We start from the raw sequence: 144,179 nt of genomic DNA, 5'->3' as shown, positions 1-144,179 counted from the left end.
TGGTAGCAATAATCATCACAGCCTGATTGACACAAAACAACCGATACAAGTCAGGGAAGTCATATGTTTTAAGCATTACAAAGAGAAATGTCAGTTAAACATTCTCATAACTAACCCCTATTAGGTGAGTCTAGTGTTGCTGTTAAAAACATTGATTCCAAAGAAATGAGATGTCCTCCAATTTCTGTTTCACGGAACAACCGGCAATGACATTGGAATTTCTATTTGATTTTCTCCAATTTGGAAGGGAGATGAAATTGCTTGAGACTACAATTAGTGTTTTTAATTGTCAGTGGTAGTCACAATCGACATCAATATCTCTACCCAAAAGGGAGAAAATGAACTCATTATTGAGACTGACAAGCTTGACTAATCGACCTTGGATTGTCTGATGTAATGAACTTGTGCTGCAATTGAGAATCTGGTATAGTTTGATGCTTACTAGAGACAAAGAGACTTGTCCCAAGAGGCAAATCTGAATCTCCTCATGATTGGAAAATCAAAAAGCAAAAAGGCAATGCTGACATCAAGTGAAGGAAGTGATTAGTTCTTCCAAACTGCCATAGCACAACCATGAACGAAGGAAAGTTTCACTTAAGCATTTCATGATAAATGAAATATCTTGGTTTGCATATAGCCCTGCTCCAAATTGACCCTTGGAATATCCATTTGAGCAACCAACCCACAATTGATTGCACGCCCCAATATGCAAGTGTCTTGAGTTCGTATGCTATATTAGGAAACTTCTTCAGGAAAATTAATGGTCTTAATCTCATCAAATTAGTAAAAACTTAACCAAACAGTAATAAGATTCATTACCTTGGCCACATATGATTCCCACTGTTGTTGTAGCTGATATGATGCCCTTAACTCAGTGGCTTGTTTTTTCTGCACCATAGACATGGCGTAGTACTACTGATTGGTGCACCTTAACTGACTTGCCATCTACCTGTAATTATGGTTTGTTCACCTCAAAATTTTCTTAAGGAAAATCATTATTTAATTAAAGTTGTGGGGTTTTTGTGAGTTAGATCGCATGAAACCTCTTTTGGACTCATTATGATTAAGATCATAACTTAATCTGCACAAGCTTTAGTGTATGATTATCATCTTGGTTGCAAGCAGGTCAACATGAAATTCTTGGAATCCAACACTTTCAATTTGGACTATTTGGATTCAAAGATCAATTCTTTGCTCTTGCCAAATACATCGATGTCCTACCTGCATGAATACGATACTATGTCCAGGAATCATGAAGTTTGAAGTGCTTGTAATAGAACTTAGAGCAAGTCATGCCCTTTTTACTTGACAAACTAATTGCTTTTATACCAAAAACATATATGTAAATTGTTGCATCATGTGTGGTTAAAACTATTAATTATTCATGAACATAGTAAATCTAAATTTTGATTTTTATAAACATTCTAAACTTTTATGGTAAGATAAGATGTTTTTTCCCACCTAATATTGCATGTGTTGTACTCAAATTTCTTCTTCCGAGACTCTTTCTGAATTTGTGCCTTCCTGTCTACAGATTTTCCTAATAAAAATGTCCATGAGGAATCATTTCTAAACATGTGTAGAGCATGAAACTTTCCCCTGAGGAACATATTTTAGTGTTTGTATGTCTATAGTAGTTTTGCATATGTAATTGCATAGTGTATCTTGTTGAAAAGTGGTTTCTTTCAACAGCAGAGAACTTGAATCTAGTTGGGGAAAGAAATATGATATATTCACTTGATGCAGTAAGTTTGGCATTCAAAATTGTGCATAGGTTCAATAGAAATGATTTTATTTTGGCGAAGGGTGGTCATGCAATGCAAATGGAGAAAGTTGTAGATGCATTAAAGGTCGTGAATATAGGATTTCCACATGAATAGTAAGCATAGGAATCAAGTCAATTTAGGTATTACCTCGCGCAAAACACAGCTATCACATAAGATGACTAACTGGAAACCTCAGTTGTTACGTTAAAGCTACTATACTATGTTTTATAAAGTGCGAGGTACATCTCTCCTTTTTAGATTGGTTTCACTGATGTCGCCTATTCACTTATCCAATTATTATTTTGCTTTTCTAACGTTTGGGTTATTGCAATGACAAAAAAATGCAGGACTACTTTTTCTAACAACATTTACATGGAAAGGTGGATTTATGGGCTTTATTGAACCTGTTGATTGTATTCAACTGCAGAGCTAGAAATTTTAAGTAACCATATCAATCTTGGGAGTAGTTCAGAAGGTTGTCATACACAAGCTATGTTTCAACAAAAGAAAAGCTTGGCAAGACAAGTGGTCTTGCATAGATGCTTAAAGGGTTCAGCTGTTGGAAAGTTCAACCTTCTACGTTCGTCCCATCACCAACCTCTGTGTCATATCACAAAGACAAGAGGCTCTAAACTCCCAACTCCTCCACTTGACCTTCCCAAAAGTCCTCTTTAACCAACATACTGACTCCTTTTCATCTGTACCTCCTATGAACTCTACCCACTACCACTTGCTCCTGTTGTGCCATGTTTCCACTCAGCCAAATCATCTTCCCTTCCCATGTGCTTTTCTCCCTAGTTGCCTTTCATACCATAATCTCTCCTTTTTCTCCGGGATGAATCTCTCTTTAACGCCAAGCAGCAATTTCCTCTGACATGAAAACCACCAATATCGAAATAGCTAAAGAAGTGATTAAAATGAGGGTGAGGCAATAGCATACAAACTCAAGACACTTGCATATTAGGGCATACAATCAATTATTGGTTTCTAGCTCAATTGGATGTTCCAAGGGTCAATTTGGAGCAGGGCTATAGGTAAACCAAGATATTTCAATTATCATGAGATGCTTAAGTGAAACTTTCCTTTGGTCATGGTTATGTTATGGCAGTTTGGAAGAACTAATCACTTCCTCCACTTGATGTCAGAATTGCCCTTTTACATTTTGATTTTCTAAGAAGTTTGCATGAAAATACCCCTAGCTTTTTCTAATCATAAGGAGATTCAGATTTGTCTCTCGGGACAAGTTTCATTGTTTCTAGGAAGCATCAAACAGTGCCAGATTCTCAACTGCAGTGCAAGTTCATTACGTCAAACAATCCAAGATTGATTAGTCAAGCTTGTCAGTCTCGATAATATGAGTTCATTTTCTCTCTTTTGGGTAGAGATATTGATGTTGATTGTTATAACCATTGGCAAACAAAAACACTAATAGCAATCTCAAGCAATTTCATCTCATTTCCAAATTGGACTAGGGGAAATCAAATAGCAATTCCAATGTCATAATTGGATATTGAACTACATGATCAATCTTGTCACCTGATTCCAAGTGTGCCAGTTGTCCCATGAAACAGAAATTGGAGAACATCTCATTTCTTGGGAATCAAAGTATTCACAACAATTTCAGGTTCATCTACTGGGAGTAATGCACAAGTCAATTGATTAGTTATGAGAATGTTTAATTGACATTTCTCTTTGTAATTCTTAAAACATATGACTTGCCTGACCAGTATCGGTTGTTTTGTGTCAATCAGGCTGCACTGATTATTGCTACCAGTCTATGAAGAGATAGGGGAAACATGTTGTATTGTCATCTGAATAGAGATTCAATCTGTTTTCATTGAGTTGATGAACATGAATACAAGCCATCAGTTTGTTATTGTTCCATAAAGTCCTCTATTGAGACCAGTTCAGGGCATTCAAGATATTCACATGGGTGCTTGAGTGGAGTGTTAAGCTGGTATGGCATGTTGAGTTAGGACTTGACAGAAGAATGTCGTTAGCTTAAGACCAATGAATTGTATTTCAATTATGATTGTGGGAACTTTGCAATTGGTGAAACTGCTGATGAAAAAGAAAGTTGCTCTTGTCCTGCATGTTAATGTGTGAATTTATTTTATTTTCCTCTTATGTTACATTTGATTATATCTTAAGGCACTTGAATGTCATAGGCTGTTATGTGTGTTCCTCTGTAAGTTATGAAAAGCCTTGTCTGTAATTGGCTTTATAAACTTATAATGAATGTTATACATTTCTATGTGTCCATTCTCAGGCCTACTGATTGAAATACCGAAACATAACTTGCTTGTCTATCAAACTTGGAACTAGATTTGTCTGCTTTTCAAGTTAGTGAGTTTACTTAGAAGGGCTGGCTCTTCCTATGCACAGGGAGTTTCCTTTCTATTGCTTTTATAGAAATAGCAAGTCCCAAATAAAAGTGAATCTTCCCTTCCAACAGCTAACATGTCATGCCTGCCAAAAAAGTAGCCATTATTATCTGGTGGGGTTTTGTCTTACCAATATTAGGTCTCATTTTTGTGTCAAAATTCATAGGATCTGAATTATGCTTCTCCCTTTAAACAATACTAAAGACCGCCTGAGGAACAAGACCAAAATTTTGATGATTTCTTTCTTTACTATTATTTATTTTTTTACTGGCACCAATTTTCGTGGACCCCCTTTGTTCCAGATTCTCCAAACTTCACAAGTTCTCATTGAGATTTAGGATAATGAATCATGTTGGAGTCCCTTAAAGCAAGGCAATGGGCCACCCAAATCCACAACATCAGTATTCTGTGGGGAATAAAGGATTCATTATGAATCTTGCTGGGGTCCCATGGATGTTGTGATATATGAAAGATTCATTGTATTGTTCATCAAAACTGTGTCATTCAACATAGGCCTTAGACTCTAAAATATTTTGTGGTTTTATGTAGAGATTGACATTTGGAAAAGGGTGAAGCATCGTTAATCAGCCCGGTCTACAACCCCTTTTCCTCAAAATCTAAGGATGAGGATAAAAGGGAAGATAAAAGGACTGCTAAAAAGCATAAGCACATGGTAGGTTGGTCCTATCAGGTTTATGAATAGTGAGTTTTCCTTTTCTGACCACTTCAATCAACACTCGAATTCATAGGATGCTCCTTTCTTTGAGGGTCTTTCCTTTTCTTCACTTGAGAAATCTCCAAGAATTTCATTCTTCTGTGAATCCAAGCTATCAAGAGTTTTTTTTGTCTAGAACGGGTCTGGTTGTTCCCACGATTGCTGTGAACTCCATCTTGAGCTGTAGAATCACAAATGCTCGGGCAATTCCTGAGATCTTGTGTCTGAGTCCCATTCCATTTTCAACCTTCTAGAACAAAGAGGTTGTTTAGTTTGGTAGTTTTTTTCAATCTTCCTCTGTGAAACCATTAAAATATCTTATCTTGCAGCTTGTAATTTGGTTGATGTAATGCCTTCTCATTTCCCTTTTTTCATATAGAATTAAAAGAGGAATGGCATCAGAAAGCTAAAAAGCCAACACAAAAAGATGCATCTTCATGCACTCTGAGTCAGCTTAAAAAAAGGAAGACTGTAACTGCTGACCAAATATGTATAATATTATTTATGTGTCCAACCGTATTTAACCAAATACACCTTTCTTGCAATTTGTTGGAGAATTGAACAAAAGAAGAATAGGTCCTTCTTACAATAGCTTTTCAAAAATGGCCGAACACACCGTCATCTCAGACTGTTTTTAAGTAGAGTTATGTTTTCAAAAAGCTCATGCATCTGTGCCTTTATGCATGTTGATGAGCAACGGATGAGTCACCAACTAAAAGTTAAAACATTCACCCACCATTTCTATCCCTTTAAATGCACATGCATTTTACAGGTTTCTTCAATCTCTTGAAAGTAGAGCATTCAAGGCTTACTTGTTGCAGACAAGTCAGTTGGAGATAGAGATACTCAATTGCAGCACTTCTAGAAATATGACGAACCAGCTCCAAGAACACATTATTGGAATCCCAGTCAGTTGCCAATACGATAAGCCATCTCCTCCAAATGGCTCTGGGGCAATAATTCCAAGTAAAACTCCTTTTTTCACTTTGTTTATCAGTTGTTTTAGTTATAGAGGACTTCAGAATGGAAGTTGTTTTACCAATGGGTTTGCCTTGAAATTGCAGAAAAAATGAATTCAATGAATTATAGGATGAACAATAACAGGAAGAAGGCAGACAATTTTGTGGATGGAGTCCGAGAGCATGGTAAGTTTGTAACTGTTTCTTTTTTGCTACAGTTTATTTAAGAATTATGAACATCCTGATTTTAACTATCTTTCATTTATGAAACTGCAGTGAGATTAGGGCTTAAGTTCTCTGAAACGGTGAAGGGAAAGTTGAGCTTGGGGGCTAGGATTCTTCAAATTGGGGGAGTGAAAAGAGTTTTCAAGCAAAATTTTGGTGTTAGAGAAGGAGAAAAGCTATTGAAGGTTTCCCAATGCTATTTATCGACAACAGCAGGCCCTATAGCTGGCCTCCTCTTTATATCTACTCAAAGAGTTGCCTTTTGTAGTGAAAGATCAATCAAATTTTCTTCTCCAAATGGTGAATTAGTTAGAATCCATTACAAGGTGGGTTACTCACATTACTCTCTCCATGTCAACCCATCTCTCTTTCCATGATTTTTGAACATCTAAGTAAATTCGTTTTCTTTTGTGCAGGTCTCTATCCCACTAAGAAAGATAAAGAGAGCCAATCAAGGCGAGAATGTGAAAAAACCTTCTCAGAAGTACATGGAAATTGTTACTATGGATAACTTTGACTTCTGGTTTATGGGATTCTTGAATTACCAGAAAGCTTTCAGCTATCTTCGACAGGCAATCTCTCAAGTACAAAATCCAGTCCAGAAGTGATTCAAGTCAATAAGTTCTTCCCTCCCGCTTCCACAAATGTAATTACATGAACCTGATGAAGCTCTGCATAGTCAAAGGCTTTGTACAAATTTTTTTTTGTTAATGAGAAATTGATCTCCAATTTTTCAACCCTTATTTTCTAGTCAGTCATCGAACAAGTTGTTCCAAAGTGATAATTGTGCTTGTACTTGAGTAGCTTGGGGAGAAGAAATATTTCATCATCCCAAGGTTCTCAACAACCAAACACAATTTGTTGAAACTGTGGTGAGATTGGGGCCTAAGATCTCTGAAACTGTGAAAAGAAAGTTGAGTTTGGGGCCTTGGATTCTTCAGATAGGAGGATTTACAATAGTTTTCATGCAAATTTTCAGTGTTGAAAAAAAAAAGTTGTTGAAAGATTCTTACTTTTGGTTTATAAGGTTTGTGAATTATCAGAAAGATTTCAACTATCTTCAACAAGCAACATCTCAAGCATGGAATTCACTATAAAAGAAAAGTGGCTCAAGCCGATACATTTCTTCCCCTCTGCTTCATCTGATATTGTTAGCAAGAGCCCAACAAAGCTCCAAACATACAATTTTTTTACCGTTGCTTTTCCATGAGTTGATAGAATCAGTTATTCTAGGGTTGATCACCGGTAGCCATGACTTTTGATCTTTCAAAACAATATTGAACATCCTCATCCTTTTAGTCATCTAGACTTCACAATTTCTCCCTGAGACTGAAGGAGTTCAAAAGAATTCAACTAGTAATCATTCCTCCACACCCCTCCACAAGCTTGTTGAAGTTGCACTTGCCCAGACCTAAATAGAAGGTACTGCAACCATTGTCATTGTCTGTAAGACTGTAACTAATACCTATGTTTCCATTCTTCTTGGCAACTTCTCTCACAAGTGTCTAAACTTAAAACTAACAGACCTGGAACTGGCATATATATGGGGCAGGCCATATAGACACTGTATGGACTGCAAATCCTGGTTTAATATATGCTGGAGAGGCAGATGAGGTCAATTTTTTCCGTCAGCCAGGCTATAGCACTAAGAACTCCCAGATTATGTCAAAACCAACATAAAAATTTTTAACATCAGCTACAAACCTCATTAGTTTTAAACTAAAACATTGGTGTATTTTATCAACAAAGAGGACATTGTTTCCCTTCATATATCCTGAATCCATGTAAATAAACTTTCACTACTGAACTTGGGTGTAACTAGTTTACACAGTTATCAATGAGGTGGGACTAAGTATTGACCACCCCAACATTGGATCCACAATTTTTCTGCGACTCTTAAAAATACAGTGGTTCAAACACTAGATTCCAAGCAAGACTTGGCAGCAATGGTAAATGAAGCAAGACCTAGGAACAATTCAAGCAAAATTAGGAGTAACCCCCAAAACAAATAGTTGAAAATGGAAATACTAATATGACAATGAATTTTCATTGAATGAATGATGATTACAAATTTACAGTTTGTAAGAATACTATAAAGACAATTCTTCGTGTCATGATTATATTCACAAGCTACTAAAAGCCTCTATAAAGTTTTCAACAGAAATATCATGAACATGAAGGAACAAAACAAGAAACAGAGAATGTCTTTATGGAGATGACATCTGCCTTCCATCATTCAGGATGCCAATGAAGTTGGCTCCGCCTGCCATTTCCAAACATCAACTTGTCCAGTTCCATCCCCAATGAAAAAGAGTCCCCCAGGACCTATTTGAATCGCTCGGACTTCTTCCTTTGCAAAAATCCTGGCCCTCTCGGTGAATCTATGCCACAACAAATAAAATTAGTCCACCAAGAAGCAAGGAAGAATAATGGAATTATGAAGAGAAATACAACCTAGAAAGTAATGGTTATACTCACGATGGTAATTCATATAGCCGAACAGAATTGTCATTGCAAGAGCACAACAATATTGGTTTTCCTTCTGAATTGAACATACCGAAAAGTGCAAGCACACCCTATAACAAGAAGCAGAATATAACAGCATTATAACAGAAATATATCAGCAGTACCGCTCACATTCCCTTGATAAAAAGGTTCCTAGAAGTAAACCAAAATCCACCATGCATAAATTAAGATATAAAAAGAAATGAGACAATAACTTACATGTTCTTCCAAGTTGCCAGCTTCAGTAGCAGCTTCAGACATCCAGTCTAATATCCATGGTGAATGTAATAATTGTAATCAGAAATGAAACTGACCTTAATCGTTTGGTCCAATGAACATAATATCAAATAGGGACCCCAACAACCAAGAGACATCACAACTGATGCATGCTCCTTCAGAGTATGAATGCACTGTAATGTATTAAGATCTCACATCTGAAAGGAATATAATAATCACTTTTGTATACACATTTTACCAAGAAATATTATAAACCATGACAATGGAACAACTGAGCAGTGTTAAAGACTATCATTAAGTCAAATAACATTAACTGCATATTTTAATGAACCATAATATAGCCTCCCACCACCAACTGTGAGCGAAACCACAGCACAATTGTGACCTCCCAATGTTGTAGCCAGCTCAAAAGCATTGGTTTCCTTATTGGGTTTCCATGCATATATTGTTCAAATTGATAAATGATAGTTTTTTCATTCATATTTTCATTCGTTCATGTATAGAGTATATATAGAGGGTATCGCCATTCTAAGAATGGGAAAAAATGATACAAGGAAAGAATGACATAAGGAAATAACAATTAATATCCTAATATCTCAACTTTCCTAATATCTCAATATTCATAATATCTCAACTTTCCTAATATTTAAACATTCCTAATATCTCAACACTAAATGATATAAGGAAATAATGATATAAGGAAAACATTCCTAATATCTCAACACTCCCCCTCAAGTTGGTGCATAAATGTCACACATGCCCAACTTGTCTAAAAAATTTGAGAACACTTGACTTGAGACAGCTTTGGTAAGGATATTGGTCAATTGATCTTCTGATCGAATCTTAGGCAATTTCACAATCTTATCATCCAACTTTTCCTTAATGAAGAATCTATCCACCTCGACATGCTTTGTACGATCATGTTGTACTGGATTATGAGCAATGTCACACGCGGCTTTATTGTCACAAAACAATCGGATTGGTTGCCTAGATAGGTAACCTAAATCCTGTAAGAGGAGTCTTAGCCATAATGTCTCACAAAGTCCTAGAGCCATACCTCTAAATTCCGCTTCTGCACTTGAACGAGCGATGACATTTTGCTTCTTACTTTTCCATGTTACAAGATTACCACCTACAAAGGTAAAGTAACCAGATGTAGATCACCTATCATCCACTGCACCGGCCCAATCAGCATCAGTATATACTTCTATACTTCGATGATCAACATTTTTAGCGAACAAAATTCCCTTCTCAGGAGCCTTCTTCAAATACCTCAAAATACGCATGACTGCATTCATATGTTGCTCTCTAGGATTATGCATGTATTGACTCACTACACTCAATGCATAAGTAAGATCTAGTCTTGTATGAGCTAAGTACATTAATCTCCCCACAAGTCTCTGGTATCTTCCCTTATCGATTGATACTTGATTAAGCTCAACACACAATTTCAAACCTTCTTCTATTGGTGTATTAACAGGTTGACATCCCGACATCCCAGTCTCCTGTAATCTAAAGATGGAACAACTAAAACAGAATCCAAATTCAAAGTATTAGTAAGAGTTAAGGATCCTTCCCCAATGACTGGGGTTGTGTTACCATTGGCTGTGGAAACAATTTTTTGTGAGGAAGGTCTAAGGGTTGAAACCTGTTTAGAATCAAAAGTCATATGATCTGTAGCACCAGAATCAATTATCCATGCACTATTAATAACAGGTGTAAAAGTATTTAAAAACTTACCACCATGATCTATAGCGGCTACCAATGCAAAGGCTTTCTCAGCAACATTAGCCTTTGTTTTTATTTCGACAATAGTTGCAATCGAGGTTTTCTTGGAATCCTTCTTCAGTTGATCACGATTATTATCATTAATAACAAAGTGTTGATAACCTAAACATGATTTAAAGGTCCATGGTTCAAACCCTCGGTTCCTCATTTTTTTTCCTGATCATACCAAGAGTCGTTGCTTTGAAATTGTGGGATATCCAGATTGGTGGGATCAGTCTTATTGCAGTGAGTGCATTTGAAGGTTGACTTATCAATATTAGGGCTTGTCTTAGGATGGTTGATCACTGTCGGACTACCATAGTGACAAAATATTCAGGATTTCAGTTTCCTGGCTTTGATACCATGTTCAAATTGATAAATGATAATTTTTTCATTCATATTTTCATTCGTTCATGTATAGAGTATATATAGAGGGTATCGTCATTCTAAGAATGGGAAAGAATGATACAAGAAAAGAATGACATAAGGAAATAACAATTAATATCCTAATATCTCAACTTTCCTAATATCTCAATATTCCTAATATCTCAACACTAAATGATATAAGGAAATAATGATATAAGGAAAGCATTCCTAATATCTCAAAGTGCCATTCTGCAGCACCAAAAATAAAAAATAAGAAATAACTTTGTAGTGTGACCCCAACATGTTGAAATAGCGAAAGAGAAAAAAAAAAAAAGTTGGACTCAAATGAGCAAGTTCTTTCACACTGCCATTTTCAGGTTGTAAAGCAGTATGGGAAGTTGGGACTCCATTAGTCATTTACAGGGGTCAGATGATATACCAAATCATTACCATTCCTAAGAGCAGGACATAGAAAGTTACACTAGATATAAGGAGTCATCAAGAAATTTACCTCTGTCCCTACGAAGAGCATATCATGATCCACTACCATAGCATAAATTTGCCCAACTGGTCCATCCAGAGAGAGATCGGCATAAGACTCAATATTCCATGCCTGAAACAGTACCAGCATAGATTCAATCAGATACATCAAATTATAATCAAACTGAATTGAACAAACAAATTGAAGAGAAAAGGAATAAGATGTGTTTCAATCTTACCTTAACAACATCTTTTATTCCAGCAAATACCCAAGGGCCTGCACTGATTAAGGACCCAATTTCCCCTCCAAGATTGACCACATATGTATGTGATAATATGAGGTAATAATAATTATGATAATCTACCTATATTATATTGTTGTATATTATTGTATTATATATTTGTAGACCCTCAATTTTGTCCTCCTGGCACATGTCCTATTAGATACTTATTTGATACTTTACAGTAGTTCCTTGGTGGCCCATAGCTACTCATACTACTTACCTTTTTTGAGCCACCTCGGAGACTTTGGTTGAGGGATTATCTGACCCTTTATTGTGACCTTTGGTAGCCCTAATTTAGAATTAGGTTTTTCATTCATTTTTGGGATAGTTTTTTAGATACACTTGGCCCATTAAGCACTACCCTAGGCCCACTTAGATTCACCTTGACCCGCTTAGACCCACCTAGGCACCTTCTAGCCTACACACACTCACTTTAGATCTACTTAGGCATCCTGGCCCACATATGTTACCTTTTAGGTAATTCCCATATGACTTACATAATTTGCATGATTTGCACTTTTAATGCTGACATGTACTCGATTTCTTATTTATTTATTTATCTATTGATTTTATTTATTTATTTATTATTATTTGGTTAGTTATTTGTTTTTATTTATTTATTTTATAGAATATTGCATGAGATTGATGATTAATTGTGTAAACTGATGTATTAATTATTTTTGTGTGCCTATGATAGACATAATGTTTTTAATTGCATAATTTTAAATTAGTTTTAATTTTCAATTTCATAACCTTTACTAATTTTAATTCTTATTTTATTTTGGCATGAGATTCGAATGCACACATCGGAAAAGATCCTTCATGTACACGGCTGCATAGATGTGGGGATATTCTATGCAACATGGAAAGAAGATTTATATCCTTAAAGAAAGGAAAGCAGATCACGGCTGAATGGAGGATGGAAAGGAGATTTAAAGTGTTAAAGAAATGAAAGCAGATCACCGCTGAATGAAGGATGGAAAGAAGATTTTTTATTTCTCTAAAAAAACGGGCTGCCATCTATTTGGAAGGAAGATCACCAAAATTTTGGAGAAAGGAAAGTGACATCTGCATTGTTTTATAAAGTTACCTCCACCATGCATATAAGGAAGACACGGCTACAAGGAAGGGGAAGAAGTTGCTGCCCATAGAAGAATATATGGAAACTTCCATACAAAAAGAAATTGACGTCTTGGGAAGAGGGGAAGGGGCTTTTGATTATACAGACGTTCAAGGAGGATTAGGTGAGGGCGCTAACAAGGTTCTGTTATCTGCATATTCTGTGTGATCTGAAACAGCAGATTCACAAGCCCTGTGATTATGTCATTAAGACAGCGCAGACGGGACCCATAACCTGTGGGAAGCCAATATTGAAGTCTTCCATTCCTGTTCTCTGTACCGTCCACTTATAAAAGGCTCAGAAATATCTCCACCGAGCCGGGAAAAAGGTCAAGTTTTAATGTTGCCTCATCAAGTAAGCCTGCTCCCAAGATCCATATGATAGCAGCAGAATACGTGCACCAAATCCAAGAAAAAATAAGAGCTACACAAAGGGCAAATAAGCATGAAGTTCAGGATCAACCAGCAATCATTGAGGTTAAGACTGAAACAACAGATTGAATTCTGAATTTATCATTACAGATAAGATGTATGGTGCATGAATGAGAGAAGAGTAAATAGTGAAAAAAAACCGAAGGTGAGATAGTTTCATGATCGAGCGAAGCCAAGATGAAGCTAGGAAAGGGAGGTACGGGCTGGGCCATGCTTGACTTTCTGACCCTATGACTTGCAGTGAGAGAGGACTAGACAGGTTTTGCATCACTTTTCTGAAAATCTTTTTAAGGATATCTCATTGAAGGAATCCATGCATGCATGTGCTTTAGTTGAATCTCAAGCATGGGGACCATGCACCAATAGCCACACACCACTTCAGGAAGTCTCCACAGCCGCATGAAGGAGTCCACGCACAATTCGGATTTTCCAAGAACACGCGCATAGGTCAGATCGGGAGAGCTACACACACAACAGGTCGGAGACATTTAGAATCAGATTTTTGAGGTGGGAGGTTGGAACTCAGCTGCACTATTCTGGGAAGGAGGGGAGATCTCCATCGAAGCGAGCAGGAATTTCATCCCCTTTACGCGTGTTGACGCCTTGATTTAATGAAGAAGATTCTATACACATTCAGTCGTGTTGATGCCTTGGTTAAAGGGAAAGGCTTTCATTCACTTTCAACTGTGTCAACACTTTGATTCTGATGGAGAATGGGCAGCCACTTTTTGAATATTAATTACTTGATTCCAATCAGGTTTCAATGGCCTTGCATATAAAATCTCCATGGATGACTTTTATAATGGCTTAATGGAGATAATGGCTTGGAGATTTATAATAGCTTAATGGAGATAATGGCCTTGAATTTATAAATCTCCATGGATGAATCACGGGATATATGGTTGCATATGGAGAATTCCTTTGATGGTAATTTCATGCAAAAGGTGAATTCTTGAAAACTGAATTTTGTGGTGGACACACGAGAATTGTGGCTGTGAATGGAAGCTTTTTTTTTCATGGCTGAAAATTCACAATGAAATGTGTTGGAAATTTGGTGAAGGAGCATTGATAAGTGAGCTGAAAATTATGGCAGAATAGTGGAGGAAATTGTGACTCCATGTTGTTAGTGGAGTGACTAAATTTTCTGTTAAATATATGTGCATTTGACGAGAGTCTTCAACGGCTGAAAATTGATGAAGAAGTAAGAGAGAAGACAGACACTGGGGGGGGGGATTTTTTTTGGCAGAGAGAACACGCGAGGAATTTTATTTCTTTGGTAGAGAGAGAGGAATTTTTTTTCAGAGAGGACACACACAAGAGTTTTTTGGGGAGCAGCAGAGGAATTCAAACACTAATTGAGCTGCCATTTTGACACATCAAGAGAGTATTTTTCCTTTCGGTTTTCGATACAGTATTTCTTTTTTTTAGTTTGGGTTTTTAGTTTATTGATTTAATTAATTGTTTGTGATAAATTAGTTGGATTTTAATTTGTTTTTAGTTTAAATAATCACGCTAGATAAAGTTTGTGTTTTTTTTTTAATTCCAATTACTTTAATTTTAATTTGTTTTTAGTTTAAATGCATTCGTTGATTTTAATTTATTAGTTTAATTGATCCTATGCAATTGAATTCATGTTTTTAAATATTAATCTTATTTTTTATTCATCTTTTTAGTACATGAGTTTTTAGGACTTGAGTTGTTTAAGTTGATTGGTTCCATGTCATTTTCATATTATGAACTTATTAATTTTATTTCTTGGTTGATCCACTTTTAATTTGTATGTTTTTCAAAGCTTTAAATAACTTGTTTAATTGATCTTAAGTTGTATTATTTCTATCTTAAATATATAAATTTTCATTCTTGAATTGATCATAATTTAGTTCATATGTTTCTCTAAAATTTTAGTTAATCAGCTTAATTGGTCTTATGTTAGTTTTTTATTATTCTCATGTGTTCGATTCCCCATTTTTAACTCTTGATTAATATCTTCTAATCTTATCTGATCTAAAGTCATTTAGTTTATTGCTTTGATAGTTTTTTGTGAAGTTTAATTTTTAGAGGCCATTGGAAACATCATGAAGATTGGTCTCTACCCTCACCTTTATTAGTTTTGTTGATTACTGAGAAAATTTTACTTTGTGATTTTGTTTTTATTTTGGGTTGCCTATATTTGATCTTTGCGAATCGTTTGTTTGTGAATAATGTCTTTCCCTTTAAAATAAAATACTTTTCTCAAAATGTTCCTTATAAAAACCTATTTTAAAAAGTTCATTTAGAGTTCTTAGAATAAAAAACCCCATTTTCTTAAAATAATATGCAACCATTTTTTGATCGGTTTGCATCTTTCTCGGTTTTTAACGAAAATTTTGGTTTTAAATCATACACGAATCAAAGCTTGTGGTCCCACATAAATGGGATAATTCTGGGCTAAATTCGTGTAAATCAATTGGGGAATTGGTGAAACCCCTACATAAGAAAATCTTTTCAAAACTTATTTTTGCTACTATCCTTGCTATTTGTCGTAATCATATCTTTTTATTTTTTTGGAATTGTATATAAGATGTGTGTGATAATTGATGATTTCGTATTCTTTGATCATTTTTGTTATGCCAATTAGATACGCATGTTAGGATTTCTTATTTTACTATTTATTATTTAACCCCCCATGTCTTGAGGAAGCGTATTTGGAGTTATATATGCTATTCAGGTATGTTCCCTAATACCCACTTTCTAAACCCTATGAATATGATTGTCATTGCGTACTATGCCCATACTTGCCATCCTGTTTTATTGCCTTGATATATATTTGATGCTTGCTTGATTATCTTTGACAAAAGCACATGTTGTGTGATGTATCTCTATACTAACTTTTATGTTTCATGATAGCGCTTGAGACGCCATTCAGGTACGCACTTTGACTCTCTCCTATGATCAGACTTTCTTGCTTGACATACTATTTTTTTTTAAAACCCCTTGCTTACTTAAGTATCCATGATCAACCATTTAATTGTCACGTTTCCCTCAACTTAGTTAGTAGAGACCTTTATAGGGCTTAGAGGGGTGCTTGCTACCTTTTAGAGGTACCTTCCCAATAGGTAACCTAATTCTCGAACCTAGACTTGGGTTTTTCAAAGACATGCTTTTTCCAAAAATTATGGAGTCACATTTTAGGGTTTTTCTTTCTTGTTTTATTTTCCCTTTAAAATAAAAATAAAATAAGTGGCGACTCCAACTTTTTTTTCAAAATTAATTTTTCACCAATAAAAAGCGAGTCTCACCGATCGAGTGGCGGCGCACGTGAAAAATGCGGGTCCACAATATTATATTTATATATATACCTTAATATTATATTGTATTTATTCATTTTTTTTATTTTAAAACACTTTAATAAAATATTCTAGCATATTTATAATTAATAACATAAATTATTTTAATATAAAATATATTCATTTATAATAATCCAATCTAATAAATAAACAAAATATTTCGTGAAGTATATAATATTTTCTATGGGATAGTGTTTTTTCTATTAATATTTCTTTTATACTAACAATATTTATACTACAAAGTCTTCTATATAATTATATTCAAAAAGATTTTTGCTTTTTTTAAGAAAATATTCAAAACATCATATTAATGTTATGATCCTTTCCATTTTTCGAGCTCGAGCTCGGTTATCCCATAATAAGAAAATATGAAAAAATATCATCCATGCATATTTGCAAACCTTATTTATGTTTTTCTTGGAACATGAAAACATTTAATAGTCCAAATAAATATAACTTAATTTTTAATAATTAGTGATGATTTGTAACTCTTTAAAGATATTGTGATTATAAATCATTTAATTACAAGAGAGTTTGTTTCAAATTATTTACTCTCAGTGATTATATATATATATATTTCACATTGATGTCTTTTATTTCTATCACATACTTGTTATAATTAAATAATTAAGAATAAAGATAATTGCTAATAATTATTTTAGAGTAAAATTTAAATTTATTTATTTATTTATTAAATAATATGAATTTTGAAATCAATACAATCCTAAGAATGAATATAATACAATCTTTAATCCTTCTACAACATCAATTTCATCAAAATGAAATCCAATACAATTCCAAAAATGATTACAATACAATTTTTTAGTTGTCCATGACATTAATTTGGTTAAACTCAATGTACTTCGTGTTTCATGGAGATTTAGGTGCCACAAGTCACATGATTCATTCATTACACAAATTTAACAACTATAACCTTTATTTAAATAGTAGGAAAATAGCCATAATTGATGGTTCATTAATCATGCACCATTGTAGGCATAGGAGATCGTATTCTTTTTATTTAGACATCACTCATTTAGAACTCTTAAGATCTTATTTCATATTCTTTTTAGGAGATTAAATGTTGAGAGCTTTCATTGTGATGCATGTGAATTGCCTAAACACAAGTGTGTACACATATCATTTTCATCTAATTCATAGTGATATTTTGGGTCCTTCTACTATTCCTAATACATATAGAGAACGCTAGTTTGTGTCTTTCATCAATGATTATTCTAGGGTCTCTTAGTTCTTCTTACTTAAACACAAATTTGATGTGAGATTAGTTCTCCCAAATTTCTATAACATGGTAAAAAACCAATTTGGTGTCAAAAATTGAAAGGTTTCGATCTAAAAATGTTAGGGATTATTTCAATCAAGTCCTAACTCCATACTTTCAATAGGATGGGATAATTTATGAGTCATCGTATATAAACATCCCACAATAAAATAGAATTGTTGACAGGAAAAATGGTCACCTACTTGATACAACCTAGGTATTCTTGTTTAAAAAAATGTGCCTCAATCTTATTAGAGGGGGGAGGGGGTCATCCTAACTACCACACATCTCATAAATCGATTACCTTCTAGAATCTTAGGTTTTAAAAGTCTCTTTCTCATTCCATCAAGGGAAAAAAAAAATTTAGGGGGAAAATTTTCCTTTCCACAAAAATATATTTGACTGATCTTGATCTTCAAGGAGAGAATTCCATCAAGGAAGATAAGAATCATGATTTCTTTCTCATTGATCTTTTTCTTACTAACCTTCCAAAGTGTCTGAGCCAGTATCCATACCCTTCTCCTTTAAACCTAAGTAATCCATACCCTTTAAGCCCACTATTGAACAAATTGATGAGTTTGTGGTTATTGAAGATCTAATGAATGGCAAAGTGTTCTTGAGGAAGAAAGTTGCAGTCCTTAGACTTATATAAGTCCAAGAATTTGAACCATCTCCTAGAAATGAGGTAAGAATTTCCGATCTGCCCTTACAAAATGATTTAGAATTTCAATCTAAAAAAACATAGATAAGAACCTCCCTATTGCCATTAGGAACGAAACTAGGGAATGCACAAGATGTATCCACTTTCATATGTCGTGTCATTTGAAAAGTTTTCATCATCCCATAAGAGTTTTCTTACAAATTTGAACAATATGCACATTCTTATCACTCTCTTTGAGGCTTTATTTAATGAAAATTGGAAACAAGCCATTAATGTAGAAACGGAGGCCTTGGAGAAGAATAAAACTTAGGCATTGGTGGATTTGCTTACAAGAAAAAAGTCAGTGGAATATAAATGGATTTATACTATTAAGTATAGAGACGATGGATCATTAAATTAAAAAGGTATAAGACAAGATTAGTGACTAAAGGGTATACTCAAACATATGATGTAGATATCTAGAGACATTTGCCTTGATTGCCAAGATGAACATTGTCAAAATTCTGTTATCATTGGCAACTAATTATAATTGGGATCTACAACAATTTGACTTCAAAAATGTGTTTCTACATGTAAACCTGGAAAGAGTATAAAAGTTCATCTTGAATTTGAAAGTAATCTAGCCACTAATAAAGTGTTTAAACTGAAGAAAGCTCTATACGGGCTAAAGCAGTCTCCAAGAACATGGTTTGAAAGGCTTTCCAAAGTGATAAAGAATATAGGATATAGACACAATCAAAGAATCATATGTACGTTGTTCATCAAGCATTTAAATTAAATGAAAGTTATAGCTCTTTTGGTATATGTAGATAACATTATCATGATGGAGAATGATGAAAATGAGAGACAAAATTTAAAGCAAGCTTAGCCAATGAATTCAAAATTAAAGAGTCAAAGAGGTTGAAGTACTTACTAGGAATTGAAGTAGCACATTCTAGGCTTGAAATTTTTATCTATCAACATGAAAAAAAATAAAAAAATAAAAAAAATAAAAAAAATAAAAATAAAAAAAGAGTTGGCATGTAAACCAACAAGCACACCAATAAATTTTAATCACAAGCTTGGAGAAGTTTTGGAAGATGTTGTACATGTTTTATATATATTTATGTTATAACATTATATCTAAGATTCATAAATGTAAATATACTATAGTTATGCGATTATATTATAAATATCTCATTATATATATATATTAATATTAGAATTAAATTATTATAAATAAATTATTTTTAAATATATTGTATTTTATGTAATAACTAAATATAAATTTATAAATGAAATTATCAACATCTTAAAATGAAAAATAATGATATATATATATATATATATATATATATATATATATATATATATATCATCATTTCTTTTATATCATTGAATACATCCTATACATATACATTTAAATTCTCCATATTATTGTTGGTTGTCATAAATTATATTAGATCATTTTTTTTTAATAAAACAACCTCTAGATGTCTATTATTATTTTTTTTAAATAATTTCTTATAATTTTTTTTTAATATTTTCATAAATTTTGATTAATTTTCATCTTATCAATATTTTGTGTCAAAATATTCACCGATATTTCTCAATATATCCCGATATATCTATAAAATCAGGTTACCCATATATCTGTAAAAACCGATATTTTCACCCTTGATCCAAATATATGCTAGGTTTCCCTCACACATTGTGAATGATAGTTAACATGTTGACAATTACTAAAAAAACAATTTCTCTTTAATATCCAATTAATTGCATATGATCATTGTAGATTTTGATATTAAATTATCCAATTGGAAGGATTCCTTGGGATGTATATCTATGACTTCTATTATTAACACCAATACCCTAAACTTACTCTAATGATAACATTCATGACATCATCATGTTTATATGTATATATTGGGTGCTTTAGAAGGTGACTCATTATGTGATGCCTATTCCGTCGCCAACTAATGGAGAACAAAAGTTAGACAAGTCAATTGATAACTATCTTTGATTGGTAAGGTTGAAACTTTAATTAGTGGGAAAATTTGAGTAAAAATATAAGGGAAAGAAAATTGAAAATAAAATTAGAAGAAAATAAAAAAAGAAAAAAAAATTTTAAGTTAATAAATTATTTTTATATATTTCTTCATATTTATTTCATTTATTTTTTTTCATTATATAAAGATTAAATAATTTTAAAATATGTAAATTTCTAATTAATATTAATTATATTTAATTTTTTCATATTTTTTTATAGTAAAATCAAATATGAGAAAACCATTTCTCCTCAACATTTTCTTTTCTTTATTTAATATTTTTTTAAAACCAAACGCAGCCTAGAAATTTGATGACAAGAGGTGAAATTAGATAAAGGAAATACATTCTCATAAAAATTAGGAGAGACATATAAATGCAATGACACCCTTGTTATGTATGTTAATACCTAAGAAAAACCAAAAGTAGCTAGAAACACACACACAAAAAAAAAAAAAAATTGTAGGTAGAGTGGTAATGTTTCTTTGATAACTATTTTTTAAAATAGGTTTCATGTTTTTTTTTTATAAAAAAAACACGTTAATTAAGAAAATAGATTATTTTCAAAGAACACTTTTATTTGTTTTTAGGTGTTTTCACTTTTTTTAGTGTTATTTTAAAAAATAATTATATAAATATGAAAATTGATTAAAAATAAAACATCATATATAAAAATTACTTTTAAAAAATAGATAGTAAGTTAAAAATATTTCAGGTTTTTAAACAAATATTTATTCTATAAAACATTATAAAACAATTTTCATCCCATAACCAAACATTGTTGTAACGATGGTTTGAACCCTGGCTACCACAGGGCCAAGTTCACATTTATAAATATATGTTCACAATAAATATGTTAAAGTTCATTATTAAAAAAATAAATAAATTAATTTTAATTATTTAATTTTAAATTTTATTTGATAAAATAAATAATAAATTAATTAACATTTACAAAACAACTTTAACATGTGTATTTTTATTTATTTGATCATTTTTTGGAATTCTATCAAATATTTTTATAAATTTTGAGTAATTTTCGCCTCACCAATATTTCTATCAAAATCTCCACCGATATTTCTGTCAAAATACTCACCGATATTTTACAGATATTTCCAATATATATATATATATATATATATATATATATGTAAAATCCAAATACTCATATCCATATTCTTAGATATTTCAAACCATGTTAGTAACAACTATACCAACTACAACCCAAATGTTTTTATTGAAAAGGTTAAAGGCACAAACTTGGCCATGTGACATTGGGTTGAGTAATTCAAATGAAGTAGCAATTATGTGGATACAATAAAATAGGATCTGATAGAAAGAACTCATGGAGACACTTCAACAAGCAGTACTGTTGTTTGGTGTGAAGTATCTGCAGATGGTGCCACCTTAAAGCTCTGAGTCAAGGAGGATTTCATCACAGTCGGATGACTAATTGTAACTTCATAATCTCCATGGAAAAGAGAAGCTTCAAAGACACCATTAGCATCCGTCACGCCTACCATCCCCGCAATACTCCACTGCCGCAATATCTTGTCCAGAACATCTCCTGTGGGCAAGTTGTTAAAATTGCCATCAGTCAAACACATCCTGTAGCAGCCCCTTGGATCCCATGTTCCCCACGTTACAATTCCCTTCACTGCTGGGTGTGCATGAACCTCCTCCAGAATCTGCTGAAAGTGCATTGCCTGTCCCAAAAGAAGAAAAAAGGGTTAAAAAGATAGGATGATCGTAGGCTAGACTAGAAATAAACAAAGACGAGAGATTTTAGTGTAGTTGGAGAATCACTGTGATCCGTATGTCTAAAAGTACACTATCACTCAAGAATCTACTATTACAAACGAAAAAGAAGGGTTTTAATGGTGAAGGGTCTCCCTCTCCTCCCAATGGCACCGTGTTCTATTTTCTTTTCCTCTAAAAAACAAAACCCTAAATCATGAGGGTTAAAATATGATTGGGGCAAACTCGTGATTCAATCCCCGTGAGCTTAACATGAAGCTCCACCTTCAGTATCTCCTACTTAGCATAATGGGATTGATTCAGGCTTCACGATCTAACAATATTATGTAACGAGGTACCTAGAAAAATTAAGTCTAGGCTTAAGTCCTAAATATCAGAAGGCATCAACCTGCTTTGAGAAATTAAGCTTAAAGATTCCCACCTATAGAAACAACTCATGCCTTCACAATTTACACCTCACTGTACCTGGTCAGTCATGTTGCTAACATCCACTTCTGTCACCCAAATGGGCAAATTTTTGGCAGCAAGAGTATCAATTGAAGATCTCACGTAGGGAAGGTTTGGAGCAGATCCAAAGTGACCCTCAAGTCCGATTGCCAACGGCCCAGACCCACCACCCAGAAATGCTTGAATCTCCCCCAGCTTTTGAAGGTACTTAGCTGGTGATGATGCACCATCTCCTCTCTCCTCTATAGTATTATACTCATTCATGAACAACTCAACTGTTCCATCAATTTGGCGAGTCTTCTGGAACGCAGCTGCAGAAGCACTAGCCCCTAGCCTGTCCTCAAAGAATGAAAAATGTAAATTTTCATTAACAACATCCCAAGCAATAACTTGGCCTTTGTATCGGCTGGCTATGGAGTTTATCCGTCTATCGACAGCAGCTTGGAGATCACCAGGGGAAAGTGAGTTAACCCAACTGGGTTGGTACTTGGGATCATCCCATAAAATGTTGTGGCCGCGAACGGCGATGCCGTTTTGTTTGCAGAACTGAAGCATGTCGTCAGCGACCTTGTAATTCTCCACACCTCGGGAGTTTTCGGTGCTGTACCACTTCATTTCATTTGCAAAGGTTGCAACCGAGAACCTTGAGGTGAACCAATTCTGGAAGGCAGTGTTTTGGAGAATGTAGTCAGAAATAACAGCACCAAATGGGAAACTCCGTTTGGCTAGTGTTACTGCCATTTTTGCGCCTGCTACTGGATTCCCTCTGCCATCAACTGCTTGGAGTCTCACTTTTGTCTTGCGTGTCTGCAAACATTTACGCTTGTTTCATTGAGAAAACTCTTTTTCATATGAAATTCATTAGAGAACAGAGAATTTTAGTACTGAATGTTTGATTAAGATCATGGTCAAATGTAGTTGGGAATTAATAAAAATGACAACAAAAAGTCAAAACAAATCAAAAGTAATAACCCAGTATTGCTTTTACCTTCTCAACGCTTTGATCTTGATGGGTCCTCCACTCTTCTTTAGTGAAGGGTTGTAAAGAGACGCTATCCACCCATATCTCAACTGATGTGTCATTGCTCTGAAGAGGAGAACAACTGTTAAAACTTAATAATAATAATATATCTCAAAAAAACAAAAACAAAAACATATATTTTCATCGAGTTGGTGGTGTTTGTTTTATTGGTTTTCTGCTGAAAGCAATTTGTTTTCAGAATTTAGGTTATTTGTTTTTCTACTTTTTTCATAACTTATTATAAACTTTTTACTAAATAGAAAAAATCAAAATATGTAACTTTTTCTAAATTGAAAAAATAACATATTGATTTTTCTTTATTTTTTAATACTTAATAAAAATAAAATACTACAAAAATAAACAACCTAATATTTAACACTATTAAGCATTAAGGTTCTATTTAGAATTAAGTAAAAAAACAAACACCACCTAAGTGAGTTGCTATAGAAATTTTACAAACTTCTAATTTCCCAAAATACTTGGTCAATTTTAAAAAATTCTCCAAATATCATGAATTCCTTCATAAAAATTTCATAAGAAATTTTTTATTTAAATCATTCCTATTTATGAAAGTGCACCAATTAAAATTAGAAATCTAAGATTTGTTTGGTAACTATTTTTTAAAACAATTCTGAAAATAGTTTTTGAGAACGGTTTTGAAAATTGTTTTCTAATGTTTTATAGAACAAAAAACCTGAAATATTTTTAAATATGTTTTAGAAATAATTTTTATGTTTAATGCTTTATTTTTAATCATTTTACATGTTTGTATAATTATTTTTTTAAACAAAAAATAAGTAAAAATAATTAAAAACAACTAAAAGATATTATATGAAAACACCTTATTTTCTACTCTTAAGAACAAAAAATAAATAATAGTTTTTGGTTGTCAAACATATTTTTCTTATTTTTTATCCTTAAAAATAAAAAAATTCTTGAAAACAATCGTCAAACATATCACTAAATTTATTTTATTTTATTTTTTTCACAAAAGGAAGGCTTTTTAAATCTCATAAATAATATTCGAAATCTTTTGAATCTTCTTAAAATACAATTTGATTTTTACGTAAATAGGTTTTTCCAAAATTAACAAATTTGTCATATTCAAAACTAATTTGTTTTTAAAGAATTACTTAAATTTAACAAAACCAATTTTTATGCAATTTTAAATTATATGGAAAGCTTCGAAGCCTTCAAACACATTTTAAGACAGAAACATGCTCCCAAAAATTTCTAAATCTCACATTTCCAAGTAGAGAATTTCTTCTGATTTATGAAACAATTTCTCAAAAGCAATAATTACCCATATCTTTTCATTTATGAAACGATTTCTCAAAAGCAATAACCAACCAAATTGGGCATGTAGAAACAATTCTGACTAACACTCTTGATTTGGACAGATTTTGTATGTCTTTTCACCATCTAACGTCCTAGAAAATGAATAAGCCCATAATAAAATGAGGATAAATTCTTCAATTTTCATAGCTAAAAATTATGAGACTCCGAAATGATTAATGATTAGTAATTAACAATTAACAAAGCCATTTTTTAAGGCACTAAAGTACATGGCATAATTTAGTCTCAACACATAATTGATGAATGGGTATAGTATAATCACCTCAAAATAGAGCTGAGCAGGGCCAGAACCCTCCACAGTGAGGCCACCTTTAAGCATGGACCAGCACCCGGTCTCGGCAATAATAGCACCTGCATATTTCACCCCGCCATTTGTTCTGAAAGCAGCTGCCACAGAAGCACTTCTGCTGCTAACTTGTATCCAAGCTGCAATTAAACAAACAAAATTTCCTCAACCCACTTGGCAGAAGAACCCTTAGAGGCACTAGCATTAGAGGAAAAGTACCAGAGAAGGTGTAGAGCTTGTCCTTCTTCATGTAAAGCTTCTGTGAAACACTGTCATTCTTGTGGCTTCTGCTATGAGCCACAATGAACCTGTTGCCTCCTCCTGACACTCTTTCTTCTATCTTCGCACCTCCAGACACAGACCATCCTTTCAACCCATCATTCAAATCAGGATTCAATATCATCCCTCCACCATACTGAGGTCTGAGAGGCTTCTCCAAACACTGAAAATCTCATCAAAGAATAAATAAATAAAATGACAATAATCTTTAATTTATACATGCTCTAAAAGTGCTAATAGCAGCAATCTTGCCTCCACGCTGGCTGTGTAATCATATGATAAACCCTCCACTGCAAACCCTACAAAAATTTTCCCTTACACATCAAACAAAACCAAAAATTTTGACCGGTTAAAGTGAAAGATCTATCCAGAGACCAACCTGCATAAAGAAGTACTGAACACAGTAATAAGAGCCGAAGCAGACTATGTTTCTCCTCAACCTTCATAATGATAAGTTCATGTATGATCAATCCTGCAACTCAATCGAATCAGTATAAATAAATAAATAAATGAAACTCATATGTGTATCGATATGATAACAAAAAGCTGGAAGACTGAAACAAAATGGAAGAAGAACTTAATTAGAAAAAAAACCATAAGGTTAAGCCAATTTGGTAATAATTAAGCATAAATATTTCAAACCCAGAAAAGGAAAACAAAAGATTTTCCTCTCCAAATTAGAAAATTCATTTTAGATTCAAATTCATTGACATACTTAGTGTAAGAGATACAAAATGAGTAAGATTTTTCATTAAGTAAAACTACTAATTTTCATCATAACTAAAAAAGTATTCATACTTTTTTCTATATTCTACCGTAAATTAAACAAATATCTTGCTTGATCTCAAAAACATATATGTTAAAATTTTCCCGATCTTTAAAATTAATTTGTATATATTTTTTCTTAAAATAATTCCAAAAAAAAAACTTCCAATACTCACTAAAATAAGTACGTTGTTAAGTTAGAGGATGTTTGGTAAAATTTGATACCCATTAATTAATATATAACTTAAGTTAATTTTAAATTAAATTATATTGAAGTTGTTGACTTATGATTTACTTAATTCTTACTTTTAAATATTAAGGTTGTTTAATAAAATTAACTTAATATTTATTCTAAATCATTAAATTGACATATTTATCCTTATAAATAATTATAACTAAGGCAAAGGAAGTTAAGTAATAATGAAAGTCGTGGAATAGCAAAAGAGATCTTAAAGGTAACTAAGGTAAAATAAAAATGTGAATTTAAGAATAAATTAATTCTTTTTACTTATTACTTAAATTTGTTTTTAACTTTAAGTCATATTATTAAATTATTTTATCAAATATACTTAATTTATTTGATAATTTAAATTAAGTTATTAAATCACTTTAAGTTATTAAATTGGTTTACCAAACATCCACTTACAATCCTTTTAGATGCACTTCTATTTTTTTATTTTTAAAAGTTCTTAATACAATCCTTTTGGATGCACTTTTATTTTTTCTATTTTTAAAAGCTTTTAATTATATTTTTAACTTTAATTTGTAAACATTAAACATGTTTGGAAGTTCAAATTTTATGGTTTTTTTTTATAAATAAAAACATATATATATATATATATATATATATATATTGATACGTGTATAAAAATAGAATTTTGTTTTAAAGATTGCTAGCTTCATTAAGTTTTCAAAGTTCGTAAGGGAGACACTGATGCTTATGCCAAAAATAAATACACGCATGGATTGAATGTCAACTTCATTTTAAAATTTATTAAAAAAATTTGGAAATCAAAAGATTTTTTATACTTTCTTTAATTTAATTTTTACCATCAATTTTTTAAAACAAAAAGTAAAAACAAATTATCAAATGGTTATATACCCTAGATAATGATCATAAATAGAGAAATAACATATACATATATATATATATATATATATATATATATATATATATATATATATATATATATATATATATATATGAATCAATTATTGAAAACTATGCATGGTTGTAAAAGAGAAAATAGAACCAAAAGTAAAACCACCTCTATATACATGGAAAAAAAATTTATTCGGGTCTATTTGATAACAGTTTTTTAGAATAATTTTTGTTCTTAAAAAAAATGGGAAAATATGTTTAACAACTAGAAAATTGTTTTCTATTTTTTGTTCCTAAGAACAAAAAATATGATGTTTTTAGATAATATTTTATAATTATTTTCACTTATTTTCTTAACACTATTTTAAAAAATAATTATACAAACATGTAGTATAATTAAAAACAAAGTACTACATATAAAAATTATTTTTAAACATATTTAAAATTGTAAAAATATTTCAAGTTCCCAAATAGATTTTGATTCTACAAAACATTATAAAACAGTTTTCAAATTGTGAAACAAATGTTTGGTTAATCTCAATTTTGATGATAACAAAATAAGGTTTGGAACTAATATTATATTTCAAGTGTGATTAGGCAAGAAGATTTCCAAAGTGACAATCACAAAGACAAAATCAAACCAAAGAGAAATCAATAAGAAGAAGAATACCTCAAAGAGAAGTTCTTTTCAAGACTCAAATTTCATAAGATCTCTTTGTAAGGTTTTTGGCGCATTAGGTTTTTTCATGCATTACATTCTTTACTTATACACCAAAATCATCCAAGAGTTATTTCATTTTAAATCCTTTAAATTTGGATGATTCCATGTTTTCAACTAAAACCTTGTGTCAAATGTTTTTCAAACTTGTTTAAAAGGTTTTAAGTTGAAAAGAATGGTTGTTCAACCAAAAACAGCTCAATCGGTAGATGAGCAGGTCGACCCCCAGCTCAACCGGTTGAGGGGTGCAAAAAACCTTCTCTCTCTCTCTCTCTCTCTCTTCCAGAATGGTTGTTCAACCAGTCAAGGTTGAACCTCAATCGGTCGAGGTCCGGTCAAGGGGCAGTCGAAGTCCAATGGTCACTTGTCAAGTATTAAATGCTAACGGCTAGTCAACTGGTCGACCCTCAGCTCGATCGGTCAAACCTCCAACGGTTAGTTTGGTTTTTTTCCTCTATAAAAAGGTTTCAATCTTCATTATTTCATGAGCTTAACCTTCCCAAACCTTTCTTGAATATATTTTAGCATTGGAATAGTGTTTTGAGTGCACCATTGTTCTAAAACTTGCATATTATTAGGGCACCATTCAATCCTAGTTTACTTGTATCATTTAAGCCTAAAGTTTTGTACTAGGAGTTTGTGAAATTATTTGTATATCTTTGAGAGGAAAAATCTAAGTGTGAGGTATCACTTAGGGATTCTCAAGTGTGGAGTATCACTTGAGGGGTTGTTCAAGAGTGAAGTATTTCTTGAGAAGTGTAAAGAGTACTTGGAGCCAAAAGTCCAAGAGGATAGATTGGAACCATAATCCAATTGTATTGCTTGAAGGCTTGGTTTGGAAACCTTAAATTAGTGGAAACTCAAATTTGGGATTGAAGCTAGAGGAGAGTGGATGTAGGCCGGGTTGCGCAGAACCACTATAAAAATCTTGTGTTTGCATTCTCTCTTCTCTGCTCCTTTACTTTATATACAATTGTCTCTATATTATTTTATTAAATACTTGCATATATTTGTATCTTACATTCACATAGTTTAAATTTACAAAAAGAGATCATCACCCTATTCACCCCCTCTAAGGTGATTACCATAGGTTTAGATTAACCTAATTTTTCTAACACAAATAATGTTCTCAAAAACTATTTTTCAAAAATATTTTTTTAAAAAAAATTACTAAACATGGCCTAAAGTTCTATTTAAAATTTGTTCTTGAAAACATTTTTTGTTGTTTAGAACATAAAACAATTTTTAATGTCTCAAAAAACCTGTTTAACTTAAAATAAGTGTAAATAAATTTATGGCACTCAATTCCATGAAAGAATTAAAGGAAAACAATAGTAGTTGCGAAAATATCACTATCAATATTTTATGGCAACATATATTTCCAAATAATAGAAGTGCAATAATTTTAGGAAAAATTGTGTTTTGGGCCCAAAATTAACATTTGGTCCATATAACTTCCATAATTGATGGAAATTATATAAGATGTTAAAAGACTAATATATCCTTCAAATTTCTATATATTACCTTTTAAGGATATAAAATAGTGATGGACTAAAATACCTAATGGTCTTTCACATAAGCTTTTTTTGTCTTTATTCCACCACTATTCATGCAACCATAATAATTATATTTTAACAATTTGGATTTTTCATTGTTTTTAATTTTTTTTTTATAAATAATTGAAAATCAGCTTTATTTTCTATTTTAAATTATAAATAAAGAAAAATTATGTTCAAAAACTATTTTTAAAAAATACTTTCTAAAAAAATTGTAATATGATTTATATTTTTTATATTTTCTTTTTAAAAAACATTTAATTAAAAAATGAAAACTATTTTTAAAAATAAAAATTGAAAACCTTGTTTAGTACTATTTTTTATATGAAAATAATAAAAAGAATTAAATTTCATTCATTGATTATCCATTTTTATTTTTTTCCATTAGTTATTTTAATAATAAAATAAATAAATATATATATATATATATATATATATATATATATATATATATATATATATATATATATATATATATATATAGTATGTTTACAATTAAACAAAGAAATTGATCAATTATGTGTTTTTTGTGGGACTATCTTTTACATGAAAAATAATTAAATAACTAAATTATATATATTTATTATTCTTTTTTATTTTATTTTCTTTATTTATTTTTTGTCCAATAAAAAATTTTTAATATATCCATAATTAACAAAGTAATAAATCAATTGTGCACATTTTAATCTATTAAAATAAATTACTTTCTAATTTAAATAAATAAAATGAAATAAGTAAATAAATTTGGGGTTATTTCTATTTTTTTAACATATCTTATATCAATATTTTTTATTTTTTTTCTTTAATTCCAAAAATAAAATGAAATAAATAAATAAATTTTGTATTTTCTAACTAATCTTATATTCATATTTCTTATGGATAAATAAATTTTTTATTCTTTTTTCTTTATTTCCAAAAATAAAAGGAAATAAATAAATAAACTTGGCTTAAATAATAGTTTTTAAGTAATTTCTTTATCTTATTTTTAATTACATTTTGCATTGAAAATAAAATAAAAAAAACGTTTTATTTGTTTTAATTATTTTAAATGTCAAACTATTAGGAACATAGTTTACACACTCATGTGGATATAATTTATCCATATATATGAAATTTATATCATTATACAAGGTTATTACACTAATTGTACAAAGGGTGTATAAAATTGTACATTTTGAACAACTTTTTTTTTTCTTGTCATCTAAGAATTATACATTCTCCTACCACAAATTCTTTTATTTCATATACTTTATTTAACTCGCATATAACAATTCAAATACTTACCTTAATAATGATGTTTAGAGAAAAATTTTGTTTTTACGTTTTATATCATTTTTTAAATCAAACCATTGGAAACATGGTTCACACATCATGTGTGGCACATAATGTATGCATATGGATGAAATTTGCACCATTGTACAAGGGTGTTATACTGAATGTATAAGGTAAATGTTCAATTGGACAAAACAAATGTTCTAACTGTACAAGACAAATATTCTAACTATACAAGGGGTATACAAGGCTATGCTTTGTAAAAGATTTTAATCAATTTTGGACAACTTTTTTTTTTTACTTGTCATCTAAGGATTGCGCACTCTTAAGGTACACATTCCTCTATTACACATTCATCTTATGCACTTTATTTAACTCGCACATGATAATTCGAATACTTATCCCACTAATAATGTTTGAGAGAAAATTTTGTTTTTCCATCTTCCACTATTTTTGGAAACAAACCAATGAAAACATGGTTAACCTACCTATGATTACACATTGGGTAGGGGGTATATGGAATTTGAGTCACTGTACAAGGTATTTACACTAAGTGTACATGATAAATATACTAATTGTACAAAGGTGTACAAGACTATTATTTGAAAAGGATTTTAAGTGATTCTAAAAAACTTATTTATTTATTTCCCCTAACCGAGGATAAATGACATTCCTTACACACATTGGTTAAGCATACATTCATCTCATGTACTTTATCTAACTTGTATATGGTCATTTGAATAGGGACCTCACTTATAATGATTGTAAAACAAAATTATACAACAATTTTTTCTTCTTTTTTAAAACCAAATCAATGCAAACATGAGTAACCGACCTATTGTCAGATATTCATGAGATGATGTATGAAATTTGAGTTATTGTACAACAGTATTGCACTAACTGTACAAGACAAATTTACTAAATGTACAAGGGTGTATAAAACTACTTTTTGTTGAGGATTTCAAGTGATTTTTAAAAACTTTCCTATTTTTTTCCACTCAAAGATTTTTTTCCCCACTCAAATTCTCTCACGCAAGAATTGTTTCGAATTTTATTTTAAAATTTCATCATCAAAATTTTGTAATTGCATATATTGTTTTTGTAGTTTTAGCAATGTTCTTTCTTTCCACTATTTTTTTTTTTTGTGAAATTTTATCCAAATGAATCTACATTTAAAATTATAATCATATTTATCAAATTTTTTACTAAGATTATCTTTAATTCTTTTAATATATTTATACTCATTTATTTAAAAAATGAAAAACTAATTTTTTTTCTTTTTGTAAACATGTTCTATTACCTTTCAAGTAAAAAAATTAGATAAGTTTGAAAGTCAATAAAAAAAATTAAATATCACTTTCAATAATTTTTAGATAAAATTTTATATAATATATTTTATTTTAAATTTAATTTCTAAAGTTTAACTAAAAAATTGTATTAATAAATTTCTTATTGTGAGTCAAAATACTTTGCATTAGTCTATCTAGATAAGAAAAATTATTAATATAATATTAGAATTTCATATCTTAGTTATTTTTTTCAATAAATTTATCTTTTTAAAAATTTTAAAATAAAAACATTAAAAATTAAAAAGCTAAAAGGATATATATATATAAGATAAATACAAAAAGATAAAAAATATTTGGATAAAAAATCCTAAAATTTTTATCATGGCTTATAATAAGAGCAAAAGGATTCAATGTCTTTAAAAATGAAAAACAAAAAAATATTATTGCTTTTTATTTGACATAAAATAGAAATATAGATTGGAAGAAAAAGAAAAAAAAAAAGATAGAAATGAGTAATACTTAATAGGGAAGAGAAAAGGGAAAAAAAACACAAAAAAATTGAAATTTACACTCACTTATGCCTATGTAAGGGATTAATGGTATTTTAGGGATTAATGAAAGACAATATCCTTCATCTTAATTTTCATACTTTGTTTGGGTTTTGGGCTTAAATATGCATGATATATGGACCAAATGTTAATTTTTGGGTCCAGTTGGGTCCAAAACACAATTCTCCATTTATTTTATGTAAAATCTGTTTTTCGAAGATAAAACTTAATAATAGATATTTTTGTTATATATATCTTATTATTTTCATATTTCATTAAAATCATTTTTTTCAAAATAAGTTTTTATTATTATCATAATTTATAATAAAATTGGAGCTTCAGAGGTTAGGGTTATAGACGAAGAAAGAAGACAGGCTGAGGGATAAGGCTTTTGGATGATTGAATTTATAAATCTACCCTTAACTAATCGGTCGCATTCACTGCACATGACATTTTCATATACTAAAACTAACATCGTACAAAAAAAAAAAAAAAAAGTGTAGGTATTTAAGAAGCTTAGAATACAATGTGTTCAATTTTAAACATGAAGAAACTGTATGCAAAACATGGGGTAAAGTATTAAACCCTTAAAATAATTTAGAATAGGAATAAATTTGGTGAAACCAATGCTAGGATACAAATGTACCTAGGAATGTAAGCTTGAAATGATTATTTATTTCCCTTTTAATGCTAGGTAATAATAGAAATTAGAATGAAAAAAAAAATAGATTGACAATAATATCCCTACACATAGTTTAAAATAACTTTTATTTTTAATTAAAAAAAATTCTCAAACATGATATGATTTAAATAATTCTTTTTTTTCATTAAAAAAATTTATTGGGAGAGGTTCAATTTAAAATAATGTTTTGTTTTTATAATTTTATAACATTTTTTAAATGTTGTTGTTTATAAAAAGTTTTTAAAAATAAAGTGAAATAGAGAAAATAAAAAATAAAAATAAGCTTTCACCTATTTTTAAAAATATAAAGAAATAAAAAAAAACTACAAATATCAAATAAAGTAAAACCATTATCTTTCTTTTTTTCATTCTCTCTTCCCCATTCAATACCACTATAAAAAAAATCTTTAAATATAGTCTTATTTCGAATTATATATGTTTTTATAAATTTCTTTTAATTTCTCTAAATTTTTTTTATTAAGCAAATATATAGATGCCAAATAAAGCAACAAATAAGACAAAAATTATATTAATTTTTAAAAATAACTTAAAACTTAGAAAGCGATTCAATTAGAATTAGAGAGTCACGTAACTCAAAACCAATCAAATTAATTATGAAAAGTCATAAACTTAAATTCATTTTGAATAACTTTGCTAATTTTTTTTTCTATATAATTATATTATTGTGAATTTTTTTTACTCTGTAAATAAACTTCAAATCAAACAAAACACAATTTGTTGGATTCACTAATGATTCTAATATTTTTTTAAAAAATAATTTAAAACTCAAACAATGATCCAATAAATATCATAAATTTATAAACAAATATTGGTTTAAAATGACTATACTTTTTTGTTTTTAATAGAACCATATTTTTTTCAATTTTTTTTCATTAAAGAGATGAATTTCAAATCAAGAAACACTTTATAATAATTTTTAAAAACAATTTGAAACTATATATATATAAGCATATATACATAAACATATTTTCTAAATTTTCTTGCTAATAGATTTTAAATGAATTAAAACATAATTAATGTTTTAAATTCACTAATGAATCATTTAATTTTAAAGAATAATTTGAAATTCAAAAAAAAAAAAAAAAACTACTCATTTTATAATTAAATATTAAATGTGTGCATATAATGAAAAACTTTGTTAATGCATATTTAAAAACATTAAACTTTATTTATTTTTTAATTCATTTAAAATAAAATAGTATTAATAATTATTAATTTTAAATTATTATTATTATTTATTTTTGATAAAATAAATCAATTATGCTTTTATGAGGATTTAAATTAGATTTAAAAAATGAAAGAAGTCAGAAATCAAAGTAACCATGAATAGTGACTATCATCGCTAAATAATCTTATCACTCTCTATTTTAATCTAAAGTCCTACCACTGACATCTCGTTTAAATAATGAAGAAACTATATACTCATGCAGACAACGTAACAAGCATTTCTTTTTCCTGGGACATATGATCTGTTGGTGCAACCTTAAAGCCATGAATCAAGGACGAATTCTTCAGGGTCGGATGACTGATCGAGACTTCATAATCTCCGTGGAAAAGGGAGGTTTCCAAGAAACCATCGGCATTAGTCATCCCCACAAACCGACCTGTCCACTGGCTGATCAGCTTGTCTACAACATCTCCTGTGGCCAAGTTCTTGAATTGGCCATCAGTCAAACACATCCGGAAACAGCCCTCTGGTTTCCATGCCGCCCACATCACTATCCCAACAACTGCCGGATGAGCATGTGCTTCGGAGAGAACCTGTTCTAAGTATGATGCCTGTCAGCATAAACAACAAAATTGATCAGAATAATGAATTTCAGAAGAGATGAATCCTGAAAAGAACTTGAAGTTGATAGGCAAAATGATGCTTTTTATAAGCCTTTTACCTGATCGGGGCTGCTTGCAACATCTAGTTCAGTTATCCAAATGGGCAGTTTTGCTGCAGCAAGGGTATCAAGGGAGGATCTCATGTAAGCAAGGTCTGGGGTGTGGAAATGACCCTGAAGCCCAATTCCAACTGAACCAATGTCCGGGGAAAAAGATTGAATATCTCTCAGCTTTTGAATGTATTTAGCAGGTGTGGAGAGAGGATCTCCACCATTTTCCAAAGTATTATACTCATTCATGAACAAGGGGGTTGTTTTATCAAGCTGGCGAGTCTCTTGGAAGAAAACTGCAGAAGCATTGGGCCCAAGCTTGTCCTCAAAGAAAGAAGTATGCAGATTTTCATTCACAACATCCCATGAATTAACCTTTCCTATGTATCGTTGGACAACAGAATTTATCCTTTTGTCTGCATCTGATCGGATTTGGCTAGGCGAAAGAGACAACAACCACCCAGGTAGGTATTTGGGGTCGTCCCATAAAATATTGTGGCCCCGGACTGCGATTTGGTTTTGTTCAGAGAATTGAAACAAGGCGTCAGCATCGGAGTAGTCCTCCTTACCAGGGGAGGGTTCGTTGGTGTACCATTTCAGTGCATCTTCAAATGCTGTGGCGGTGAACCTCGAGGTGAACCAATTTTGGTGGGCAGGGTTATCAAGAATGTACTTGTTCATAGCATTACCAAATGGGAAACTCAATTTCTGTTGACGAGCTTGCACTGTTGCACCCGGAAGTGGATTTCCTCTAGCATCAATTGCTTGAATTCTCACCTTTGTCTTTCGTGTCTGCAAGAATTAATGACTCTTAACCTATGAAATTGTTAGATTATACGATATTAATAGTATCTTCTATACCATGGAACCTTTAATGCAAACAATCTCTATTCAAGAATATAAAGAAAAAATAATCCATACAAAGATACACGAGATTAAGATATTTAAGATTTTAACGTGATTCAAAACCCTACCTCTATATATATATATATATATATATATATCCATACAAAGATACACGAGATTAAGATATTTAAGATTTTAACGTGATTCAAAACCCTACCTCTATATATATATATATGAATAAGAGACAATCTTTTCAATATAGCAGTAGAAAATAATATGATGACCTCTTGTATCTACAACCTAAATTAACCACAAACTCTGACTATTTCCCGTTATAGTGTTGATAAGCCCCTCTATCTCATAACATTTTTCCTAATGATGTATAATATTTACATAAATATATTTCTAATAAGGTGGTGTTTGTTTTTTTGACTTTTTACTGAAAGCAATTTGTTTTCAAAATTTAGATTATTTATTTTTCTACTTTTTTCATGACTTATTATAGACTTTTTACTAAATAGAAAAAACCAAAATATATAGCTTTTTTTAAATAGAAAAAATAATATATTGGTTTTTCTTTACTTTTTAATATTTAATAGAAATAACATAGTACAAAAATAAACAACCTAATATTTAACACTATTAACCATTAAGGTTTTATTTAAAATTAAGTAAAAAAACAAACACCACTTAAGTTTCCTTATTGTACATGAAAATCTAATATTATAATAACATTTTAATTTAAGAAATATTTTATATAATATTCTTTGTAAAAAAAAATCTATAAAAGTAAATTAAACTTGTCAATAGTAGTATTTAAATTAGGCCATGATAGAATGTGCTCGTTGGATAGAGTAGAATACTTATTTGTTAAAATAATTAAGTTTAGCCTTTATCTTTTACCTTCTCAATGCTTTGATCTTGATGAGACTTCCATTGCTCTTGGATGAAGGGTTGCAATGAGATGCTGTCCACCCATATTTCAACCTTTGTATTTTTGCTCTGAAATTGATATATGGATACATTATCAAAAGTCTTGAATGAACTAACAACAAAAGAAAAGTTTTAGTCCCCTCTATGCTATATATCAGAAGTAGTAACCTCAAAGAAGAGGTCAGCAGGGCCTGATGATTTCATGGTGAGGCCACCCTTAAGCATGGACCAGCACCCAGACTCAGCGAAAATTGCGCCCGCATGTTTGAACCCATCGCTTGTTTTGAAAACAGCTGCCACTGCAGCATTTCCACCACTCACTTGGATCCAAGCTGCAATAACGCAAAGCATATGTAATTGAAATTACCTTAAAATCCAAATCTTTTTTCCATTATAGGAATGCTGATGAATCAACAGAACAGATTAAATACCAGAGAAGGTGTAGAGCTTGTCTTTCTGCAGGTAAAGTTTCTGTGAAAAACTACCATATGTTTGGTTTCTGCTATGGGCCACAATGAAATGGTTGCCTCCTGATTCTCTTCTTTCTATTTTTGCACCTCCAAATGTAGACCATCCTTTCAAGCCTTGATTCAACTCAGGGTTTCTAATGATTCCTCCTCCATATTGAGGCTTGTGAGGATTCGCCAAACACTGGAAAAATTTTACAAAAAGGAAAAGAAAAACATTGAAAAACCAATAATCAATGACATGATCAATTTTGTATATTCACTCTGGATAGCTAGTAGAGGAATTAATTATCAAAAAGACTTGCCTCTATACTGGCCGTATAGTCATAGGCCAAGGCATCAACTGCAAGCCCTGCAAAACACAAAACGGATCAAAGAGAATTACCACCCTAACTTTTAATTTGCATATGCTGATAGATTTTTTTACTTGTATGAAATACCATGCATGCTAATTTTAAAGACCCAACAACTCTAAAAATCCATGCATGTTAATTTATTTCTACGTACGTACACAAAGTATTCCATATATTATCTTGAAAAATCTTCCAAGAGACAAACCTGCGTACAAAAGAGAACAAACCAGCAGTAGTAAGCTCTCTCCTCCAAACTTCATTGTAGGCTCAGTCTATATAATCCTGAAACCCATTTGAAAATAATATTAATTATGTACAGGCAGCAAGGTGATAGACTAAGTTAAAAGGGACAGGAGAGGATAATTGGGAAAAGGCAATGCAATGGCTAATGGTCGAAACCTAAGAGTAAAGAGTTCTCAGATACCAACTTACCACAGAGAAGATGAAGGAGAAGAAGATAGAGGCTAAGGAATAGAAAAAAAGTGAGAGTGATAACATATATGAATACACATTATGGAGAATCTTGTTGTAGAGAGCTCCTTTGGTACATTTTTTCTTTTTTCTTTTAAAAATAGAAAATAGTAGTAAATTTTGTATAAAATAAAATAGATCTATATAAATAAAGTATGGACTTATTTTATACCTTTAAAATTTAAGGTAGTAAGGATTGGGTAGTTGTTTTCAAAAACAATTTTGAAAAATAATTTTTGAGAATCTGATTTTTGTAAAACAAAAGTTTGTTTGGAAACCTAAAATGTTTTTAACCTATTTTTAATATTTTTAAATATATTTTAAAAATAATTTTTATGTTTAGTGTTTTATTTTTAATCATTTTATATGTTTATATAATTATATCTTAAAATAACAATTAGAAAATAAATGAAAATAACATAAAACAATTAAAACACATTCTCTAAAATACCTTATTTTCTATTTTTAAGAATAAAAAACAAAAAGCAACTTTTAATTGCAAACGTGCTTTCTATATTTTTTATTATGGAAATATAAAATTATTCTAAAAAACAGTTTACAACCTAAATGTTTTTAGAATTATTTCTAAAAAATGGTTATTGTTGAGAATGTGCCTATAAACATTTGTTTACGAGTAAAATTAGGTATTACTACACCTTTAGGAAAATTGCTTCTAGTTTTGCAGAAAGAAAATTTTGTTATCATAAAAAGTAAGTTGAGGGATTGGTGAAGAGTGTTTTAATTTTTAAAATATAATATTTAAGTATATGATAAAGTAGATTTTTATATAAATGTGGGCATGCATAATAATCAAAATAGAGATTTTAAAATTTTAATTAATTTATTTTAAAAAGAGATCTCTTTTCTTTAAATATATATAAATTGTGAAAGGAAATTGTCTAAACATATAATAGGCAATTTAAAATAAAAGACCAAAATTACTTTTAAAAACTGCCTTATCTGCTTCTTCAAAGTGGTATGGAAATAGCCAAATAGGTGAGATTCCCAAACAATCACTTCTTATATATTTTTTTACTAAACAAAACTAGCAATAAAAAATATTTAAAAAATGATTACCTTAAATCAAAGCATAAAATAAAAGAAAATAAGAGAATATCTATATATATATATATATATATATATATATATATATAAAGAAATTGTGAGAAGCAAACACTTTTTCTATATTTTTACTAAACAAATTAGTCATAAAAAATATTTAAAAAATAATTACCTTAAATCTAAAATCACTTTTAAAAAAAAACTACTTTGTCCGCTTAAAAATATGTCAGATTATGAAGCAATCACTTCTTATATATATATATATTTTCTAACTAAACAAATTAGTGATAAAAAATATTTTAAATTTTTTTACCATAAATCAATATCACTAAATATGTTAGATTATCAAGCATTCACTTCTTATATATTTTTTCACCAAACAAATTCTTTTATATATATATATATATATATATATATATATATATATATATATGATGAAATAATAAATTACTTGACATAATAAATGAGAAAACAAGAAGAGAGAAGAAATGTGCAAACTCTTTTTATAATAGTTCACTTATATTCACTATCATCAAGATCTTAACTAAGTGAAAGATTCACTATTAAGGCTTCTAACATAAGCCTTTAAGCTTTATAATTGATTCATCGATTCTAATGAGCAATACAATCCGTTCAAATATTCTATCAACTTAAAATCTTTTCAATCAAAATATGAATAAATAGGAGAGGTTTTTTGTTCCTAATCCTAGAACAAATATAGCTCCATAATACATAAGAAATTAGAATGAATTTCAAAGGTATACTAAAAGAATTTGCAAGTTAGAATCTAATGAAGAGCTTTCAAAGAGAGAAACTATGTGTATTTCAATTCAATACAGATGGTACTCTCTTCTAAATAAATCCGATTAAATCCTCCAATTTATAGAAGACAACCCTGAACACTAAAAACCACAAAATGTGGCTTTGATCAATTAAGCTTCGATTTGATCGGTTGATTGACTATTGGAGCATTTAACGCCTTGACCAAGCAAGTCACAACCTCAACCTCAACCAATTATCAGTTCGGTCAATTCAAAACACCCTCGATGGGTTATACTTAAAAGTGAACAAAAGCTTTCACTTCTTGGTTCAAAGTTTCTAGTAACCTGTGTTGTACCTTTAAAAACCTTTGTAAGTCAATTTAAGAAAATTTAGATCTAAGGTTTTGAATTAAAATACATATTTATCCAATTTCATGATAAAACTCCGTTTTTTTTAGCTTAAGAAATTATGAAAAAAAACAATTTTGAAATGCTTGAAAAAAATTAAAAACAAAAAATTTAGACTTTAGTTACCAAGGAAAACCATCGTAGAGATTTTCTAAACACTTCAAGGAATCTACATCCTCTTATCATTTAATTTTCTTTCAAGTTTATTTGAACTTTATTTAAAATTTGTCATTTTAAACCCGTTAGTGTACTTCCCTAATATATATATATAGTTTTGGGCTATTTGGATATATAGCTGATATATCTGCGATATATCTCATATCCGTAGATATTGATACAAAATTTCCTAGAGATTTTTTATTATTAAATAATTAAATTATACTTATTTTATTTTTATATTTGATTTAATTTATTACCAAAAATATAAAAACATAATTTTCTTAATAGTTTTTTTATATATAATCTATATATTTATTAAAATAATAAATATAAATATTAAAAAATTATACATATATTATTATTTATTTGATATCATTGAACACATTTAAATTAAAATGGCTCATAATTTTAATATTAAATATATTTTAAAATTAGACATATTATCATAATAATATTATAAAATAATCTATAATGCAACTTAATAATATATATATTTAAAAAATAACTTTAAACTCTATTAATACAAAATAACTTTATAATTTTTATGTTACCGATATTTTATGTCAAAATATTCACTAATATATCTCTTATATGTCCATATCATTTGGCATAATACATCCATTTAATTAAAAAAGAAAAAGAAAAAGAATTGACTAAGCATAAATATTTCATCCAAAATTTGTTATATTAATAAAGGAATGCTTTAATTTTGTTTATTTTCTTATTGAAATTTCCTTAACACAAGCCCTGACAAAGAAAACTCACGCAGACACTTTAACAAGCAGTGCTGATTCTGGAGAAATATCTGTTGATGATGCCACCTTAAAGCTGTGAATCAAGGAGGAATTCGTCACAGTTGGATGAGTGATTGCTACTTCATAGTCTCCATGAAAAAGGGAAGTTTCAAAAAAGCCATCAGCATCAGTAGTTCCCACCAATCCCGCATGAGTCCACTGCTGCAATAGCTTGTCTACAACATCTCCCGTGGGCGTGTTCTTGAAATTGCTATCAGTCAAACACATCCGGAAACAGCCCTCTGGTTTCCATGCTGCCCACATTACTATCCCATGGATGGCCGGGTGAGCATGTGCCTCCCTGAGAACCTGATCTAAATGCATTGGCTGTCCACATAATACCCAAAAGAAAAACACAAAACTCTGATTAGCTTCGTGGATTAGTCTTCGTTGAAACCAAGAAAATTGCTTCCCCAAATTCACACAATGACGTGAATATACCAACGGGATGGGTTTGCGATGGGTCAGTCCGATTCCAACCCCATTTATTTATATCTATTTTCATCCCATCCGGGGTGGGGAGGGAGGGGATAAAGTCTAACCCGAACCCATTCCAGGTTTTAAAATATTTCGCAAACCCACGCCGAGCCTATTTATATTAATGGCAAGCTCATCCCATTAGGACGAGCGCCAAAGAAGTAGATCAAAAGGGTTTTGTATGAAATAGCAAGGTTAAATCAGATGAATAGAAAGAACAATGTAGCTTTGAACTCAAGCTCAACTTTTAGGATAGAAAGCATAGATCATCTTTTATCATTTGAGTTCATGTTCCTTAGCTGAAGTTACACCTAGAAAAGATGAAGTCACGCTATGATCACCATTTCAAAATTTTACCTGGCTGGGGTCGACATCCAGTTCCGTAATCCAAATGGGAAATTTTGCAGCAGCAAGCTTATCAATTGCAGATCTCATATAGGGAATGTTTGGAGTCCGAAAATGACCCTCAAGACCAATACCCAGATTTCCACCACCACGGAGAAAAGATTGGATCTCTCTCAGCTTCTGAAGGTACTTGTCCGGAGAGGCTGAGCCCTTACCACTCTTCTCTATCGTATCATATTCATTCATGAACAAGGTGGTTCTTCCATCAAGTTGGCGAGTCTTCTGGAAAGCAACGCCGGTAGCTTTGGCCCCCAGCCTGCTTTCAAAGAAGGAAAAATGCAAATTTTCATTAACAACATCCCACCCAATGAACTGGCCTGAGTAGCGCCTCACAACTGAGTTTATCCTTTTGTCAACCGCCGCTTGGAGTTCACTATTTGAAAGGGAAGGAACCCAACTGGGTTGGTTATTTCCATTGTCCCATAAAATATTGTGGCCGCGGACTGCAAGGCCGTGTTGCTTGGCAAATCGAAGCATGGCATCCGGGACTGAATAGTCCTCCTTGCCACGGGACCATTCTGTGCTATACCACTTGAGTTCATTTTCGAATACCGTGACCGTAAATCTTGAGGTGAACCAATTCTGGTAGGCAGTGTTGCTGAGGATGTACTTACTGATAGCACTACCGAATGGGAAATTCAGTTTGTTTTGTTTAATAGCCATTTTTGCGCCTGCTATGGGATTTCCATGGGCGTCAGTTGCTTGGAGTCTCACCTTTCTCTTTCGCGTCTGAAGAAATTTTAAAGAAAATTGAAGAGTCTTGGTAATTAAAATAGACTTTGAGATATAAAACCCATTACTTTTACCTTCTCAATGCTTTGATCTTGATGAGATGTCCATTGTTCTTGAGTGAATGGTTGCAGTGAGATGCTATCCACCCAGATCTCAACCGATGTATCTTCGCTCTGAAGAGGTTCGTAATGGTTAAAAATCCTGGACAAACCAAATTAATATATAGCAGTAAAGGTCTGTTTGGTTGAAGAGAATCAAAAGGGCAAAAATGATGAAAAATATAAGACAGGATTTATGTTCCATATATGCTGGTTGTTATAGGAGTCCAAAAAACATATACAGGTCTCAGAAGCCAATTCATAGACTGTGCAATAAAATGATGATGCGATAACAAATTGATGATATCCTACCCAAAAATATATACCTTTATTTGAATGCTCAAGTTCTTCAATCAAACATATGATTGAAAGAGGTAATAAGCACAATTACCTCGAAATAGAGCTCAGCAGGGCCCGAAGAATCGACGGTGAGGCCACCCTTGAGCATGGACCAGCATCCAGATTCAGCAAAAACAGCACCAGCATATTGAGGACCAGAATTTGTTCTGAAAACAGCTGTTACTGGGGTGTTTCCGCTGCTCACTTGTATCCAAGCTGCAATAACACAAAGCATACACATATATATTTCAAATTACCCACAAATAAACCTTCTGGTGCAATGATTGTAGAGCTTCTTATAGTAGTTTCTTTGAAGAATCTTTTTTAAAGAGAAAAAAAAAATACCAGAGAATGTGTAAAGCTTGTCCTTGTGCAAGTGAAGTTTCTGTGAAATGCTATCATTCATTTGTTTTCTGCTATGAGCCACAATGAAGGTGTTGCCTCCTGATGCTCTATTTTCCATTTCTGCACCTCCAAAAGCAGACCATCCTTTCAAGCCATGGTTCAACTCAGGGTTTAAAATGATTCCTCCTCCATACTGGGGTTTGTGTGGCTTCTCCAAACACTGAAGAAATATAAGAAGAAGAAGAAGAAGAAGAAGAAGAAACCCCGATGGAATGGTATATCAAATGACCAATTTGTGATTAAAAGTTCAAACTATTAAATAATGGGTCTACAATAGACATCAACCCCACTTAAGCTAAAACCTGGAGAAAAATTTTGTACTTCCTAGTGTGAAGCAGAAAGAAATCTTACCTCCAAACTGGCTGTGTAATCATAGGACAAAGCATCATTTGCCAGTCCTGCAAAACATTACTTTCTTTATGTTATATATGCTCAGAATTTTTATTTTTTTTCCATTTTTTCCTTTCATTTTCTTTACTTTGTATTTCCCCTCAGACTTTCCAAAATCTTGACTATTTATTACTCATTGAATGCATCAACTCATGATAATCCACAAGCTATATTTGGTTCAAAAAATATTAAAGAAAAAAAAATGAAAAATATGAAGAAATTTTTTTAAATACAATTAAAATTACTTAAAATTTTACATATTTTAAATTTTCTTAATCTCTATATAATGAAGAAAAATAAATGAAATAAATTTGAAAAAATACATAAAAATAATTAATTAACTTTTTTTTCTTCCATTTTTCTTTCCTTCTACTTTTGCTTTTTATTTTTTTCCCTCATAATTGCCCTCAAATTTTTTGGAAACCAAACATAGCCTAAAGAAAAAAAAATTCTTATATATCATTAAAAGGTAAAAAAAATTTCAAAAATTAGAATACAGAAAAGAAAAGTCTAATACCACATCAATTACATGTAATTAAGAGTGTGTATAACAATATTTTTATTTAAAGTGTTTTTTTAGTTGAAGTATTTTTTTTTCTAAAAGTATTTTCAAGAAAATTACCTCTCAAATATTAAAAAAAAAAAATAACAATTGGTTTTTCAACGTTATAAGTAATTTTTCAGATTTTTAAAAATGGTTTCTGTCAAACAACTTCTTTTTTTTTTTTTTCAAAAACACTTTTTAAGCTATGGAAAATGCACTCTAATAGGGTACAAATTTTCTTGATGTCTCAACATTTATGGATTATAACAACAAACCTGAAAAAAGATGAGCACATAACAGGCTTAACAGCAGCCAAAGCAGAATTCTTTTTTCTTCAACTTTCATAGTAGAATTATTATATACTCCTGAAATTCAGAAACGATTAATACAACTCACGTATAATAAATACATGCATACATACACATACATATAAAACAACAATATATATATATATATACCCAAAGAAATAGCACAAATAATGGCTAAAACTCAAGGAAGAACCCACAAGGAGATGGTGAAACACAAAGGAGGCTAAAAGAGATAGAAAATTGATGTGAAATTGGCTTGAGAAATTATTGATATATATAGAGAACTTAGTGGTAAAATCTGAGATACAATTTTAAGAAACAAGATTTTTTTTCATATAATTGTTTCCAATAATAAATACCATGTAATTAATAGCAATGCTAAATGATGCCATTCATTACTTAAGCTAATTTTGGTAACATATCGTAAGAGATTTCTAATGTCAACAATAGGTCATGGATACGTAGGGAGAGACTTAGAGATTGAGAAAATCCAGTATGTTATATGGTATTAATTTATGGGAAAAGTGGGTTTTGACTTTATAATATGAAAATATATGGAAAAAAAATCCCAAATTTTTTAAGTCAATACTATCTTCATCTATATAAAAATAATTTGAAATATATATACTTTTTAATTAATCATCTAATTATTCCTTAAAATGCATCTTTTACTTGTCATGTCATCAACATTAATTAGCAATTAGATAAATATTTTATTTCTTTTTAGATTTATTATTATTATTATTATTATTATTATTATTATTATTATTATTTTAAAATGAGGTAGTTTGAAGAGTGTGGACATTAGAAATAATGAAGAAGAAAAAATCTCAAATAAAATAATAATAATAATAATAATAATAATAAAAGGAAACAAACATTTACATGGAAAAATTTAGTTGTCAATCAATGTTGATGACATGATAAATAAAAGAGGTATTTTAAGGTATAATTAAATTTCTCAATAAAAAATACATGTATTTCAAATTATTTTTAAATAGATAAACATAATACTGTTTTAAAATTTTTGAGTTTTTTATTTCGTATATTTTCATATTAGTAAATAAAACCCACATTTTCCTTAATTTATTATGTTTCTCAAGATTTTCTTCCATAATTAATAAAAACGGAAAATTATGCAAAGATCCATTATTTAAATGACATTTATTAATTAAAGTAGCTTTGGTAATGCATTGAAAGGATTTCTAATGTGAACAATAAATGCCATGGATGGTATGGGAGGGAGAAGATTGAGCATCAAATGTTATTAAGATTCTGTTTTACAAAAAAAATACTTTTAGGTTAAAAAGTGTTTTTAAAGAAAAATTAAATGTTTAATCAAATTTAGAAAATTGTGGACCATGCATTTTGCTCGATGTGTTCTCACTCGATGGCGTGACTCGCTTTTTTTATTTGATTAGTGAAAATTTTGATTTTTTTTTTAAAAAGACTTAGAGTCACCACTTATTTTTGTTTTATTTTTAAAGGGAAAAACAAAATAATTAAGGAAAAAAAACTCTAAGTATGACTCCTGAAAGAAAAACAGGTTTGTGAAAAACCAAAGTCGGGTCTAGGGGTCAGGTTACCTATTGGGAAGGTACGGTGGTAAGCCGTAACACCCCTCTAAGCCCTATAATAAGGTCTCTACTAAATAAAGTGAAGCAAGTGTGACAATTGGTAAGAAAATCAATGGATATCAATGAAATGGTCAAATAAAACGAAATACGCATAAGAATAAGTAAAGTGAGAGTGAGATTATACCTTGGCAACAAGTAATTGTGCGCTATAATGAGAACAAGGTTAGCTCAAATATAATATTATGACATGCATATCAAAGAGCAAGATAAAAATCAAGTAATACTCATTAAGCAAAAAAAATATTTGAAAACTAAAGTGGAATTAAAATTATTTGATAAACTGGAGTTTTGAAAATTAGAGTTTTAAAAATTATTTGAAAATTGAACTTTTGAAAATTATTTGAGAATTGAACTTTTGAAAATTAAATTTAAGAATTGAAATTTTGGAAATTAAATTTGAAAGAAATTAGAATTTTAAAAATTATTTGAGAATTGGAGTTTTGAAAATTAAATTTAAGAATTGGAGTTTTAGAAATTAAATTTGAAGATGACATTTTAAAAAATAAAAATAGAAATAAATAAAAAATAAATTTGGAAATTGAAATTTTGGAAATTTTATTTTGAAAATGGCATTTTAAAAAATAAATTTGGAATTTGGAATTTTTGGAAAATTTATTTGAAGATGAAATTTTGAAAATTAAATTTGGAAATTGGAAATTGGAATTTTTGGAATTTTTGGAAATTTTATTTTGAGAATGGCACTTTAAAAATTAAATTTGGAAATTGGAATTTTTGGAAAATTTATTTGAAGATGACATTTTAAAAATTAAACTTGGAAATTCGAATTTTTGAAAATTTTATTCGAGGATAGCATTTTAAAAATTAAATTTAGAATTTAGAATTTTTGGAAAATTTATTTGAAGATGGCATTTAAAAAAACTTGGGAAATTGGAATTTTTGGAAAATATATTTGAATATGGCATTTTAAAAATTAAATTTGGAATTTTGGAATTTTGGAGATTTTGAAAAATGGTATTTAAAAGATTAAATTTGAACTTTTGGAATTTTTGGAAAATTTATTTGAAGATGGCATTTTAAAAATAAATAAATAAATTGGAAAATTGGAATTTTTGGAAAAATTGAAAAATGGTATTTTAAAGATTAAATTTGAACTTTTGGAATTTTGGAAATTTGGGAAAATTTTGAGAATGGTAGTTTTGGAAAATTATTCGAAAAATGGAATTTCGGAAAATTAAATTTAAAAATTGGAACTTTGGAAAATTATTTCAAGAATGGAATTTTGGAAAATTTTAAAAAATTGGAGTTTTGGAAAATTAAATTAAAAATTGGAGTTTTGAAAATTAAATTTAAGAATTGGAATTTTGGAAATTAAATTTGAAAGAAAATGGAGTTTTAAAATTATTTGAAAATTGGAGTTTTGGAAATTAAATTTGAGAAATTGGAATTTTGAAAATGGAAGTTTTGAAAATCGAAATTTCGGAAAATTATTTCAAAATGGAATTTTTTTTATAAAAAAAAAATTGAATTTAAGAATTAGAATTTTAAAGAATTATTCGAAAATGAAAGTTTTCAAAAAAATAATAATAAAATAATAAAATAAAATTTTAAATTTTTTAAAATCAAAATTGAAGAATTAAGAAAACCGAAACTTAGGCCCATTTGGGTAGTGCGCTGACCATAAACCCTTTTAAAACACACACAAAAATTCATCCTTGCAGCATTTAAAACATCAAGATATGGAGATAGAACCAACTTCCATCCCCATGCTAGTGCTCCATCATCCCAAATAATCACCACGTCAAAAGTACCAATTTCCATGCTCATTAAGAGCTTCCATGTGATGTTTTTGGTTTCTTCTAGCAAGAATACCTCCATGATTCCATTAGAAGCTAACTGTCAGCGTATCTCTAGTCCATTTCCTTTACTTGCTCCAGTTACAACTACACATCTCATGGTTGTTGAATCTGACGTGGTTGATACCATTTTCTTTTGGATCAGAAAAGGAATGTTAGGTTCAACCGAACACTTATCCAGGTTCTCTTTAATGCAAACCTTCTTGTAAATGGTGATCTCTAGCACATAGTGATCCTCACCCTTCTCACCACGAGGTAGACAGCAGTACCTTCGTGGATCCCTCCTCCTCATGCCAAATCATGTTCTTCCTAAGGCTTTCAACGGGACCCTAGAGACACCATTGCTCGAGCTTCGAAGAAGATCCGAAGCCATTGAAGTGCCAGAAAATGCAACCGAAGAATGAGATATAGATGCCATTCTCCAAATCCTCAACGGAGAGAAGCTGAGATCTTAGAAAGAGAAGAGCTTGGACGTTGTCCAGTTGGCATACCAAATCGGGACCCGATGAGCTCATCTTATTTCCGTTTTTTTTTTCATCCCCAAAGTCACCACCCACATTTCCAAAAACAGAGCCATTTTTCAAGGCCTAAACCTCTGTAAATGATAATCCGAATTTGCAAATTTTATACCAAGCCATGTGATTACTACTCAAAAAGGGCTATTTGATAGCTTGTAATTAACTCTTTTAAACACTTTTGAGTAGTAATTATTGCCCTTTAACCCAATTAACATATTAAGGACCTTTGCAATCACTTCTAATCACTTTGTGTAAGTTTTGGTGTTTTTGTTAGTAATTTGATCACCAAAGCAATCCAAGATGGAGGAGAGTTATTTGGAATCCATGGTAAAGCAATGGAAAGCTCAGGAACATGAAGAATCAGAGCTTTGAAGCCTTAAAGTCCTTTACCATAACCAATCCGGAATGCAAGGAGGAGAAGTAAAGAGAGAATCTACCTTGAAGCATTCTTGATGACAGTCATTTCAGCCACTTTTGGAGTAGTTCCTAAAGTCCAATTTATGCATGCTTTATGTCGTTTCGAAGATCGGGAAGTCAACAATCCAATGCTTCAAACGGTTCGCAAATCAGAGTTGAAATGAAGAAGTTAGAGCCAATGGAAGCAGATCACTCCAAGCTGAAGGCCAATTTCGCAGGGCTGCGAAATCAGCCTTTGGCTGCGAAATCAGCCTTCGGCTGCGAAATGATTTCGCAGCCATCTTGTTCGTTTGCGAAATTTCGCAGCCATTTTGTGCGCCTGCGAAATTCTCCTGAGTGCTTCCAGATATTTGCGACCAACGTTTTTTGTTATTTTGCCTCAGATATTTGTTGTCTAAATCCCAATTCTCTCCTTGTAATCCACCAATTAGATGATTCCTTAGTTGTTAAGCAAGGATGCAGGGGTAAACAACCTGATATGTATTGTTTTGTAATTTTCATTTTAAGGACGTCGGGGAACTTTCTCCAGGAGACCAACTTTTGTAAAGTTTACATTTAGCTAAATACAGAGTATCTTTTTGCTTCCTTTTTCTCTCTACTATTTTCTATTTTCTTAGTAGCCAAACATCCTTGGAGGATGAAATCCCCAAGGATGAGAGGCTAAAACCTTTTAGTTTCTTGAAGTAATGGATGCCATGTGAAGCTCCCGTGTCAGGATGGAGATTTCCAAGCCATGAATGTAAGTAGCTGAGCGTCATAAATGTTTTCATTCAAAGTAAAGCTTTTAATCCCTCTGACTTGCTTTGAATGGCCAATACTTGATAACCTTTTGGTCTCAGTGGATTCTTAGTGTTAGATCCACTGACGTTCATTAGTTATCTCCTACGAGCCATTGTATTGCAAGTCGAGGAGATGACCTATATCATTAAAAGAGCATTTATGAGGTTCAACTACCCTTTTTGTAAGTTTTCAAGGACTAAAACTCAGTTGTTAAACACATACCGGTTCGGGAAGTAAGCATCACCTTAGTTGCTTCCCCAACTCGAGGTGAAAAGTTCCAAAATCTCCATTTTTACACGGTGAGTTAAGCATGGCTATCCAAAGCTTTGAGAAACTTCTTTTTCCATCTTTTAACCTATTTGCATGTTAGTTTAGTTTACAACACCTTCATCTTCTTATGTTTTCATCTTAACCTAATCTTTATTAAGAAAAGTTCACTCCATCCTCCGAACTTCATCAGTTAAAGTAAAAACCCTTCCCAGTGTTCGATCCTAGAGCCACTATGCTATAGTAGCTTTGCTACTTTAGTGTAAGGACGTTAGGTATAAATTTTGTTGATACCCTTACATGCCAAGCTACCAAGAGTCGGGTTATCACCATGCATGGGGGCCGTCGGGATGAAAAGCCATTTCAGTGTGTGATAATGAGACAACTGGACTTTCTCGAATTCTCGCGAAAATAGCTTAAATGACCTCCAAGTGGGTATGGGATGGGTATGGTGTTGGAGAGAAGTTGAAGACGGTGGTGAGCTTGTCATGGAGTGACAAGCTAAGGGTGGTGTGGTGATCAGTTCGATGGGTGAAGGAAATAGGTTAAGAATCAAGCATAAAAATGCATGCCAACAAACTCATATTTAATAAAAATATGCAAAAGCTTCCAATGCTCACATTCAGACGCTAAAATGAAATACTGGTATACACAGAAAAATAATCAAACCATGTGAAAAAAAAAAACAGGCAGGTTATAGAAAACATACCTATGTTGCCACTCCCTTCCGGGCTCCTCTCCTGCATTTTTCCTTAACGTCCTTCCTCCTCAAAAACTTCCCCTCATGCATGAAATGCAATGCGTAGAAATACCTCATGAGTCGCGGACCTAAGGATCCCCACATGAAAAGTGATGATAAAGGAATGGACACATCAAATAAGAAAGAATAAAGTGTGGATATCGAACCCAAGTCAAACATCAAGCAAGATGAGAAAAGAAATGAATCAAATAAGGTAGAGTGAAATGGAGGAATAAAATAAAGATAAAAGAAGGCAAAAAGATAGAAAGGTGAGTGATGGTCAACCTGCATCAAAGCAAAGAGATAAGTCACATGAAAATGGATGTAATGACGAATAGGGCAAGGATCCAAAGATCCTAAAGAAAAGTCGTTCGCCTCTCTCACAAAAATTGAATGGGCGACTCATACACTCACCCAAAACATATACCAAGATAGAATCTCTGAAAGAAGCTCCCATATGAACTTTCTCTAACACATAAACTCAATGAATCAAACTAGCACATCCATACATGTGCTCAATGGAAAACGGTATAATGAACAATGCACTTTTTTTTTCTTTTTCTTTTTTTCTTTTTTGTGCATACTCTAATCAATAATGAATGACCTCCCATGAAAATACATGCCCAAATGATCAAACCCTCTCCACATATGGATGTAACATGAATCCCCATTAACAAGACAACCTCTCAAACTGAGATCTCTGAACCACTGGCCATGAGATGAACTCGGGGAAGGATGTGACTACCCTCTATGTAGTGATGTGTGAAAAACCATCACTCAAGGTGAAACAAGGATAGCGTCGAGTAGGCAATGATGAAAGAAAAGACAGAGATAGAATATCGCAAATGGTGATATGTGATGCCGAAAAAAGTGATGAGATGATGTCAAGGTGGAAAATATCATGCTGAAGAGTGAAGGATGAGGCCTGAATATGTATATCAGGTCTAAAACTCATAACGTATCTAATCAAAGCATGCAAGCACTATAAAGTCCCCAACCCGGTGTAATAGGTAAATGAGGTGATGAAAGAAAATGTTATGGTACTCGTGTGAGGCTCAATGGGCTAGCAACAGGTAACTCTATATGTAAGGGTGATAGGGTAAATGGGCTTATGAAATGATGGTCACTCATCCTTTTACCACTACCTCGAACATCGTACTCTCAAAATCTCATGTGGTCAATATTAAAAACTGGCATCTATCAAACATAGACATGTCAACTCCTCTGAAATCATGTGGAAGCTCCCACTGATGCTCTGTGATAATCATCAAAGCCCTTTGACCATCACCTCACTCTATCATCATAAGTCACTCACCATCGTCTCATAAAATCACCATCTCTAGTCATCTCGACTCTCTAAAGTCATGTGCAATGGCTCAAATCTGGATGCTCTATGATAACCTCTCTGCCTCAGCAATATCATCAAATAGTCAAACCACTCTCTCATCATGATCGATCTATCATCATGCAAAGCTCACTTCAAGTCTAACCATCTCGGACTCTACCTAGTCAGATCAAAGAAAATGACAAAAAGAATAAGTAATGGCACTAAAGTATGCTAAGGCGAACAAAGGTAGTCAAGTCGTATAATGGTACTAAGGGGTGGTGTCATGTCAGACTCAAAATGGGGTAGGTCATCAAGTCTACAAAGTCAAGATATAGAGATGGATATGGATATGGTACTGCTCTGATCAAAAAGTGAAATGGGTCTCAATCTTGAATGCTCTAGGTCGATCTTCTAATCCTAGGTCAATAAGTTCAATATCCTCCATGATAGGTTAGGCCAAAGCGATCATGATGTATAAGTGAAATTATGTCTCATATTGAAAGCATAACACACGTTAAGGCAAGATATGTAAAGCATATTTATGAGAAAGAGAATAACACATGCTCGGAATAAAAAGATCATATCACTAAATGAACCAATGAGTACATCAGGTGTGAAGCAATAAAGGACTACAAACGAACTAGACTCTCAACATGAACTATAAACAACGACTATGAACCAAACTGGACTCAACAAAATAAAAATAACTTTGATGACGACCATAATCAAAATGAAAAATGCTCTGAGCTAAACTACTGCAAAGTGATGTACCCATGTCGACTGAACTAAGTCCTCAACCTGGAATATCCCAAAATACCATATGTCCATCAGTACCATCAACATCCAAATCAATCTAGTGAAGACTAGGAGGAAGAGGAACTGCATGTGTAGAATGAATAGGCAAGGGATTGGTGGTCACACTTGGCCCAGACAAGTTGACCAACTTTGAATCAATCAAGTCATGTATCGCATGATGGAGAGCAGCACAATGCTCAGTATCATGCCCCTGAATCTAATGATATAAGCAATGCTCATGTAAGTGAAAATGAGAAGGAATTGGATACGGCAAGGGGCGTGGTGCCAAATGAATAATCACATCAGTGTCTTTGAGCTTCTCAAAAGCTCTAGTCAAAGTCATACCTAATGGAGTGAACTGTCTCGTGGGCCTCTGTGCATATGGTCTAGATGGAAGGGGGGTAGTGGCTCTCGGATGTGGTGGTCGTGACTACATGCTAGTCTGAGCAATGTAAGGCTGCTAAGCATAAACTGGCTAATACTGATGTTGCAAATGAGGGAAATGAGCTATGGTTGTGGGAGACCTATAGTATGAGTGATGTGAAGGTCTCTGATGCTGGTAGCTAATAGTGTCAACCTCTCCAGATCTACTAGATGATCCAACTATCCTCTTCCCCTTACTGTCAGGAAAAGGAACAATATTTGTCCATAATCCTCGAGCAATGGCCTCCTCAACACTAAAAGTTGCCTAAACCAAACTCCTGAGATCCTGAAATGGAATGCCCACAAGGCGTTTAGCAAACCTCGGTTGTAGGTTCCAAAGAATCATATCAATTTGATCATGTTCCTTAGGCCGATCTATCATACCAGCCACTTTGCCCTCCAACGACTGACAAATGAAGAAATAGACTCATCTGGCCTCTACCTGGTGGCCTCCAAATCTCATCTAGATACATCAATGTCGGCATTGAAAGCAAACTAAGTCAGAAACTCAAGAGCCACATCCTCCCAGGTGCGAAATCTCGAAGGCTCAACTGAGACAAACCATCTTTGAGTTACCCCACTAAGTGACATGGGGAAAAGAGCCACCAACTGTGCATCATCTATCTCATGTACTCTCATGACTGTGCTATATAGTCTCAAGTGGATCTTAGGACAACCAATCCCACTATAACGCTCAATGTCTGGCATGCGAAACTTGGCGGGCAAGCTAGTCGCTGGTATGCCATCCCTATCATCCCAAGTCAAACCTCTATCCTGTAATCTGATCTGTCTCATCCTAGACTCAAGTCTCTCAACCTTGGCCTCCTACTCAGTCAATCTAGTATCATCAGTAGTAGTAACAATGGGAGGTAACATTGTGGCAGCAGGTGGTGGAGCAATCTCACAATGATTTGACAGATGGAATGGAATGCAATGTGTAGTCCCAAGTGGAAGAACCTGCGCTGTCTAAGAAGCATGGGGAACTATCTCGTCAGTGCTGATGCCGATTAGATGATGATCCTAACGAGAACTCTCTATCTAATCCAAACGTCTACTGACCCCTACCATGAACTCCTGAATATAAGCAAATATGGAAGCTAGCTCATTTGACATCTCAACTGAACTATCTAAACTCTAATGTGAATCTGCTCTAATCAATCGACCCCCAACTCCTCTCCAAGAATGTGACTCTAAACTCAATCAACTCCTAAAATGACTCCCTACAATGCAAACAAAATGGATGAAGGACACAAGATAAGACCTTAAAAGGCAACATACAACATGCAAACACATGGTCCTAAGGTGGCAATCCAAAATCTGGATGTATGATGAGAACTCTAGAATCATAAAGGTGTCCACTGTGATCGAACAAAGAATAAGGTATTGAGCCTGTGATAGGTGTACAATGTAAAAAGATGATCATGATCAAAGAACATACCCCAAAGCACCAAGTGAGTGACAACAAAGTGAAAAGGTGTGTCAAGCCAAGAAAGAAAGACAAAAGCCCTAGGGAGAAAACATGCTAAACTCATCGAGTGAAAAGAATAATCTAAGGTAACATGACAAAAAGTGATCCAACTGATACTCAAGCTCGTACCTATCTCTGAACACTCTCAACTGGAAACCAAAAGAGAAAACATTGGATCCAAACTGTAACCAAAGAGGCTCTGAAGGCCCTCAAATGTACCCACATGTGAGGAAGAAATCTTAATCAAATGATCTAAGTTCATCCTATAAGGTCAAAGTGGCTCTAAAAAGATATAGGTGGACTTTAAAAAATCCCTAGCAAAAGCGATCGTACCCTCTGATGGTACGCAACCCTCTGCACACCTCTGAAGAGACGGGGCGCTTCCATGCAAGGTGGTCATCACCTCCACACATACACTGCCTCAACATCCTAGGGGGTTTCCTATGGTGAAAGCTCTCACAACTCTCAACACTCAGTGTTAATCTAAGGTGCACAGTGAACGGTGTGGGTGCATCAGAAAATCCCACTATAGACCCTCAATTTTGTCCCTTGACACTTGCATTTATCCTATGAGTGTCACATGCACCCATGTTTTCATATGGCATCACTAAGGCCTCCTTTTAGGCTTAGTCAGATTTTTTTAGCCTTGTTTAGGTTCGTATGTAGTTCATTGTGGTGCAAGTATGGTTCATTTTGGAGTTCCATCATGGTCGTTTTCCTAGTTGTTGGCATCATGCCATAGGAAGGAAGTGGGGCCATCCCGAAGTTTTAGCTCAGTTGGAGTTTATCGGAGTGTGTTTGAGCTCGGAGCACTCAAGCTTGTTTTGGCCATATCTCCCTCATCCGACCTCGGAATCGTGAACCGTTTTTTTCATGGACTCCTTATTATTCAGGGAAAATTCTTTCAAAATTTCATAATTTTTCTCAACCAGTTCGACCGGTCCCCAAAGTTTCAGTTTAGGTAGAATGCATGGGAGCAAGTCCGAATTCGGAGCACTCAGGCTTGTTTTGGCCATATCTCCCTCATCTGACCTCAGAATCGCGTACCATTTTTTTTCATGGACTCCTTATTCTTCAGGGAACTTTCTATCAAATTTTCATAATTTTTATCAATCATTTCAATCAGTTGGCATCCGGTTCAACTGGTTCATCGAGCTAGCTTGTATGGGGCACTAGTTTTGATGATTTTGAAGCCCAATTCCTACATGGCTTGGGCCCATAAGCTACAGATCGGTCTTAGGCTATATTGTAGGTCCATTTTGGGCCTTGGTTTGGGTTCCTTGCAGCCCACCATGAATCCATATGGATCCTTGGTGGTAAAGCAAGCTGAAAACTTAAAGAAGTCAACTTGCATAGAGAATTGGAGAGGAGAGTTATTGAGGAGGGTGCTACCGAGGTTGAAGGGTTGTTTTCCATAGCTGAATGCATAGGAAAATGAATGGAAGCTGGAGGACCAAAGAGGTCTGATATAAAAGCCAAAAGAGAGGAAAAAGAAGAGAGACTTCTCTCTGGATTCTATGAGGAAACTCTATCAAAATGGTGAAAGCCAAAGGAGAAGAGGGTGAGAGCTTAAAAAAAAAAAAAAAAAAAAAAAGTGGGGGAAGAGTTCTGGACCTGAGAAAGTTTTGTGTGTTGGGAGAGAAAAGAAAAAAAATAAGAAAGGAAAAAAAATAGAAAAAAGAAACAGAGGAAAGAGTGAAAAAAAACGGAGGTTTTGAGAGATTTTCTGGTTGTAGAGGGAGTAGTTTCTTGTTTGTGTTGTTGAAGGGGAAGGCCTTGATTTCTGGAAGCAAAACTTGGACGTTTGCTACCCCAGTGACTTCATTTCTACCTCGGCATCTTCAACGCATGCATAGGTAACTCTTTAATCCTGATTTCTGCTATTTTATATTCTCATTCTTTCTGAGGTTTGTTGCAATAATCTGTTTAGACAAGAAAATGAGGGTCTTTATTGATTAGTCTTTGGGTCAAGTTTGTAAGTTGTCTAAGACTATGCATGTATGATTCAACTGAGAGTGAGTCTGTTATTTTTTTAGCATTCAAAACGGTCATTAGAGGTATAGGAAAGATAAGGCTGGGATCCTTGCATTTTCATTATTGCATGCCTAAGCTCCCATGTATGGTGTGATTTGTTTTGTGAACAAAGCAAGTATTTCTTTCTTTAGCAACCAGTTTTGATTTGCTTTGAGTAAGCAAACGTCTCTAGTGCTCGAATTCAGGTTTGGAATGAGGGTTTCTTAGCCCTCAATTTAGGTTTGTTTTGCTTCCTTCATAAGGCCTTCGTGGTTCCCCTTGTCATTGCATCTAGAGGACCTTTGGGGTTTTGGTGGCCATTTGTGGGTAAGGTTCAACAGGTGGCTTGGTAGCAACCCTGTTTTATAAATATTTTGCATTGTTTTGGCCGATTCTCCCTCATCTGGGCTCGGAATTGAGTGCCATTTGTTTTTTTGGATTCCTTATTCTCTGAGGAATATTCTGGTAAAGTTTCAATTTTTTCTCAATCGGATGAACCAGTTGGGAACCGGTTCAACTGGTGGCTTGGTGGCAGCCCTGTTTTATAAATGCTTTGTATTGTTTCGGCCGGTTCTCCCTCATTCGGGCTCGGAATTGAGTGCCATTTGTTTTTTTGGATTCCTTATTCTCTGAAGAATATTTTGGTAAAATTTCAATTTTTTTCTCAATCGGATGAACCAGTTGGGAACCGGTTCAACAGGTGGCTTGGTGGCAGCCCTGTTTTATAAATGCTTTGTATTGTTTCGGTCGATTCTCCCTCATCCGGGCTCGGAATTGAGTGTCATTTGTTTTGTTGGATTCCTTATTCTCTTAGGAATATTTTGGTAAAGTTTCAGATTTTTTTCTCAACCGGTTGAGCCAATTGGGAACCAGTTCAACCGATTCTGCTAGGTAGTTCCAATTTCAGCGTGTTTTGACCCCCATTTTTGTTATGGTTTGGGCACTTAGGCTCCAAGGAACTTATAGGCCACCTTTGGGGTCTGAATCCAGATTTGGTTTGAATTAATGTGGGCTCACCTATGAGTTAAGGGTATTATTGGCTAGGAAGGTCGGGGGGGTTTATTGTGAATGTTTAGCTTGGGCACATTTTGATGTTTGTTTAAAAAATGTTTGCCACGTGTTGACTAACCCCTCATTGCAACGCTTGGCTAGGGACCCAAGGTACGTACTTTGACCCATGGTTTGAGCTCATTTGTAGGCCTTGGTATCTAGCGATTGATGTTTTGATATGTGATTTCCATGCATGCTTGTTGAGTATTTATTCCTATTGGCTAATCATTTATGCAGCGCTTAGCTAGGGACCACAGGTATGTGTTTGATTGTTGGCTTTTGTGTTAGTATGCCCACATGGCATTTGGATTGCGATGTTTGTTGTGCATTGATGCTTATTGACTAATCTTTTCTACAGTGCATGGCTAGGGACCTCAGGTACGCCATTTGTTGATTAATTGAGTGCCTATGCATGCTAGATATCGAGTAGGTTTGTGTGATTCATGTTGTCTATGATTAGCCTAAGAGGCTGTTTGATCCTTGACCCATATACTCCCACATGCCCAATTCAATAGTAGAAACCGAGTTCCGGGCCTAGAGGGGTGTTACCTCATATGAGGTACCTTCCCGATAGGTAACCTAATCCCCGGACCCAGACTCAAGTTTCGTAGACCGCTTTTTCCATACTGGAGTCATCAAGGGTTTTTGTTCTTACTTAATTTTTCCCTTTTAAAAAATAAAAATAAGAAGTAAGTGGTGACTCCAAACAAAACCGTTCCTCATTGGGGACGGATTTTTCAAAACTCGAAAACCACTTTTCCATTCCATTCCACACTACTTTTTTACAAAAAAAAAAAAAAAATAGCTAGTCACGCCATCCGAGTGGATCGAGTGAGGGTCCACACCTATGAAGCTAAAAGAAAACACATTGGCCACACAAATATCCTGAAACCTAGCTCTAGGCTATATAGTAGGTCTTCAAAGGTCGGACTCTAATCAGCATCAATGTGTCAACCACCTCCAGAATGCTCTCAAACATAGATATAGCCCGTCACTAAACCTTACTCCTAACCTCTAGCTCGATCATAGAAACAAACACACACAAGGCCTCACACTTGCAAATGTAAGAACTGAAATGAAGGAAATGACCGAAACCAGAGGGTTGGAGGTAAGGGGATAGGTGTGCGGTCCATAGAGACAAGCAACATACAATCACATAGGAAGAGAGTAGTCATGCACCATACAACTAGGCAAAACAGGTATATATCATCCAAATCTATACACAAGCTAATTGAGATAAATATCTGGCGAGGATAGTATGCTCCATAACAATCATGATAATATACAACCAAGAGAATCAACCATGTCAAGATTAATGAGATAAGCAACAAGAAAAAAAAATACGTGTCAAGGTGAGCAAAGTGGTCATACAACAAGGAGAGTCAATATGTGAGGATAAACAAGAAGATCAATCAATATAATTAGTATGTCCATGCCTCAAACGAATACAATAGCTAAGCATGCATCAAGGATAATGATATCAAGAGCTCTCAATGCTTAATCAACAGTCAAACAAACAAAAGCACAAAGAAAGGTGGGTACCCACTAATCAACCAATCAAATGCCACATTTGCCTCAACTTATGTTCAAGTTTGACCCTCTAGTGATCCCCAGTGGAGTCATCATTTTGTGAACCCCACATTTTCGCATGATGCATTCTCACTCGATAATGTGACTCGTTTTTTTATTTATATGTGAAAAAATGATTTTTTTAGAAAAATACTTAGAGTCGCCACTTATTTTTGTTTTATTTTTAAAGGGAAAACAAAATAAGAAAAAAAACCCTAAGTGTAACTCCTTATTTGGAAAAGACAATATGTGAAAAACCAAAATCGGGTCCGGAGGTCAGGTTATCTATTGGCAAGGTACGGTGGTGAGCCGTAGCACCCCTCTAAGCCCTATAATAAGGTTTCTACTAAATAAGGTGAGGCAACTATGGCAATTGATAAGGAAATCAATGGATACCAATGAAATAATCAAATAATAAAGCGAATCATGCATAAGAATAAGTAAAGTGGGAGTGAGATCGTACCTTAACAGCAAGTAATAGTGTGCTATCATGGAAACAAGGTTAACTCAAGTATAAAATTATCACATGCATATCAAAGATCAAGACAAAGATCTAGCAATATTCATTAATCACAGCAGTTGACAATCAGAAGAGAAAAACTCATATGTAGGGCCCCACCAAAGCCCAATTGATTTTACATGAATTAATCTCACAAATTCTATTGTTTTGAAATTATGAAAATTGTCTTCATGCTTATTTAAAAATAAAGAGAAAAGGGCCCCACCAAAGCCCAATTGATTTTACATGAATTAATCTCACAAATTCTATTGTTTTGAAATTATGAAAATTGTCTTCATGCTTATTTAAAAATAAAGAGAAACAGAAAATTATTTGAAAAAAACCGAAGTGGAATCAAAATTGTTTGAAATTTGAAGTTTTGAAAATCAAATGTGAAAATTGGAGTTTCGAAAATTATTTGAAAATTGAAGTTTTGAAAATTAAATTTGAGAATTAGAATTTTGAAAAATTATTTGAGAATGGAATTTTTAAGAATTAAATTTGAATATTGGAATTTTGGAAAGTAATTTGAAAGTGGAAGTTATTAAAATTGGAATTTTGAAGAATTATTTGAGAATGGAATTTAAAAATAAATAATAATAATAACAACAACAACAACAATAATAATAATAATAATAATAATTAAACAAATAAATGTGAAAATTGGAATTTTGGAAATTGAAAATTAAAGTTGGACATTGGAATTTTGAAGAATTATTAAAAAATGGAAGTTTTAAAAATTAAATTTGAGAATCAGAATTTCGAAAATTTATTTAAAAATGGAAGTTTGAAAATTAAATTTAAGAAAATGAAATTTTGAAGAATTATTTGAGAAGGGAATTTAAAAATAAATAAATAAATAAAATATAATTATAATAATAATAATAATAATAATAATAATAATAATAATAATAATAATAATAAAATAAATAAATTTGAAAATTGGAATTTTGGAAATTGAGAATTAAATTTGGAAATTGGAATTTTGAAGAATTATTTAAAAATGGAAGTTTTAAAAATTAAATTTGAGAATCAGAATTTCGAAAAATTATTTAAAAATGGAAGTTTGAAAATTAAATTTAAGAAAATTGAATTTTGAAAAATTATTTGAGAATGGAATTTAAAAATAAATAAATAAATAAATATAATAATAATATTAATAATTAAATGTGGAAATTGGAATTTTTGAAATTATTTGAAAATCAAAGTTTTGAAAATTAAATTTTGAAATCTGGAGTTTTGGAAAATTATTTAAAATTTGAAGTTTTGAAAATTGAAAGTTTTTAAAAAATTAAATTTTGAAAATTGGAGTTTTGGAAACTTTTTTAAAACTGGAGTTTTTGTTTTTTTTTAAAAAAAAAATTAAATTATGAAAATTGGAGTTTCAAAAATTATTTAAAATTTGAGGTTTTGAAAGTTAAATATTTGAAAGCATAAACAAGGTAGTTTTTCAGTGATTATGGCCTCACAAAAGTGTATTGGTAGCTCAGGTATTAACTCCAACCGGATATTAAATATGAAGGATGAAGAAAGGTGACGATGAGAACCATCACTAGTCAGAGAGCAATGTTGAACTGACACTCTCAGCACAAGATTTAGATTATCTAGTAGTAGTTCACAAGAGTTAGGAAAAAGTTCATGTGATATGAAATCTAGGAAATCTGAATCAAGCAGGCTATCATATTTACCAAAATATGATTTTGTAATATATTTCTCAAAATAAGGTGGGATGTTTAAACTTTGGTTGGTGGAGCCAACATTTGAGGTACACCCACCCACCCTACTATTGACGGCGGCATCTCACTCCGGCCTAGGTAGCTTCGACATTTTCACTTTGCTCCGGAGATATCTCCATTGGTGCTTTGAGAGAGTGCAAACCATCTTCTTCTTCATTTCTGAACCCGGATTTGGGCGCCAGAGCTGGCGCGGCGAGTACCACCACCTGAGAGCTTCTCCAAAAAACCGCTAGCTGGACTTCTCCCCCCTCTTCCTCCAAGCTTCAATTTTTCAGCTCAAAAAAAATATTCTCTCCTTTTTTCCCAGCTCTCCCAAAATCCTCTCCAGCTGCTGCCCGTTCTCCCCCTATGCTCATCACGTTTTTTCTGCAGCCTCTCCTCTCGTCTTCGTTCCTTCCAGATCTCTTTGAAAAACTCTCCCCACACCCGTTCCCCTACTCCCTATCTCATTCTGTGTCATTCGTTCAGAACCCATCCCATCTCAACTACCACCATGGCAAGGCGGTGGTGTGTTCTCGGCCATACGTCTCATGCATGTGACTCGAAAGGAAAACCGGTCCCCACTCTAAAACATGCTGCAGCAAAGTGCTCCAAAAATAATATTAAAAAAAAAAAAAAGACTTAAGCTAAAATGAACGTCTACAAAAATATAAAAAATAAAAATATTTTTTGAGAAAAACTTTTTCATTAAAAACACTTCTAATAGAAACACTTTCTCAAACTTATAGTTTGAGTTATTATGGGTATAAATTTTCATTATCAATAAAAGTGGAAAATTTATACATTCAAATGCTACCAAATGTGGAAAATGTCAAAATTACTATTATTGCCCATCATGTTGCCTAAAATGCCACATGATTATTGTAACACCAAAATTTAACACTTCTTTTATATACAATTTAAACCCTTTTTTTTTTTACAAACATAACTCTTTTGAACAAGATCTCAACTTTTCTTTCTTTCAATTTTTTTTCTCAATTTTACAACAAAATCTCAAGATTTTTTTTTTTCAACTTTGTTTTTTTAACAAAATCTCAAAATTTTCTTTTCTTAAGAATAACCTTTTTTATAACAAAATTTCAAGTTTTTTTTTCAAATTTTTTATATAAAATCTCAACTTTTTCTTTCAATTCCCCTTATTAACAAATTCTCCTCTTTTTTTTTCTGGAAGAAGAACCCTATTTATATTATATTATATTTTCCCAATTATTTAAAAAAAAAAAAAACTCAACTTTTTAAAACCATTAATTTTTTTTTTCATCAATTTCAAACAAAATATGAACTTCCAAAACACCTTCCTTTTTTTTTTTTCCTTTTCTTAACCGCAGCCCTTACTTTTACTACAAAATCTCAATAGATAAATAATTAAATATAAAGTTTTCTTAAGAAAAAAAAAACAAAAAACTAAAAAAAAAAACATTGTGAATAAAAAAAGGAGGTATGAAATTATCTTATTCCATTAATCATAGTCTTATTTATATTATATCAGGAGTGTGCACGATCCAATGGGTTCAATTTTGAGTATTGAAATCAAACTCAACTGTCTAATTAATTAATTTTTATGTATTAATAATGAAACCCTTTCAATTTCGATTGGCTTAATTTGATTTAATAACTATAATCAATTTTTTTTTATTTAACAACTAAAACCAATTCTTTTGTTAATTTTGGTCAAAACTAATTAAAAGCTAACAATTAGACATTGTAGACCAAAAAGACTCAGAATGTATTCTAATAAGTTGCCTTATAGAATGTTCAAATCACATCATTATAACTCATTTTAAATCATATTAATATAGCCTAATGACATAATCGCGTTTTCAAATTGGTTAATTGTGGATCAATCTATCTCGCTGGTTTGATTTATATTTTAAAAATTGAAATTGTTAGAAAAATTTTAAAACTTGATCGATTTAAGCCAATATGGTTCGATTTAATTAGTTTTTTGTATACCCTTAATTTATATTGGGTTTCAATCACAACGATTACAATAAATATTTTCTCGTTCGGATTACATGGTAAACCAAAATGTAATATAGTTAAGCGTATGATTATCCACATATTTTTACAAACATGTATAACATTCTTTCTTAGATGACCAACATAACTAAAGATCATGTGTTGCTAAAATCTTATTATAAAAACCTTACAAGAAAATTAAGAGAGAGTGGAATAAGAAATAGCAAGAAATAAGAAATGGAGTTTTTTTATAGTGCTTTAAAATAGTAACTCTCACATTAATTAGTCCATAAATATATGAAAGCTTCAAAAAATTAACACATGTCACAAGACAAAATGGTCCTCTTTATCAATTTAGTCAACACGAGTTCAACAAGTGTCAACCCCACCTTGACTAACCTCCCAACTCTAACTACCAAACCAAGAACCTTAAACTAGCCCCAAAGTGCTCAATGGTGGGAAGGTCAACTCCACCACCAAGATGCACCAAGTCTAAGAACCCTCTAAGCCTGGCTCTCAACTCAAGCAAGCGTGCTACCATCAAGTCATTATGTTAAAGGTGACACTTAAAAGAAAATGTTTTGGAGAAAGTATGCATCCGTTCCTTTGACAAGAATGAAACGAGGGTATCATAAGGTGCATGTGACATTATCTTTATTAGGAAGTGTTGTAGAAGAAACCCCCTCGGCATCTATTATAGTAGGGCACCCATATACCATGGGCATGCAAGTAACATTGGAATGTATATGGAGATAGAATCCATAATCATTTGACACAATCAACATTTAGCCTCTTATGCAGGCAAGGCTAGTAATGGGGGAGCATGCTCACACATTTCTCAAAATCATGTTGTATTTAGAACTCATCTATGATTGGAGAATCATCCCATAGGCAAACAAAAAAACTATACATACATAGCCACACAATATCCGTTCAAAAGATTCTACTCTTAACATCAATTGAGTCACTTTTAAAAGGAAAAGATGTTAATTTACAAAACTCATTATTTTTTCCTACGAGCACATGTATGTATAGTTTGATGGTGAATATAAGTTATTTTCTTTTATGCATAATTATTTTTAATTTATTTTAAACATCAGGAATCACACTTTTATTTTTATGGTTTTAGTTGTTTTAATTATAATATCGTACGTTGTATAAGTAACTCATCCATTATATGAGAGTAATGAATTGAAAATCTTGACTCAACAATTCATAGAGTGAGTCAAGCTCACATAAAAAATATTATCAATATTATGAATCAAAGTAAGAATATAATTATTATTTTACCATTTCTTTATTTCTTATATCATGTATTCAAATTAATTAATTTTTCAAAATAATTATTTTCGCATAAAGTCTCGTGCATTAGCTTCCGGTGCCACCACCTCATGTAAAAGTTATCAAGATAACCTCTTATAGAACACCTCAAAGCCAAGCGTCAGCTACTATCAAGCACCTACCTCATTTTTGTTTTGCTTTTAATAAGTAAAAGCCTCAAAGCCTCAATTCAACCAAATGCTTTGTGAAGTTCATAAATCTCCTTCCCCTTTTTATGCCTTTACAATTTCTTTTTCCTTTATTTCCAAAACAAGAGGCCAACACCTCCTAGCATGTGATAACCTTTGCCTCCATACCATTAATTGTAATATATATATATATATATATATATATATATATATCTTTTCAAATATGATTGGAATGTTATTTTTAGTTATAAATTATATTTTTTTATCATATTAACATATGTTAGAAAGCACCAACTAATATATTTTCTATTTTAATGTCTATCACATTGAACTATGGATAGAAGACTTAAAAAATATTTATGGAAGGAGAATTTTTATTACTACTTGTATATGATTTCAATAAACAATATTTTTCAAATAGTCTCTTACACTATATTAATTTTAGTGCATAGAATGAATTGAGATCAAAAGATTTTATTATTTAAGCGAAATTATTAATTTATCAAACATTCATTTATTTATATTTTTTTGGCCCTTAAAGATTTTTAAAAATATTATTATCTTATACATTTAGCAAGATTATTAAATTAATATACAAACCCGAATTAGAATAAAAAGATTTTATTATTTAGGCGAAATTATTAATTTATCAAACATTCATTTATCGAGATTTTATTGTCTATGGAAACACATTGTTCCTCCTTACTCCATACATTTTATGCCTACATGTAACATATCGGTCTAAAATTAATATTAAAATATACATGTATAATTCCAAATGGACAACCCCATGTCATATGAAGAAAATAAAAGTAAGTTGATTAAATAAATATAATATAAAATATAGCATAATAAATGAGATAATATATTTTATCTCATGTTTAATCGGTGATGAAATGATATTAGTCATTTTCATCATTTATCATATCTTATATTCAATTAAATATGGGATAAGTAACGAGATATATTTGTCTTATCCATTTTTTTATATTCCCTTACATGGATATGATATTTTATGTCATAAACATCCAAGCCCAGTTGGATTAATTAATTACCTTCAATGATGATGATGCAGATGAGGATGAAGATGGTGATGACCATAAGAAAAGTATTTTTCCTTTACAAGTGCTACACAAGAAAAAGCACAAATGGAAAGCTTTATTCCCTCAATAATAATAATACAAATATTTTCAGCAATTCTGAAACAAACCCAAAAAAAAAAACCTAAAAGCAAAAGAAGGAAAGAACATCATACACACATTACTTACAAAGGGGAATAGAAGAGTGAGGATGCATTAATTAATTGATCAATTAACTAATGCAAGGATTAAAGCACGGTCTCAGGAAGCCAGCACTCTTCTCTTTATTGCAGTTGTTATGTGCCTTCTTCTTGCCAGCACTATTGTCTGATCAAACAGCTTGATAAGCCAGGAAGATGGTCTATGCCTGAAGGTACCCATTCTCCTCCAAGTAATGTATCACTTTCTCAGCCATGTCTCTAGGGGAGGTACAGACCTCTTCACTATGTTTTAGTACTATCTGAGGAGAGAAAAAAATTCACTTAGTTCACATTTTAAAATTGGAGTTTATAAATAAAAAATCAAAAAACAAAAATGGGAATTCAAAACACGATGGAGAAAACCAGTAGTAGTGACAATACTTGCTATTTACTGTAAGTAATACTTTTTTCTGTTAGTATTATGTCTATTGAATGAAGTCTATGGTCAGATTTTTCCTAGAAAAGATGAAGGAAAGCCATAAAAATAAAAGCTATGAAGCAAATGATGCATTAATGTAAACTTGTTCCATGCAGAGGGGTGGTTAGTAGCCTGAAGATGAATCCTGCCTAGTGAGGGCATGTAGTTGATAGATGGAAAAGGATCCTTGAAGTGATAATTAAGGTCAGAAGGCATAGATATGAGATTACTTGGCGGACTCTTCCTTTTACTTTGATTCTGTCAAAGCCCTTAATTCTATTTTGCCCCTTAAGCTTAGAGTGACAGTCTGAACTTGGTGTTGGAAAGGCAGTTAAATGAATGTGAGGGTTCAATCTCAAAAAATCTTGGGGATGTCATCAAGAAGGCAGGGAAGAGTCTTGTCCATTGGCAAGGGTGCTAGGTTGAGCTTCCATGTAATGAAGTTTGCCCTCTTTTCAGAGAATTGGAGTTAGCAGGGAGTGGAGCCTTAGTGGGAGTGTAGTATTGGTTGTCATTAAGGGATTTGTAACTCGGTTTTTCTTGGCCATAAACTTTTGAAAATGTCCAACCTTTAGTGTTGGAGTGTTTCCTACGAGAGTCTAGTACAACCTTTGTTTCAGAAAGAGTACCATGTTGAGGTTACATTCAGCTATAATGTTTAGCGCCTTTTTCCTGACAAAAAAAGCACATTTAATAACTTTATATGACCCCTTCTGGAAATTAGAAATCACCCTGCCTTAAGTGGCTTCAAAAGACATCCAGAAATCATGATGTGCACTGTCCTCATGTAAGATGCAAGTGTATATGAATTTTATGCAAGTGCAAAAGAATTTTCATGCATATCAAAGGGATTCACTTCTTCACAAGTAAACATATTCATACCTCACAATTTAATGGTGGCTCATATGGATCATGAATCCCTGTAAAACCTGCAAAGAAACACTAAACTTAGATCTGAACAAGTTTGCTAAACAAATCCTACTAGAAAAACATATGGAAAGGGTTCTAATACTATGGTCTTATTGGTGCATGTTGTGCACCAAAGCACCACAAAACTGTAGTAAGATACATTTACACAAGTAAAAAAGGCACTCATTACATACCAAGAATACAGAAAGCTGATATTAGAATCTTGTCTTGACATAGTTTTAAAATGCATGCCCTTCTTTGTTTTTATTTTTTTATTTTTTTATTCTTTTCCTTTTTTCTATAGGCAAATGGAAGCAAAGATAAAGAGCACCAGGAAAAACAGGGGGTGCAACCCTAGTACAATGGGAGTTTATATAGAGCACAAAAAGAAAAGGAAAGAGAAAAAGGAAAAACACACACACAGAACAACATAAAAGCCAGCACTGAGAAACAACACCATTACTTCCTATCTATTAGACAAGCCCTCAATGAAATCTATCAAGGAGAGATCAAACCCCCAGGGGACCCCCTAGCCCAACCAAAAAATGATTCCAGGAATAAGTCCTTCAGCATCTGATCTGAGTGCTACACTACGCTGAAAATTCTGCTGTTGCATTCTTTCCATATACACCAAAATAAACAAAGGGGAGCATGTTCCATCTTTTTCTTTGCCTTTTTTGCATTCTTCTACCCTACCCTGCTAAAAGAATCTCTCTGATGGTCTTTGGGAATACCTACTGATAACCAAACAAAGCAAGCTTGGTCCCAAAGCATACAGACTTTGGCACCATAAATCAGAATCCATGTTTTAAAAGGCTATTGAGGCTTATGCCTTGAGGCTTGTCCCAAGGTGAGGCTCTACAAATTAGCCTTGAAGCTATAGCCTCAGTTAGAGTAATTGAGGCTTAAGCCTCACCCTATCAAGGCTTATAGCTTTGAGGCTATAGCCTCAAGGTTGTTGAGGCCTAAGCCTCAAATATCTAAAGGGTTTTCAACCTTTATGGGCTTTTGGAATATATTTTATAAAAGGTTCAAGCCTAAAATATTCAATGAGTTTTAATGGGTTCTTTCATCTAGTGCTTTTGTGGACTTCTAATATAGATTTTATGAATTTTCTATTGGGTCCCTACTTGGTTAAACCTTTTACAAAATAAGGGCTTACTTGACTTTCAATTAACTGTTTAAACATAACGGAATTGTCGATTGTCCTAGTGGTTGATCTCATATAGAATCTAATTCTTGATATAAAAAAGGAAAAAGAAAAAAAGATATCACTACAATTGGTGGACATAGAAGGAAGGGCGGATATTAAAACCAAAGGAGAGGGAAATAAAGCAATTGGATGTGATTATATTCTTTGAAGGATCCTAGTAATAGTAATAATAATGTTGAAAATTATTTGGTAAAACCATGAGAGAGAGTTAAATTTTATGTCCAAAAAATAAACTAAATTAGAACTATTAACAATGAAAAATAATTAATTTTATTATTATGAAGTTTGTGTCTTTTTTATTATTTGATTTTATTGTGACTTTATGATTTTTTTTTTTAAATAATTTTCTATTGTTTATTTGTTTAAGTTGAGGCCTACGCCTCACCTTATTTAGGCAAAACGCCTCAAGGCCGCCTTTAACCTTTTTTTCGATAGGTAAAAGGAGATTGTATTAGTTTTAAAAAGTATACATGATGTATACAAAGCAACCAAAAACCAAAACATGTGAATACACAAAAACAAGCAACTGCACCCTATAAAGGGTTTAGCCAATTCACAAAATCTAACAGTGATATAGAACCTCCCCATGTACAATCTAATCCAATCCCAAAAAATATGCAAAAAGGAACTTTGAATTGTTTGGTCCAAACTTTCACAACTTTCAAAGATTCTCCTATTTCTCTCCCTCCAAACAGACCAAAAAAGGCATAAAGGAGCAACTTTCCAAGCCTTTTTTTTTTTTTTCCAATGAAGGAGCCACCCCAACTCAAGAGCACCCCTCGCACCCTATCAAGACCACCTTTTAACCTTCTAAAACATTGATCAGAATGTGACAAGTTGATTCCTCCCTGCACCTACACAGACAGCATCTATTAGCCAACTGCCATCCCCTCTTCATAAGCAGATCAACCATTAAAATCCTCTCCCAAACAACTTCCCAAAATAAAATATACACCCTTAGCAGGGGTCCAGAATTCCATATCTCTTTACCTGGAAACTTCTTGGAGATTTCAGCACAAGGGAAGAATAGTAAGACTTGACAGAGAAGCTCCCATTCTTCACTCCCCTCCCTCCACACCAATCTTTCTTTCATGTGAACCTTGGACAGTCACCGAGTGAATAAGCTTAAAAAAATTGTTTAATTCCTCCAACTCCCAATCATGAAAGCACCTATGAAAGCAAGAGTTCCAAAAATCACACCCATCCTCCCCTATACAAGGACTCACCACTCCACCTATCTAAAGAGAACTTGGTTTTAATCCCATTTCCAACAAAGATGCCATTCTGTGCCAGAACTCACTCCACCCACTTGTAAAATCCGTCTAAAGCCCCATGCCAAAAGGTTCTCCTACCTCTTTGGAGCTCTATCAATCATTATCTTGCCAAACTTGACAACAATTGCAATCCTTCTTAAACCAAGCCTCCCCAAGTTCTTTTCCTTACAAAGAGTGTCTCACTTCACATTATGCATCTTTTTTCCTGAAAGCTTATCGCCCCATGAAGTTTCTTTGAATTTTGTCAACCAATTTTTCAATGGCTAAAATAGATAGAATCTGCTTCTTCCAAGAGGCCAATTCCACCAATCTCTATTAAAGCCCTCATTCACCAGATTCCAAGTAGCCCGAGATTTGAAGGGGGCTCCCTAGGGCAGGCACCCCACCTTACAACCCAAAACAGCAGCCTACCTCTCAACATTGGCTATCTCCCCTATTAGAATGAGCTCACTCTTCTGCAAAATTAACTTTCAAGCTAGAGATCATTTCAAAGCAAAGAAGCACCCACCTTAAATGCACAAGCTGATCAGCACTCACTTCACAAAGATGAGAGTGTCATCCACAAAGAGATGAGAAACCTATATATCCACTCTCCCGCTAACCCCAACTTTCAAGCCATTGGAAATGCATGCAATGCACTTTAACATGCACCACCTCCAAAACTTTAATCAAGATCCCTGAGAAAATTACAACAAGTAATGATTTTTCATGCTTAAGATGTATTTAGGTGCATAGGAGCAACCATTTTTCCATTACCCACATCAAGAGCCTTCTTATTTTCTCAATCACAAGTAGCAGTCTCCCCATTCGCTAAGAGAAGCTAAGGACACTAGGAAGATGGAGCCTGGCAACAATTACAGGGTTCTGAATCTTCTTAGAACATAATATTCCAGAATTCAAGAATTGGTTGAGAACCCAACTTCCTTACACTATTAAAGGACATATTTGGAATAGGTAAAACAAATACATACCTCAAGATCTGGCTCATATGTGACAATGCATTGAGATGGAGATGAGATAGGTGGCTCCAAGTTTGATTTCAGAATTCAAGAATTACACAAGAACTCAGTTTCTTCACAACATTAAAAGACAGAGCCTTTGAGGCCTGGCTCAAGTGGTAAAGGGTTGGGGTGGGTTTGTGGGAGAGGTTCCAGGTTCAAGAGCATTTTCGAGGAAAATGAGGAAGACTAGGGCAACAGAAAAGCATTTAGAGGAGGATGAAGAAGAGTGGGCCAAGGAGAAGATGAGGATAATGATGAACCCTTTTACAACTATTGAGGAGGGGATAATTTTTGGATTATAAAATGTCATATTGTCCACAAGTAATTCATGATACAAGCAACAAAATTGGAAAATCTTAAATCAAAAGTTTGTGCAGGCAACAATGCGTATTAACAATTTAGGATATAATCAGCTGGGTAACTTCACAAGATAACTGTTGAATAAACAAGATTCAAAATGGCAGTGTGAAGGTTTCTACGAAATACCTTGAATTTTCCCTGCACGTGCAAGCTTATACAGACCCTTTGGGTCCCTCGCTTCACAGACTTGGAGTGGCACATCCATGAACACCTGTCACATTAAAGCATTATTAGGTGTAATAAGTGACTTTACTCTTATGTTGGGTTCATAGTTCTCTCTCTCTCTCTCTCTATCTATCTATCTATCTATCTATCTAGGTTTTCCTGCACATACAAGCTTATACAGACTCTTTGGGTCCCTTGCTTCACAGACTTGGAGTGGCACACCATGAACACCTGTCACATTAAAGCATTATTGGGCTCATAGTTCTCTCTCTCTCTCTCTCCCTCCCTCCCTCCCTCTATCTATCTATCCATCCATCTATCTCTTTCTTTCTTTTTCTATTTTTTTTACTTTGGTAAACAACTGGAATAGAACCTATGGCTCACTGCATAAATATTTCATTCAAGGGAGGAGCCTCAACCTCGATAAAACTTCCTTCCGGTACAAGTGCACGACAGGCATCCCTATCCCTTCTGTAGGGAGAAATCAGGCTGGCAATGCAAATAAGTCCAGCATCTGCAAACAGCTTGGCTACCTCTCCTGAAATAAATAGGAAACTGAATATTTTAATATATATATATAGATGCTATTAAAAAAATTCAGACCACCATAATCTAAAAAAATGTTTTCCTGAAAGTTAAGCTTCAAATAAAACCAGAGTCAATGTCCCAATTAACAAATAAAATGGTATAGCAACAAATTCTTTTAAGAGATAAATCCATTGGCATAGCCAGTAGAACAAAACTTACCAACCCTTCGTATATTTTCAGCACGATCCTCTGCTTTAAAACTAAGGTCACGGTTTAGGCCATGCCTGACATTGTCCCCATCAAGAATGTAAGACAACTTTCCTCTGCTGTATAAGCTTTGACTCAAAGCACATGCCACAGAGCTCTTCCCTAAAATTGGATTTCAGAAAGTATGAAAACAACAAAAAGAAATAGTAAATTCAACCAAAGAACACTATTTCTTTGTAAGAAAAAGAATCTTAGCTTGGATTTTTTTTTCTTTACCCACAACACAAATGACCCATAAAAAAGGCACTAATCAAGTGGCACATTCTTCCTGGACCTAAGAGAGTGTATTCCCACTGTTACTGATTTCTAGGATAGGCTATGTCTTAATTCTAACTAGAGTTCAAAACCCAATAAATGTCTCCATTTTCTATTCATATAAATCATGGAAAGAATTATTGTCAAACAACAAAAGAAATATGACAAGCAAAAGACTAATTTAACAAATATGGAAAGTGGTATGGCTAAGAAACACTTCAAGCAAGAAAAAATAAATGAGAAGAGAGAAAAATAACCAAAAAATGCTACTAAATGATCAACCTAAAAACATTAAAAGAAGTTCCAAGTAAGGTCCCAAGGTACAATTTAACTAACAGGCTACTGTAGTTCCTGAAAATATTAAAAAATATACTCCATCATTTGAGAGTGCTGCTGATTTGGTGAAATATGTCTTATTCGATTAATAGTCCTACCTAGCTTGAGGTTAATTGTGAATAAGATGAATAAAAGCATCAATTTGAAATACTATATTGAGACATCAACTTCGAAAATAACTATATTTATAGTGTCGACATATTTAAAAGGGTGATTTTCCATTCTATCTACATATGATGGCAGTGAAAGAAAGAAAGACTGTCAGGTGCGTCTGATAAAAAAAGGTGTGCATCAGGTGAATACGGCACATAATCTTCTGTATTTCAATTTCTTAAAATTTCAAGGCTGTAATATGGAAGGGCATAGTTTTTCATTTTCTACGAATTTTCTTCTTGTTATGGAGTGCATGAGGTAGCATTGAGCGTGTTAGTCATGTGTGTCATGTGTGTCTGATAAAAAAGGTGCATCAGGTGCATAAGGCACATAATCTTCCATACCACAATTTCTTAAAATTTCCAGGCTGAAATATGGAAGGGCATAATTTTCAATTGTCTATAAATTTTCTTCTTGTTATGGAGTGGATGAGGCAGTATTGAGTGTGTTAGTCATGACACAAGCATCCAACTCAGGTTAAAAAATGTTCTTTAGCTTTATCTATGACTCCAGATGCATCTATGTCATCTAATTGTCCTTATTCTTCTCTCATAACACAAGATTGGAGTTGGCTTTCCATAATTACAAGTGCAATCAACTGCAGATGAGCAAAGTTTGCACCACCTCTCACAAGGTCCAAAAGACATCATGGATTCATCATACTAATTTGCTATTGAAATGATGATTTTTTTACCACATGTTCTCATCTTCTTGTTAGTCTTTTTATGATCAATCAAGTAGTATGTTTAAGCCGCAACTGAGAACCACATGCTGCCTCTATGCCTCAATTAGTCTAATGTAATTATTCTTTCCCAAACTTTTTTCCACATAAATAAAAAATTTAGGGGAAAAAAAAAAAGAACCACCACCAACTTTGGCAATGCACAAGAACTCATATAGTAGACATGGGAAACCATGATAGGAGCAAAGGCAAGAGTGTCATAAAGACCTAGAAACTGGAAAACCTTTAGATTTCAAACAGGTGAATCACTCTCCACATTTACATGCTGAAGTAAATTAAATCCAGAAAACTCCCTATCCAATTCCCAATCATGGAATCTCCAGATAAAACTCAGGCATCCATAACCCAAGGCCTGCCTACCTCATAACAACAAGCATCCAACTTGTGTTTGGAAAGAGATCTAGATAACAAAAAAGTGAGCATATTTCAAGAAATATTCCTCCTGCACAGCAGAAAAAATAAAATGATCAATGCCAAATAATGATTGGACCTTTAACCCATCAAGCCAAGTGTACCTCCCCATTCCAATAGGAATACTTGGCAACTGAAATTTATTAATGAACTAGGAAACCTTCTCATAACCAAAGAATTCCTTGAAAAGTTTCACCTCTCATGTGGAAATCTCACCACATTTAACTCCTTCAATGCACCATAAATCATTTGATAAAAACTTAAACAGCTCCTAATGCTTCCCAAAAATCCCTCCTCTCAAATCATCTCATCAGCCCATACAAAGTCATTTAAACAAAGACATCCTCAATTTTCTTCTTTGATATGCAAATGATATGGAGTTAGATTAAAAAAGGAGTGCGCCCTAGCACAAGGAAGCATATAAGGAGTGCCAATGGGTAAAAAGGAAAGAAAAAAAGGGTGTACAGAAGCTAAAGGGTTTCCCAACCTAGTCCTGATCTAATCATGTCAAGCCCCCAATGAATCATAGACCAATCAAAAAGGGCTTTTAGGAATAACTTTTCCATCGTCTGGTGAGAATCGCTTCCTATCCAAAGATTCTGTCATCATGTTCAGTACAAATGTGCTTATAAAAATAAAAAATAAAAAAAAAATCAGTACAAATGCACCAAAATGGAAATGTAGGGGCCAATCTCCACGCCCTTCTGCACCACTTTCCCACACCTCTATGGTGCCAACCTAAAAGTAATTTTCTAACAATTCTAGGGAACGCCCACTACAACTCAAACAATGAAAGGAGGCTCCAAAGAATTTCAGCCTTTAAAAATGGATTAGGATGTGACTCATTGACTTTTCACTATCCTTGCACAAGCAGCACCTATTTACCAAATGGCTACCCTGCCTCATGCGCTGATCACCATAATTCTATTTTTTCCCAAGCAAAAATGCATGCCCATAGTCCTATACCTTCTCTTTTGGGACTGAGCTCTAGGAAGCTAAGGAAGAGTAGCAAGGGGATGGGATGGGGATGTGAGAGGTTCCAGGTTCTAGTTCCAACAGTACTCCAAAAAATAAATTTTAGCTATCCAAAAAATCAGTCTTTGCACCTCTCCATGCTAATCTTTCTTCCATGTCACTGATTGAATATGCACAGGAACACCACCCATCGACTCCATCTCCGAACCATTAAGTCTCCTCAGAAAACATGGACCATAGTCATCCTTATTCTAGAATAGGAAACCAAAAATGTCCCTACCATTAAAGAGACACAACTCTCATCTCCCATAAAAACATCATCCCAAATGTCACACCCCTGGTATCAAGGACAAATATCCGAAAAAAATAATTCACAACTACTTAAGACAAATCACATTAGCTTGTGCCTCCATAAGAAAGATTTAATCGACTCCCCTTTATTCAAATTGTTAATATTGTCTATAAATAAATAAAAAAAATTAAAAAAAAAAAAAACCACCACCAAAATGATCACAAGTTGTGTACATGCACAAATTGCAGGTAGGGAGGACAGGCTCCTTAGGCCCTGAAATGAAATCCTCTCCCATTCTGCACTGGTACATTAGACCACCTATCCAAACCGATAATCATCTATCTTTTCAGGTTCTATGTTTCACTTCCAATTGGAAGCTGCATATCAAAAAAAAAAAAAAAAAATAGAATTGTTAATATCCCTCATATTTCAAGATAATATTCTGAGCTTATAATAGAAAAAAAATTCATAGGATTCTTGGATTAAAAAAAAAAATACTAAAAACAATTTTAGACACTTTCTAATAAAAAAATTTTGCTAATTTTTAAAATTTCTTTTGAATTTTTTAAGAACTTTTGAAATTAGAACAGCACTTTCTAAAACAACTTATAGTTGGATCTCAACTGAGAAAAACAACTTCCTCTTAAATATTTGAACTCAATCTTTGAGAAGTTAAACAGTCTCCTCAAACAACTTGAATTCAAAAAGAAATAATCCACACTAAGGCCAGCACATTGATTCTCCCCAACCTACAGAAAGCCCAGTTCACACAAACTTTAATCTTAGAGCATAGAAGTTGGGATCAGCAAAATATAATCATCACATTGGCGTGAATTCCATACCATGTCTTAACTACATGACACAGTATAAATTCCTTTAAAAATAGATTAGCAACTTTCTATGGCCATATTCGGCAGGATTTGAGCAATAAGCTATGACTAGTATAAAAGTTTATCCCATATATCTCTTTTTCTTTTATCAGAAACACAGCATTTTCATTAAAATGGATATTCCATATATCTCATTGAAACGGTAATTGGCAGAATTTCCTATAAAAGCTTTCCAATTCTTTTCTTGACAACCTTGGCCTTTTAAACTTTTAAATGGTAGCATTCACCAATGCCAAGAAGCATAAGTTTCTCCCAAGTACATCAGTGTCCATATGGCAAGTACCTAAACAAGCTACTAGCTGTCAGCACATAAAAAGATAGAAGGAAAACAGTATGTAAATAAGTAGTAGCAAGTGCTAAAAAGTATACAAAACTATTGTTCATAGTTTCCAAGAGAAATCAAATCCGAGAAAAACAATTCTTTTAATTTTTTGTGTTAATTGCTTATCATGTATTTTAAGGTTAGAAATTGATCATAAAAGAAAGAGAGAGAGAGTAAATAATGCTACATGAAAAAGCTACGATCTTGTTGTCAAAGGCAGAAATGAAATTTCAAAGTTAAATAAATATATTTTTGCAATGAATAGAGGGAATTGTTTCTTAAATAATTTGAAGGTTGACATTGAAAGTAATAGTGATTTGTGAATTTAAACTTTTACTTAATATATAAGGATTTTTTTTTTTTCCTTTTGTGTTCAGTGGGGGAGGGAATGATGACAAACATTTCCATGTTGGAACTTTAGAAATGACACATAACGACATACATATGAACAACATATACAAGTATATATATGCCTGATTAGAATTTGAAACTAAAAATCATATCTAAAATTCAGAAAAAATTTTATTTATTTTTTATTTTGTGATGAACCTATGCATTAAGCTCATATTTTGTCAAATTGAACTTTCAAAACTTTAGTGTTCAATGCTTTCATATGGTATGACAAAGTTTAACTCTTTAAATCCAACTACCTTCAATAAAATTGGTAACATATTTCTCTACTTCATGCTTCTAATTTATATGCATGCATATTTTTCTATTTATTTTTCATTATATAAAAATACTTACGATAAATAATATGGAAAAAAATTTTAAAAAAAATTATAAAAGATGAAATTTCTGAGTTAACAACTATGGGAAATAAAGCACAACTGATTTGAGATACACAAGCTAAGCCTCAAAGTTAATTGTCAATCCAAGGAGAGAATGCATCGGAATTGACAATGACAAACCTGAACCACTGAGACCTGTGATCCATATGACACATCCTTTCTGTTTAAGTAACTTCTGTCTTTCAACCTTATCTACTGGACATCCATGCCACATAATGTTTGTTGAATTTCCAATGGTAGCCAATTGGCTGACAGTCCTCCCTAAATAACAAACCATATTAGAAAGCTGGAGAATCCAAGTAACAAAAAACTACAAGCTAGACATATGGGCATTTACAGCTTTATTGACCCAGCAAGCTAGATATACGGGCATTTATAGTTTCATTGACCCTGAAAAATTCATATATCAAGAGTTTCATTTCTATAAATCCTGAGAAGGTGGTTCAGGTTGGATGGGAATGAGAAATGATATCAGTTTGCCTAGCCAACTGAAATGTTTAGATGGATCAAAAAAATAAACTATGAATTAACAACTGGAAACTACTAATATATAAATTTATTAAAATAAATCAATTATAAATTTATAAGAATAGAATTAATAAAAATATTGATAAGCCCAATGCCATGCTTAAACCACTGTTTCCTTTTATGCTGACCAGTTGTCATTATCAGTTCTGATGATCAGCTGCATCAATTTCAGGTGTCCTAATGATGATGGAAAAATGGTAATTTTTATTCAATTTATAGCTTCTTTGAATTCAGTGGGCCCCCCAGAAAAAAAGAATTAATAAATAAAAGTGAGTTTATAAGTTATAGTTTAATTTAGCAAAAGAATAAAATGTCCTAGCCTGGAAACAACCTCACATTCCTTTCCTTCACAATTGTTTTAGAAAAAGCTCCCAATTCAAATATTAAATTTATGCACAAGTTTTCATAAATGATGACATTTTCATTTCTCTTCTATTTCAGAATTTTCTGCACCAAGAGAGAAATGCAAATATCATCATTTATTTAGGTTGGATTCACATTTTTGCCTGACTCTAATTTCTGCCACTGGAAAACTCTTTTCCATTGAAAGGATGTCTGCAATTCTCAAGCTCTCAAAGTTTGTCACTCTACTCATTGCAATTAATTGCTCTCTCTCTCTCTCTCTCTCTCTACCCTTCTTCTTTTGGGGGGCAGGGATCATATGAATACGCAGAACCTACCTTAAATGATGGCTAATAATTCAAGTAATGATTGGGTCTGATCTAAAGCTCAAACTCAAAAGGGAAAGGAATATGAACTGAGAAGTTATTTGATGAAGTCCCATCCTCGCTTTTTTATTTTCATTTGTTGGGTGCGGGTGCTCTAGTAAACTCACCTATACATGGGTTATGCCCCTTTGTTAGGTGTGCCTTTTAATCTAATCTCTCATTTACCTTATCAAAAATACTAAAATAAAAACATGAAAACTCTCAGGAGAATCAATTTCAATAATTGGACAACCCAAGTGGGCATTTTTAAGGCTACATCATTCAAATGAACATAAATCAGGAGGTGTGATTCTCTGTTCTCAGCTCAGGTTGATTTAGCAGACCCAACTGAGGATCTAGAGAATTAAACCGAATGCCAAACTAGCAATCTCAAACCAATTATCTTGCCTGAGAACTGAACTGACACTAGACATTTTACCTGTGAGTACACAGCCAGCCCTTTCTGCTTAAGTTGCGTGGTCTATGTTGGAGTTATCCAACTACTCACATAGAAATTAAATCTAATTTAATGAACATGGATATGAATATATAGATTTTTATCTTGGGGTAGGTAGGCTTACTGAATCCAAGGGACATAGAAACATGAAGATAATGTGTGTGTGTGAGAGAGAGAGAGAGAAAGGCTCTTGGAATATCCTAATTTATCAAAACCTTGCTGCCAATTCCATGCATAACCCCTTTTTTTTTCTCAAATTTCAAATTACATTACTAATTGTTTTACAGATGGGTTATTCAACATTCCAATTGTTTGGAATTTGCATGCCAAATCCAAGAAACATATCTATTTAATCCAACAGTAATTTGCTCCTCTCTTCTGTGATACAGGCCAAAACTTCCACCAATGGTTAATAATTTGTTACAACTGAAGCACATACAAAATCACACCTAATCCATCAGGCATATAAATCTAAACCAAAAAGGGTCAAAATTAGCTGGACCATTCCATTCATTCACATTTAACAATAGAATCTCAATTAGCCCTTTATCAATCATATGCTAGTTCTTTACTGTAACCCTAGATCCATCTAAATTCGCTCTAAACCCTTTTCAAAACCCACTGCAGTGGTTCTAACAGATACATGGATTGAGGGGTCAACATTAGCTATGTTTTCTTTGATGAAGCAAGTTTTCAGCATCCATGCGGAATACTTTTAGTTGTTAACCTCAAAAAAATACATACACTTAGCATTGCCTAATCTAGAGAGCTTCAGTCTGCCAAAACTGGTATCATAACAAGAATTTCATTCCCAAAAGTTTAGTAATTTACTGCCTACTTTGCATCTATAGCAACGAAGTATGCTAAAGATATTTCTATCAAGAAAAACATAAAAATTTAAAGTAAAATATGTACGAGTACATCAAAACTATTATCAAAATAAATATCTAAAATAGCAGGGTTGGTCCAAGGCCTAATGGTCCTATCCTTCAACAGACGAGCAATAAAAAGGAAAAATATTCTCCATCACAAAAAAAAAAAAAAAATTAAAGTCCATTAAACCTGTGAAATTTGGTTGCTAAGAAGGCTGGAGGTAATAAAAGAAATAAATAAAAATTGCAGATTTTACATTTTCTACCAATTGACTCAGGAGAAACCGAAAGTCAACCCATGACTCTCGCCCAATTATGTATAGATAAAATCCCAAACGACATAACATAATAGGCTTTAATTCTCTTTTTCCTTCTCCGCTTTCTCTTTCACCTTCCTCCAGCTTCTTGCTGGCCAAACAGATCAGAAAAAAAAATCATCACAAAACTAAACTTCCCCAGAAACAAGAAAATACCTGAAACTGTGACATGACCATTGGTGGACTTCTCAACCAAATCAGATCCATCCTTCCCTAAATCTCCAACATTATAAACCTTCTCATTCACACACGCCATTTGCAACCTCTCCATGGCCACAACAGACCAGAAGCCCTTGGATCTCACAGGAGTTACAACACCAACGCTCAAACCAGTCCTTTTATCACTCCCTGAATCCCAAAACCCTAGCTTCGGCAAAACCGGCGGTGACTCCAGTCGCAGCGACCAAAACCCTAGCGGAGATCGGCCAAAGACCGCGATCATATCTCGATCGACCAGAAAAATGAAAAATTGGTGTCCGAATTACGAGAGTGATGAATTGAATTGCTGAAGTACCGAGAAATTGGAGGTTAAGAAAGGGGTTGGCCCCCGTGACGTTGGGTAAACGACGCCGTATCGCGGCGACCGTTATTTTTTGAAAGGGGTGAATCATCATGATCATGAATCTTTGGTCCTTCCAACCCGCCCTTAGGCTTTCGGGTTTTCCAAGATTATGTGATGAAATAAAATTTTAAATTAATAACACGTTATGTGTGCAATTAATTTATTTTTTATTTTAAAATTATTAAATTCAAAAAAAAAAAATATATATATATATATATATATATATATATATATATATATATATATATTAAAGCATGGTAAATACCAAACAGGACAAATTTTTTATTTCTAATTTTTATTTTAATGTTCGATATTTGAAAATGTGATAAAAAATTATCGTAAATTAAAATTCCCGATAAAAGAAAATTTGATTTTTATAAATATCTTATTTTAAAAAAATAATACAAATACATTAATATTATAAATGAAAATAAAATTGATTACTCAGTCCCATCCCCTTTCATAGTAGAATGGTGTAACCCGGTTTTGGGCTTGGGATCCAATTTCGAGTCTAGCTTGCTCATCATGATGACCCGACCCATATTCAACAGTTTGATTGGGTGGAGGGTGTATGGATAGACACGAGCATCGGATATGGTTTGGTTGGTGATCTGTACAATAATGCAGGGCTAAACTTGGATTATTGCGAGCCATTAATGCAACATGTTTACTTGCGTGGGCCTATAAGTGCAATAATCGCGGCAGAGGATTATTCAGTTGTCTCTTTTGTTGTGTTTTTCCATTTCCAATATGGATGAGGATAATCACCAACTACAGTCGCAAATCATTTTTACCATTTTGATTATATTTCTTACTATTTGGGGGTTTTTTTTTTTCTTTATGGTTTTTGGGTTTTCTCTTATTCGGCTATAGGGGCTCCTCTCCACGTATCCCTTTTTCAACATGGACACCTTGACCATCTAACACAAATATGCAACTCATTTGGATCATTCAGTCCAGACCAAGACCAGTTTCATCTGGCACCAGGTATGAGAAAGCTCATTTCCCCTACAAGGCCACACGGCAAGGAGAATCCGAATCCTAAAATGGGAAAGATTGTTCAGTCAAGTTTTCAAGACCTACTAGCATACGTGATCATTTACGCCTAACACGTGAACGATTAAGGTGACTTTATTTAACCCACAAGTTCATGTCAATTAATTGCTATACATAAACTCAGATTGACAAGCTGAGAGAACATGCGGCTACATGGTCCAAGATCATGGTATGCCAGTTGATGACATCTGTCAGCCACCCAATCGCTTGCATGACAATCATCATTTCAAAAGAAAATCAAAGTGCTTCATGCTCTATCAGCCCTATATAAACCCTTCAAAAATCACAAACGAGGTATGCACTCATATGCATATTGATTCTTTCCCATTAATCAATTTGACCTATTCTCGCATGACTTGAGCTTCAAAAGGGCTTGCCCAAACCACCCGTCCAAACATACTTTTGTACAGGAAAAGAGTCCATCAAGTTTTATTATTGCTAGACGGATCCTCCGAGAGGTTGTCTAATTTCAACCAAGCTAAACAAACCTGACTCCGATTGGCTCAGAATCAACACTATCCACTCTACTTTGGGTTATGTTTGTCTAAATTTTCTTGTTTCATCCTAGTACAATAAGGTTTATAAATTTATGATGGTTAAATTTTTCTAAATATATTTAAAAAGTTTAATTTTAAAAATTACTATGACTCATTTTTAAATCATATTTATAAATATTTTACTTCATACTATCCTTATATATATATATAATCATTTTTTAAAAAAGAATTAAAAAAAAAACAATTTTCAGAAAAAGTTTATTAACAAAAAAATATTGAAATATTTTGTTAAAAGGAATGAAATAATCCCCAAAATCAGAAATCTAACCTTTCCCATATTTTTTCTGAAAAATAATCAATTTTTTATATAAATGCCCTTTTCTATTTCAAGTATTTATATGTAAGTTTTTTTTTTTTTAAAAAAAGAGTTATTTTTACAAGAAAATAATAAGGATATTTTTGTCTAAATGATGTCAAAAAAAAGGTGGGGGGGTTAAATTTCAAAAATTGGGTTTTGAGAGGCCGTTTTAATCAAATAACCCAAAAATATTTAGAGCCGGGAAAACACACGTCAGCGATTTCCCCTTCTCCAAAATGGCGCTCTTCGCATGAGTTTATATTCCGAGTCTTACCCAGCAAGCAATCACAAGAGAGATGGAGAAGGCGGAGGCCGAGCCATCAGCCTCGGCAGATTCAGCCCGGCCATGGCAGTCCTACACCACCGTATACACTAACGCCAAAGCAGGTTTCCGTTCCTTCATCCGAATCATCCGCACATATTCACGAATTTCCCTCATTCATTCTCACTTTTAATGTGTTTTTTAATCATCTTCAATTTCCCATTTGAATTCCATGAATAATTGAACTTTGATCTTGTGGGATGCCTATGAAATGTTATTTTCATCTGTTTTCATTTGCGTATGCTGAAATTTGAGTTGTTTTGAGGGTGGGTTTGATGCGGGTTCAGTGGTTCTGACTCAGTGAGGTGTGGGATTGTAGGGATGGATGGGGTTGACAAGGAGAAAGTGCAGAGGACAGTTTATGAGATGAGCAAAGGGTCAAAGTATTTTGAGAATGAGGAGCGCAAGGAGGCTTTCATCAGGCAGAAGATCGACAACATGCGTGCTCGGTGCGCAAAACTCTCTGCCTCTGACATATCTCATTATCAAATGGTATGGTTGCTTTTTTTTTTTTCCCATGAATCACAACATATTTTATGGTTATAATGGTCAGCTACAATTAGCTTGTGCCGGGTCTTCGGTTAAATATGACTTGGTTGTACACTGAGCATTTTGGTAGGGGAGCAAGAAGTTTCAAACTGAGAAAATCTTTCATCCAGTGTAATTCTTATTGATCATTGGTAATTAATGTGTTTGAAACCCCCTCTCTAAGGTGGGAACCTTAGAAATGATCATTTTGACTAGTTTGATTATCTTGTTCAAGCATAGTACAACTCATGCTGCTTTTTTCAGACAAGTTTCTGGGGTTTTGATAAGGCATCTATTCTTGCACTTCATAGATTATGTTATTCTCAGGTTGCTGATAAAAGAATTTTGGAGCTAGAAGCTACGCGTGATCTATCAAGGATTTGGCTACATGTAGATATGGATGCTTTCTATGCTGCTGTTGAAACATTAGATAATCCTTCATTAAGGGGCAGACCAATGGCAGTTGGTGGCATGTCTATGATCTCCACCGCTAATTATGAGGTTTGAAATTTGAATTGCTGATTATCAACTCCAAGAGGGACTGTGAATGGTTTTCTGATCAATTCAGTAATTCCAGTTTAAAGAGTGAAATTCTCTAACACTGCTTCATTATTAAGTTTTATAGAGAACATGATTTGATCACTCTGTAGGCCCGAAAATTTGGGGTTCGTGCTGCAATGCCTGGTTTCATTGCACGTAAATTATGCCCAGAGTTGATTTTTGTTCCCACAGACTTCAAGAAGTATACTTATTATAGTGATTTAACTAGAAAAGGTTAGGCTTTATGCTTTTAATGCAGCTTTTCAGATGAGACTTACAATTGTCTTTTGCTGGTCAATTAGTTTACACGTATTTCTCATATTAGTTTTCCAGAAGTACGATCCCAACTTCATGGCAGCTAGTTTGGATGAAGCCTACCTTGATATTACTGAGGTCTGCAATGAGAGGGACCTTACTAGTGGAGAAGTAAGTTCGATGACCAAATAATCTAATTTCACTACTCACTCACCCTCTCTCTCTCTCTCTCACACACACACACACACACTCACTCACTTGGGGAATGGATTACTAACTCGTTTTTATTTTCAGTAGCATGGGTAGCATTTCTTATGATGCCTCTCTTATTTTGTTGTTTTGCCTTGAAGATTGCTGAAGAACTCAGAACAAGTGTTCATGAAGTGACTGGTCTTACATGCAGCGCCGGAGTGGCACCAAACCGCTTACTTGCTAAGGTAGTTTAGGCTATTTTCTGGATATAATTGTAATTATTTCAGATGATAACTTCATGCACACTTTGCATTTTTTTTAGACATTGAGATTTCTTTAATGCTTATGACATATAAGCTGGTTTAGGGGGTATCCTGTTCATGCCATCTGGAAGGATAGTTCATGTTTTATCATATTTAACCACACTTATCTCTTTCCAATATGAGAGGGAGAGCATTGAAAAGATTCTGATGTTGGACCAGTGGCAGAGCCAGAAATGCATCATCAAAAAAATCATTTCTGCGTTCAAAGCACAGATATATGGGATTCTTAGTGGAAATGGGGATTCTCAGTAAATATAGAAAGATGCAAGACTCAGGGTCTGTGCTGGATGGCAGATTTTCCCTCATTTAAAATGTGCTGGGATCAGACTGAGCAATTTGTAATATATATTTTAATATTTTCAGGTGGGGCATATGCTCCTTTTCATGGGTTGATAAGAGTAATGAGTTGATGTCGGCTAACTAATTGATGATGAATATTATGCTATGCAGTATATACTGGACAAATTAAAGGAGTTACCATAAGACAACATTATGAATGCCCATCAATTATGGGGCAGTGTATTGGGCGTTAAAAAAAAAATTATTAAAAATTAGGCATGGCTGAAATGAGACCGTCAAAGGTCAAAAAGTTCTAAAAGGCTAGCGTTATAACTGAAATATGGGTAAAAATATTTAGGGAATAACAGAATATGTTCTTGATGATGAATCCTTGCGTGAGTTGCATAAGGCATAAAAGATAAATGAAGACAGGTTGTTGTTTGAGGCTTAGTTGTTTAAAACCCATTGGTGTTCTCTTCCATTATGTAGTCCAGGATACTGAGTGCGTTTTGGTATGCATTCTCGAGGGCCTCTTCATTTGACTATTTATTTGATGCACCTAGGTAGAGTAGAACACAGTTAAAAACTTTTTCTACACTATATGAATAGCAACATAAACAAATCTAGGCATTTAATTTAATGAAATAAAAACTTTATGCAATCCTAGAAAAATCTGCCAGTGATAAGTCGTTCAAAGTATTTTTCAAAATTAGAATTAATAATTGAACAAACAACTTGTTGTTGTCTAAGCATTGTGATAACTTTTCATTCTTTAGAAGTTAGTCCTTGGAAGACAAATTTGAAGCTTTTCAAGTCTGGCTCACAACACTGCCAGCTTTCTCTGTTCACTGGATTTAACTATTTGTAGATTTCTTTATTTGTTATCTTATATAGATGTGTTCTAAAATTACTCTTGAATAAAGTCCACTACTAGGGGGAAATTACATTTTGGCTTTCAAGAAGAAGTGACTGTTGTTTCCATGTCAAAAAGTCAGAGGTTAAGGCATGTAAGAAGTGCATACATTTTTTAAAGCATTGCCATATCTTGCTAGTTTACGTCATTAAATTGGAATTTTCAGATAAAAGAAAATCTACAAAGTCATTGACACCAATTCTTTGTATTATTTAACTTGTAAGCCTTAAAAATGCAAGTGAACGCATCCTAGACATACATAATGCTTCTCATTCCCTTTTTTCTTGAGCAATAACCGTAGGTTGTTTAATCTACTTTGGTGTCATCTAATTATATGTGTATATATTCCTGTATCTTACCTGTATTTTTTGCTGGTAGCATTATACAATCTCAAAGTTAGCTACATAATTCGTATTTGTTTTTTTAGCTATGGAGGAGCTTAGTTGTCTGTTGAAGAAGGCAAGGGAAGAAGGTTATATTTTAGGGTTTAAGGTAACTAGAAAAGGAGGTGGAGGGTGGGGGTATCTCATCTTTTATTCGTTGATGACACACTTATTTTTTGCAAAGCTAGTCATGAACAAGTGTTATATTTTAGTTGGATCTTCATGTGGTTTGAAACCATTTCAGGTTTGAAGATTAATTTAGAGAAGAGTGAGTCAATTCCTGTTGGTCGCCTCCGTAAGAGGAATTGGTGGCTGAGTTAGGTTGTAAGAAGGAAGATCTCCACACTGTATAAGTCTTCCCTTGGGAGCCCCCTTATAAGTTGAGGGTTAGTTGGCATTCAGTAGAAGAGAGGGTCCACAAGAGGTTGTCTATGTGGAAAAGACAATGCCTTTCTAAAAGTGAGAGACTCACTCTCATTAAAGAGTACTCTGTCCAACTTGCCTGTTTACCATATGTCTCTTTTTGTCATGCCTATGAAGGTGAGTAAGAGGATTGAGAAGATTCAAGTAGGTTTTTTGTGGGATAGGGGTTCATTAGAGAAAAATCCGTACTTGGTGAGGTGGACAATTGCTTGTAAGGAGAGATGTAATGGAGTTGTTAAGATTAAAGGCTTCTTAGTTCTTGACAGAGCATTGCAAGCCAAGTTGACTTGGAGGTTTGTCTCAAAAAATGAATCCCTATGGAAGTGGTTATTGTTGGGAAGTATGCGGAGGAGGAGAAGGGTTGGTGTTCCAGGAAAATTAGGGGTGGTTTTAGAATTGGATTATGGAAGGACATCAGGAGAGTTTGGGAGAATATGAATAGTAGAACCTTATTCACAATGGTAGAAGGGTGAAGTTTGGGAATGACAAATGGTGTAGTGATTCATCTCTAAGAGAGCCCTTCCTTTTTTTATATTCCATAGTTGTGATAGAGGATGTTTGGATGTTTGATGTGTGGGATCAACAAAGTGAGGGTGGCCATTGGAACTGTAGCTTTTTAAGGAATATGATTGATTGGGAAATGGAAAGGTTGAAGCCTTCCTTTCAAGGCTTCAAGGGAAGGTTGTGAGTAGTGATAAAGAAGACAATATAGAATGGATGGATGCGAAGAAGGATAAATTTTCAGTCAAATCCTTCTACTTTCATGTGGCAAAAAAGAACGGAAAAGTTCCCTATGAGTGTTATTTGGAATACGATGGCTACCAAAGTAGAGTGAAAGGTTTTAACTTTAGATAAGTTGGAAGCTTATTAGCAAAAGGTTTTAACTTTGGATTGGTTGCAAAGGTGGAGGTGTTCGATGTTTTGTTTGTAAGGAAGATGAAGAGTCAATATTTTACATCCTTTTACATTGTGCTAGAGTTAGAATGTTATGGAATTTGGTGTCTTATTTGTTCGGGGTTACATGGGTAATGTCAAGATTGGTAAGAGAATCCTTGTTGGGGGTGCATAATCCTTTTGAAGGAAAAAAAGGGGAAATAAGGTTTAAAGGTATCTTGTTGTGTGTAAAGTCTTTGGGGAAGGAGAGGAACTCTTAGCATTAGAAAACAAAGAAATGTCTGATCAAATTCTCAAAACCATTTTTCTTTGTAACCTTCTATTATGGGTTAGGAACTATATGGATGGACTTTCCCACTCGCCAGGGTAGCCCAGTTGGTTTGGGCGAACACTAGGAAGTGTGGTCCCAGTAAGTGACACATGGTCTTGGGTTTGAATCTTGCCACTAATGATGTCTTGAATTTATCCGGTGCTAGTTGTTGCGGGGCCGTTAACACCCCGAGGTTTGGGTCCCCATGGAGAGAGTCCTAAGGGCTTGGCCATGGAAGGTTCCTCGGTTATCAAAAAAATAAAATAAAAAGTGGATGGACTTTGCTTGATCCTGATAGATATTACTAATTGTTTGGGGTCTTTGTGAAGGGGCTTTTTTTCTTTATGCCCCTTGCTTTTTTCACTTTGCCTCTTCTCATTCTTTGTATACAATCTGTGTAATTGCTTTTTTTGTAAGGTGCTATTAATATATTCTTTCACTTGCCTGTCAAAAAAAAAATCCCTTTGTACACATTGTTTTTTATAGATTTAAAAATTTCTTTACCATATCATCTTATTTATTTATTTTGTTTAAGTTCAGGTTTGCTCAGACATAAACAAGCCAAATGGACAGTTTGTTTTACCGAGTAATCGGATGGCGGTCATGACTTTTATTTCCTCACTTCCCATACGAAAGGTATTTCTCTTGCGCACACATCTACAATGGTAGACTTTATATTATGATTTTTGAAAAAACTATGTTCTCGAGCTAAGTTTTTTTTATTTTTTATTTTTGTATGGAAATCTACATCCTGGTTAAGTAATTCATGGGAAATTCAATTTACAGATTGGGGGCATTGGTAAAGTGACTGAACATATTTTAAGTGGTGTTTTTGGAATTAATACATGTGAGGAGATGCTTCAAAAGGGTGGTTTCCTCTGTGCACTATTTTCTCGTTCTTCTGCAGGTTTGAATCTGTTTTTACAGCTTTTTTCTGGATCAAATTAGAAATGCTCACCTATTAAATTGTTATATGAACATACAAGCATTAGAATTTATAATTATTAATTTTCCACTCCTTTGTTTATTCTGTATAATAGAACATCCTTTTTACACTTTTGACATCTGCTTCCCCCTTTTTGTTGTTATTTTCTGTCTTTTGAGGATGTTGGTGTCCTAAAGAGAACATGATAATTTAGAAACTGCTTATAATTTAGGTTCTCTCATTAATAAATCTAACAACAGAAGAGACAAGAAAACATTTTAAAATCAATTATTCAGTGATGACAATTCAGCCAGAAAGATGTGATTTGACCCTGAAGTGACCAAGGAACTAGCAAGGAATATTAATGCTACTGCTCCCTCAACAATCCCTAAAACAAACTCATAAATAGGAAGTGAATTATCAATTCTAAAGTTGAGGTCCATTTTGTTGCCGACTTTAGTTTCTTCACCTTCAATTGGGGTTTTGGAGAATGCATCTTTTTGGATTATGTAAACTCTTTGCTTTTTTGTTGCCATGTTGTTTCCTTTTCTCTTGTACACAACTATGCACCTTGATTTTGGAGAATCCATCTTTTCGGATTTTTTAAACACTTTTTGGCCTTTCTTTGTAATGTTGTTACTTTTTCTCTTGTGAATAACTATGCACCTTGAGCTTGCTTTCCATTCTTCTTTGAAAAAAAAAATCTAGTTGCATAAAAATTTCCCTAAATTTGTCTTGTATTACACTCTTTCTAAGTTACCTTTCATGAAAACCAATTGGTAGATATATCATTATTACTGAATTATATAGTGTGTCCAAAGGAACAGCTGAGGGTTTACCCTTCTCAATGATTTGACTCAACAATGCAAATAGCTATGTTGTTATTGTGTACTTGAAATGAAATGTAGGTTAAGCACACACCTTGGAGGCATGGTTGGCATGTATACCTCAAGAGCAAGTGAAATCCGTAATGGTCATACAGTTTCATTTTCTATTCACAGCTCAATGAAACCCAGTTAACTTAACATTGTGCCATTGTAAAACTGAAGATTCAGCTGCATACATTGTTCTCTCTCTCTCTCTCCTCTCTCTCTCTATCTTAAATGTGGAACTTCGACAAGGCTGGCTGGCTTAATAAATTCTATTTCAAGCATGAGAAGGTATTGGATGTAAGCAATTGTTACTTGGGAAACAGAGCCAAAACTAAGAAGACACATAATGTGAACACATTTGGAGGGGAATTTTTTCTGGAAATACAACTTCTGCTTTGCCAGTGGTTCATGTTATAACCTATTTTCTGTTTCCCAACATTCTGATCTATTCAAGATCTATTGATGATATGGGACATGTGGTGTGCCCAGCCAATACAGAGAGATCCACCATTTTTAAAACATAAGTTTGGCTCAGAACTAAAATATTAGGTGAGCTGACACAAGTATCATAAGAAGATTAATGAGCTAAGCCTGAGATTTTTTTTTTCTTATCAATTTTATTTTCTCTTCCAAATATTATTAACTTACTGTCAGTTTTGATACACTTCCTGTTTTTTGTTTTTAAAATTAGAAGCTTCTATACAAAAGTAGAATATCTTGTATAAAAATATAGATTTACCTTATATCTTTAAAAATCATTTTTAGAAAATTTAAAATTTGAGGTATCAAAAATCTTTTGACACCCTAATTTTTTAAATAGGTTTTAAAACCATTACTTTTTCAATATAAGCCTCTAAAAGTTATTGTATCTTATATGAAAGTTACTATTATTTTATGTTTTAAAAACAAACAATAGGAAGTGTATCCAAAGGAACACTTCTCTATTTAAGTCATTTTGATCAAATTGAATGAAGCCTCATGCAATGTTGTGATATTTTATGTAAGGATTTACTTTTCAACCTGCTTGTGTCAGTAATATATTGAATGGGGTTGACATTCCATATACTGCTGTGTACACTCTTGTCTTTTTTTTTCTTTTTAAAGAAATCTTTTTTAGATAATAGGTGTTGAATTAGCATCTGGATGATGGATGCTTGCCATTTGGTATATCAAATCCTCATGACTTTTTTTGTTATTTTGTAACTTTAGCTCTTATTCCTTCTCCAATGAAAGGAAAAAATTCTATGCAGGCTTGACAACAAGGACTTGCATGTTTTCCCATTATGACTTCATATTTCAGTCATGTTGCTTATGAATCTTATATCCCAGTATCATCATAATGACCATCTTGCAGTTTCATGGCAGATTTTTTCCTCTCTGTGGGACTGGGACTTGGGAAAACGGATACACCTCAAGTTAGGTTCCGGAAAAGTATAAGTAATGAGAGGACATTTTCAGCCACTGATGACACTGCATTGCTTTATCAGAAATTAGGTAATTAGTCTCTGATTTCTCTTTTCCTTATGAGGAACATGTGTGTTGGTGATGCTTGGGAATAGATCAATTTCTTTTGTCTCCAGCCTTGTTGAATGACCACCATACTAGTTAGTTTGTTCCTCTCTGTTGCTGTTAATTTTTATTGTCTATTCCTCAAATTGTTATTGGACACCCATAAGAAGATGCTCTCTGACTTTCCTCAGGAAATTATGTGATTATCAGATTAAGCTCAGAAGAATGGCTAAAATAACTGAAGGCAATCCTCATGTCTTACAGCACTTAATGGAATTTATTTCTGAAATTTTTTGCTAGATATGGTTGCCTATAAGACCCAACGTTACCTCATTAAACTAATGAAAAATTTAAATAAATTTAAATATCCAACTGTGTTCATACAGTGTAGGAAACTTTTAAGATCTAATATTTCCTCCTTGTTGGAATTATCATCAATGCATTAGTGCCAAAGTCAATTCCAGTTCTCTAGAAGAGACGTTAACACAATGCAGACCACCAAAAGAGAAACCTAGACAACCAGAGAAGGGGAGAGAAAATGGACTAATGAAGGAGAACAGTAAGTGGCAATATGTTTTGGAGTTGGTTGAAGCTGTTCTATAACTCTCTCTTTCTCATACCCACACATACACATGCACAAAATCTAACTTACGAAATGCGTGTTTAGAAGAATTGAAGAAGATAAAATATTAGTAAATTTTTTAAATTCGTTTGTGAACTTTACAAAACTGGTGCATGTTGTGCTCAATGTAGCTTTCCCCAACCTTTATTTCCATCAATTTCCCCTATCTTAAGGGTTGCCCGTTTATCACTGTGGTTAATATGAACAAGAGAGTTTTTCCATTGTGGGGATGTATGATGGACTGAGATACATTCATACATGGAAGCATTCTGCTTGGATGTTTGGATACTTCAATTCTTTTTCTCAAATTCGGATACTTTGATTCTTACATCTAGAAATATTCTTTTTTTTTTTTTTTTTTGCTTTTATATGAAAATTAACTGCATCTATTTCAATGGGTAAGTCTCATTAAAGTTTTGTTTGCAGCTGAGCTTTCGGAGATGCTATCTATTGATATGCAAAAAGAAGGACTTTCTGGAAGAACATTGACTCTGAAACTGAAGACTGCATCTTTTGAGGTACTGTCTGTCTTTATGATGACTCATACACTGGCAGCCTGTGGCCGCTTTAGGTATATGCTTAATAAAATATGGAATATGTGAACAACTGATTTTCTTTTGCATCTTTGGTGTGTGTCATGTTTTGTCTGTAATAAATTATCTGGCACACGTATGAATAATTTAACCATCTTATGTTTCATCCTTCCAACTCCTTATGCTCTCTGGATGATCATTCAAACCAAATCTTCATGCTCAAGTTTACTGATAAGTCTGCAAACTGCAAACTTACAGGTTCGGAGTAGAGCTGTGACTATGCAAAAATATATTTGCTCAAGAGAGGATATTCTGAATCATGCTTTGAAGCTACTAAATGCTGAGCTTCCTCTATCTTTAAGATTGATTGGTAGGAAGAAATTTGTGGTTCTTATTCATTTATTATGAAATGTTGTTTTATGGTGCCCACTACTTTAACTGCATTTATGTATTTCAAGGAATATAGCATCTGTAGCTTTCTAAACATTTACACTCCATTGCTCATTAGAATAGAAGAGAACATCAAAAAGAAGAAAAAAAAAATGAAGAAAAGAATGGAAGGGAAGAGATGAGAAGAGAAACTGTATCGATTTCTTCTGTTCGTTTTTGGCAGAGGTGGGGGAAAATTGAAAGAGGAGGTGGAATTGAAGGAAGAAAAAACCAGGTCTTTGTGAAGTAATTGTACCTTCTGTTCAAAGTATCAGTCCCCAACTTGCCTTTTGATATGATTATTATGGGAAAGAGCTCTTGACCATGCTTCACAACCTGTCAATTTAACAGCTACCGGGCTGACTGCTTAGCCTGACCAAAAGTTTTTAATATTCTTGTAAAGTTTGATACATTCCTTGAATTTAATCAACACTATATGCACCTTTTTGCTATGCAAGGAGTTGCATAGTATTTAAACTATGCCAGTTCACATTTTTCTTTTCCATTTTCTAAGCATTGATCTTTTAACAAACACTTGGTGATTCACAGTATGGATCTTTTGTTGTTAAATTAGTCATTATATGGTGTCCTTTAGGGATTTCACAAGGAAGTTTCTGATATTCTTGACCAACTTCTACTGTGAATTGAAAAACCTAGATCTAGCTAATCTGTATATTTGCTCCAGTTTATGTGAAGTTATATTTTCTGGACTCCATTGGATCAGCTTTGTCTGCTAGTTCTTCTTTCATAACAATTAGAAGTTGAGCCTGAGCATTTAACATAGGTTTAACTCTCACTATTTAATCCAAACCTAAAATTTGTCACTCTACCTAATGAAGTCTATTTGTACATTTTATACCATGATGGGTGGCATATTACAGAAGTCCTATTGATTTGCAAAAATTCTGAGAGGTTCCATAGTACTTGGTCTCTGATGAAGCTTTTAATGTTGATTTTATATGGAAAAGGCTGGAAACAGTATTTCTGGACTCAAACTTTCAAATAAGCCTTGATGTTTTTGTTCCTTTACCATCCCCACTTGTGCACCTCGAATAATAAAATTTGGTCCATATTACTGCATTGGGGTAATATGTGAACCCCTTTGCATGATGTTGAATATTTATATGATACTACTATTGTGGAAAAGAGCTCTCATGATTTTTATTTTTTTTTAAATTTTTATTTTTGGTGATGTTGTTGGTGGGGGGAATGGAAATTTATGATGGGTTCTTAAAATTGATGTGCATGTTCTGAAGTTCTTCTTGCTTGTGGTTAATGCTTTTTTCATTATGTCATCAACTGTTCTAACAGAACTTTGGTATTTTACCTCCTGCTAAATTATTACACAATAACCTAGCAGGAGGTGGGAAATGGAAATCAAATAAGTTGAATGTTTAAACCCTACTCTCATATCAGAATTGGGTAGCTTGGGTCCTACCCCCATGACAATGCTATTTGAGGTTGACACAATGTCTCATACATATTTTTATTGAATTTATTTGTTCTTTTGAGATGGGGTGGCATGTTGAGGGAAAGGAAATGAAGCTTACTCTTCCACCCATTAGTACTTGTCTTCTGATGATGCAGTTCTGCTGTCTTTTGTAGGCCTGCGCATATCTCATTTCAATGAGGACAAGGATGGTCATCTATCTGATCCAACACAAAAGACTCTTGCTAACTTTATTATATCAGGAGATGCTTCTGGAAAGAATGTGTGTGAACACAGTTTGTTGGGCTCAGATACAAGTGATAGCCACTTCATGGTTGACCCAGAAAATGATCTTTCTATTGACAACCATGAGACATGTCATTATGTTTCTGAAGACCTGTTGGACAGCAACCTATTATCAGATCTTGATCACTGTAATTTTAATTTGAGCAATAATTCTGGTAAAATAGACAACAATAACGAACTTCCCCTGAATGGATCTGTGGCTAAGGTATATATGAACTTTAAGGATTGATTCATCATCTTGACTAGTGTGGCTAAAAACCAAAATGACAAGCATCATATTTCTTGTCAACATAATTTCTTTATATTTGGATACTGAAAAAAATTTCTAGTTTTTCTTGGGTTATCTTCCACTCAACAGGTTTTTTAATGCATGTTGCCCTTTGTCCAGGTGAATGCCCCTAATGTTGTAGGGTGTGCTCCAAAATCCCATCAAATCAAAGTATCACATTTAGTAGAGGCAGATTCTTTTTCTTTCTCTGAACAGTGTGAGTCAAACAGGCCAGACAGAGCGAGAAGGACCAACAATGATTTGGATGATGGAGTTCCTTCTTCAAATCAGAAAGAGCAATTTTTGTGGGTGAATGACTACAAATGTTCACTATGTGGGATTGAATTACCTCCTAATTTTGTTGAGGAAAGGCAAGAACATTTTGATTTTCATCTTGCTGAGAAGTTGCAGAAAGAGGAATCTGACAACTCAAGAAACCTTATGTTGAATCAAAGGTACCATTTTATGTCCTGCTTTCTACAAGTTAGACAACTTGGAAATTTCCCTATTATTGCTACCACATGTGAGAGTTGTTGGTTGATAGATGGATCATATGATGATCAAATAACCTAGCTTTCCTCTGTAAATTTCCAAAACACCTAGATTCAAAATAATAAAGCAATGGGGCAATGGTGGTAGCCTTTTATCCTTAACTTTTACAATTTATTTTAATGATCATGTATTAGATCAATGATGTACATCTGCTGAAAAAAAGAAATCTTACAGTAGTGGCCATCGATATGAGGGAAAGATGGTAGTACCTACAGTCCAATTAACCTTTTATAGATATATCATTGGACATGTGCCATGAAATGCAATCTTAATGTTAGAAGATTGATGCATTGTTATTTTATAGTTCTAGAAATATTGCAATTTATTCCAATTACAGATTTGAAAGCATAGATTTGCCCACTTTTACATTAGAGGCTTTATTTATTTTACCACAGAACATTTAAATATTCAATGAAAGAGAAGAATAAGAACTCTCAGGGTGGTTGACTGCCTCGAAATAGAGATTCATTTTCTGAGGGTGATTAATTTCAGTAACTGACACAGTTCAAGTTCAAAAATTAAAATGTTAATTCCACTATTTAAATGTGGTTTTTGATGTAATTCAAGTTCATATATTAAAACACTACTTCCATTTCTGCTTCCATCTGAAGACAAGCTCATCCTTGTTCTTACTCTTTTTCTATGATATGAATTGTTTGTTCCTCTCAAACGAAAAAGGGGCTTTTGGACCTTTCATGAAACTGAAAGTCTTTTACACCTTACATGGAACTCCATTAGTCCATTTTATTTTTAATACCATTTGAATTGTCTTCTTTGTTGCATTTGTAGAATCTTATTTAGGATTTACAGAAACAAATACAGTTGAAAACAGAACAGAGTAATTTCATTTCCAAGGGATGTTTCAGATGTTTGTTCATTGAATTTCTATACACACCAATACCAATTCAAATGTTGCAAACCTAGCCTTGGTAGAATCTTTGGCTTCGCCAATCATACTTTCAAAAGATTGCAAGTACCCATTATTATTTACTGATTTATTTCTATTTTTATTGTTTTTTTCCCAGAAAAAGAGTTTGTCTTTCATTCTGATTAGTTTCAATAAATTGGAAATTGTCAGGTTTTCCCAGAGAGACCACACTGCAAGCCAAAGAAGACATAAGAGGCACAAGTCTTCGAAGAAAGAAGGCAGCAAGTCATCTCAAAAAGAAAGCAAACATCTTCCTATTGATATGTTCTTTGTGAAAAGTAACCAGAACTTCTAGCTTTGTATTTATTTGATATACTACTGTACATAATTAATCTCAGCTCTGTACAATATTCAAAAACATTGCCAGCATATTAACTTGCATAATGATAATAAAACAAAAAGTTTTTTAATTGTGGTTACTTCTCATGTCCAATGATCCTTTCATGTCCAAAGCCTTTTTTTCTTTTTTGCCAAAACCCCAAATCATTTGCAATTTCCTCATTTTGAGTAGCCAAACTTTAGCACTCCTTATTCACTAACTATGAAACAGGAATGAGTACATGAATGGGATTCAAATAGTTACCAGACAAATCATTTTCTTATTTATTTACCTTTGTTCATAAGCATGCATTGCCCTTTTCTTCCTCTCACATCCATACATGAATTTTTTTATTTTTACTTTCTGGTTACTCTTGCCAACACACACACACACCTTAAAGAAAGCTTACCAGCTTGATCCAAACACTGCCATGTTCATGAATGAGTATGATACAATCAAATATCCTGGTGACAGTGTAGCCACCCCATACAAATACTTGGAGAAACTTGAGGAGATTCAATCTTATCCAGGAAGTCAAGGCTTATTAGCAGGAATATCCAATAGGGCTGTCATCTCATTTCATTTCTGGCCAGCCAAACATCCCTTAGATGAGAGCTTCCCTGGACATGCTTGGGGAAGTAGGATTTGCCCATATGGCTTACAGTGGTGGCCTGATCTGAACAAAGTTTCAGGTCCTAACCAGGCACAGTAGATTGTACAGGACTGTTTCACTGGGACTACAACCTACAATGGCAATAGATCCAGTAACCAGAGGATGCCCACATTCAGATCCATGCTTTTGAATTATTCTCATCAGTCAGTATCACATAAAAATACTAGTAATAGAGAAGCATTTTTTCTTTATTAGTTTGCAATCCACTTTCATTGATAAAACTTCAATACTACCAGGTACCAAATAAACTTCAAAATTCTGAACATTATTGAAAGCCCTTTTTCGATAGCAAGATGTGCCTCCATGCATGCAGAGCTTTGGTTCAGATTAAAATTCAAACACATTAATATTCAGAAAATATGTGGAAACATGCAAATAATATGATGCATTTTACTATCAATCATAATTTTCAGGAAAGAATCAGTTACCACTGCACTACATACAACAAACAATCTTTTGCAGAGAAAGTAACATATGTACCAATCCTGTTCTTGTGCCAGAAATAATGTATATCCACCCTTTTGCCTGGTTTGCTTGCTAGCAATCAACAAGCATGCAATAGTTCCATTTGAGATTGCAAGGCATAAGCACCCAGCAACAGGGGTTCTTCCAATGGGCTTCCTCCAACATGCCTTTACACCTCTGGATAAGCTCATCCATCATAGCAATATAGGCGGCACATCCCCACTACACCCTCTTACCCTTCAAGATAACTTATCTAAAATTGCACATTGCTTTCTTACATTTTCTTTCGGTACAAGACACATCCATACATGATCCATAGAACCTTAAACCGCCCACCTGTAGTCATTTTTAACCAGAAAAGAAGGTTGAGCCTATGCATGGAAGTGTTGCAGCTTCACCCAGATGGAAATATCTCAATTCAGCCCTCCACTGTCTTTGCAGTAGCACAACAACAAGAAGGCTACTTTTTAGATTTTTATCAAATATAAAAAAGTGAAGACAATCACCATCAGCGTTTGTAGTCCAACGGTTAGGATAATTGCCTTCCAAGCAATAGACCCGGGTTCGACTCCCGGCAAACGCAAGCTTTTTGATTTTTGGCCACATTTTCAAGTGTAATTGATTGATGAACATACACCATCATCAAGTCTGAATAATTTTTTCCCCATTATTTTACGATTTAAAAGAATCATTTGGAGGAAAAAAAATATCTAATTCCCAAAACTGAGAGGGAGAAAGCCCAATAGTGGCTTCCCTTCTGCCACATGTCGATGAATTCCTAAGCAACAGCGTCTCCAGGCATTAGTGAGAGAGGCAGAGAAATGGAACTCCCATGTGTGAGTCCATCCTCAAAATTCTCCATTCTAAATCCAACGCCACCACCCGCAACCCATTTCATCTCCTCAACCGTCCCTGCTTCCCAAGCTGCACCACTCTTTCCAGTAAAACCCCACTATAATGCTGCCCACAAAAACTCCAACAGCATTCCCACCATGTCTGAGATCATGGACTCATCCAGAGCCCAGAACCTCAACCTTCAGCTGCAAACGCTTGGACCCTTTTTCAGAATCACTGCCAAGAGCTTGGAAACTCAGGGAGAGCTTGGGAGAGCTGAGGGGCTGATAAGGGTGTGGTTGGGAGGCAGAATTCTTCACTTGGATTCAATTAGATTAAGAAGAGAGACTCTGGGCATGGAGAAGTCAATCTTTGGTATTGGGTTGTTTATTGGAGCTGTTGCAATCCGGTATGGCTATGACTCTGGTTGCAGAACAGCTGAGTTGCTCGCCATCAATGACTCTGACCTTTACCATTCCAAGGTTCTTGCCTTCTCTAATTTATCCTTCTTCTTATCACCGGGAAAGCAGATATCATAATCCTTTGGGTAATTAATGTTTTTATCATCAAATTTGTATACTTCCTCTGTACTCTGGGTTGTGCCTCCACTAATGTTTGGACTGAAGATTTTCAATGAGTTGTGCTGAATGATAGAAACGACCAAAACAACTTCTGCAATGGCCTCATGTTGATTCAATTCTCTGTTGAATCAAATTTGGGAAACCCACCTGGGGGTTGGATGTCTTACTAATTCTCAGTTTGGTTTCTTCAATGTCCCAGCTTGTTAGGTTCTACACGAGAATTGGGTTCAAGGCTGTGCACGAAGTGACTGGTTCATCAATGGGAGACCTTGCCCACATGTTGGTCTGGGGAGGCATTGGAACACGGATGGATGCCAAGATCGAGGAGCTTCTAGTGAGATGGTGCAAAAGGTTTAAATCTCAGAATTGATTTCACCATGATACATTTTGAATTTAACTTCCACTTCAATTTCTTCTGAACACATAATGTATTATTCACTTGAATTTTGTTTGAAAGATATATGCATAGCATCTCCTCTTCAAGAGCATAGGTATGCTTCCAATTGCCTTTTGTATAGTGAGGGTATTTTTTACTCTTAATAAGATCTATTCCAAATCCACCATGTGGTTGTTAATCAGAAAATTGTGTCTTCACATTTCTGTATATTGAGTTTATCTAGAAAATATTGGCATATAATCAGGAACTGTATTGGTTGCCTAAAATAGATTCATTAACAAAGACTATTGCCTCATAGATTTTCTGTGGTTAAAGTGGGTCTACTGATATATTTATGATTTGTATACTGCAAACACTTTGTTGATATGCAACTATGCATCGCCATCAGGTCCATCTAACTTCTCTTAGGTAAAATGAACTTGAAAAGAAAGATAAAGGAACAAGTAAAAACAGATTTATGGGTGATTGCATTGTGAATCCACAGCCAAAGCACCCCCTCAACCAACCAACACAACCCCCCCCACCCCCACCCCCACAAACCACCCAACTCAAGGGATTGCTTTATGCTGAAGTTGCTTCAAATCTGAAAAATGATAAAAGAGCTAATATGAAAGCTTAGTCAGAGATTTATGCCCTTAAGTTGCTTCTGAAGCACCATAAAGAAGAAAGGTTACTTTGTAGAGGGTAGGGACTAATTCAAATCTGGTTGCATTACAACAGTTTGCTGAATGTGGTGCCTTGTGACCAAAAACTTAAACACCTTAATATGTTCAAATAGAAGCATGAAATCAAAACCAGGTTAACCTAAGCACTCAAAACAACTTCTACAGAATCAATATGTGGGAAAACAATTGATGGAACTTTTGAGCAGTTCCATTTATTCAACCAACTGATTTGTAAGTAGTACGAATGATGTTCCTCAGTGCCTCTATGACAGAGGAGGCCAGGCCTACACATTCAACTGATGTTACCACTTTTTTTCTCAAAGTAAAAAGTTCTGCATTCATGAGAATATCTATTGTCATGAGGGTCTAAAAGTCAGTTGCATTAAGCTGATTGAAGATTCAAGACTTGAAAGCTATGGCCCAACCAATCTTAGGAACCTTGTCCAAGGCCTTGATGTTACACTCAGTGGAGATTTTCAAAATGGATTTGTGTTTGATTTCATGCTGTAGGAGAGTCCTTAGCTTTCCATTATTGTTGAGCCTTGCCTTTACAGTAGTCATCCCACCAAAAATGTATCCCCCCACTGTGAAAGTGTTTTCCTTTGATGAGAACCTCCTGGTGATTTCTGCTACTGCAGAAATCCTCTTTGATTGATTTAAGATAATTCACATATGATGCCCTTAGTAAGTCACCCTTGTCAGTCCTGAAAATTTTAAAAACTAGGATCTGTAGATATTCCTCCCTTATTTGAGCCATGATATTGTTTGATGAATCCTATTATGAGTTTTTGTTGATAGTAACTTGTCATAAATGTGGAAGCTTACAAAACTATTGAAGCATTGCAATCTGGGCCTGTCATGCCAATGCCAGCTTTGTACTGACTAAAACAGCCAGAAGTAGTGTTGTGCTTTGCCTACATGCTAAAAGCAATACTTGGACTGCCAATAGTTGCTGAAAGATAAACTGCAGGGGACTGGTTCAGAGCAATGGGCATAGAGAAAGCTTCATGTTCATGGAAGTACTAAACTTGAGCAGAAATAGAAATGAGCATTTTCCAGTTTACAGTCAAAACCATAGATGTCATTGAAATCCGATGATCACTGGTCTGGTGGCAACTTGTGCAACAAGGGAATTGGACAAATTGGCTGCTTCACTTTGTCTAATTCCCTGTTCATTCAAGTTGGTTACAAGAACTTACTATAAGTGAGAAAAGAAGCAAGTATTTAAGTTCTGACTACTTTCATGGAACCTTAACTTATTGATAACCTGTCAATGCTCTAACCCTTGAGCTGCATTCCAGAATATATTTACATGAACTATGATATTATGTGTTTGAAGTGTTTTCGCTTCTTTATATAATTTTCTCAGTTATTGAAGATCTTCAGTCTGCTGATCCATTGATATAAAATATTTTGGTATTTTCGTTGTATTTCCATTTCATAGGAACTTAGTCCAATCTAGTTTACTATTTCTGTGAGTTATCTACAACTAAGCAAGTAATAAGGGAATACCTTACTGTCATAATCAAGAACTTTTGATGAAGATACAGGCTTCCTCAATGACAAAATCTTTCTTAATTGGTGAAATCTGCTAAGTAGAGAGACAAATTGGGATGCTTAATATAAACACAGGAGTGTGTAGTTCAAAAGAATAGAACTCAAGAAGAAAAATTTAGCAAACAGGTATTGACTATGTATCAATTTTTGAATCAGTTAATTATAATATCATGAATTTCTATTTTGCAGCCATAATACTGACTTAGTATGGTCCCTTTGAACTGCATTCCCAAATACATCTAGGTGAACTAAGAGATTCTACACTTCAAGTGGTTCATCTTAGTTATATAACTCACAGATAAACATGTGAGCGCTCAACCCTCTGAGCTCCATTCCCTTCCAAATATATTTTGGTGGACTGACAAAATATGTGCCTGAAGTGTATCAGCTATAGGATTCTTGCCTTTCTGGTTATCCTTTAATGCATAAAATATTAGTCCACAATTATTTTTCCTTATTTCATATAATGTTATATATCTCAATCCTATACAATCTAAGTCTTATTTGGACAAACTAGTTCACAAACAAGTAACAAGGCTAGTACCTTGAGGGAAATGTAACCCAGAAATTTTAATGGTGTTGGATTCTTCATTGGAGGGAACGTTTATTAAACCGGCAAGATGAATTACAACTCTCTCTGTTTCAAATTTAATAAAAATATACAGATTTATTTGCCATTATATAGAACCCCTGGTACACATTAGCTGTCTGCTCCCAGTTTCGAAGAAGGGCAATCACTCATTATCAATGACTGCATTCTTAAGACCAAAGAATCAGATGCTTTTGCTGTTATTTAACTAGATTGGATGCTCAAGTGAAATTTGGAGTAATCCAAAAACTTGGGGATCCAATTAGAAGGCAAGCAGTCCAGTACAACACTGCTTCAGTATCTTTCACCCTATCCTTGATAAAAGTTATAGAATCCTTCCTCTCTAAAATTCATCTATTGCTGCTGATACCTTACCATCCCACTTCTTTTCTTGGTTAGAACATATGCCTCAAGCAACTCCATAAGTTTGTTCATTGGATTTCTGGTTGCATCATGGTCCTGTTGCTTCTAATATCTGCTGCATACTGTTTGTTGCCTGTTGTTTTCTATTCTGAGATATCAGCAGCATCTGCCCTATATTATTTTTCCAAAACTACTGTATTGAGTACAAATTTATTCACAGAATTTCAAGTTGGCATGTAGATAGTGCTTTAATTATGTAGGAAGAATGTCTTCACTCAAACACTAATAATACACTTCTATAGTTTTTGACATTTTTTCGTAAATTAGAAAGTAGACCATCTCTCTTCTCTATAACTCTAATGTCATACACAAGAAATCATTTTCAACTCCTTCTAAACCAAATTACTCTTCTTTAACTCGAGCAATCTGTGAATTTGAAAATGAAAATTGTAGTGTAGGGAGAAACAGCATGTAACAACAAAATTTAGAACAAGACTCAAATTGTACTACTTTGCTGCCTGGTAAACCAATGGTATGTAATATAGACAACTGATGCAGAAACCAAAGATTTGGAACAAAAGAAACAATCGTCTTGGAAGTAAAGCATGGAGACATGCATAAACTGAATGCATGCTTTTAGACCATTGCCTTCTGAAGTTGAATATGTATCATTTTGAAATATGAATCTGTGCAATCTTATAGGTCTTTATAACAGTAGAAAAAGAAAAAACTAACTTCCTAAAATATCTATCCTAAAATTAAGAAATCAAGGAATTAGAATTACATGGAAAAATAAAAAAAAAAGTAAGTAATTTCTTAAATTTAAACATCCTAAAATATAAAGTAATTTATATGGATTCGTAACTGTTGTGTCAACACTCCTTATCAAGTTGGTTAATAGATAGTCCATTCCCATCTTGCTCGTGATCATCTGAAATGCTTGAATTGGAAGTTCTTTAGCCAAGATATTTGCCAATTGTCTATCCACTGAAAAACAGGGAGTGCAAATCAAGTCACTATCCGACTTTGCTTGATGAAATGTCTATCAACATCCACATGATTTATATGATCATATTGGATAGGATTTTGTGCAATGACTTGTTGTCACAATACAATTGCATTATTTGTTCCTGTTTAATTTTAAGATCATTAAGAATAATCTGCAACCAAAGATGCTCATATGCCTAGACCTGAACTCTGCCTTTGTACTTGATCTAGCCATGACCCCTTGCTTCTTACTTCTCCATTCAACCGAGGTTTCTCCTAGGGACATATAATATCTTGATGTTAACCTTTGGTTTACAACTGACCTCACCAACTCTAAATCAGTGTGCGGTTCCAAACTTCATACTCCTCTTAAAAAAATATCCTTCTAAAAGTGAATTTCGAGTATCAAAGAATTCTATAGATTGCTTCAAAATGACTTTCTCTAAGTGAATGCATAAATTGACTTACACTACTCATGACATAGGCTATATCTAGTCTGGTATGGAATAAATAAATTAGCTTTTCAACTAAAATTTGATATATATCTCTGTCTACAACTACCTCCTTAACATCACCAAATTTGTGATTTTGTTCAATGGCAATGTCAATTAGCTAACATCCTAACATCCTAGTTTCCTTTAGCAAATCAAGAACATATTTTGTTGTCATATGAAAATACCACTCCTTGAATGGGCCACTTCAATGCAAGAAACACTTTAGTCTTGTAAGATCTCTTATTTTAAACTCTACTTCAAGGTGTTGTCTAAGCCATTCTATTTCCTTCAAATCATCTACAGTAATGATTAAGTAAAAATATATCAAATAATAAAAATAATTTGGAAAACGATTTTAAATTGAGAATTTAAAAAAGAGAATCTTTCCAAATCTTTTAAGGAATTTGGAAAAGAGATTTGAAAAAGAATTTAAATTAAAAAAATTTTAAAAGAAAGTTTTTCTAAATCTTTTTTAATTTAAAATATGAAATCTTTTCAAATTTTTTTTAAATTCTTAAGTTTTTAAATTATTTTTTGTAAAATATGGTAGATCACATTTTTAGAGATTAAATATTTATTCTTTTGGAAAGTTTGGGTATTGATCCTCTAGGTCTTAGGATCTATATAAACCCTTTATAAACCTGCTTTTAGTGGGATGCTTTGAGAGAATTAACCTTAACTTGCCCTGTCATTCTCCAACTCTCTTGAGAGTTCATTGATCAAATTCTAGGTTTTTGGAAGGACTTGTATCCTCTCAGAGGTTGAAGAGAATAGAGGTGTTGTGTCACGAACCTGGATCATAATATAGGTACTGGAGAGTAAGTTGTTAGGATAAGCAACCAGGTAAATTTGATCTCATATAGTGAATTATTAGATTAGAGGCCTTAGACCTCATGGTTTTTTTTTTATCTCCACAGTTAGTGTGAGAGTTTTTCATATAGAATTGTTTCTCTTATGTGATCGTGTTTACATTGAATATTCTTATTATCATATAGGATTCAATTGCTTTAAATTGGCTTAGATATCTCTCATAGGTTATTTTAGGTTAAGAAATTCAATTCTTGTTTTGCATTTTTTAATTTTCACCCATTCACCACCCCCCCACCTCTAGATGTTACCCAACAGAGACAAAGGTTTTTCATATCCTTCACATATGAGTCTTACTAAAATTCTCATTAGATCCTAGTGGAGCTTCTATATAGGCTTCCTCCTCTAAATCACCATGTAAAATGCATTTTTAGCATCAAATTGCTATAAGGACTAACTAAGATTAGTAGCCGAAGATAACAAGATATGATTATCTTTGTCCCTGGGCAAAAATTTCTTTATAATAAAATCCATTAGTTTGTGTGTATATAACTCATGGTTACTAATCTAGCTTTGTATCGCTCCAAAATCTTGTCTATGTTGTATTTCATGATGAATACTTATTTACACCTAATTGACCTTTTTCCCTTAGGAAGTTCTACAATTTCCCATATTTGAATTTTCTCAAGTGTTATTTCATTACTAGCTTTAAGAAGGTGAAGAGAGTCTTTCCTATAGCATACCCAATCAGCTTTTTTGTAACTTGATCATGAAATATACAATAAGAAGGAAAAAAAGTTACATCGCAATTATTAGATAGTTTTGGCACATGTAACATTAACTTCAAGGATCAAAATGGCGACAAATTTTTTGTACCTTGACTAGCTATTGCAACGAAAGTACCATCGATTATTTTAATCTTTTTATTTTCAAGACATAGAAACAGTGTGAAGAATTTGTCATATAGTCAATAGCTCTTGAGTCAATGACCTAGGAACTTGATAAATGATCTTTTGAGGCATTAAAACCATGAGAATCAGAATATTTACATGAGCATGCCAAAAAGCGTCAAACACTCAGGTTTTCTAGTGATGAGAGGATATTTCTAAGTCACTTAATTTCCTCTTTATTGAATCCTCTAATTTCAAGACTATTCATTGCATTCTCTTGGCAAGCCTCTTCAAAATCAGCAACAAATGCTTGTCTTTCTTACTATCTAGTTTGTGCTCCCTGGTTGTCATTGTTCTTGTTGGATGACTAAGGTTTACCATGAAACTTCCAATAGTTCTCCTTGGTGTGGCTTGGCTTTTTTACAATGGTTGCACCACAAGCCATCTTTATTAATATTTGATTTGGGTTCTTCTATTTTCCTAAATTCTATAGTAAGTCTGTCTGATGTAGGACAACCCTAGGATGGTAGCCTACATTCAAGGGTAGGTGGGCTAGGGTTTTATTTTTAGGGTGTAAGGAGAGGAACAAGGAATAAACTTTATGGTAGAGAAAATTATAAGATAAGAAATAGAGAGAAAGAAGAAACAATGAAGAAAAGATGGAAAACCTTAGAGTCTCACTAAGGCCTTCTAGGAGTCTCACCTAGAAGAAAATCAATGGAGTCTCACCATTGAGGGTTGCAACCTTGCAATAAAAGAAAGTATAATATTATTCATCAAATTCATCCCTTTGATTTACATTGATTAGCCTATTTATAGGCTTTTCTAAGAAATCCAAAGTCTACTAGGATTCTAATAACCTATTATGATTTTAATTCTAATTATAACATCCAAAGTCTACTAGGATTCTAATAACCTATTATGACTCAAATTCTAATTATATTATAACTCAACTAGCTAATCTTAATTAGACTCCAACAAATACCAATCCCAATTCAATTCTAATTAATATTAATCCTACTTAAAGTTTACTTAGGTCTTCCCTTTCTTCCTTGAATAAACTTTAAAAGGCTTTCCCCCATCACTGTCGTTATTCTACAACCCCTGATTCATAACTAACATTTAATTGTTTCAATTTGGCAATAAAAAGTGTTGAACTTTCAAGGAATTGCTTATCAAGCATTGTTTGACATCTTTCCTCAACCTTATTATTGAGAAAACATCACTCAATGATGGGAAGGACTTTTTTCTTAGGACTTGAACACAAACTTGGTCATATTCGACATTAAGATCAACTAACAACTCAAAGAGTTTCTTTCTTTCTACATATTCTTGTAATATAGCAGCTTCTTCACTCACATTATTTTGAAATTCTAGTAATGGTTTAATTTATTGTATTGTAATAGTCTATGATAGACATGATACCTTGTTTGGGAGTCATGATTTTTGTCTTGATTTCATAGATTTGGGTAGCATCTTAGACCTTAGACTATGTTTGTTGCACAACTTCCCAAATTTCCATCATTTTGGTGAGGAAGGTACAAGTGCCATTGATATCAAGTTGCATAGAATTTCTGAGCCAAGACATAATCTTCAAATCTTCTTCATCTCAAATGTTAAATTAAGGATTATCATGGCTAGACTTTAGTCTAAGTAGATGACTTAGCTTTTCTTAATCTTTCAAGAAGGTTCGAACTAGTTGTGACCAAATGAGATCATTCCTCCCATTTAGTCTATAGGATGCTTGAAGATTTTGATATTCATTTGTATGCTATTAAGAAGCCATGACCTTGTTTTTTACCTTAGAGATTTTTTTCATGGTATGTTGAGTAAAAGGTAAATTTGCAACCACATAGAATGGTATGAAAAAAAAAAATGAGAACAGTTCATCGTTGTCAGCATTGAAGGCCAACAATTGCAAAATTCTTTGAAACCAAGAAATAAGTAGAAAATGAAAGAGCCTAAAGCTCTAATGCCATGAAATTGAATATGTGTATTATATTGTATTTCAAATAATGAATCTTTACAATCTTAAAGTGCCTATTATCACAAGCATGTTATGTTGTACGGCACTTAGAAGTCCTCTAAGCTAACCTTTTCCAACTCCCATGAGATGTACGAGGATAAGAGCCCTTAAAGCAACACTTACAAGGAAAAACCCTCACTTGTATTACTCTCAAGAGATTACAGGAAATAAACAAGTCCTTTCAACATGACTCCCACAATACCAAGCTCAACAACCCACTCTCTTGTCATGCCACTGTTGGGACGTCATTTGTTTGTTTGGCCCTGGGCAGCCGCATGGGCCGGATACCAGAGTGGCCTCCCCAGGATTCGAACCCAAGTCCAAGACTTAAGGACGATAAGGTTGCCCTCCTGGTACCATCTGTGCTTTGTTGGGACGTCATTTGTTTGTTTGGCCCTGGGCAACCGCATGGGCCGGATACCAGAGTGGCCTCCCCAGGATTCGAACCCAAGTCCAAGACTTAAGGACGATAAGGTTGCCCTCCTGGTACCATCTGTGCTACTGTGCTACTAGCCCAGATGGTACCAGGAGGGCAACCTTATCGTCCTTAAGTCTTGGACTTGGGTTCGAATCCTGGGGAGGCCACTCTGGTATCCGGCCCATGCGGCTGCCCAGGGCCAAACAAACAAATGACGTCCCAACAAAACAGCACAGATGGTACCAGGAGGGCAACCTTATCGTCCTTAAGTCTTGGACTTGGGTTCGAATCCTGGGGAGGCCACTCTGGTATCCGGCCCATGTGGCTGCCCAGGGCCAAACAAACAAATGACGTCTCAACAGCCACCTTCATAGGATTTAGTTGCACCTCTTGCTTGTAGAGATTTTCTAGGCTTTTGGCAAGTCTCTAACAAGAATCTCAGCATACTAGGTGTACTATGTCAGACGCATTGCAACTTCTCATACCAGGTGTCATGCTCCTATGGTCCTAGCAACCCCTTGTTTAGGCTTCCCCAAATACCAAGATGTCACACCTCTGTGCTCCAAGTATGATGCCTTCGTGTCTCACAGTTTGTTATTAGGCTCTCCTCAATGCCAAGTACCACATCATGTTTAGCCCATGTGTGCCACTCAACTTAATGGTGTGTGTTGAGACGACCCAATGTGTGTCAAGTCATATCTTGGCACACATACTTGTTGCAACATTGCCTTGATGTATTGAGCCCTCTTCTTAACCCATGGTCATGTGTGCAGAGTCATCTCTTGACCCTTATCATATTCAGCGGTTGAAGTTTCCAAAGACAAATAGTGATGAAGGTGATGGGTTGACCAATGCTATTGCCTAGTGGATTTTTTTTTTAAAAGGAAATTTAGATATTTTTATAACTTTTTTATGATAAAATATTTGAAATATATATATTAGTCATAAAAGTATTTTGGTATGTTTAGTAATTGAGGAATTATTCTAAATTTATGATAATTTATTCAAATTAAGTATAAAACAATCCTTTCAAAAAGCTTGTAAAGTGTAAATCCTAACTCATATTTAAAAAAAATTATTTTTAAGTCTTGGTAGGATAAGCCTTTTTATTTTTTATTTTTAAAATTTAAAAAATGATAAGAAATCTTATAAATACAAAACTCTTTGATGTTTTTTTTTTTAAAAAAAATAGAAACAAAAAAACAATTAATTTTTCAATTAAATGCAATTTTTATTTAGACTCTTTTTAAAATTTTATAAATTTAAAACATTTTTTAATTATCTTATGTCAAAAAATTTAAAATAATTATATTTTATTACCATGATATTAAACTAATTTTATTATCAATGGAGTATTACAATTACACCTCATGGTTATAATATTGAAAATATCTATAACATATAACCAAATGTGAATATTCAAATTTGGAGTAAACTTGTGTGTTTTTGGGTTCTTTCCTCATACTATCATCTATTTTTTGAAAAAAAAAATAATAATAATAGAGAAGAAAATTTCATGATAGTTGTATGGTAAAATCCCAAATATAATTCTAAGTAAAATTTTAAAATCACCCTTATCAAAATACAATTCTAAAATCATCTTTTCATGATTTAATATACTTTTTCTTATATATATATATATATATATATATCATCATGATAGTTTTATTTGGGTCCATTTTATTTTTTTTGAAATGAAAATAATATAGAATTTATAGAGGAGAAAAATTACAAAAAAAAAGAAGAAAAGAATAAATCTTAATAAATAAGTAAAATAAAAAAATAAAAAAATAAAAAAATATTTTTATAAATGGTTTAAACAAATTTTTTATATTAGTTATAAATGACAACTCATCAAATTTGTAAATATTAAAAAGGAATATAAAATAAAAAATTATATCTATGTTATGACTAAAATTAACAAATTGAAAGAATAAAAATTTAAGTGAATAAATAAAAATAATAATTAATAAAATTACTAATAAATAAGAACTTGAGGGCTTCAAGCCTGAAACTTGGAAGGTTGAGAGTTGAGTAGAAAACTTGAGAATTGAATAGAAAGCTTGAAAGAATTGAGAGAAGTTGAGAAGTCAAGGATTGCCTTTTTCTCCTTCCTACAAAAAGGTGTTGCAAGAGTCAAATATATGATGAGAAAAGAAAATGGTCTGTCATCCAACTAGTATATGATATATTATAAAAATCAGAGCTTAAGTCAGTGATGGAGTAAAACCCAAGAGCGGCAAATCCCTGCCCTGCTCCTTCAACTTCCCCCCTTGGCTCAAGGGATGTAAATAAGGTTGGTTGGATCAGTTTTTAAGTGAAAAATGAATCAAACTGATATAGTTGGTTTTCTACGTAATTGATATCAAATCAATCAAATTTGAAGTGAAAAAACTAAATTGAATCGAACCAAGCTTTCTAAGGTCTATTTAGTTCGATTTTTGTGGATTAGTTTCGATTCAATTTAATGACCTTTTTGAGTTTTCGGTTCTCTTGTAAATTCCAGCTTGTTTTAAGTTTAAAACCAATTAATTTGAGTTTATATTATACCTTAAGTCTAATTATTATTAAAATTAATTGAAACCAACTTAGATTTAATATTAAAAATATATTCAATGCATTTAAAATTAATTTTACCATAATATAAAAAATAATGAATCACTTTGACATAATCTAATAAGAAAAAATATACTTATCAAATATCGAATAATTATGAATAAGTTTTGAAATATCGATTTGATTTTGTTTTATCGGTTACGAGATAAGAAAATCGAAAACCAAACTAACAAGGTCGGTTTTCAAAATCTTCAAATATAATCCACCTTTTTTATTAATAAAAATTGAATCAATATGATTGATTTTAGTTGGTTTGGATCGGCTTGTTAGTTTTTTTTTCGATTTTGCTAAATTCTTCAAAAAATTTCATCTATTCCATCATATGACAACAAGACCCTACGATTTGGTCATTTCCATCTAGTAATTGGACTGAATGGCTAGGATCATTTCATCGCCCTTCCTATATAAGCTCAAGGTGATAATTTGTATACCATCATATCTCATTCAAGCAAAGCCCCCTTATTAAAGTGCAGGTCTTCGTGGTTGTTTCTTCTGTAATCTTGCAAGGAAGAAGAAGACGCAATGTCTCGACGAGAAGGTCGAGATTCGGACTCAAAGCGACACCGTTTCAAGTTCGATAGAGAATCCAGGTACCTCTTCGTCTTCCTCTGTATGCCCATGATTCTTCCACTGTTTTATCATTGTACGTGCAAAAGGGTGTGTTCTGTACCAAAAATTGGAACAACGAATGGTGGATATTGGCGTGGATTGTTAATTTTTTTTTCGTCTTTTTTGGTTATATCATTGGTTAATTTGTGGGTAAGTTTTCAGATCGAAGTGGGTTTCTCTGGATCAGGTGTTTGGGGGAGAAAAGCTTCGTTCTTGTCTGCTCATCTGTTTATGATGTGTCCATAGTGGAATGTGGAGGATGACCCATTTTGGTTGGCTTTTATCATCTGTTTTTGGTGTTTTCGTGGGGATTTGTTTATTTCTTCGGGATGATTTGCTTGGGCTTGCTCCTAGTGTTTTGAGAATCATCCTAGGTTGTATGCATCATCACATGAAATTGCCATGTGATTAGGACTGGGAAGAGTGATTTTTGAGGCCGCATTACTTGCATGAAATTGGGCCCTTGGAAATTTGAACCGAAAATAATTCCGATGTTTGGTTGCATTATATGCCAATCAATTCGAAAGGGAGTTAAATGTTTTAGACCTTAAATCTACAAAATGTTACTTGGGTATAATGGGAATTTTTAATCCCAATGAAATCCAATTTTCTAGCTCCTATGCAACCTAAACTAGTTTCTTCTTTTTCTTCTCTTAAAAACTTATGCAACAAATGTCCTGAGTCGTCAAAGGTTATGCTTTCAGTTATGAATTCAGGGTTTCTTAAATAGAAAATGAACTGGAGGGGTTTGGAGCTGCCAGCCTGGACTTTATTTCATGATTCCATCAGGATCAAAAGTTTTTCCAGAATCATTCCCATTATATGCAGATGCAGAAATAGATAAATTTTTATCAGGATTCTATTTTCCAATATTTAAATTTATGTTATGCTATCTCCTTACTACATTCATATTAGTCTTTAATTTAGATTTAAATTAAGAGCTTTTACTAAAATAGTTCATTTATAATCTGAACATGATAGAGGTTTAAAATTTATATATTTGTTGCTTCCACCGTAAATGTATTATTTTCCTTGTATATTCTTATTAATGTATCATTTAATTATAGAATTTGAACTCATTATTCGAATAAGCATTTTTTATATAAGAAGGTGCAGGGAGTGGGCTTTTGCCTTCGCATCTCAGTTCAACAGCATATATCTGATTTTTTTTTTCTTTGAATCAACTTGGTTTAAGGGTTTTTAGTAATTATTCTCTGATGAACTTGCATATAACAAGAAATAAACCACAGTTTTAACCAAAAATCTGACTTTTCAAATTCTCTAATGTCTTTGGTTTAACATTTCAATTGTGAAATGTGTTCTTTTATTTGTGAATTCCGATCTTCAACTGCTAACCTACCTTAGCTATAGGCATACACGTGAAACAACTTTTCCTCCTTTATTAGGTGCTTTTCAAAATAGTCTTCACTGCCTATTAGAAAAACACATTTGGAGCAGATTTGTCTAGTTCAGAACTCCAACTTGTATGGCCTTTAATTCTAATAAAAATCTTTGGGTGAAAATATACCTTGATAATCTTATTAAAAATACAACCTGGCAGAGGTACATTAGATATGTAAAATCTGAGGTCTTTCCACATTTTATGGAAAGTGCCATCTGCATATTGTGTTTAAAGATTGACCATGTTATCATCATACCAACAATTATGGCAGCAACTTGTGGGAGCTCAACCTTACCCAACCTGAATTTGGGCAACTCAATTTGCAAATTGGGTTAAGTTTGGGCAAAAGAATGTCAAGATGAATTAAATTTGGATTAGTCTTGGTTGGGGGTTCAAGCAATCCGATAGATAGTGTATATGAGATGCATTATTTAATATTTCAAACTCTTTTATGGTTGTCTTGGAAATTGATTACAAATAATCTGACATGAATGCTTTTTTTTTTTTTTTTCTTTTTTTTTTATTTGAAAATTTTAATTCAGTCTATTGATTGTAGCAAAAATTTCTAATTATTGGATTGATTTAGCAAACTGTGGTTATGAATTTTACATGTTAATTTGCAAAAGGTTCTAGAGAGAATAGATGTTATTTATGGTTTTTCTTTGTTTAGTGTAGTTTGATTTGTAAAAGATCCTACTGAAACAGATATTAAATGTAGGTCAATTTAATATGATTTTTTGGTTTATAATTCAGTTTTGCATGTTAGTTTTTTGTTTTGAATAATTTATCAATCCACCTTTTGGTGCCATTTGTATATTTTTTGGCGTACTTGGGATGTGTTCTTGATTGAATGTATGCCAATCATAGTGTCAGATGCAAGTTGTTAGTATTTTGATTTAATGTGATTTTAATTTAATAGGCAATAATTCATTGTTATGTAGATGTAAAATTCAGTTACTTGTTTTTGGGCTTAACCCAATCTGATTTCATGGCCCATCCTACCTTTTGAACCCATTCAAAACTCACAGAATCCAGCCAAAACCAAAAGCATGATAAATAAACAAATCCTACCCCAAATTTTAACCCAAGCTTAGAAAAATAGGTTTGAATTGGGAAAGGAAAGGAAGATGGTTGGTTGTATAGTATTGGAATTGGGATATTGACGGCAGACAACAAAAGATTCCCTTTCCCCCACCTCAAAATTTTCATATATTTTTTTGTCTCTAATAACCTTGAGATCTCGTAAAATATGGTACCGGTAATGGCTGATGGGGTTGTGCACCTTATTGACCACCTTTGGATAAAATCCTAGCTGCTTCGGTGATTGTCTTTTAGTTGACCTTCCAGGTCATGCAGATTTTTCTTTTTTCCTTTTTGATCATAGACGCAATGTTTTCATTAAAATGGATTAAAAGTATAAAAGAAGGATGAGAAATCCTTCCCACAATTACAAAATCTGATCAAAACAGAGGAAGAGATAACACAATTCCATTCCCCATTATTATGTGTTATTTATGTTAGAATAAGCCAAAATGTGTTGTTTACTTATTTTGGAGCCATTTTGATAGTGTAGCTTTGTTAGTATATGTGCATTGCAACAGAGACGACAACACTAGACACTGTCTTAGCTTAAAGACTTGAACATAGAATTCAAATGTGCTTCCAGAAAAGTGCTTCCTATCTTAATTTCTTTTCATTTTTGTGTTGATAAAGAAAAAACTTTTTGGTAAGAAAATAAGAAAAGAGGAAAACAAGGAAAAAAAAAAATTCAAAAATAAAGAAAAAGAAAAGAAGGCATGAATAGCAATTTGAAATTGTTTGGAGCAATGGTACTTGGGTTGCCTTCCCTCTTTCTGTTAGGTGAACATTAATATATCTCCCTCTTTCTGTTAGGTGCACATTTATATATCTCTAATTTCCCATGAAAAGAAACCATCTGGAATACATAATGCGGGTTGTATTAGTTTCTTAGACATGTTTATTTCATGAATTTAAACATCATAACTTCATTCTGCAATCCTTTTACCCTAATCTCATTGGGGGTTAAACTTGAAAATTCTGGATGACTTTCTTCATAGTTGTGTAATTTATTACTTGTTTATTTTGTGGCCTATTGTACTGGATGAATAGGTTTCTTTTTTCAAATTAGGTTGTTGACATGTCTCAATCAGAATAGTAATGACTTGCGTTCTATACCTATCAAAAAAAAACAAAGTAATGACTTGTGTTCTAACATTCTAGCAGCCTTTCCTTTTTAATTGGCTTTTAGTTATTACTGTGCTCATCTATGTCATTTGGTTGGTTAATAGTCCCAAAAGATCTAGGAGGGATGGGAAACCAGAAACAGAGAGAATACCCAGCAGTCTTAATACAACTAATGGAGATCATGTGGACCGTGATCAAAAGCATCGCCGCAGATTACAAGATGCTTTACCACTGGAGGCCCCATTGGCATCGGATTCCAAGGAGGAAACGGAGGCTGTAGGCAAAGAATCTGACAAGAAGACCAGTGGACCTCGTGACAGAACCAAACCCTCTTCTGATATACCGCGACATCGATCCTTTTTTCAGGTGTAGTGTCAATTTGTGAATATACATCAGTTTCAATCTCTTTATGTTATTTCATAGTTGATTGTTAATCTTTGCTTGTATGCTGATAAATGATCTCTGCCTTCTGTATCAACATTGGATCCCAAAGATTTTCAGAGAAGTTTGTTTCAACCTGCAACAGCGAAACACTGAATTGCTGCCAATTTTTTATTTTTATTTATTTTTTGATAGGTAAACACACAGAAAAAATATATATTAAGAGAAAAGTGTGCCTAAAGGGCAACCCAAAGCATATAGGGAGTATACAAGAGGTGCTTAAACGCAAGAATAAAAAAGAAGAGGGGATACAAAAAAACTCACCAGCCCTCATCTAGAACCCAACCAATCAAAAAAATTGATTAAAGGTAAAAGTCCTACATCTATACACGACTTAGACCAAGACCAATGATTACATACAAAAGAATATCTCATCCTTTGAATTGAAAGTTCCTCATTTTCAAAAGCTATCCTATTTCTTTTCTTCCAAAGCGACCAAAATAAACAAAGTGGAGCTGCCATCCAAACCTTTCTACATTTCTTGCCCACAAAGGATTCATGCCATTCTAGGAGGGTATCTCTAGCCGAAAGCGGAAGGACCCACATCACACCAAACAAACTAAATAGTAACTCCCAGAAAACCCTTGCCTTGAAACAATGGATTAGAACGTGATTAATAGATTCCTCTTTAGCACACCAAAGGAAACCCCTTCCTTTTGAGTTGATCCAAGGTTAGAATCTTCCCCCACGAAGCTTCCCAAGCAAAAAAAAAACCCACCTTAGTGGGGACACAAGGGCTCCAAATGATGTTCCTCAAAAACAGAACCGCACTTCTAGGTTCAAGAGCACTATAAAGGGATTTAACAGAAAATTTTCTGTCCTTAGTCTCTTTTTCTATCCTCCAAATTGATGACTAGCCTCTTTCCTTGTAAAGTCAAAAGGAACCTCTCCACCGCCTCCACCTCCCAATCATTGAAAGGTCTAGAGAACTGGGATTCCAGCCCCCCTCTTCCCCCAACAACTCCAACAGTCCGCTACCCACGCCCCTTTTGAATCCGTTAAAGCATTGCTGCCAATTTTATAACTACATGATCATTAACTGTCTTGCAGAATAAGTACTATTCTCTACTGCTTAACATGAAGCATTATCATATTAAAGTGAAGTTGTGAATTTTCAATTCCTTATTTGGTGCATTTGGAAGGTGCAATAATTGTCCTTGATTATTTTTGAAACTCTTTTTTGGATATCTTTTACTTAGTTTTTTTTTGTTTCACTCTGAAAGATGTGCTGAGTTGTTATTTAGGCAAGGATAGATCCCACTAGTGGTATGGTAAGAGAAAACTGCCTTATTGGCTAAATACCAAATCTAAAACCAAGTTAAAATTTAAAAATTACAGGATTATCATAGAAAAGCTTTTGCCACATGTGAAACTTGATCATTTGCTGAATCAACCATCAATATATCTGATGAGTTCAATTACTTGGTTTTTATCAGTTTGTCAACCCTTTGTTCTCGGTCTCCTAATGGGATTGTTGTTCAATCCTGGTTTCAAGTGCCTCCATGTATATAAGCTTTTTAGTCTTGCTGTGGATGTCTTATGACAGCATGATGAGCGGGATGGTTCTAGGCAAGCGGGCCGAAGATTCAGTCACAGAGCAAATACTGGTAAGTACCTATTTATATTTTTTGTGAGAGTTTATTTATTTCAAGTCATTATTTATACTATTATCACTACTATTATGATGGCAATACTATTAGAACTTTTTTTTTTTTCCGGATTAGAGCTACAACTGTTATTTTTGTTATTAATTTTTGCTTCACCTGTTTTAATGTGTGTGTGTGTGTGTTGTGATTCACATCAATCCAGCATAGAAACATTTTCTATACAAATGGCTCTTGATTTGTAATAATTTTTCAAGTGGCAACTTCATTCCTATTTAAAAATAAATAAAAATTAACCCTTTAGTTCTCTAATGAACCCTAATTATACATGTAGGATAGGTTTTTGTGATTGGATATTAGAACGGGATGATATAGGTGTGTGGGTGGGTTGGTGTGTACATTACACATTTAAACATGGGGACATGTACTTATTTCTTGAACATGCACATTTTTTACTATATAGTATTACCAATTTAGAAGTTAAACTTTTGTATCTACCTGTGAACTATTAAAGAATCCTTTATTTTGTTAATGAAAACCTATTCATATGAAAGTTTAAGATGTCATTTAGTAGAAGTCCTTTTAATTGTGGAAATCATATGTTCTTAAATCTGGTAAACTTAAACGTTTAAAAAATTAACCAGTTTATTCCTTTCATTAAAACTCTAGTCGGCTTCTCAGAACATCTTTCCAATTCTACCATGATTCTCTCCATTAATGCCTCATACATCTGTTGTTCAGTCATGAGTGGTTGAGCAATCAATGTCTCCATGTTCATGGTTTGTTTTGCAACAAAGGGATTTGGAATTAGGTTCTTCAGTTGGCCTTAGGATCTGAATATTGGAAGCTTAAAGGGTTTCTTATTATTTCCTTCCCTTTTAGCTGTATGATAATTGAATTTTGATTATGAATGATATTTGTCCTATTTTTATGAATTGGATATCGTAATACCTTTTGATTAGAAAGTTATTAGGTGCAAAGATCTTTTCATCATGTGAATATGAACTTTCTCTTTGTTATCCTGTTTTGTACTAATTGCAAAGTTCAAGACCTAAGCATCTACTAAAAATCTTGAAACTTTAGCATTCTTTCCTATGACAAGTGTTATTCTCCCCTTTTCTTTTGAAGAGCGCGGATGGTGGGGGGACTCCAAGGATCATCATGGTGATAGGGACCCGAAGGATCAGCATGGTGATAGGGATTCAAAGGATCAGCATCGTGAAAAGGCAACAAACAAGACAGTGACTGATGATACACAGAAAAGGGATGAAAAATCTGAAGCTCAGGGCAGTGACAAAAACCGTGTTTGGCGCCATGATGGATTCTTTGAGATGGAGTCCAATCCACATCCACCTGCAAGGAAGAGGCCTGCATTTAGGGAGAAGAAGATCCCTGTGGACCATGAAATTGCTGACAAAGCGGCAACAGAGGCTGTTAAGCCAAGCCATCCTGACCGCTCCATGCTAAGTGAAAGAGGAGGCCGTAACCCCCGTCACTTAGGCAGACCGGAAAATCCATTTTCTGGAGATGGGGCATTGCCCTACCGGGGAGAAGCACAGAGGAGTGGTGGCCCTGCACCAAGGTATGGAAGTGGCCGTGGTGGTGGCAATTTTAGGGAAAGGGATAGGTTTGGTGGGAGGCAAGGGCAAAGATCAGGTGATGTCCGAGTCGAAAAGTGGAAGCATGACCTTTTTGATGAGGCTAACAGGAGTCCAGTCAGAAAGAAGGAAGAGGAGCAGATTGCAAAGGTGGAAGCACTGTTGGCTTCCTAAGATTGAAGTTGCTTGAGGATGTCCTTCAGCCTCTAGATCTTCATAGCAAATCCCTGTTGGGTTTGTTCAAATTCTCAGCCAACACAGTTTTCCCCTTAAGACATCTCAAGACATTTTCTTTTATTAAAAGGTTGCTTGTACTTTTTGTTCATGAATGATATTGTAAAAGGAGTCTAAATGAATTGAAGAATTTTGATTTACAATTGTTCCCCATCTATCCAGGTACATGTTTGATGCCATAGATGCACTGGTTGTCCAGAAGGTTGTACTTCAGAATCAATCAAATTTCCTCAAGTAGGGTTTGAAACTGAGCCACTGAGGCACAATGGGAGAGTGAATCTTATGGACTTCAGTTCCTGTCCCTAAACATGATTTATATAGCTTGAAGCTTCCTCTGCAGGACCAGAAAATTTGTAGTAATTCTGTTTCATGCTGTCAATTTATTGAGTTTATCATCATGAGTGTCAATGGCAAATACTGTTTCATGACAGTATTCAACAGGCTCTGAAAGAAGGGAAGTGCAGAAGATGCGTATCAAACCAAGCAGAAGAAGTATTGTAGTAGAAAGAAAGCGCTTTAATTACTTTTCTGTATGGACCTTATGGGGGGCACAGACTTAAAATTACAATCAGACCAATATTCAATCTCAATGTTTGGTTCCCCCCCTTCTTTTTTTTTTTTTTTTCCAAATTTCAGTTTCTGATCAAACAAGTGAAACCTCGGTGACCACATATTATGAACAAAGAACTGTCACGAATAATCTCTCTGCTCTCTGATCCTTCTAGTTTACAAAAAGCCCTAATTTTATGGGAATTCACTCATTTAATTAGAAGAAAAATCATTTGAAACTTTTTCCGACTTCAACTGAGGGCTACTTCCAAACTCAAGCTCAATTCCCTCCACCAAGAACCTGCATGCAAAATTAGAAAACACAGGTGTTATCAACTTTAATCATTCCAAAATTTTTCTTTCCAACACTCCAAAATGCAGGAATACCAGTGATAAGATACCTCATCCTCTGTCTTCCATAAGTTGAAAAAGAAAAAGGAAAAAAAAAAGAAGAAAGAATTGAGGGACAGATAATAGAAGAATTAATAGAAAATTGATGAGATGAATTTTAATCTGGCTAAAAAATCACAAGGTACAATTTTTCTTGGGGGTGAATTGCTCACTTTAAAGCAATAACAGATCAAACACTTGGCATAGCTAATTAAGAATACCAGTTCATCCACCAGCAAACCTTATCCAAATTGTAGAGGTTTTGGAAAAAGTAGCTTTTCTTTAAAATATATATATATATATATATATATATATATATATATATATATATATATATATATATATATATATATATATATATATATATTTCATGAATAGATTGGATTGCAAAATAATTGTCAAAAGTAATCCTTGTGAAGCATGTGGACAGGAGGTGTTTGGTTTTTAAACTTCATCATAAAACCATAATTAGCATTGTTGGTTTTAATTTGAAGTTGAATAAAGCAAAAAACCAACATTGCCAAGTTGGTCTTAGTATATGAACTAAACTGCAGTAGCCAAAGTCGGTTCTATTATTAAAGCCACCATTGGTATTGTTGATTCTGGTGCACAAATATAAACCGCATTTAACAATGGTGGTTTTAAGCCAATTTTGGTTTTAGAACAATTTTGAAATTGGCTTAGAACCACCATTGCTAATGTTGGTTTTAGTGTTAATTTAAACTTTACCTTAAAACCACAATTGCAAATGCTGGTTTTAGAGCAATTTTGAAGTCATCTTAAAACCAACATTGCTTGGGTTGGTTTCAAAGCATTTTGTAATTAGCTTTAAACCAAAATTACTAGTTTTGTTTTTGCCACAAAAAAATAAAACAACACCTATCCACATGACCCAAAAGCATTACTTTGGCAATTATTTTGCAACCTAATCTATTCCTACAATATATATATATATATATATATATATATATATATATATATATATATAAGAATTACTTTTTCCAAATGTGATGTAGCCAACATCCTTCATCAAGATCTAAGACTTCCACCCAATTCTCATTGGACAAGAAGGTGACATTGGAATAAACTTTATATCTTTGTTTTTAAAAATAAAAAATAGTAACAACTAATATTTAAAATGTAGGAACTCAAACAAAATGTATAAGTTTAGCTTATGCTATTAAAAATTACTTTTAAAATTCTTAAATTTTCATGTGATGAAATGTTTTAAAAACCCCAGGTTTTTTATACAGTCTTTAAAAACCTTTATCTTTTTATGGTAAGTTATATCAGTTCCTATATTTTGTATTTACTCATATTTTCTGTTTTTGTTTTGAAGACATAAAACAGAAAGTGCATCCAAATGACAATTGAATAACCTTCTTATTGCAATTTTTTTTTTCTAATATACAAACTCTCTTTCTTTTCTTTTTCTTTTTTTCATTTTTTGTCTCTACCTAGGACTCAAAAGGACTCAAACCTGGAACCTCTCACAACCCAACCTGACTACTTACCACTTAAACCTGCAACCTTCTTATTGCAATTTCATAAACATGGTGAGGTACTTTTATTTAACTTGAACATGTAGAATGGACAAACTGCTGACAATTAGCATCTTAGTTCAAGCAAATGGATCATCCTGGTCAATCCCAGTGCATCTACGGATGTCTACAATAGGTGGATCACTTGCTTGTGTGGTGCCACATTGTGCCAAGTTCATGACGTGCAGGGTTGGCTTTTCATGTGCATCCTCTTTAATTCATCACAATTACCAAATATTTATCAATCGTAATTTTAATCATTTCTTTACAGGGATGGCTTTTGCTAGACACTTAAGATATACCTAAAATTGGATATAAGTATTTAGGAGATTCGGTAACCTATAGTAATAGTTGGGATTATAGATAGACACAATAATAAAAGAATGAAGGTGCCTGTGTTGATCAGAGATAAATTTATTCCATCATACAAGATTAACTGGAATTTAATGTTAATACTTCCTACAATAAAAATAAATCTGCCTCACCTGAAATGAACTGCTGTATCAAAGATGCAAATCTTCAATGTCGGTTAAGAGACCAGCACTTCCTGTAGACCTCTTATCTGGTTGATTAACCACCAACTGACCACATGCACCACTTATGTCTTGACCCATTTGCTTGCGTACTGTTGTCCTGATGTTATAAGTACCTCTAAGAATTTTCTGAAATCTTGCAACTTTCTGTTCGCTACTGGTTTTAAAATAACTTAGATTGCCAATGGGATTGAAAGGTATAAGATTTACAACCTGCTCACAAAGGAACACAATCCACTGAAAAGGTTAGGAGTGGATCAATGCTAAAAATGATAAGAATCTTTTAGTCAATAATGACACATACAATTGGAAAAGTGAGCATTTGGTATGCTTATTGTAATGATTCCAAAATAGTACTGTTCCATTTCAAAGACCCCCCAAAACCATGTCTTGAAAAAAGAACAATGTATGGCCAGATCATTTCAGGCCTGCCAAAATTTCAGACCTTCTAAATGAGGATTATCAAATTGAGTATTCTGGAATGTCTTCCTAGCGTTTTCTCATATGTTCTAATTTCTAATAACTTTCATCCATCATGGCCCCAAATTCTTCCATCGCAAAAGCAACTTCCATACTTGACTATGATATACAACAGAGGCCTGATGAACGATAAAAATAGATCAGCTCATCACTTTCAAGATAATGGTGTAATATTCAGTAGTCATGAATAAAACAAGACTCAGCAGTTCTGATTCTGGAAAGGAAGATTTTCGTATGCTTAATTCCCAAGGAAACATGGGGCACAATGTATGACAACTATGCCACATCAATCACCACATAGAAGAAGATATGAAGTTTCGGATATTTTTAATGTGCAAAAATTGTACTATAAGAAAATGCCAAAAGGGAACAAACACTAGCACACGGGGAATATACAGGGGATTATCCAAGGGGAAGAAAAGAAAGACTGAACCAAAAGACATCAAAACTCCATAATGCCGGCGTAGTAGCTTATAGGGAATTATATCTGGTTTAGAATGTTTTTCCAGAAGTTATATTTAATTCTTAAATTGTTATTATTTTGTCTTTAAAAAAAAAAATTGTTCTAGGAAAAGGCTTCACTCAAACATTAACCCAATTCAACCTGATTATAGATGGCTTATATGTTTACATTTTTAAATATTTGAGTTGACTCCATAAGACTTTTCAACCTGCTTATCCGTGCAAAGGGCTTTTCTTTTGGTTTTCTTGCTCCTAGGTGTTTGTTGTACACCCCTGACTATAAAGGGTTCACCCCCTTTGTACACTCCTGAGTACAAGGGTTTGCCTACTTTGGGAATTCTCACATCTTTACTTAATTAAAAAAAAAATCAATTTAAAAAATAAATAAATAAATAATGCAGAGAGAGGTTCTTCAACTTGATTATAAATGGGTTAAGTTCAAGATGGAGGCAACTTTAGATCTGGTCCGTGCTTGTGCCCATTTCCAACACTACCTTAAATTCCATAAGAAAAGTCTGCAAATCATTAGGGCTTCAGGAGTCACTGCTTAATATCCTTAATTGAATCTGCAGCTTCAACGTAATAACCCTAAACCTGAGATTAACTATAAAACCTGTTGCCCAAAAATTTAGCAAGTGTCAACATTATGGTCTGTTATCCTTTGTCTCTGTTGGATAAGTTATTTGACTATGAAATCCACTATGTGGGCCATAAAAACAACTAATTACTTCCCACATATTTGAAAATCTGTTTAACTAATCAGTAATCCACATATTGAAAAATATGCACACTCTTCATAGCAAAAGCATGATGAAGCAGAGTTTCTGCATGCAGTAATTTGAAATATAGATCTTACCACTTGAAATGTCTCCAGCAATTTCCCAAGCTGGTGAGCATGTTGCTCTTCATCATTCACCTCATCAAGCATTATGTACTCAATAAAGATTTTCTGTCCACTGAAAATCCAATTAAAAATGAGATATCGGGACTCTAAAAATGACTGGAAAAGAGAGAAAAATGCAAGTTTAAAGGATTTTTCTGCAGATCAGTGATGTAAATCTAATCTTTACCTATTCGTTTGGTAGGTCCGCAGGGTATCCATGAGCTTTTCCAAAGGAAAAGCTCGAGCTGCAGGCATTATCTGACAACGGATATCTTGAACTGGTGCATGCAGTGATACTGCCAAGTTCAAATTTGGTAGATCACTTTGGAGCTTGTTGATAGCATGAATAATCCCTACCTGAAGAAGATTGAATTCAACCAGTATGCTTTTAGTGTAGGAGTAGCCTTCACCTGAGTAATATTCATGGGTTATTCTAAATTTTTTAGGCAGCTTGAAATTATCCTTAAAAGTACACAGGTATAACTTTTCTGGTAGGACATAGAGAAAGGGAAAAAGAGAACAAAATAAGTTCAAAGGAAGAAACCCAAGTTCAGGGAGAAGAAAGGATCTCACCTTAGGTTCCCACTAACACCATGCCATGTCAACATCAAGAAAAGGATGATATCCATAAATTGATGTCTCATTTAGTACTACATTAAGCACACTGAAATTCAGCTCCATCTGATGATTTTGGTCTTTGACCTCAGAACTCAAACCTATGGACGGTCGAAGTTTTTTTCTTTTTTTTTTTTAATTTTCCATGAAACTAATGTTGTAACCAGATGACTAAAAATCATCAAATGAAGCTGCCTTTCAAATGGTGTATTGTGATTTTTTTTCTTCATGCTAACATGGCATGAAAACAACTAACAGTCTGATCAAAATTAGAAAAGAAAAAACTAATGTATAAGTGGAAATCTAAGCTATAACCTTGCCAATTTTCTGAAAAAAAAATAAAAAATAAAAATTCTACTCTTTTTCTATTCCATCCAAAACAGGTGAAAAAGAAAAGGAACTTAGAGGCCATGTATAAAGAGAAGACTATAAAACATCCTATCCACTCCTATAATGTCTTTTAATGAAACAAAATTATTTGATAAATTATTCTCCTAGGATGCTTGACTCAAAACAAACTCAAAGACAACTAAATAAACTCCCCACCCCCTTCCAATAAAGATTTTAAGGCAAAGACACACAAGAACACATCACTCAATTGCTCTTCAGGTTTATAAATTCTGAAATTATACAGCTTCTTTCCATTTAACATATGAATGAAAGAGATATGCACTTTTGCAACAGCTGTAGTCATCTTTTTATCTAACCTAGACCTTGCCTTCATTATTTCATACAATTAATCAATGAACTTATTCTGCTTTTCCACTTTCCATCAGCCAAACCCACATAAAATTCTCAGGTCAATTTATAGCTTCCAAGGTGGTAGTGGCATACAGTCCAAGGGCAGTAAAAATGTTATAATATCTATGAATAATACTTTGAAATTACAGTAAATATTGTGTAAGACATGTCCTTGTTGATCAGGAAACTAGGGCAACTTTATGATACCACTTATAAGTCATGGTATGATGGTCAATGACAAGATTTCTGCTACATGAGCAAGCAGGATAATGATTTCTAGTCAATTTAGAAAAAATTAACAACTAAAAGACCTTCGACAAAAATAAAATAAAATGATCCAACAGGTATATAATTTTCATGGAAAATCAAAAGAAGGTTAGGCTTAGGCATATCATGAGTTTGCAGCGTATACCGTTGATACAGTGATTTTCTTTGGTGATAGCTGAAATGGAGATCCTTGCATGATATGGATAGCTTCCACTAAGGCAGAATAGTTATTCAGAGGTTCTCCCATTCCCTGCCCACAAAATTGATAATCAAGGAAAGGACATACAATTTTAAGGATATTTGGGGCCAAAATAGTTATAGGCTTATATTTGAAGACTTACAGACTTATAGTTGAAGGCATTAGGTAAGGTTTCTATCAGAAAAACTATGGCATGCACAGTGAAGAGGAAGGGTAGAAAATGGAAGAACTATATCCTCATTTCTGATTGTAATGTAAATATAATAATCATAGAAGTATATTGAGACAGTAGCATGGGAAATTTAGTTCCAATTATTAAGCATAAGAATCATTGTGGCAATGTACATGCCACAGAAGCTGAGATGCAGAGAGCTCTTCTGCCTGTTTCTACTGCTTATATATAGTAGCATTTTTTATTCCAATATCTAGAGATTGGTTCAAGTGCTCACACATGGTAACATTTCTAATTCCAAAACCCACTAGCTTCCGGCAGAAGCTCAAGAAAATTAAATATTAAAAAATAATGAGCAAGTTTGGTCAAATACCATAAAGGCTTCCATCAGTTTTCGGTTTTAAATTTGTTTGTTTGTTAGTTTTTTTTCAAATAAATAAATAACATAACAATAAGATATAATATTTCAAGCTTCTAGAAAATTTATTTTACTGCTGATATTTTCTTGTGAGGATCAACTATAAACCCACTTATCAAGTGAATAAAATGGCTTCAAAGTGGCATTCTGGAAATTAGTCAACATGATGTTCTGGACTCAAGCCAAAAATAACTGGATTTATCCAAATTCAGAGTTGGAATCATTTCATATGAGAAACACTGTCAAAAATTAACGCTGAAAATAAATTGATGATTTCACAACCCTCACCCCTCAACACCCCCAGATCCACACACACACGACAACAACAAGAAGAAAAAGGTCATTACCATGAACACAACATTCCGTATTTGCGAAAAGTGAGAAGCATGCACTAATTGTTCCACAATTTCTCCTGAGGATAGATTGCTTTTAAATCCCATGCTTCCAGTTGCACAGAATTTGCAGCCCATTTTACAACCCACCTGTAACAAAAGGAAAAAGGCAAGTGGAATCAAATATCTGTACAAGAAACTGACTCAAATTTGTAACTCATAAGTGGCAGGTGAAGACAGAACTCCAATGACAACAAAGAAAAGGAAACGGAAGTTATATTAGCTGAAATCAATAAAACATGACTAAAAAATTGTCTTGGTTTTGAATATCAAATGCAATAAAAAATTGAGTGCCATATATTGAAAACCAATATTATTCTCTACATTCCTTTCATAAAGATGCCTCAGGTATGGACCAGGGCAAACCTTCCAGCCATGAAAATGACATGAGAAGTGATTCAAATCTCACCAAAATAGCAGATTTCTGGCCTTGGTTTAATGTAAGCAACAATGTCCAAATGATAAGGAGTACTTCTTGCCATGTAATAGAGGAAAGGAAAATATGATACCTGAGATGATATGCACAAGGTTGACCTTGGACCTCCAGGACGAGGTTTTCCACCATACTTCCCTAAACGTGTGTCATACCTCATAATCACAGCTTCTACAAAAGATCCATTCTGGTAAAAATGATATGGAACACACATCAATAAAGAGCCCAACTCACACTTTTATATGAAAAGGCTACCAAAGCAAAGTCTATCAATTGACAAGAAAAAAAAAGCACTGCTTCAAGAGAGTGGGAGTGAATTTTAAATATGAGCTATCTATGGATATTAATCATATAAAGCTATCAAGTGAAACTCCACAACCGCGCATCTTGTACACACCTATGACTAAGAATTTGCAATGCAAAAAAGGTCGGTGTTTTGAATTAGCCAATTTTCAGACTACACAAGATGAAAATATACAAGAGAATTCATAATGGGCGGGATGTGAATATTGTAGTTAGAATGTGCATCAACACCCTTGAAAGTTGACACCCCAAGTTACCAAGTGCTTCATTTGTGTTTGTTTTGTTGCAGGTGATAGATCCAATATTTATTTTTGGGAGGATATATGATGGGAGATCAGCTCTCAAGCCATCTTTTCCCTCACCTCTACTCCCTGTTGAGATTAGTCTTCCCATAGCTAGTTTACTCTTTCATGCATGATTCCCCATCTACAAATGACCTAGCCCCATACAAAAAGAAACGCAAGAACAAGTTTTTGATCATCAGATCCAAATACTCTACATTTTCAAATGATCCAATATTTCCCTCCTCCTAAACGATCTAGAAAAAGCACAATGGAGCAGCTCTGCATGCCTTCTCTCTTTTCTTTCCTACAAAAGTCCCCTGCTAACTTAAAAGGGTCTCATGAACTATAGAAGGTATCACCCATGTTATGCTGACCAATAAAAAAATAAGTACCACAACGATTTTGTAGAGTGATTGGATTCTTGTCAAGAGAGGATGTTGTTTTTTGTGTTCTCTCTTGTTCAATGAGCTTTTAGGCATTATTTGTATGCGTCACATGTACTTTGGTGTGTCGTCTTTTGACACATTTTAATATATTAGCATTTTTTTCTTATAAAAAAAAAATTCAGGAACCACAATGTCTTTATTGTAGCACAATAAAGAAGGATGTTCTTAGCAGATTCTTCTTCAATCCTAAACAGAAAGCATCTGTTTGCCAACGTCTAGCCCCTTCTATTTAAGTGGTTTGAAGTCAAAATCTTTCCCCAAGTTGCTTCCAATCAAACTCACTTTGTCGATAATTAAGGATTCCAATTTTTTTTTTTTTTTTGATAGACTTAAGGATTCCAAATTACCTTCACAGGGAAGTTATTATCTCTATCTAGCTCCATATAAAAATAGAAACCCTTCACTGAAAATTTTCCATCCTGCTCAAGCTAGAATAAGCCATCCTCCTTGTCCCTCCACACTGATTCCTCTTGAAGCTTCAAGAGGAAAGCCTCTACTGCATCCAACACCCAATCATGGAAAGACCTTATGAAACAAGACATCTAATGCCCTCCTTGTGAGGTGAGGGATGGGCATGGTGTTCGCCTTTGGAAATCCATAAGAAAGGATTGAGATCTATTGAACAGCAAAATATCTTTCTAAGTGGGTAATGGTCAAAGAGTGAGATTTTGGAAGGACAATAGTGTGGAGACAAACCGCTTTGTGTTTACCTCCCCTCCTTATTTGCCCTAGTTGTTTCTAACAATGCATAGGTGGTGGATGTTTGAAACTCAATAGTCAAAGGGCAAAGGGGGTGGATGGGTTCCTCACTTCTCTAGGTCATTTAATGATTGGGAGTTGCAAAGTGTGGAGCGTTTTTAGCTGAAATTTCAACCAAAAAGGGCGTATAGGAATGAGGAAGACATGGTGATTTGGATAGTTTCGAAGCGCAGAAATTTTTCAGTCAAATCCCTCAATTCCGTTTTGGAGCCCAATGACCTTTTATTGTTCTCATGGAGCATCATTTGGAGTTCTTGCATGCCACCCAAGGTGGCTTTTTTTGCTTGGAAGGCAACATGGGGAAAAGCCTTGAGTTTGGACCAAGTCCAAAGGAGGTTTTCTTTGGCAAACAATTTTTTTCCTTGTCACTTTGAAGAAGAAACTGTTGATCACATTCTTCTCCACTATGCAAAGATAAGGATTCTTTGGCAACTGCTTTTTACTCTCTTTGGAGTGTCTTGGGTTCTTTCCTTTTCAGTTAAAAGACACTCCTTGGGTGGCATTGGTCCTTTATGGGTAAAGTTCGTAAGGCTACCCCAATGTATCTTTTGGACTGTTTGGAAGGAGAGGAACATGCTTGCTTTTGATAATGCAGAGTTTTCGGTCCAAAGGATAAAAAACTCTTTTATTCATAATCTGTGGTCTTGGTCTAGGGTGCCTGTAGATGTGGACCCTACTTCTCTATTTAGCTTTATCGATTGGCTAGGTTCTAAATGAGGACATGTGATGTTTTTTGTTCTCTCCCTCCCCCACTTGGTTGAGCCTTTTGGCGGTTGGTGTATACTTCCTATATACTTTGAGACGCTGTTTGGTGTTTCCTTTTAATATATATTCTTTGTTTTACCTATTAAAAAAAAATACCCTCCTACACCCGTCTCCTCTCACAAATCCGAAACCCAAGAACCTTTGCAGTGGCAATGGCAAAAAGAGAAGGAAAGAAGGCACTCAAATCCTGTTTACAGTATTTTTCTTCTCCCCTTCCTACCCTGATGAAAGAAGTTGGACCTTGGGGCCTTGCGGTTTCTTTTCCTATAAATCTTTCTCCCCACCCCTTTTAAATGTGGATTCACCTTCTCCTTCCTCTAAACAAGCTGATTGAGAAATTCTAAAACTCCATAAAAGTTCAGGCCTTTGCTTGGTTGGTGGCTAATAAAAAGGTCAACAAAAATTATTTACTTCAGCCCAAGAGGCCTTATTTAGGGCTCTTGCTGTGTCTAAGCTTTTGGAGAGGAGAATGTGCACACCATATTTTCATCCACTGCCCGTTTGTGTTAGAGCAATGACAAAGTGGAGTCAGTTCCAATAAAATTACCTCATTAAAAAAAAAAAACCTATTGTCAAAATAAACTCTGTTCCACACAAAACCAAAATTAACTCATATTTTAGGTCCTCGCCATAATCAGAATCACAAGATAATTAAAAAAAGTAAAATTAAAATCATCAAATGGAAAATTATGAATGACGATCTTATCCATAAACCCTAGATCATAAAAGGCGAGAACCTGCAACTTGATGAGGAGTTTGGTGGTGACATTGTCGGACGAATCGATGACCGTGTGGAGACTGGAAGTAGAAGGTTTGAAGTGTGACCGAAGGAGAGGGTATGCAGCGGAAGGCAACGAAGTAATGTCATCCCAATCGCAGTTAGGGTTTTGAACCACGTACTTCCAAATGAAAGGGATGAAGTTAGGGCTTATTCCGGCACTGTGAAACTGCCTTCTGAGCTCTCCGCCGTCGAATATTGATGAGATTGCCATGAGATGAGTAGGACGGCGACTGTTTCTGCAGACCGCCGGTGGAAGGGCGGGGCTGGAAAGTGATATTACTCAGGCCGGCTCTAACTACTTCCCGGACATTATTTATTTATTTACTAAAAATGAAAAAAAAAAAAAAAAAAACTAAAAATGTCTATTTGGTAATTGTGTTCAAAACCGATCTGAAAAATAATTTTAACAATTTTTAAAAAATATTATCTGATTTTTGTAAAGTTAAAATTTGTTTGAAAAATTAAAATATTTTTACTTTATTTTTAATATTTGTAAATATATTTTAAAAATAATTTTTATGCCTAGTGTTTCATTTTTAAGCACTATATATGTTTATATAATTTTTTTTTAAAATCTCTTAAAAAGCAAGTGAAAACAACATAAAATAATTAAAAAATATTTTCTAAAAACTTTTTTTTTGTTTTTAAAAACAAAAAACAAAAAATATTTTTTTTATTGTTAAACATATTTTTTTTTCTAAAAAACAAAAAACTATTCTAGTAAACAATTACCAAATAAGCCCTCATTTTTTAGAATTTGTATTTTTTTTTTTTGAAATGTGGGATTTGATTCATTAATATAAAAATATATGAAAAAAAAACCCTCAAATTTTTTAAATTAGTATTACTATCTTCATCTATTTAAAAATAATTTAAAATATATGTGCTTTTTAATGAGTCATCCAATTAGTCCTAAAAATATCTCCTTATTTGTCATGTCATCCAAATCAATTGACAATTAGTTTTCTTCACGTAAATATTTCCCATCATTTTAGATATTTTATTATTATTAATATTTTATTTTATTATTAGGAAACTTTTTCCTCTATAAATATTATAAAGCAAGAATTTGAAAAAAAAAAAATAAAGAGTTTATTCTAATATTAATAATTATTTAATATAATAAATAATAAAATTTGTTGAAAGAGTTTTTCTCATATAAAATATTTTACAATATGGTTGGACTTTGATATATAGTATAAAAATAAATAAATAAATAAGTATTTTATATTAAATAAATTAATCATGAACAAAATAATTATATATTATTAATTTTCTTATTTATTATTTAATAAACAACATTATTACTTTTTGAATTGGTAATTATGATTAAATAGGATATGTTTGATAATATTTTCTTTTAAAATTCTAGGAAAAAAAATATTAATCTTATTTAAATAAGATTTTTTTTTGCAAACTAAAATAAGAATCCTGCAATGTGTTTGTTTCTAAAAAAAATCTATATAATAATAGTAATAATAATAATAATAAAATATCTATAAGGACAAACTCTATATAAAGAAATCTAGTCATGAATTGATTTTAAAGACATGACAAGTAAAATGATATTTTTGGGAATAATTGTGTGACTCATTAAAAAAAATGCATGTATTTCAAATTATTTTAAAATAAATGAATATAATAGTAATTTAAAAAATTAGGATTTTTTTCCAAATATTTTTATATTAGTGAATCAAATCCTACTTTTTTCTAATATTAAAATGAATTGAGTGTTATATAATTATAATTATTAAATACTTAATTGAGTTTCTTGTTAGGCTCAAGTTATTTAATATCCTAATAAAAGTTGAACCCAAATTAAATTTGGGTTATTTTTTTCTAAATTAAAAAAAGATTGTCCAAATTCACTTAAAATTTGGTTGGGATAAGGGTGAGAGAAATTATCAAGTTTGTAGAGAGATTGTGTTTGCCATTTAAGCTATGTTTTGTTGATGGGATATATAATATGAGATAAAATAAAGTTATGTTTTGTTGATAGGATATAATAAGAGATAATATAATATTAAATAATATTATATATAATTCCTGTTTGGAAAGTGATTGAATAAAATAAGTTATCCTATTACAATTTTATTTTATATTCAATCAATTATGAGATAAAATTAAAGACGGGATATATCATCTACAATTTTTTTTAGATCCCTTCTATATATGAGATATGTTAATCCTAAATTAATACATAGGATATATCATAACTTTATTTTCTTATCGATTTTTTTATATTATAAAATAAAATTTTATTATTGTAAAATTAAATTTATGATTAAAAAATATTTATAAAATAATATTTAATATAAGTATTATTTAATATATATATAACATATGTTCACTTATATTATATCCAAGTTAATATATGAATTTTCTATTCAACGGGATATAGATGTCGTCCAAGCTGAACTACATGTCCATTTGTGAGTAAGTAATGGAGGAGTTGCACCGATTGAGAAAGTCTAGAAGATTAGTACCCTTCAGTCCAATTCCAGCGGTTGTTGCTCTGTTGGAGTTGCTAGTATGTGAAAAAATTGTAAACAAACTGTTACATAGTCAAACCTTATACACTATCAAATTTAATACTACTATTGAATTTATAAGGAAAGATACGAATTTTCCACAATGCAAATCCACGTTGACAATGCCATCCATTCTAGGAGCCCACCTTATTCTTGTTGGCCAACAGAATGATAACAAAGTCAACTCCTTGAATCTCCATTCCCCAAATCCAACCCAATAATCACACGTGTAAAACAAGTAGCCAAATTGCTTTGACTTTTACGGCTCTTCAATAATTAATACTAATGCCGTTAGCATGTAATAATACAATCAGAAAATTAACTAAAAATATCAATTATTTCTTAATCAATCGACTTCTCGTCCTAGTGCATACTTCGTAACAATCCTAAGGTTGAATCTTGTGACAAAATGCACGTGACAAAAATGGTTGAATAGTGGCAAAGTATCCATTCTCAACCAAGCTAATGGATTTTGACCATCCATTCAAGGTGCCACAAGGCTGTAGATGCTGACCAACAAGATGAGAATAGCTTGGAGCAAGAGAATTTTAAAGGGATTCTTCCCAAAATGGATTGTATTTTCTTCTTCAAAGCTTATCCTAATAAAAAAAATCTATGATTGTGTGTGGATGAATTATTAAAAATAAAAATAAAATGAAAAATTTATCCTCATAAAAACTTAAACTTATTGTTATTTAATAAATTATTAAAAATAAAAAAATAAAAATTTATGCTCATGAAAATTAGAACTTACTCATAATATATATATTTTATAATACATAATATAATAGACATTTATATTTATATATTTATAAAAATCAAATTTATATAAAAATAAAAGGATACAAATATAAAATAAATGAGTTATTTTTTAATCTGCATCTTCAAGTGACACAATAGGATTAATTCATTGATCTAATACTTCTTCAAGTACGAAAGACTAATCTAATAATAAATCATTATAAATATTTAATTAAAAAAATTACTACTTCAACATCATTACATCATTATTTGAGTTGAATAAAGTTTTACAAATAATAAAAAAAACCTCATTTGATTCTTATAAATAAGAGAGATAAATTCATGTTTCGAACCAACAATGATTTAAAGCAAATAGATAGATAAAAAACAAATCCAATTTCTCTTAGTTTTTTTTCTTGAAGAAGATTTAGATAGGAGATTTTTGTATACTGAACGATTGTTACTGGAAGTAATTATGAATATTCTATGTTAAATATTTGAATTTAATAAATTTTAAAGATCATAAATCTTTTTCACGAGCTGAAATAGAACGATAACAAAACAAAAAACATCACATGGACTCACTTAAAACAAATTAAAATGTTTTTCATCCTTTAAACCGGAAACTCTATATTGTGGAAAATAAGTTTCAACAATTTTAAGAAATGGACTTGTATTTAATTAAAATTTAAAGATAAAATTAGAATTATCATTACGTGTAAAAGTCAACCCTTATCCCATTTTAATAGATTGCTCAAAGCACGAAGTCATTTTCCATATCCACCTCCGATCTAGGAATGTTTATCCAAACAAGCCATTACCATAACAAGCAAGAGGCTAAAGATCTAATCAATTATTTTTACAGAAACAAAATTGTGGAATCCGGTGAGGTCGTTTGCAGCATTGATTGACACAATGACATTGAGCCGGAACAATTGAAAATTGAAATTGAACAATTTTGAATTGGATTTATATATATGAACTACACAATTTGCAGAATTAAAAACTAGAAAGACAAATCAGTCTTGAAATCGAACCCTCCACGCTTGTATACAATTACAACATCTACAGAATGAACTTCAGCTGAAGACGTCATCACAAATCAAACAATCGTAAACTCCGACACACATTTCAATTTATCTTCTTGGAGAAATTATTACTGAAACCACCGATCTGCCTTGAGCCTTCTGCTGCGGTATGAGCGAACAGAGAATCCTTATTAACGCTGAGCGACCGTACAAACCCTAGACTCGGCTGCCGATCGGTGAAATCATACTTGGGAGCCTGGAACTCCGACCTGGTTCGTCGATGAGACGAGCCATGGGAGGAGTCCGGCCCGGCCAACAGGCGGTAGCCGCGGCTGGAGCCTTCGGAGAGGCACCTGTAGCCACTGTGAGCCTTCTTGCTCTTGATGGCGTTGAAGAGAAATGGTATGAGACCTTCCATTGGGATTTTGGTATTCTCTCTTTGAAACTTGTTATTTTGTATACGGAAAATGAAGGCACAGATTCCTTTATTTATAGTGTGAGTAGTGAATGTGAGGAAAATTCAAGGGTGACGGGATAGTTATTAATGACATTTATGTCCTTGAATGGACTCCTTTCGGTCTCGTAATCGGGAAAACAGGAATTACAAATTCGTCAATTGAGGAATTCATGGGGGCTTTGAGGTAATTTTGTTTGGTAAGTGGGGTTTTCGAAGGAAGTGAGCAGCAAAATATGACTTTTCCTTTTGACAAATGAAAAAACAGTATGTGGTGGCAATTTTGACTGCTTTTTCTCCCTTCCCAAACGCGGCTTTACGCGCAAAATCCAAAATCCAAAATCCATGGTGGTTAAGGAAAAAAATTAGTCAAATACTAATCACATAAATTCTATGTATACTAAAAGAAGGAAGAAGAAACCTTTTTATTTATAATTATTATTTTCTTCATTTAATTAAATATTTATAATGATGTTAACTACTATTTTTTCGATGATGTCATTAGTATACTATATTCACAATTATCTTACTACTTATTTTATTATTATATAAATTAAAGTTGGAAATCATATTTAAAAAATATTTTTTAAACAACAATTGCTTAAAATAAATTGGGAAGGGTGGTGTAGAGAAAATGCAAACACCAAGTGTTACAAGAGATTATTTCAATTTTTGCCTATGGGCATTTTTGTCAAATTCCAACCAAGTAAAAGTTTTATTATCAAGGGTTTTTAAGCCAAAGTCCGCAAAGTCTTATACTTGGATCATGGTTTTAAGAGATTTTTACAATTTCCTTCAAGAGATATCTTGTAAGGATGTAAGTAATTTGTTGAAATAACTTATTAGTATTATAATTTGATTCAAGGATCTAGGATTGATGTGCACAAAATAAACATGTAAGGTTTTGAACAAAGGTGTACTAAAAAGCACTCTCCAATGATAATTAATATTAAATCCTTCAAAAAACCGAACGGAGTTAATAACATTTTATGTAGAGATTGCAAACCAGCTAACGATTAAAAACATCTTCCAAAAGTTTTGGTTAATCATCTAACTAGCTTTTGTACGTTTAATGTATTAAAGGTGATTGTTATGAGATACGAGTGATCTAGTTGACCACCCGATTGAGCCAATAAGTGCCAAAAAGGTCTTCGCAATTTATTATATGAAAACGAACAACATTACACAATTTGCTTCGTTCAACCATATCTTCCTTGTCTAAACTTTGATTTTCAAACTCTTGGAAGCGTTGGAATGATGATTTCCTCAACTTCAAATATCTTGCCTCATAATTATCATAGGAAGCTATCCAAAATTTAGTGCAAAATCAAAGTTTCATCTTGCCTTTTCACTTGATTTTTGAATATTTGATTTCCCTTTGATATATCTTCTTAAAATGTCTCTTTAAAAATATATATTTCTTAACTAACACACTTAAATATAATTATTAGATTTAAATATAACATTATTATCATCAAAATCGAAATTAACTAGATCTTGACTTTATGGAAAATTTATGCTTTTAAAAAAAAAAGCTTATGTAAAATTAGAAATATATTACTTAAACTTATATAAATTAGAAGTAAAAAAAATTACGAAGTTAACCCAAGTAACTAATAATATGAAAAGATATATTTCTCAATCATTTTTACAAGCATTTTCTAAATCTTTACCCTAAACTTTTCATTCCACCTTCTCCCCTTGATCTTCCCTCTAGACCTTTTACAAACAATACACATATCTAATCTCTTTCATGGTCATGTCTAATATTCACTAAAATAAAATAAAATAATTCAACAGTAAAATATAATATTAATATCAGTTTTTTTCCCTAAATAATGAATTTTAAGTTTATTTTCAAAATTAAGTATGAATTTAAGAAAATTGAAGATTTAATCCAAATATTAAGTTATATAGAAAAATTATTTTTTTAAGACATAATGTTTGTCCAAGATGAAGTTTTATAGAAACAAATCTTAAAAATTCTAAGTATATTGGTAATATTATCAAATAATAATTTAATAATTGGGAGCAATCAAATTAGACCCCTCCACATTTTAATGTTTTATTTTTTATTTTATATATTTTTCTATTTTTAAATTTAAAAAATTGCTATAATAGTAAATATGTACACTCATTGTTGCACTCCAACCTCGTAAGACTACAATTTGGCAAGTTGGAAGACTAATTCTTGGGTTGGAAATTCCCAACCCACATCGAAACCTGTTGGCAATTCCAGTTCCAAGAGTTCCCACAGGTTCTTAGATAAAAAGTCAAGAATGAAATATTCTAATAAATAAAATAATTATTTTATAAAATATATTATTAATTACTAATTTAAGATAAATAATAACCCTTAAACTCAAATTTCAATATTCAAAGATATTTAAATAATAAACTCATTAGTCTAATGTAATTGAAAAGTAAGAAATGTTAAGAGTTCATTCCTTATCATTTTTATATTTTTTATACTTTAAATAAAATAGTAAATAATATAATTAAAAACTAATAATGTTCGGATTCGGGTGTTAGTAGGTTGCCCATACATTTAACACACGTCAATCCCAATATATTTAGGTTAGTATTTTTCTAAACCAAGTCTAATCTCAACCCTTTCAAACTTTGTTCATATTAACCCAAACCTCAAGTTGGGACATAATGTTTGGGTTGGACTTGTCCAAGTTATAGCCCTATAACCCTTAATACTATTTGTTGGAATTACATTATTATCAAAATTGAACATAAAAAACTTATTTTTGAACCCAAAGTTCATATTAAAATTAAATGGCTCAATCAATTAGATGAAAAATAATTTATATTAGAATAACATTATTATACATATTTTATTACAATATGTTTTAAATATCAATCAATCTAAATAAAAAGTCTAAGAAAATGAAAAGAGTGTCACTTCCAAAATAGTAAAAGAAAGTTTCGTCCATATGTTTTCATTTAGATCTAGACACATTTGTGAGAACACTTTCCATTCTTTTTATTGTATAGGAATACAATAATAATAATAATAATAATAATAATAATAATAATAATAATAATAATAATAATATTTTAAAAATAGTATAGGAAATAATATTTATGAGTATGCTATTAGAGATAAATAAAATAAGTGAATAATATTAGAAAGGAAATAATTCTAGGAAATTCTATCTGCAAGTATATAATTGCTACAACTCATATAAGCAAGAAAAAATCTTTAATAATTTGTCACATGAGAGAATTTCAAACTCTCCCCTTCAAGTTGAGCAATAAATATTTTTTATTCTCATATTGCTTAAGGTATGGGTGCTTCATCACTTATTAATGAAAACTCTAGGTTTGAATATGTGTTCTTGGTATGTAGGAAATTCGATGTCTTGGGTATATTTACTAAATTTAAGGTGAAATTTGATAACCAATTGGGTAAACATATCAAACACTTTGATTGAATTGAGGTAGTGTGTGTAGTAAATTAGATTCTTTCAATAGGGAGCATGAGATTATATTCCGATTCTTTACACCAGGAGCTTCAATGTAAAATGGAATGAAGGAAAGAAGAAATCAAATTTTGATAGATATAGTGAGATGGGTGATTGGTTTCTCATCATTTCTCATATTCTTTTGGGGATATGTATTAAAGACTGTGTTATACTTTCCTTACTTAATACCATTCCTATGACTTCTAGTACACAAGTGTCTTATCATAGTGAGAGGTTTGTATCCTATGGGTTATGATAAACAATGAGCGATATTAGTGCTCATTCTTGATAAGGAGCTATGAGGGGATAGTTAGAATCCTTTTATTTTAACATAGTTTGGGTTCTTATAGAAACATCTTAATGAATAAAACCCATAGGTGTAAGTTAATCTACAAGAAAAATAGATGAGTTGATGGAAAGTTTGAGTTTTATGTGACTAGTTTGTAACTAAAGGTTATAGTTTGAAACTTTGTTTCAATTGTGGAAAACCTTTTCATTAGTAGTCATACTCAAACTCATTAGCGTACTCCCATCCTTTACAGGGCATCTCATTTATGAGATAAAATAACCAAATATTTTCATAGTAAAGGACTTTGAGTGTACAAGAAGGTGCAGGGAAGCATAATGTTGCTTTAAAATCTTATAGGTGGACGACAATCTGCTCATTGACTGATGTAAAGACATTGTCATTATTCAAGATTTGTTTGTATACTTAGTTCTAGATAAAAATCTAGAAGTGATGTAATATATCCTTGGGATTAAGGTCTTTTAAGACTACAAGAATAAAAAAATTATGTTATGTCTCCTACACTGAAAAACATTTGGTCAAGTGCATGATGCATGACTCCTTTGCTACCCTTAGGTTTGGAGTTGTCTATCTCATGATCACTGTCCTTAGGCATCTGGGAAGAGAAATCGTATTAAAGCAATATCATATGCTTTTGTAATAGGTAACCTCATATACACGATGCTATGTGCTAGACCAAATATTTGCTTTATTATAGGAATGGTGAGTAGATATCAGTCCAATCCATGATTAGAGTTTTGGGTAGATGTCAAGCATATACTCAAGTATTTTAGGAGAACCTAGTTTCAACTATGAGGGTACCTTCTCATCGATAACCATGTTCAAATTCATCATAATAACTCTTATCCATTACAACTTATCTTGATTATGAGATATGACAAATGGGAGTCAAGACAACATTCTTGAACGATGATCTTGAAGAGAACATCTATATGATGCAACCAAACAGATTCATAGCAAAAAGCCAAAAACATCTTGTTCAAGTTACATAAATCCATTTATGGATTAAAGTAAGCATTTTGCTGATGGAATAGATGTTTTGATCAAGCTATCAAGACTCTTAATTTTGATTAAAATGAAAATCGGTCTTGTGTGTACAAGAAGATGAAGGGAAACATGGTGGTGCTTTTGAACTTGTACGTTGATGACATTCTAGTAATTGGAAATGATATAGGGTTATTGTCATAATTTATTTGGTTATCTACTATAGACCCTCAATTTTGTCCTCCTAGCACATGTCACGACCCAAATCAGAGCCAAGGTTGCATTAATACCTTAGGGTCAATGTTTGTGGGTGTTTGTGTGTATTGTAATGTTATGTAACGTTATGATTTTCTGTATTTGTTAGTTAATGAGTTGATTATTAAATAAATCATTTAATTGTTGATTCTTGATGTTTGAAAAGCCTTGTGATGATGCTTGTTGATGATAATAAGAAACATGAGGGTGTTAATTATGTTGAATTATGTATTGTGATTGTAGGAAAGTGAAAGTTTTGATAGTTGTTGAAGTTGTTAAATGGGTACATGTGATTTTATTTTGCTCACCTTGGTAATGTGGTTGAATTAGGGATTGTTAAATTTGAAATGGTGGGAAGGACCAGAAGAGGAGGATTTGAGAGAAATGAGGAGTTGGAGTCGGTAAGAGAAGAACTCTGAGAAGTAAGAAAGGAGTTGAGAGAGATTGTCTAGTTGATGAGATGTCAGGGCTCCAGGAGATCAGGAGGTACCCAGGGCCATGAGGATTCAGACCACTCACATAGGATGAGCCGCACTAAGAGGCCAGTAATGAGCCAAATGGAAGCGATGAAGAGATTCATGGTGATGCAGCCTCCGTCTTTTAATGGAGAGCCTAGTGCGGAAGCAGTTGGGAATTGGTTGAGGAGAATGAAAAGAATTCTGGTGGGAATCGATGAAAAGAGTGTATGACACTGAGGTTATGACCTGGGAGGAATTTGAGAGAATCTTCCTAGGCAAGTATTTTGGAAAGGTGGCTAAGCACACCAAGAGGATGAAGTTTGAGCACCTCATCCAGGGAACCATGTCGGTGCTAGAGTATGAGTCACGCTTTTCGGAGTTGTCTAGATTCGCTTTGGGGATGATCAGTGAGGAAGGAGAAAAAACTAGAAGGTTCCAGCAGGGGTTGAGGCTTGCTATTAGGAATAGATTAGTCTCATTGGCAATAAGGGACTATTATGAGTTGGTTAAGAGGGCTTTGTTGGTGGAGCAGGACATTGAGGAAACCAACCAAATTCGAGAGCAAAAGGGGGACAGAAAATGAAAACAAAGAATGAGGGAAAGTTCCCAGGGGCAGCAACAGAGGTAGAAGACTCAGCAGTTTGAGAGACATTCCTCGTTCTATGTAGGAGGTGGTCAAAGTGCTCAGAGGGCGGCTGCTAATAGAGTATGTTATGGTTGTGCAGCGGGAGACCACTTATGGAGGGCTTGTCCATTGCGGGGTGTACAATAGGCTTGACCTCAGTCTTAGGGAAGTTCTCAGCAACGGTCGGTAGTACCTTTTCAGCCATCTCAGTTTCAGTTGCCTTACTACCAGATGCCACAATAACCCCTAGCAACTCAGGGAACCAGGACAACTACCATGAGTAGTCAGACCCGTTCTTCTCAAGGGTTGAATGCTAGAGGTAGGGGAAGACAATCAACAGGAAGAGTTTTTGCCTTGACTCTAACAGAGCAAGATGAGGACACTCTTTCGGTGGAAGGTATGATTTTGGTATATAGTACTTGGGTGCGTGTTTTGTTTGATACTGGTGCAACTTATTCTTTCATTTCTGCATCTTGTGCTAATGCATTGGGGTTGAAAAAGGAAAGAGTAGAAAATTTGTTACTTATCGAATCCCTAATGGGTACGAATTCTAGAGTTGATAGAATATGCAAATGGTGCGTTATTACCTTGGTGGATAGAGCACTTAATGTGGATTTGAGGAATTTGGATATGACTAGGTATGATGTTATCTTGGGAATGGATTGGTTGACAATGTATAGAGCACTTATTGATTGTCATCGTCGCAGGATAATATTTTGTCTGCCAGATGGTTTTGAGGTTTGCTTTGTTGGAGGGAAGTGTGTTAGTTTGCCTTTTTCGCAGTCCAATCCGTGCTATTAGTATGTGTTGAGGAAATGATCAATAAATTTCCTAGCTTGCTTTCGTGGTAAGGAGAAAACCCAGAAGGGCATTACAGAAATTCTAGTGGTGAGGAAGTTCCAGGATGTATTCCCAGATGAGTTACCAGGTTTACCACCACATAGAGAATTTGATTTCTCTATTGAAGTATACCTAGAAACTGATCCTATTTCAATATCCCCTTATAGGATGACCCCTCTTGAGTTGAAGGAATTGAAAACTCAATTAGATGAATTGTTGAGTAAGGGTTTTATTCGTCCAAGTACGTTGCCATGGGGAGCCCCAGTGTTGTTTGTGAAGAAGAAGGATGACACACTAAGGTTGTGTATTGACTATAGGAAGTTGAATAGAGTTACTATGAAGAACAAGTATCCTCTTCCAAGAATAGATGACTTGTTTGATCAGTTGAATGATGCAAAGTATTTTAGTAAGATTGACTTGAGAACTGGGTATCATCAATTGAGAATTAGGGAAGAAGATGTTCCTAAAACCGCTTTTAGAATGAGATATGGGCATTATGAATTTATAGTCATGCCTTTTGGTTTAACTAATGCCCCCGCTACTTTCATGGATTTAATGAACAAAGTATTTCGTGCTTACTTGGATCAGTTTGTGATTGTCTTTGTGGATGACATTTTGATTTACTCTAGAAGTTTGGAGGAACATAAGTAGCATTTGGTGACCATTCTTAAAACTTTAAGAAGACAT

At 33.2% G+C, this 144,179-nt stretch overlaps 10 protein-coding genes and 1 non-coding gene across 14 annotated transcripts; 5 read left to right on the top strand and 6 right to left on the bottom strand.

The window, feature by feature from the left end:
• Positions 1–5,136: 5,136 nt before the first annotated feature.
• On the top strand, positions 5,137–7,028 carry LOC100254942 (GEM-like protein 4). The gene is made up of 4 exons (XM_002264695.4): positions 5,137–5,831; positions 5,930–6,010; positions 6,101–6,375; positions 6,466–7,028. Exons 1-4 carry the CDS (start codon positions 5,735–5,737, stop codon positions 6,655–6,657), a joined length of 645 nt encoding a protein of 214 aa, XP_002264731.1. The 5' UTR covers positions 5,137–5,734; the 3' UTR covers positions 6,658–7,028.
• Positions 7,029–21,815: 14,787 nt separating this feature from the next.
• LOC100265242 (endo-1,4-beta-xylanase 5-like) lies at positions 21,816–26,120 on the bottom strand. Its single transcript, XM_059735368.1, has 7 exons — positions 26,054–26,120; positions 25,927–25,973; positions 25,615–25,837; positions 25,372–25,535; positions 23,721–23,819; positions 22,751–23,539; positions 21,816–22,233 (listed from the first exon to the last, which is right to left on the bottom strand). The coding sequence occupies exons 1-7, from the start codon at positions 26,118–26,120 to the stop codon at positions 21,871–21,873; spliced, it is 1,752 nt and encodes a 583-aa protein (XP_059591351.1). The 3' UTR covers positions 21,816–21,870.
• Positions 26,121–35,049: 8,929 nt separating this feature from the next.
• LOC100242953 (endo-1,4-beta-xylanase 5-like) lies at positions 35,050–38,366 on the bottom strand. Its single transcript, XM_002264569.1, has 7 exons — positions 38,312–38,366; positions 38,059–38,105; positions 37,718–37,937; positions 37,455–37,618; positions 37,257–37,355; positions 35,517–36,299; positions 35,050–35,406 (listed from the first exon to the last, which is right to left on the bottom strand). The coding sequence occupies exons 1-7, from the start codon at positions 38,364–38,366 to the stop codon at positions 35,050–35,052; spliced, it is 1,725 nt and encodes a 574-aa protein (XP_002264605.1).
• A 3,241-nt stretch (positions 38,367–41,607) lies between these two features.
• Positions 41,608–45,512, bottom strand: LOC100248080 (endo-1,4-beta-xylanase 5). Its single transcript, XM_010649612.3, has 7 exons — positions 45,427–45,512; positions 44,569–44,615; positions 44,158–44,377; positions 43,865–44,028; positions 43,450–43,548; positions 42,596–43,372; positions 41,608–42,088 (listed from the first exon to the last, which is right to left on the bottom strand). Exons 1-7 carry the CDS (start codon positions 45,494–45,496, stop codon positions 41,729–41,731), a joined length of 1,737 nt encoding a protein of 578 aa, XP_010647914.1. The 5' UTR covers positions 45,497–45,512; the 3' UTR covers positions 41,608–41,728.
• Positions 45,513–67,079: 21,567 nt separating this feature from the next.
• Positions 67,080–82,092, bottom strand: LOC100249733 (adenylyl-sulfate kinase 3). 2 transcript variants are annotated; one of them, XM_002265482.4, is made up of 7 exons: positions 81,558–82,092; positions 78,641–78,781; positions 73,306–73,455; positions 72,978–73,096; positions 72,520–72,604; positions 68,519–68,565; positions 67,080–67,478 (listed from the first exon to the last, which is right to left on the bottom strand). In XM_002265482.4, exons 1-7 carry the CDS (start codon positions 81,841–81,843, stop codon positions 67,380–67,382), a joined length of 927 nt encoding a protein of 308 aa, XP_002265518.1. In that variant the 5' UTR covers positions 81,844–82,092; the 3' UTR covers positions 67,080–67,379. The 2 variants fall into 2 exon arrangements, with proteins under 2 accessions (XP_002265518.1, XP_010647917.1); XM_010649615.3 differs by lacking the exon at positions 78,641–78,781 and having other exon boundaries at positions 81,558–82,076.
• Positions 82,093–84,079: 1,987 nt separating this feature from the next.
• LOC100253205 (DNA polymerase kappa) lies at positions 84,080–98,028 on the top strand. 3 transcript variants are annotated; one of them, XM_010649617.3, is made up of 14 exons: positions 84,082–84,261; positions 84,516–84,688; positions 85,052–85,225; positions 85,375–85,498; positions 85,590–85,690; positions 85,870–85,956; positions 89,777–89,872; positions 90,023–90,143; positions 92,399–92,527; positions 93,591–93,682; positions 93,956–94,067; positions 95,732–96,066; positions 96,250–96,584; positions 97,760–98,028. In XM_010649617.3, exons 1-14 carry the CDS (start codon positions 84,171–84,173, stop codon positions 97,902–97,904), a joined length of 2,115 nt encoding a protein of 704 aa, XP_010647919.1. In that variant the 5' UTR covers positions 84,082–84,170; the 3' UTR covers positions 97,905–98,028. The 3 variants fall into 3 exon arrangements, with proteins under 3 accessions (XP_019074630.1, XP_010647919.1, XP_019074629.1); XM_019219084.2 differs by having other exon boundaries at positions 84,168–84,257; XM_019219085.2 differs by lacking the exon at positions 92,399–92,527 and having other exon boundaries at positions 84,080–84,261.
• A 1,549-nt stretch (positions 98,029–99,577) lies between these two features.
• On the top strand, positions 99,578–99,649 carry TRNAG-UCC (transfer RNA glycine (anticodon UCC)). The gene has a single exon. It is a non-coding gene; the product is annotated as a tRNA-Gly (tRNA).
• Positions 99,650–99,704: 55 nt separating this feature from the next.
• LOC100254857 (uncharacterized) lies at positions 99,705–101,064 on the top strand. Its single transcript, XM_002265371.4, has 2 exons — positions 99,705–100,382; positions 100,681–101,064. The coding sequence occupies exons 1-2, from the start codon at positions 99,888–99,890 to the stop codon at positions 100,849–100,851; spliced, it is 666 nt and encodes a 221-aa protein (XP_002265407.1). The 5' UTR covers positions 99,705–99,887; the 3' UTR covers positions 100,852–101,064.
• An 11,651-nt stretch (positions 101,065–112,715) lies between these two features.
• Positions 112,716–120,526, top strand: LOC100263484 (uncharacterized). The gene is made up of 4 exons (XM_002265281.5): positions 112,716–112,880; positions 116,611–116,872; positions 118,494–118,554; positions 119,680–120,526. The coding sequence occupies exons 1-4, from the start codon at positions 112,813–112,815 to the stop codon at positions 120,321–120,323; spliced, it is 1,035 nt and encodes a 344-aa protein (XP_002265317.1). The 5' UTR covers positions 112,716–112,812; the 3' UTR covers positions 120,324–120,526.
• Positions 120,527–120,878: 352 nt separating this feature from the next.
• Positions 120,879–132,145, bottom strand: LOC100259962 (ribosomal RNA large subunit methyltransferase N-like). Its single transcript, XM_002265251.4, has 8 exons — positions 131,753–132,145; positions 128,535–128,645; positions 127,981–128,115; positions 126,990–127,094; positions 125,409–125,578; positions 125,195–125,294; positions 123,349–123,609; positions 120,879–121,233 (listed from the first exon to the last, which is right to left on the bottom strand). The coding sequence occupies exons 1-7, from the start codon at positions 132,005–132,007 to the stop codon at positions 123,367–123,369; spliced, it is 1,119 nt and encodes a 372-aa protein (XP_002265287.1). The 5' UTR covers positions 132,008–132,145; the 3' UTR covers positions 120,879–121,233; positions 123,349–123,366.
• A 3,858-nt stretch (positions 132,146–136,003) lies between these two features.
• On the bottom strand, positions 136,004–136,554 carry LOC100854891 (uncharacterized). The gene has a single exon (XM_003631639.2). The coding sequence runs from the start codon at positions 136,512–136,514 to the stop codon at positions 136,200–136,202; it is 315 nt and encodes a 104-aa protein (XP_003631687.1). The 5' UTR covers positions 136,515–136,554; the 3' UTR covers positions 136,004–136,199.
• Between the last annotated feature and the right edge of the window lie 7,625 nt (positions 136,555–144,179).

Source organism: Vitis vinifera, chromosome 3, assembly GCF_030704535.1.
Source record: "Vitis vinifera cultivar Pinot Noir 40024 chromosome 3, ASM3070453v1".
Taxonomy (NCBI): Eukaryota; Viridiplantae; Streptophyta; class Magnoliopsida; order Vitales; family Vitaceae; genus Vitis; species Vitis vinifera.
Note: the sequence above shows the minus strand (reverse complement) of the source record. Positions and strands in the feature narration are given on the sequence as shown.

What these genes read in the sequence shown, in the direction of transcription:
- LOC100254942 (XM_002264695.4), top strand. Translation starts at nt 5,735, where the DNA reads ATGACGAACCAGCTCCAAGAACACATTATTGGAATCCCAGTCAGTTGC. An exon ending in GGATGGAGTCCGAGAGCATG is followed by an intron (nt 6,011 to 6,100) that starts GTAAGTTTGTAA and finishes ATGAAACTGCAG; the next exon opens with TGAGATTAGGGCTTAAGTTC. An exon ending in TAGTTAGAATCCATTACAAG is followed by an intron (nt 6,376 to 6,465) that starts GTGGGTTACTCA and finishes TCTTTTGTGCAG; the next exon opens with GTCTCTATCCCACTAAGAAA.
- LOC100265242 (XM_059735368.1), bottom strand. Translation starts at nt 26,120, where the DNA reads ATGAAGGTTGAGGAGAAACATAGTCTGCTTCGGCTCTTATTACTGTGT. An exon ending in CAAGCTCTACACCTTCTCTG is followed by an intron (nt 25,536 to 25,614) that starts GTACTTTTCCTC and finishes GTTTAATTGCAG; the next exon opens with CTTGGATACAAGTTAGCAGC. An exon ending in AAGATCAAAGCGTTGAGAAG is followed by an intron (nt 23,540 to 23,720) that starts GTAAAAGCAATA and finishes AAATGTTTGCAG; the next exon opens with ACACGCAAGACAAAAGTGAG.
- LOC100242953 (XM_002264569.1), bottom strand. Translation starts at nt 38,366, where the DNA reads ATGAAGTTTGGAGGAGAGAGCTTACTACTGCTGGTTTGTTCTCTTTTG. An exon ending in CTGCTGACCTCTTCTTTGAG is followed by an intron (nt 37,356 to 37,454) that starts GTTACTACTTCT and finishes TATCAATTTCAG; the next exon opens with AGCAAAAATACAAAGGTTGA. An exon ending in TTGCAAGCAGCCCCGATCAG is followed by an intron (nt 35,407 to 35,516) that starts GTAAAAGGCTTA and finishes TTATGCTGACAG; the next exon opens with GCATCATACTTAGAACAGGT.
- LOC100248080 (XM_010649612.3), bottom strand. Translation starts at nt 45,496, where the DNA reads ATGAAAGTTGAAGAAAAAAGAATTCTGCTTTGGCTGCTGTTAAGCCTG. An exon ending in ATTACACAGCCAGTTTGGAG is followed by an intron (nt 44,378 to 44,568) that starts GTAAGATTTCTT and finishes ATATTTCTTCAG; the next exon opens with TGTTTGGAGAAGCCACACAA. An exon ending in AAGATCAAAGCATTGAGAAG is followed by an intron (nt 43,373 to 43,449) that starts GTAAAAGTAATG and finishes AAATTTCTTCAG; the next exon opens with ACGCGAAAGAGAAAGGTGAG.
- LOC100249733 (XM_002265482.4), bottom strand. Translation starts at nt 81,843, where the DNA reads ATGATCGCGGTCTTTGGCCGATCTCCGCTAGGGTTTTGGTCGCTGCGA. An exon ending in CACAGGTCTCAGTGGTTCAG is followed by an intron (nt 73,456 to 78,640) that starts GTTTGTCATTGT and finishes ATCCAATTTTAG; the next exon opens with GGAAGAGCTCTGTGGCATGT. An exon ending in TGAAAATATACGAAGGGTTG is followed by an intron (nt 73,097 to 73,305) that starts GTAAGTTTTGTT and finishes TATTTATTTCAG; the next exon opens with GAGAGGTAGCCAAGCTGTTT.
- LOC100253205 (XM_010649617.3), top strand. Translation starts at nt 84,171, where the DNA reads ATGGAGAAGGCGGAGGCCGAGCCATCAGCCTCGGCAGATTCAGCCCGG. An exon ending in ATACACTAACGCCAAAGCAG is followed by an intron (nt 84,262 to 84,515) that starts GTTTCCGTTCCT and finishes GTGGGATTGTAG; the next exon opens with GGATGGATGGGGTTGACAAG. An exon ending in TGAAGACTGCATCTTTTGAG is followed by an intron (nt 93,683 to 93,955) that starts GTACTGTCTGTC and finishes GCAAACTTACAG; the next exon opens with GTTCGGAGTAGAGCTGTGAC.
- LOC100254857 (XM_002265371.4), top strand. Translation starts at nt 99,888, where the DNA reads ATGGAACTCCCATGTGTGAGTCCATCCTCAAAATTCTCCATTCTAAAT. An exon ending in CTGACCTTTACCATTCCAAG is followed by an intron (nt 100,383 to 100,680) that starts GTTCTTGCCTTC and finishes TCAATGTCCCAG; the next exon opens with CTTGTTAGGTTCTACACGAG.
- LOC100263484 (XM_002265281.5), top strand. Translation starts at nt 112,813, where the DNA reads ATGTCTCGACGAGAAGGTCGAGATTCGGACTCAAAGCGACACCGTTTC. An exon ending in AAGTTCGATAGAGAATCCAG is followed by an intron (nt 112,881 to 116,610) that starts GTACCTCTTCGT and finishes GTTGGTTAATAG; the next exon opens with TCCCAAAAGATCTAGGAGGG. An exon ending in GACATCGATCCTTTTTTCAG is followed by an intron (nt 116,873 to 118,493) that starts GTGTAGTGTCAA and finishes GTCTTATGACAG; the next exon opens with CATGATGAGCGGGATGGTTC.
- LOC100259962 (XM_002265251.4), bottom strand. Translation starts at nt 132,007, where the DNA reads ATGGCAATCTCATCAATATTCGACGGCGGAGAGCTCAGAAGGCAGTTT. An exon ending in AACTCCTCATCAAGTTGCAG is followed by an intron (nt 128,646 to 131,752) that starts GTTCTCGCCTTT and finishes CATTTTTACCAG; the next exon opens with AATGGATCTTTTGTAGAAGC. An exon ending in CCTTGTGCATATCATCTCAG is followed by an intron (nt 128,116 to 128,534) that starts GTATCATATTTT and finishes CTTTTGTTACAG; the next exon opens with GTGGGTTGTAAAATGGGCTG.
- LOC100854891 (XM_003631639.2), bottom strand. Translation starts at nt 136,514, where the DNA reads ATGGAAGGTCTCATACCATTTCTCTTCAACGCCATCAAGAGCAAGAAG.